Here is a 104,579-nt window from a genome sequence, read left to right on the forward strand (position 1 = left end):
GTGTGCCCACAGTAGCAATCCTCTTTTGGGTTCACATATTATACCATATCCACACCGCAACACTCCTTACAGATATTACAACTCCCTGAAGTAGTTGCCATCATGTCGAAGGTATATAAAATCTTATTAGCGCCTCTTCAGATACAGTATTTGATTTGTTCCATTGCCTCCCTTGAACGGTCCTGTCATGCATGAGGATTCATGCATTGTGAGGGGCAAGTGCTATGGTCTTCTTCACTCTGTAGTGCACATTCACTATCCATATGCTTGGCAAGGTGGAGCGTCACCAGCCTACCCCTGAGCTATAATCAGACCACCTGGAGCTTGTAGGCTTGTGGGGTAGTACAGTGAGTACCACCGCCTTTGGGAGATGGCAGTCAAGGAGGTATGGATATTGTACATTATCTGACCTAACGTACCCAGGAGTATTAACATCACTTCTCACACCAGACATCTATACCTCTGCTTACCCTGTTTCTGCCCTCTGCTTGTCTTCTTCTATCTATTACTCTATCTCCTCTCGCATCTCTTACTTAAATTTTAGTTACTTTAAGTAATACATCAAGTCACAACAATGAACATATAGAGATAATAGTGTGCAAATGACAATAAGCTATTTTATTGCCTGTGGACATGATGTTCTTAGTCATTCTAGATTAATTAAAATTTTGTTTGCTTGCAATTACCTTTGTAACTCCATCTGTATTTTTTTTACCTAAAATATAGTTTGAGAAGAAGTTCCTATGCAATTTCTTATTTTAATTAAAAGTTCACATAGCAGGATCACATTTGGAGGGGGAAAGAAGGGGAGCAAGTAAGTTGTTTTTTTACAGAAATCTCAGTATATAATTTTGAAGGTATCTTCCACAATTATGGACCAACAATATATCACACTCTACCAAAGGCTGCATAAAATTAAGAACAGCATTGCACAAGGCAATATTATACATTAAGGATGGCAGCATTTTTGAGCATGCGTACCGTTGAAGTAGAAGTATGTCACACACAACATTGAGGCTATAGTCACCCTGCCATCTAGACCAGTGGCTCTCAACCTTTCCAGACTACTGAACCCCTTTCAGGGTCTGATTTGTCTTGCATAGTCCCAGGTTTCACCTCACTTAAAAACTACTTGCTTACAAAATCAGACATAAAAATACAGAAGTGTGACAGCACGCGATTACTGATAAATTGCTTGCTTTCTCATTTTTACCACATAATTATTAAATAAATCCATTAGAATATAAATATTGTACTTACATTTCAGTGTACAGTATATAGAGCAGAATAAACAAGTCATTGTCTGTATGAAATTTTAGTTTGTACTGACTTCACTGGTGCTTTTTATGTAGCCTGTTGTAAAACTAGGCAAATAGCTAGATAAGTTGATGTACCCCCTGGAAGACCTCTTCCCCGCCCCCAGGGGTACATGTGCCCCTGGTTGAGAACCACTGATCTAGACTATACCATGACACATGCTAACTTGTGGCAATGCACATCTTAAGTGCAGACAAAACCAAATGTGACATATCTCTCACTTCACTGACATGCATGCCACATGCTACAAAATGTTTACACTCCTGTTGCATAACCTTAACATGCATGCTTGTCAAGAATAGCGTATTGCTAGGCTATAAAAGTCAGTGTGTGGAAGCGACCTATCCATCTGATGTTGAAAATGATGAAGAGTCACTAGACTGCTGTATAAGCAACATCTGGAAAAGTCTCTTATAACCCCTTTGCAATCTGTTCCCTTTCCATTGTGTTTGCTTGCACATGGTGTTGTAAGGCAATTAAAACAAAAGTTTACTCATTTTGCTCATCCCATAAGTATGAAGTTTCAAAAATGTGTGCCAAACTTATTGTCTCATATACGCTGTAGCTCTGTTTACCCATGTTTTGGATTTTCAGGGAAAATGGATATCATTTTCCATTACATTCTGTGACATGCAGAGTTTTGGAGCAATATTACAACTATCATAGAATATTATATTGTGTTTTGCTGTAATCTGTTAGTTTAAAGATTCTAAGTCCTTCAGGGAGTGTCACAAATCCACACAATGTCCCTGAGTGCTAGATTTTTGCAGTAAATTGTATCTCTGATTGAGCTGACAGATGTGAAAAAGCACAAGGAGCCAGAGAACTCCCTAGTAACTACACAGCTGCAGACACTGAAGAGAGCAAGTTACCCTGGCTAAGGTCAGCATTAATTTATGCTCAGACCTTTCCTTCCAGACCTGCATTTTCTGATGATAGAATACATCTTAGTGTTATTTTGGGCTGATTCCATGCACTTTGATCAAACTTCATCCCCATTTGTGGCCTCTTCCACCACAAAGACCTAAGGCATTCAGATTTCAAGCGCAGCCTTTCCTGGAGGAGCGGCACATGCTAGCAGATCTCCATGTAGGTGCAGAAGCAACAGCGAATCACTAAATGTATTAATAAAGCCAAACTTTAGGGATCCACAAAGCACATGGCTGGAAGGCAACTTTTATCTTCTGTCCCATCCTCTTAATGCCTTTCTAGGAAGAAATAACACAGTGCTCTGCTGTTCATTTGAAAAATATTCCATTTAGCTCCTGTTGTTGGCCAGATTCTGTTTTCACAAAAGCCCCAAGACCTTTCCTCTTCTTCTCCACACCATCTGTCCCTGTTCTGCTTGAAACTCTGACCAGACTTTTCTTGTCCTATGACCACAGGTTTTGCAGAGCCCAAAGACCAGCTCTGTGTAACATAAACAGATAGTGTAAAATGCACACACAGCAGTGTTGCTTGGTAGTTCCCTGGGTATGGTGTGTGCTCATTCACTATGGGGTTCCATGTCCTTGCATAATGCTTTCAACTTTTTGCAGATGCTTGAGGATCCCAGGTACAGCTGGAAGTTTAAAAAGCCATTTTTTTCCCACTATACATTGACTTGATTTCATCTGAACCACTGCCTTCCTCACATCCTCCCCACTTTATAATGAAAGTCTGTATGTAACTTTAACTACTGAACAGTGTTTGTTATCCAAAAAATGCCACAAGCCCTGATCCAAAGCTCATAGTAGTCAATAAAAAGACTCATTGACTTCCATGAGCTTTGGATCAGGCCCATAAGGAAAAGCCTAATTTAGCAACAATGTAAATATCCCCCCCTCCCCTCAACACTTTTTGATGTATTGAACAGATTATAGATTCAGGTTATTTAAGCAAAGTGGTGACCTTTAGATTCAGTAGACTTCCAAGTTAATTGAGTTGTATTTAATGTTCTTGTGCCATTATTTGAGACTTCATTGTTCAAATTTTTGGAAGTTTGCTTTTAAAAATGCTTTTAAGATATTCCCTAGCTCCTGTTGAGTTTTTATAATGTGGCTCTGTTCTTTACACTAGGGTTGGAATTCCATTCTTAGAGATGTCACTGGGTACATTTTCATGGTCCCCTAAAAATCACTCTTGTTTTTTACCTACAGTATAGATATAATACCAGTCTGAAGTAATGTTCAGATCATCTCTCAGAAATGGTGAGAAAATTCCAGTAAAGTTTCAGAATGATCCATTAAATGTTTTATTCTGTGTTTAATAGTGAGTCCACTGAATAAATACTTGCCATATTTTTCCAGTTGTGGAGTCATATACCTGCTTCAAAAAAAAGAAAGCTAAAGTGAAGTCTACTGTTTCCTTGTCTAGATACAGGGTCATAACTTCAGGAATGGTACAACAAAATACTAGTACAGGGTCAGGAATAGACAATCCCGCAGCAGTGCTTTCTAGGTGCTAGAACACCATGCTTTGGTTATCTTGTATGCGGTATATAAATGTCCTGTACCTTGGATCTAATGGGCAAGGGCAATATCCCTGAACAAACAATTTTCAAATCTACCCAACCACCTCATTTTTTGGGTCAGATTTTGCTTATTAGGACCCAGTGAAGTCAATGGGCCTGGACATATGACTAAAGTGAATAAAATTTGACCTTGGTTATCCTTACGAGATTAAGGGCTAGATTAGCACACAGGTAGCGGGAAGCAGTGTGGGCCGAGGGATGTGCTGGCCGCTGCTGTTACCTGAATTTCCCTAGAAACCAACCCAGGGTTACACTTAGATTGTTTTATTACAATGCCACTGTTGGAGGGGGGGTCACACTCACACTCGCATACTCACGCTCCCAGGACAGGCACGGCACTGGAGATGTCAGGATTCTTCAAGGTAAGTGTTCCACAGCGCAGCGATGTATGGTGTGATGAAGGGAAGTCCTCCCGATGCACGATGGAATGCAACGCGGCGAACCACTGGCCAGGCAGTCTGGGCGAAGTGCCTTCACGGGAGGTACAAGCTTGTGAGTGCACTCCTGAGCACATGGCCCCTTCCCCTTTTAAGGACCTGCTCCTCATGGCCTAGAGATGACCTGCTCCTCATGGCCTAGAGATGACTTGGCTGCATCTGGTTGGTCACACTCCACCTCAGACAGTGTCCATGCAGTGCCCATGCACTGGGGGGCGTGAGCACTGCCTAATCAGAGAGTCATGATCTGCGACTACAGATGACTTGGCCGCATCTGGTTGGTCACACTCCACCTCGGCCAGTGTCCATGCAGGGTCCATGCATTGGGTGTCTGACTCCTGCCTAATTAGAGTCCTAGATACCTTGTCTACCTGGGAGCTCTTCCGATCTTCCAGCTGTTCAACCAGCCCATTCATCCCACAAGCATTCCAGGAGGGAGGGGGAGAGGGAAAGCCACTTCACAGGTATTCAAAGAGGGAGAGGAGACAAAAAAGAGGGGAGGAGTGTAACTGAAAATGTTACAAAACTTAAAAGGCTATGCTAACAATAACTGAAATTACAAAGTCTCCAAAAAGGTTGCAGAACTTAATGATACAAATTACAGATCTTACAATTGCATTTGAGCGCAGGCTTTACATAACAGCTGCTTCCCGCAGCCCCCATTGGCCTGGAACGGCGAACCACAGCCAGTGGGAGCTGCAATCGGCTGAACCTGCGGACGCTGCAGGTAAACAAACCATCCCGACCTGCCAGCGGATTTCCCTGATGGGCTACGTGCGAAAGGTTGCCGATCCCTGGTCTAGATGTAAAGAGTATAGTCTAATAATCAATGGAGACAAGAAAAAAACAGGAGGAGGGGGGAATTCCTAAATTATTCATAAAGTTATTGAAGAGAGATTTTAATTCTTCTATTTCCACTTTGTTGAAAGTGTTCCAGGTTGCTCACGAGACCAACCAGGAACTGTGTTTTACCTGAGAGGACGAGAAGGCTCCCCTCTCTCTGGGTACAGCAAAGAGGAAGCAGTTCCTACTGTCAAGCTATTGACTATGGAGACCACGTGTGATGTGGTGTCCGCCCCACACAGGGTTGAAAGGAGCTAAGCTGGCCTGGCAGGCCAATCAACTCCACTGGGTGCACCTGGAGGAGGAACCAGGGAGCATGGCACTAATTAGAAGTAGGCTCAGCTGGGCAGGAACAGGTGGGGCCTGTATAAAGCTCAGGAGCAGTGAGTAGCAAGAGGGCTGCAGGAAGGCAGGGAAGTAGGCTGCCCTGAGTAGAGGGAGTTGGGAAGGTAGATGAGTAGAAAGAAGCTCAGGGAAACTATGGCAAGGGGCCAGACTGTAAAGAGACCTTGGCTGCTTGTTATAGGGTGCCTGGATTGGAACCCAGTTTAGAGGGTGGGCCTGGGTTCCCTGCTGGGAAGTGGGTCTGGAAGGACTTTGAATTCCCCAGAAGGGGAGGATCTTAGTGACCTGGCTGGAGGGCCAAGCCACAAAAAGGAGACTGCAGATCTGAGAGTGAGCCTGGCCACAGAGCAAGACAGGATGGTGGGAGACACCACTGGAGGGAGTGTGCAAGCCTGGTGGAGCTAATTCCCAGGATGGCCAGCATGAGGCACGGCTAGCAGTGAGTGGACTCTGTGACACCACATTCCAAAAAATTAAGCTGTATTTCTTTTGTTTTAGCCCCTCCTAGAACTGCAATTATAGTACTTATTGTGAAAGCAATACAGAATGGTCGTGTGAACTCAGAAAGATCCTGCAGCATACCTATTTATGACCAACCTAGTCACAAATATAATGGAAAACCCCCAAATTATTGTGTAAAAATTGGTTTTGCTTCTTTATTTAGAAGAGCCTGGTTCCACTAAAAGCTTTGAAGTCCCTTCTAAATATTATTGTGGGGCTGTGCCCTACCTTTGGATAAACAACACCTGTGTACCTGGCAGGTATGATTGTTTTGAGCACTTGCATAAATTAATAATTGCTGGTGAGGATATTGCTTATAATGTGTGTTTGCAGAGTGGAAGAGATGAGGGGGGAGGATGCCAGAGCCCAGGCTCCAGCTAGAGCTACAATTTTACAACCTCCCAGCCCAAGCCCTGAGAGCCGGAGTCAGCTGACAAGGGCCAGGCACGGGTGTCTAATTACAGTGCAGGCATACCCTTAGACAAATTAGATGACTTCAAGTTGGTAGGGGCTGAAAAAATTTACTTAAGGAACTGGCTGATGAGATCACTGAGCCAATAGCAATTATCTTTGAGAACTCGTGGAGAGAACTCAGAGGACTAGAAAAGGGGCAAACATAGTACCTATGTATAAAAAGGGAATAAGAACAACCCAGGGAATTATAAACCAGTCACGTTAGCTTTAGTATCCTAAAGATAACAGAGCAAATAATCAAACAATCAGTTTGTAAGTACCTAAAAGATAAAGTGATAAGTAACAGTCATCATGGATCTGTCAAGAACAAATCGTGTTAAACCAATATAATATCCTTCTTTGACAAGCCTTGTGGATAAGGGTAGATGTGATATATCTTGACTTTAGTAAGGCTTTTGAAACTGTCTCACATAACCTTTTTATAAGCAAACTAGGGAAATCTAGCCTACGTGAACCTACTATAAGGTAAGTGCACAACTGGTTGGAAAAGTGTACTTCTAGAGTAGTTATCCATGGTTCAGTCAAGCTGCAAGGGCATATTGAGTGGGGTCCTGAAGGGATCTGTCCTAGCTATCTTCATAAATGATTGGGATAATAGCAGAGAGAGTACACTTATAAAGTTTGCAGACAATACCAAGCTGGGAGGGGCTGCAAGCGCTTTGGAGGACAGAGTTAGAATTCAAAATTATCTTGAAAACTGGAAAAATGGTCTGAAATAAATAAGATGGAAATTAACCAGAAGTGAGGCATCATGAGTTATCCAATATGTGAACATCCAAGAAGTCTTTCAGTTGTTCCAAAATTATTTTTAAGTAGATCTCTAGTGGCATAAAACTTAGAGCCCAATTATTTAATAATAATATATTTGAGGTTCTTTTTCTTTGCCTTCTGTTTTTTGAGTCTTTAGGGTATGCCTAGGTCATGTTTTCAAGCTTTGTCTTGCAACCATGAGGGCTAGAACCTTACTTTTGTAATGAAAGTTGAAGTTCTCATGTAATCCCAGGACTCCAGGAGATGGGGCTTTGAGAAAAACACTAGATATCACAAAACTCATGATAAAAATCACAAGAGCTGGCAACATCATCTAGACTGGAAGTTAAACTATTTTCAGCTTTGGTTCAGCACACCAATTACTGACATTGATAGTCATGAACAGATAAATGTCCTAGTATAGACCAGACTTATAGCACTGGAAGGATAACAAGAAACAAACAGCTGTGGAACTCCACAAGCTTCTAAAAGGCAAGTGAAAGCTGTCAAACATTTTTGTGTCCTGTTTCTCTTGAGCATTTAAATTATTTAGATAATAAAACTGAATTTTTAACTACAATTGATTGATTTGTCAGGAAAAAATCCTTCTAAAGGAGTTTAGGGTGAATATGAACTTTTTAAAATAAAATCTAATGTTTTATCAAAATATTGTCATTTGGATTGTGGTTGTTTTTGGTATTTCTATAAATGAAAAACAGCCACAATTTTTTGTAGGTTTCTTCCAGAACATATGGGGTGAAACCCTGGCCCTTTTGAATTCAATGGGAGTTTTGCTATTGACTTGAAAGAGGCCAGTATTTCACCCATGAATTATTCCTGTTGCTTGTGCATCAAAAGTGAACAAACATGGTGACCAGAACAATGTCAAACCATTTGCTGATGCCAATATGCGAACAAGGAAACAATGTCATTAGCTTTATTGGTAATATAAGGGAATAAACAATGTGTCAGAGGAAAATAAGCAAAATTAGAAATTATTTTCAAGCTTCTTGAAGGATATTTATAGTAAAGCCCATTCATAAGAATTAGTGATAAAACACTCAATTTATAACGAATGTTGTTAAAAATATATTTAAGCGCCAATGATGTTACTGGTGCTGTACAATTCACTAACAAAAGGTCCAAACCTGCATTGAGTCTATTCATGTTAGCCAGTGCTATGCGTGGTAAGGATTGGACCAGAAACGGTCAATTGAAGGGTCCAGTCTTGTAATGAGATCCCTGCTGCACTGACATCAGTGGGCCCATACACTGCCTGCTCAAATCTCAGGGCCTTAGTCCTCTATGCTAGGAAAATGACCTGTCGCTGACAGCGTATTTTTATAGATGGGACAAAATTGTTTTAATAGGGCCATTTCTGATGTTAAGAGCAGGAGCGTAGACAGCCTGCCAGCATTGTCTTCAGCACTGAGTCAATTACTTACCCCCAGCAGTTAGATGAAGTAGTGCTGAAAACGGTCTGAACATCTGGTGGACTGTCTATACTAGGGTTCTAAACATTGCTAATATCAGTTCAACTAACTGTTTTTATTTTATTCAGGAAGTTTAACTAAATCAATTATAAGAGCAGCTTTTGCTCCTGGAGCCTTGTATTCTCTGCAGCTCCAACTCATTTTAAAACCAATTTGAATGTTTTGGCTATCTTGCCCTGTGTAGACCAGGCCACAGTGTGAAAAACACATTTGCTATGTCTACTCTAGCCTCTAGCCATTGCTGCCTCAAGTGGAGCTGCATCTGCGGTAGTGCAATAGTGGAAGATTTCCTGAAGTATGCTAGTGTTGACACAGGCATGTTGCTCTGCTTGTTCTCTGTACAATACTGTCTAGTCCCTGCCCACAGAAGAGTGGAACAGTAAGCCATGTACTTACTCTGAAACTGGCCCAGATAGATCACATCCAAAAGCTAGCACTGAGCATGACTACACTGAAAACTGATATCCAGACTCTAGGGAAAACTCTGAGGATGACGGACAGCACCAGAGGATCAAATCAGCTTTAAAGAGAAACATGTAGCGTTTAGCTAGCTTTCCTTTGATAACAGACACAATCACTAGATCAGGAGAGCTGCTCCAAGCAGGGATAATTGTCTGTTATAAATGGCACTGCAGTACCTAGGAGACCGATGAGCTATCTTTAATGTGATTATACCCCACAAATCAAAGTTATTCCTCTGACAGAACAAACAGGTACTGCCTCTCTGATTTGCTTTTGCCAAAGATAAAAGGACACACAGCTGAAATAACATGTATTTGAGTGCTTTTCATCCTGAAGAATCCAGAAATGTATGCATGTACGTATGTATAGACTAGATAGACCAATGTATATTCAAATCCTATGGAGATATGCATAGTGTTATCAGTTTGTGAATTATTTTATTCTTTAATGAGCTGAAGATGCTATGTTTTTTGAAAGAGATCTGAAACCAATGTTTTCACCACTTTCAGTTGCCAAAGATTCCACAAGCACTTTTCATGTGAGCTTAGTGGTGTTAACCTAACGTCTTGACCAAATTCTAGTTAGGGTAATTACATTCTACCTACTTAAATTTTCCCAGAAGTGTAGATGTCACTTTCTTTAATATTTTTATGTAATGCTCATTTTTTTTAAACATGACAATTGCATATGATGCAATGGGTGTGTATAATGCCTTGAAGTCAAATATAAAGATATGGTATTTGCACCAAGAAACTTATCAAAATTAAATGTAAAACGTATTTTATGTGACAAAAGATATTGATGAACATGACTTACGGGATGTGGTTGGGATGAAAAGAAAGGGAATACTTCTCTCTAAGGGCATTGTTTTTCCCCCTACAAAGAATAGATAGCTATTAAATACATTTTATGATTATTAAATACATTTTATGATTTTAAGCAATTTCAGTTTCTTCTTTGTGATGCATTACAGTAGAAAGGTTACACGGAAAACTGTGTTGTGGAGGAATTTGAACAAAAGAAGGGAAGGATCAAACAACCTTCCTTACGTCATTGAAATTCCCTCTGAAACCATACTTGTTTTACAAAGCCTGTCAGGTGAATATCTTGAAGTAAGTGTACAACATCCATTTAAAAATAAAATGTGGCATCTATGCTGTGGGGACAGGGGGAGAGGAATGCAGAGAGGCTAAATGTATTGCCTACATTGGAATTTTCCTATGACTCCTGTACTCCAGCATAAAAACCATTGAGACCGTTAGTTAATCACAAGCCAGGATTTTTATTTCATTTTCCATCTAACAGATCGCTCCTCCCTCTGACACATTGGGTCAGATTCTCTGCTCATGTAATTTGGACACCAAAGGATCTGATCGGTGGCAGGGCAAAGTTTCAAAAGTGACTCAGCAGGAAGAATCAGCAGCTGAATCATCACCATTTCCTGCAATAGCTGTGTTTTTCTTTAAGCATATCCCAGCCAAGCACTGACCAGGCCTGACCTGCTTAACTTGAGATTTGATGAGATCACAGTGTAAGATGGTATAAGCGCAGGTCATAAATCTGAGTTATGCCCCTTCAGCTGGTTGCTCTCTGACAACGGTATATTGTATTTCATGAGTGCTGAGGTACTCTATTGCTATACTTTATCACATGTTGTCCTTTGTTTCCATACAGAATGATTAATATATGTTCATTGAGGCAATATTATAGCTATATCACAAGTGTCCTTCATGCATTACATAGTAAACTACTTCAGTCCAAACTGCTTAAAGAGGCAAATGTTTTATGTTTTTGTATTTGACATTTTGCCATATTCAGGGATTCTTGATAGAGGTATGAAGGAAAGATGATTTCGTAGGTGTTGATCAGCTGCGTAGCACATTCTTTCCCTCACTTCCACCAAAAGCATGATCTGCACATGTGTTTATCGTGCTCTGACCCTTCAAACTATTACAGGCAGGGCTGGTAGTGCCACCTATTATTAAGGTTGCATAACACTTCCCATTATAAGACCATTTTTCAGTTGGTTGTAACTTTGCCAGACATAAACCATTCAAGCTGAAATTTTCTAGGCAAGTTGTTTGCCTAAATCTGAACTGACTGACTTTAAATTTCAACCAGAATAGTTCAGTCATTTCTAAGGAACAAGGTTAGAAAAAAATGTTTTGCTCATGTTGAATTCTGGCAACCTTTTCTTTGATAAGCTCTTGCACCTTGCATACTTTGGCGGAGGGGCTTGAAATTTGGCATGAATTGAAGAGTTGGACTGGCTGGGTGAAGAGAACAGGACTGGGCGGAGAAGATGGGGTGGGAAAAGACAGGTATGGGGCAAGAACAGAATGCAGTGAACAGGGTCAAGCTTGGGGAGAATGGGAAGAAGGGTCTATGACCACTAGAGAACAAAGCCTGGGATGGAATTCCAAGTTCCTGTGTTTCACCATTCCTTAGCTGTCAGAAAATAGCTGAGAAACCCACTGGCACAATATCTCATCGCCCTCTACTGCTGGCCCACAGAGGGATGACAAACAACTGCTGTCAGTTACTCCATTAGCTCAAGTGCAGAGGTATGTTGTGATGGATCTAAAGATTCCAACCCAGCTGATGTCCCAGGTGGGTATCATTGTGATGCCACATAATGGAATTTCTGTTTTTTCAGTTTGCTTTTTAAAAAAAAAAAAACCTAGGAAACTATGCAGAGAAGAATTACGTTAAAAGAACATTATTAAGATTGCAAAGTCTAGCACCCAAAGTCAGGAGACAGCAGAAGTAAGATTGTCTCTGCAACCTTAATTTGGCCCTCTTATGTATGCAATATGATACAGCCCTTAATTATATGACCACATGCGATTTTTCCCATCTCACCCAGTGCATGGCATGGATCTGCTTTGTGGAAGAATCAGGGATAAGTAGTGAATGAGACTGTCTATAGGATCCTGCTTCATTTGTTGTGGAAGTTGGAAGGTGTGTATCTATTGTGGTTGCTGGGAGATGGTGAGCCTAAGCCTGCCCAAAGCTATAAGCCCTCCCCCTCATAATTACTGGGGACAACAAGTGAAGAAAGAGGTTAAAAATCAGGAAACTAGAAGGGAAAATCAAGCGGAGAACCCCTGATAGTGCCCACTGCTCCTCAAAGGCAAATAGAAGGAACAAAGCTACAAAAAGAAAAGGAGTACTTGTGGCACCTTAGAGACTAACCAATTTATTTGAGCATAAGCTTTCGTGAGCTACAGCTCACTTCATCAGATGTTTTATGCATCCGATGAAGTGAGCTGTAACTCACAAAAGCTTATGCTCAAATAAATTGGTTAGTCTCTAAGGTGCCACAAGTACTCCTTTTTCTTTTTGTGAATAGATTAAAACGGCTGCTACTCTGAAAGCTACAAAAGTTGCATCAACATGCCACTCTTCAATTCCCCAGAGAGCTTCAGCATGGACAGACTGGAAACAATATTTTGCAAGATTGTGCATTGCTACCAAGTTGCACAAAGAAATTGGAGATACTGCTATCATCTTTAATTTATGCTATGGGGAAGCAGGCAGAGCATATCTTTAAATCCTTTGACTTTCCTTAAGACGCTCACAAAGCTGACTATGAAAGGGTTCTGGCTATGTTTGATACATACTTTATACCTCAGTGAAATATGATTTATGAGAATGTTTCCACCAGACAATTCAAGAACTAGGGGGAAATGTTGAATGTTTTATAAGAGCTCTACAAACATTGCCTGAAAACTGATTTTGGGAATGTAAAACATAAAAATATCAGACAGGCTAGTTATTGGATTAACAGATAAAAACCTTTCACAGCAGCTACAATTGAAGAGAGAATGAACCCCTGCCACAGGTATATAGATAGCAAAATAGTCAGAATTAATCAAAAAGAATAAAAGGCAGGAGCAACTTGAAAAACCTGAAATTAGCTTTGAAGCTATGAACAGACACTTGAGAGTAAGACTTCATTATCATAAAACCCCTGAGGCAAGGAGAGTGAACTACCAGGCTGAGAGGGACAAATTCCAGCCTGCATGCACAATATGTGGGAAAAGTGATATTCCAGGAGATTGTGTCCAGCTAGAAGTACCCAGTGTAATAAATGCATGAAATATGGACATTTTCCAACTGTTTTCTGCTCCAAAGCAGTCAGGGTGTTGACTCATATGACAGATAATCAAGATAGATTGCTTCTGGGATCTATTACATGTGATGACATAGAGCCTGCCTAGCGAATGAAATTGAATATTCATGGAGTGACTATTGACTTTACAATTGACTCAGGAGCTGATGTCACAGTCCATCTCAGAAAGAACTGACAATCACCTTCAACACTTCCCAGAGCTGAAGTCACCCAGCAAAGCTCTAATTAGCCCCAGAAGTGCTCTGAACTGCATGGGCCAGTTCACCACAAAAACAACTTGCAGAGAAAGAGACAAAAGCTATGTATCCAGAGTGTTTGTGGTCAAAGGACCACAGACCAACAGCCTTCTCAAATGCAGCATAGCAGCCATGATGGGCCTAGTGAGAAAGGTGGAAGAATTTGATGGACCATTTGGTGATAGTGGAATTGTGAAGGGAGATGCAGTACAAATAACCGTAAGAGATCATGCTGACCCATATAGTGTACCTGTGCCTTGCAGGATTCCTATCCCATTACTTCATAAAGTGGAAACTGAGTTAAAGAGAATGGAATAGATTGGCATAATGCAGAAAAATCTCTGAGCCATCAGCACAGTGTGCCCCCTTGGTACCAGTTATAAAGAAAACATGGAAAAATACAAATCTGTGTGGATCTTAAGACTTAATGCAGCAGTTGTGAGATAAAAATATATCCTCATCACTGGATAACTTCCTCCCCAAAGTGAAAGAAGCTTCAACATTCACAAAGCAAGATGCCTCAAGCAAATTCTGGCAAATTCCTTTACCCACAGAAAGTGCTAAACTGACTACATTTATCACATCCTTTGGGAGACTCTGCTTTTGAAGATTAATTTTTGGAATTACCAGTGCACCTGAAATTTTCCAAAGAAAGATGTCAGAACCCTTAAAAGAAAAGGAGTACTTGTGGCACCTTAGAGACTAGGTTAGTCTCTAAGGTGCCACAAGTACTCCTTTACTTTTTGCGAATACAGACTAACACGGCTGTTACTCTGAGAACTGTTCAACCAACACAAATGGAGTTGTCATTTTCCTGGGCAGTATTCTGATACATGGCTCTTTGATGGACAAACACAACAAAACGCTAAACCTAATCAGTCGGTTCAGAAAAAAGCTAAACAAGGAAAAATGTGTGGTTTTTTTCACCACCTCAAATCAAGTTTTTGGGACAGACAATAAACAAAGATGGAATCAGTCCTAGTCCTGAGAAGGTAAAAGCAATTTGAGAATTGAATGCACCAACTAATGTACCAGAACTGAGACACATACTGGGGATGGTAAATTACTTTGGTTGATACCCACAATACCTTTCTATAATAACTGAACCTCTGAAGGAACTATCAATGTCCAACACATCTTGGCTACGGAGGCCAAATCAAAAAAGTGCCTTCAAAAAATGGTAAAAGACATTATCTCAACAGTTCGTTTTCAAGTACTAGGATGTGAACAAACCCATAATGGTCAGTGTGGATACAAGCAGATATGGCATAGGTAGTATACTGTTGCAACAACATGGCTCTGAGTGGAAGCCAGTTGAGTTTTGCTCTCACACCCTCACAGAAACAGAACCTATATGGATAAATTGAAAAGGAGTATCTGGCAAGTATATGGGAATGTGAGGACTTTTACAAATATCTGTATGGAGTGGATTCACTTACACGGATAACAGACCATAAATCGCTTGTAACTCTCATCAACAGAAAAGACCTGGATCAAGTACTGCTGAGATGCCAATATCTATTGCTAAGGTTAATTTGATTTAATCCAATTGCTAAATATGTTCTGGGAAAAATCTGGTAGCAGCAAACACTGTCACAGAGCCCAGCATTGCACTCAACTACCCATGAGCATGAAGATGTAAAGGCAGTGGTGAGCTGGAGCCGGTTCGCATCGGTTCACTGGAACCGGTTGTTAAATTTAGAAGACCTTTTTAGAACCGGTTGTCCCTCGTGGGACAACCGGTTCTAAAAGGGCTTCTAAACTTAACTGGCCAAAAGTAGCACCTTAAGCGCAAACTCCATGGGTGCTCCAGGGCTGGAGCACCCACAGGGAAAATTTGGTGGGTGCAGAGCACTTACAGGCAGCTCCTCACCCAGCCCCAGCTCACCTCACCTCCACCCCGCCTCCGCCCCTGAACACACCGCCCTGCTCTGCTTTTCCACCCCCCGGCTTCCCGCGAATCAGCTGTTCACGCAGGAAGCCTGGGAGGGTTGAAGCAGGTGGCGGCTTCACGCTCAAGTCCTTGGAGGCAGAGCAGAGGTGAGCTGGGGTGGTGGGTGCGCTAGGAGGGCTGCCCCCGCCACAGCAGGTAACCCGGGTGGGGGGAGGGGCACGCAGGGGAACCACTCCCCACCCCAGCTCATCTCCGCCTCCCAGGGCCTGAGCGTGAAGCTGCCGCCTGCTTCTCAGCCCTTCCAGGCTTCCCGCATGAACAGCTGATTCGCGGGAAGCCAGGGTGGGGGGCGGAGAAGCAGAGTGGGGCAGCACATTCAGGGGAGGAGGCAGAGGCTGAGCGGAGGTGAGCTGGGGCTGGATGTGGGGCGGGGAGCTGCCAGTGGGGGCTTTGCACCCACCAAATTTTCCCTGTGGGTGCTCCATTCCCGGAGCACCCAGGGAGTTGGTGCCTAAGGCACCACTTTTGATGGGATCGGTGTGGGGAGCAGGTGCTCCCCCTGCTCCCCCCCAGCTATGCTACCCCACCTCTAGGAGCCAGAGGGACTGGCCGGATGCTTCCTGGGAGCTGTCCCAGGTAAGCACTGCCAGGACTCCTCACCTCGCCCCCCCAGCAGGGCCCTCTGGCTCTTAGGGGCGGGGCATGGTGGGCACCCACTACGGTGGCCCACGAGACCCTCTTGCCCGGTTCTGGGGGCAGTCAGGGGACAGGGGTGGATGGGGCAGGGGTCCCAGGGGGTGTCAAGGCACACGGGAGGTTGGATGGGGCAGGGGTCCCGGGTGGCGGGAGCAGTCCATGACACCCTCGTGGGGTGAGGAGGGAACCGGTTGTTACAATTTTGGCAGCTCATCACTGTGTAAAGGCATATGTGGATGCTGTGGACACATACAGATCAGTGTCCGAAAAGAGACTACACAAGCTAGAAAAAGCAACCTCAACAGACTCCAACTTCAGGAAGTTCTAAATTACATTAGGGCTGGCTGGCCCAAATGCCTAAAGGATCCTAAGGAAGTGACAAGAGACTACTTTGTGGTGTGTGGATGATAACTAAGCAAGTCCAGTGGACTCATGAATAAAGGTGACTGAATTGCCATTCCAAACTAAATGAAAGGAGAAATCCTAAACCTCATCCATGAAGGACATCAAGGATTAACTAAATGCCATGAATGGGCCAACAAGCTGGTGGGGTGGCCAGCCGTCAGCAAAAACATAAAGAATAAAGTATCAGCGTGTGAACATTGCAGAACTAACAGACCAACATAACACAAAGAACCTTCAATAACACCTCTACCAGACAGACCTTGGAAGAGACAAGCTGCAGATTTATGTGAATTCATAGAACATCATTATCTGATCATTGTGGACTATTTTTCCAGGTATTTAGAAATGTAGTTGAAAGCCATAACATGTCAGTGGTGTTGAGAAAATGAAGTGCACTTTTGCTCACTTCAGTATTCCAGAACAACTAGTGAAGGACAACGGACCATAATTCACTGCAGCAGAATTAAAAACCTTTCAAACAAAATATGATTTTGATCCTATTGCTAGCAGCCCACATTCAATGGCCGTCGCAGAAGCAAATTGAGCGGCTAAGAGCTGTACAGACAGCCAAGAAAATCCTACAGCAGGAAAATCCATTCCTTGCTTTCCTGAGTTACAGATCAACACCAATAGCAACTACTGGATGTAATCCAGGACAACTCCTGATGGGAAGACAAATCAAACTACTGTTCCAGCTTTGGAAAAGAATCTATCTCCAAAGTGGCCAGACATGAAGAGTAGCCAACTCAGATAAAAAGGCTAAAAGAGCCTATGAACCCTTTTACAACAGACATCACTCAGAGAACTGCCAGGTACAGAAAGTGGTGTCCGTGTTCACGCCAAATTGGATGGAGAAAAAAGATGGACAACTCCAGCAATCATAAGGAAAAATAATTCAGCTCTCAATCACATGTGATTGAGACCAACAGTGGAGAGTTCAAGAGAAACAGTCTTCAGCTACAGCTTGTTCTTTCTGAGGAACAAGCTATCAACAGAACAAACGCGACAGATGGCAGATGCAGAATAAGAAGACTCAAGGATTCCAAACAAACCACAGCCAAGCATTGCAACTAATGGACAGCCAGATGACCAAGTTATAACAAATTGGGGTTGTGTAATTAGAAAACCAGTACAATTCAGAGATGCATAACGGACTGATCCATACTGAACTTCAAAGATAGCATGATAGTTAGGGTGACCAGATAGCAACTGTGGGGAAAAAACAGGACAGGGGGTGGGGAGTAATAGGCGCCTATATAAGAAAAAGTCCCCAAAAATGGAACTGTCCCTTTAAAAATGGGACATCTGGTCACCTTAGTGATGGTCTTAAGAATGTAGAAGGTAAAGGGGGAGATGTAGTGGAATGCTAAACTGTATTGTTCAGCCACTAGGTGGCACCATGTATAAAGTACCTTTTTTAAATGAACTTTTACCAGACCTGGCAGAGCATTAAAGGATCTTATGATGGACACATCTGGTTTCTAAGCAAGCTCTGTAGGCCCCTGGGCAGGACAGGGAAATATACAGTAAGGGGATAGGGAAGGGGCCTAGAGAGGAACAAAGAGTGAAGGTGGGACTGGGTTGGGAAGTCAAGTACCAGTGAGGGGGGGGAGGGGCTCTGGGGTGGAGCAGGTACCAAACAGCAATAGGAGCAGGGAGCTCTGGGCAGGACAGATAACAAGGGATGAGGTGGGCTGGGCAGGGCAGGGCAGGGAAGGCAGGTAACAAAGGGAAGGAGGTGGGGAGGGAGCAATGAACTACAAGGAGAGAGAGAGCATACACAGGCGGGGAGCAAACTGCAAGCAGAAGGGGACCACACAAGATGTGGGGAGCAGTGAACTACAAGGGAGGAGGACCACGGGAGACAGTGGGGAGGGTGGGATACTGTGAGGGGGAGGAGCTGATGGGCAGGCATGGGGAAGAGAAGGCCCACCAGCCCAATGCAAACTGTGGGGAAGGGAAATTTCAAGGGGGGCATGTGATCATAGTCTCTGCTGCACAAGTCCCAGGGTGGGTAAGTGGAGGCAGGCAGGTCAGCAGATGGTCGTCAGCAGCAGGAGCGACAAGGGAAGGCTCCATGCTATTCCCCCCTCCCCAGCAGGCAGCAAAGCAGGGGTAGTGCAGCAGCAGCCACTTCTTCCAGCAGCAGCGACAGCAATAGCAAGTCCTGCCCACAGAGCCACAGATGCACTGGGAATGAGGCCACGGATTATAGGATGAGGAAGGATGGTCTCACAGTTAAGCAGGTGAATGCTGCCTTGGGGAATTGAATTCTATCCCTGCCTCTGCCACAGAGTTCCTGTGTGATGCTAGATAAGTCGCTTCCCCCATACTTTCTGTAGGTGGTCACTAATTGTGTGTTCCCTCATTTTCTGGGTACCTGACTTGAGACCCTGGAGTCTGATTTGCAGAAGTGCTACATTCTCAGCTGCAACTGAAATGAATGGGAGCTGACCTCTGAACACTTAAGACCAGCATTATGTATCTCTTTTAAGTGTCTCAGATTGGGCTCCCAAAATTTGTGGAAACTTTGGACCATAATCTATCTGTGCCCCAGCTCCCCAACTGTAAAATGGGGATAATAGCATCTCGCCCCCTCACTGGGGTTTTGCAAAGATAAATTAATCAATGTTTATGAAACCACTCAGATACTACAGTGATGAGTGCCATAGAAAACCTATGAAGAAATTAATAATTCTGTTTTCAGAGCAGGGTTTGAATAGTATGTAATAAATAAGGATGAGGGCCACACATTGAACAAGAAGAAAGCAAAATATTGAATAGCTGCTCATTATTTGAGTTCTATCCATCCTGTGCACTGCCTGAGGCAAGGGTCCTGTGGAAAATATAGTATGTAATCATGTCATTAAAGATTGTAGTATAGTGCATATATGCAAGGGCTCCCCAATTAAGGCTGCTCTAGCATTTTTTTAACTGTTGAGTGGTTGACCTTGTAACCTTAATAAAGTTATTTAATCATAGTTGCGTTTTTGTGTGTGTGTGTATAATAGTACATAATGTATAGATGAGATTTTGTATTTAGTATTACTCTACTTGCCTGGCAACAGTTTGGCTATTTTATCTCGGAGGGGAAAAAAAACTTGAGTGGAAGAGGCATGGAGTTTGAAATTAGTTTTATTCTTTTAGGGCTTTCCTTCTGCAACAGGTTAGACAAATACGTGTGAGGGACAGTTTAGATAATACTTAGGCTATGTCTACACTACCACTTATATCAGCAAAACTTATGTCTCTCAGTGATGTGAATATTCCACCCCCCTGAAAGACATAAATTATGCCAGCATAAGCACTAGTGTGCATAGCACTATGTTGGCGGAGAGCACGGGTGTTTTTTTTTTATATGCCATTAGGAGCTCTCTCTCGCAGCGCTGTAAGTGTGGACATACCCTTAGTCCTGCCTCAGTGCAGAGGACTGGACTAGATGACCTACTGAGGTTCCTTTCAGTCCTACATTTCTATGATTCCTGTTATATGTACATGTTTTCAACAACTTGTATAATCATGTGTTACAGCCAGGATGTTTGAGATCTGCAACATAATTTGTGCCAGGAAGTGCAAATGGAAAATGATATATATACATTTGTTTCAAGACCATCTCTTGTCAAGTACTAGATAAGAACACATTGCCCCAGGCCATCAAGGTAGGCAGCCCAACTTTTTACACCCCTGTGTGGATACAAAACTTGTATCTGCATCCAATCCGCAAAAATTGTTTTGCATGGCTCTGCAGATTTTACCTGCTGTTTAAGGTTTGGCTGCCTACATGTTTTAAGTACAGAGCCAAGAAGCCTTCTATAATTGGTGAACACAGTATAAAGTTTCAGAGTAGCAGCCGTGTTAGTCTGTATCCGCAAAAAGAAAAGGAGGACTTGTGGCACCTTAGAGACTAACAAATTTACAGATCACTTCATCACAATAATGAGTGGACATGCTATTTGCATTGGCAAAAAGCTGTTCTATGTCCATTAGGCACAATTTATCTTTGAAAAACTTAGGATTCCTGGCAAAGCACTCATAATTATGTACATCCAGTTGGGCCATGAACAACAGAAGCACAATGTCTTTCCTGGTCTCTTGCCCTACAAGAGAGAAATGTCCCATTTGTTGCTTTTTTCCTATGTAGTACCCTATGCCTGGAGCAGCCTCCTTTATCCAATGCTCAGAATAATTTTACTAATCTCCACATTCCACTTTAGAACTCTTTCAGTTAGCCTTCCACTACTAAACATGTAATTCTGCTCTTATGACTGATGTATAAATATAATTCATACATACATTCCAAAATGAAAAAATCTTTTGCTTAGAAAACCAATAACCACTGCATGGTGAGTAATATTAATAGTAATAAATAATAACACCTAGCTCTTACACAGTGCTCTTCATCAGTTGACAAATAGGTTAATTATATTAGTGAAGATATAAATAAACTGTATAAGGAAAGAGATATATTGATATGGGATATATTGGGAGCCATTTCTATACCTGTCAGCTGGTGGACTTAACTGTGTTGCCAAACACTAAAGAGCTAGGTTTGAAAATGTCAAATCACTGTTGATTTTTTTTCTGATAAATAAAATAAGCTCTAATTTTGTATTTGACACCTGTGTACATACATTTTAATATACTGCTCTGTAGTTTTTTAATGAGATTTAAATTGGCCAGGGACTGTAAAAACTTGAAAATGGTAATTAAGATGGAGTGAAGTTTAATCCTAGTGGTGTCTTCTAAGAAACCAATAATAGGCTGAGGTTATTCCAGTTATGTAAATCTTTTAAGTTAAGTGGCTAAAATGAGATCATTTAATTTAAAAAGGTCCAAAGAATTTTTGGCTACATGGACTCCAATATCCCTAATTAAAGTGGTGCACAAGACAAAGTTAAATTATCTTCAAAGGCCTCTGAATGGCTCTGGGCAAAGTCTAGAGGGAGAGGCTCTGATTTATTGTAATTCATTTTGAATCTAGAAAGTTCTCCAAAAATGTTACATTGCTTCAATATATTGTCTAGGGGCACTATAGGGTTACTGGCAAAAATTATTGTATCCTCAACATATGTAATGCAATCTGCTGTTCAATATTGCTTATTCCTACTCCAAAAATATCATTGCTGGAATGAATTCTTTGTATTAGAGATTCCATAATAAATGTAAACAGTAAGAGAGATAAGGCTGAGCTCTGTGTAGTACTATGTTTCAGCTGCAGGCTTTTGGAATCATAACCATTAATAAGGATCTTGGCTGCTGTAGTTGGGTACATTAATCTTATCCAAGTAATGAATTTTGGTCCAAATCCCATCAGTAGAAAAGAAGAATGATTATGCAACCTGATCAAAGACCTCTTCATCATCTTCAGATAGATTTGCTACAGAAGTATTATTTAATATAACAGAGAAATGTGTTTAATAATCTTATAAAGTTATCAGTTCAATGTTTATTCTGTATAAATCTTAATCATGGTGGGCTAATTCAGGAAGAAATTGTATGTTAAGAAATTAAATGGGCTTCTTTAGGGTCCTTGTCTTTTTTTGTGTATGGTAGCAAATATGGCAACAAAGATAGGTCCCTATTATGCAATCGGATCCGTGCAGATGGACTTCCATACTATGATCAAAAGTTTTCTGGTGGAAGTTGGTCAGTCTTAGGACCATATATGGTCCTTACTTTCAAGGCTCTTCATAGTTTAGCTCCACCTTTCTTAACCAGTCTCTTCTGGCCTTTAGCTCTCCCAGTTATGGTAGCATCTTACAAGCTGTCAAGGTTCCTTCCCCACTCTGAACTCTAGGGTACAGATGTGGGAACCTGCATGAAAACTCCCCTAAGCTTATTTTTACCAGCTTAGGTTAAAATTTCCCCAAGGTACAAACTATTTTACCTTTTTGTCCCTGGACTTTATTGCTGCCACCACCAAGCATCTAACAAATATAATAGTGAAAGAGCCCACTTGGAAACGTCTTTTCCCCCTAGAATCCCCCCAAGCCCTACACCCTCTTTCCTGGGGAAGTCTTGATAAAAATCCTCACCAATTTGCATAGGTGAACACAGACCCAAACCCTTGGATCTTAAGAACAATGAAAAAGCAATCAGGTTCTTAAAAGAAGAATTTTAATTGAAGAAAAAGTAAAAGAATCACCTCTGTAAAATCAGCATAGTAAATACCTTACAAGGTAATTAGATTCAAAACACAGAGAATCCCTCTAGGCAAAACCTTAAGTTATAAAAAGACACAAAAACAGGAATATACATCTCATTCAGCACAGCTTATTTTATCAGCCATTTAAACAAAACAGAAGCGAACGCATCTCTAACTAGATTGCTAACTGACTTTTTACAGGAGTTCTGACCTGCATTCCTGCTCTGGTCCTGGCAAAAGCAACACACACACAGATAGAGAGAACCCTTTGTTGCCACCCCCCCCCCCCCCAGCTTTGAAAGGTAAAAAGTTGCACTTTGATCAATATTGAACAACACTTCATGAAAATACTGGCTTTATTGGATTATTGGCTATCCGCCTGGCAAAAATTTGGTGAACATAACATGAAGCAAAACTAGGGAGTTCAGCACAGCATTGTCACCAACAGAAGCCATTATCTGTAACAGAAGCCCAGGGAACAAGCCAAATGAAACTTCTGCTGCCAGGCTGATTTTAACTAGAAATCATCTGTCATAATCTGAATGTAAATTCTGATCTCACATCTCAGAGTAAGAATCCCACAGACTGAGAGCAATTACCCTGTTCAGAGAGTGGCATTTCTTTGGGTATTTGTTACATTCGTTATTTTGTGTATTAAATAAGACAAGATAACACTGAATCATAATACTGGCGTGGATGTTTTTAATTTGAATGGGAAAGAAGAAACAATTAAGTAAATTCTGCCTACATAAATTCTCATTTTGCATCTGTCTTCCACCCTCATTCTCTGCCTTCTTGCATGCAGCCTCTTTGGGCTAGATTTTCAAAGTTATTTAGGTGCCTAAAGATGCAGATGGGCACCTAGTGGGATTTTCAAAAGCACCAAAGAAATTAAAATCACTTTTGAAAATCCCACTGGATACCTATCTGTCTTTACCTTTAAAAATCTGGCCCTATGCCATATGACTGACTTTTCCCATGCCTCTACACACTCCTCCTCCAATTAATTACCTCTTTACAACACACTTTTTAGGGATAGGTAGCCTATAAAACCTAGACCACGGGTGGCCAACCCGTGGCTCCAGAGCCACATGCGGCTCTTCAGAAGTTAATATGCGGCTCCTTGTATAGGCACCGACTTCGGGGCTGGACCTACAGGTGCCAACTTTCCAATCATAGAATATCAGGGTTGGAAGGGACCTCAGGAGGTCATCTAGTCCAACCCCCTGCTCAAAAGCAGGACCAATCCCCAATTAAATCATCCCAGACAGGGCTTTGTCAAGCCTGACCTTAAAAACTTCTAAGGAAGGAGATTCCACCACCTCCCTAGGCAACGCATTCCAGTGTTTCACCACCCTCCTAGTGAAAAAGTTTTTCCTAATATCCAATCTAAACCTCCTCCACTGCAACTTGAGACCATTACTCCTTGTCCTGTCCTCTTCTACCACTGAGAATAGTCTAGAACCATCCTCTCTGGAACCACCTCTCAGGTAGTTGAAAGCAGCTATCAAATCCCCCCTCATTCTTCTCTTCCGCAGACTAAACAATCCCAGTTCCCTCAGCCTCTCCTCATAAGTCATGTGTTCCAGACCCCTAATCATTTTTGTTGCCCTTCGCTGGACTCTTTCCAATTTATCCACATCCTTCTTGAAGTGTGGGGCCCAAAACTGGACACAGTACTCCAGATGAGGCCTCACCAATGTCGAATAGAGGGGGACGATCACGTCCCTCGATCTGCTCGCTATGCCCCTACTTATCCATCCCAAAATGCCATTGGCCTTCTTGGCAACAAAGGTACACTGCTGACTCATATCCAGCTTCTCGTCCACTGTCACCCCTAGGTCCTTTTCCGCAGAACTGCTGCCTAGCCATTCGGTCCCTAGTCTGTAGCTGTGCATTGGGTTCTTCCGTCCTAAGTGCAGGACTCTGCACTTATCCTTATTGAACCTCATCAGATTTCTTTTGGCCCAATCCTCCAATTTGTCTAGGTCCCTCTGTATCCTATCCCTGCCCTCCAGCGTATCTACCGTATCAATGTGCCGGGGGTGCTCACTTCTCAACCCCTTGCTCTGCCCCAGGCCCTGCCCCCACTCCACCAGTTCCCGCCCCCTCCCCTGAGCCTGCTATGCCCTCGCTCCTCCCCCTCCCCCCCCAAGCCTCCTGCATGCCACAAAACAGCTGATCGAGGTGCAGGGAGGGATGGAGAGGCGCTGATTGGCGGGGCTGCTGGTGAGCAGAAGGCACTGGGAGCTGGGGCGATGGGAGGGGGGCCGAGCTAGGGGGAGGAGGGGCTGCTGACGTATTACTGTGGCTCTTTGGCAATGTACATTGGTAAATTCTGGCTCCTTCTGAGGATCAGGTTGGCTACCCCGACCTAGACCTTCCCTATCCCTCAAAGAAGTGTTAACTAAATAATAGAAAGCACTATAACGCCTTTGCATCACACCACACGCCTCCCCCTCACAAAAAACAAACAAACCCCAAGCTTCCCCCTCACAAAATAGCAAAAATTGTGGTTTTAACAAGACATCTGACAAACTGCGCTGCTTAGTCCCTAATTAGCTTCTTGTCACATCTCCTTTGGGTCCAGTCTTACAGTGAGGACTGTATGGGCAGATTCTTCTGCCCATTGGGGCCCACTGAAGTCAGTGGGACAACACCTAGGTTCAAGGATCTGGTCATGGTGTTCTTAGATTGTTAAACCTTTGAGGTAGGGACTATCTTATCTCTGTGCGTATATGCCTAGCACAATAGGGTCCTGACCCCTGTCTGGTTCTATAGGTTTTACCACAATGCAAATAATATAGAGTAATTAGCTTATCCTTCTTCTGCACTTCTCTATTCATAAATGTTTTCATTACACTGAAAAATAATTTGAAACATTTTATTTTGTTTGGATGTAAGCATTTCACAGTAGTATTTTCAACTCATACATTGCAGCATTCTGCTGATGCATGAAGACCAGAAAGGGAAACCTGAGGGGTTTAATTTAATTGTCCAAATTGAATAAAGTATAAAAAGTAAACACAGCATAAATGGGTCAGAGTAAACTGGATTATTAGAATCCATTCATCTTCAATAATAGAAGGTGCAAGTGGTAACAGGTGTAGGGACTTGTTTATTTAAAATACAAAATTTAATCCAAGATGATCCCTTTTTTTAAAAGGAAGGTCCTGGCCGCTTTGTGTGGACCTTAAAGAACCCATGATACTTTTCTTGCATTGCGGGGAGGGGCACCCCAATGTCCTTTACCAAAGTTCCCACGTCTGCCAATGTTGTGTTTATTACACTGGTTGTATGTCTGTTTACCAGACAGGTAACTGAATTTCCATTATTAATCTGTATGGGAGTAAAGGTGATCTTGTGGCAGAGGCCTGAGAGCCAGACAATTTAGGTTCTACTCCCACAGGTTTCTTTTGTCATCTTGGGCAAGTCATTTAGGTGAGGTTCCTGCAGATACTGAGGCTTGGTCTCAAAATTTAGGTTGACATAGCTACAGCACTCAGAGGTGTGAAAAATCTACATACACCTGACCATTGGTAGCAATGCTGACATAATTCCTGGTGTAGAAGGACGTAAGAATGTTTCTGTCAACCTAACTACTCTTGCTCAGGGAGGTGGTGTTCCTACAGTGAAGGAAAAATCCCTTCCCTTGCTGTAGGCTGTGTCTATACAGTGGGCTTACAGTAGTGTAGCTATGGCACTTTAGCGCCCAAAATGTAGACATGGCCTGACGCCCATGAGTAACTTTATATGTGTGAGTAATCCAGGACTACTACTCACATGTGTAAAATTACTCCTGTGCAAAAGTGTTAGCAGCATCAGGGCCTTGTAACCTCTCTGTGTTTCAATTTCTTTGTCTTTTAAAATTAGGTTAATATAATACTTAGAGCATAGAATATCAGGGTTGGAAGGGACCTCAGGAGGTCATCTAGTCCAACCCCCTGCTCAAAGAGGACCAATCCCCAACTAAATCATCCCAGTCAGGGCTTTGTCAAGCCTGACCTTAAAAACTTCTAAGGAAGGAGATTCCACCACCTCCCTAGGTAATGCATTCCAGTGTTTCACCACCCTCCTAGTGAAAAAGTTTTTCTTAATATCCAACCTAAACCTCCCCCACTGCAACTTGAGACCATTACTCCTTGTTCTGTCATCTACTACCACTGAAAACAGTCTAGATCCATCCTCTTTGGAACCTCCTTTCAGGTAGTTGAAAGCAGCTATCAAATCCCCCCTCATTCTTCTCTTCTGCAGACTAAATAATCCCAGTTCCCTCAGCCTCTCCTCATAAGTCATGTGTTCCAGTCCCCTAATCATTTTTGTTGCCCTCCGCTGGACGTTTTCCAATTTTTCCACGTCCTTCTTGTAGTATGGTTCCCAAAACTGGACACAGTACGCCAGATGAGGCCTCACCAATGTCGAATAGAGGGGAACAATCACGTCCCTCGATCTCCTGGCAATGCCCCTACTTATACATCCCAAAATGCCATTGGCCTTCTTGGCAACAACAGCACACTGTTGACTCATATCTAGCTTCTCGTCCACTGTAACCCCTAGGTCCTTTTCTGCAGAACTGCTGCTGAGCCATTCGGTCCTTAGTCTGTAGCGGTGCATGGGATTCTTCCATCCTAAGTGCAGGACTCTGCACTTGTCCTTGTTGAACCTCATCAGATTTCTTTTGGCCCAATCTTCTAATTTGTCTAGGGCCCTCTGTATCCTATGTCTACCCTCCAGCGTATCTACCTCTCCTCCCAGTTTAGTGTCATCTGCAAACTTGCTGAGGGTGCAATCCCACACTATCCTCCAGATCATTAATGAAGATATTGAACAAAACCGGCTCAGGACCGACCCTTTGGGCACTCCACTTGATACCGGCTGCCAACTAGACATGGAGCCATTGATCACTATCCATTGAGCCCGACAATCTAGCCAACTTTCTATCCACCTTATCTTCCATTCATCCAGCCCATACTTCTTTAACTTGCTGGCAAGAATACTGTGGGAGACCGTGTCAAAAGCTTTGCTAACGTCAAGGAACACCACGTCCACTGCTTTCCCCTCATCCACAGAGCCAGTTATCTCCTCATAGAAGGCAATTAGATTAGTCAGGCATGACTTGCCCTTGGTGAATCCATGCTGACTGTTCCTGATCACTTTCCTCTCCTCTAAGTGCTTCAGAATTGATTCCTTGAGGACCCGCTCCATAATTTTTCCAGGGACTGAGGTGAGGCTGACTGGCCTGTAGTTCCCAGGATCCTCCTCCTTCCCTTTTTTAAAGATGGGCACTACATTAGCCTTTTTCCAGTTGTCCGGGACTTCCCCCGATCGCCATGAGTTTTCAAAGATAATGGCCAATGGCTCTGCAATCACATCCACCAACTCCTTTAGCACTCTCGGATGCAGCGCATCCAGCCCCATGGACTTGTGCTCGTCCAGCTTTTCTAAATAGTCCCGAACCACTTCTTTCTTCACAGAGGGCTGGTCACCTCCTCCCCATGCTGTGCTGCCCATGGAGAAATTTACTGGCTTTACCATAGCTATATAATTATACAGGTTAAGTTATGCCAGGCAATTTCACTGTATAGACAAGCTCTCAGTCTCCTTCCTCACCAACTTTGTTCTGCGCCCAGCACGAGCTCCGTGGTGGTGAATCTCTGCCTGGGCATGGACTACACTGCAGAATCAGGGCCACAACTCCTGGAAACACGAGATTGTTGTGAGAATATCAGCTGCAATAATAATTAATTTTATTAAAGCTATACATTTTTTACTAGCCCTCATGTTTGCAGGGACACATTTGAAAACGTGAGGCAAGTGTACCCTATAGACTGCGAAACCAGATGGAAAATAAAAAGTAGCCCAAATATATTCCTGGGGTTTTTTTTAAACCGTGCTTTTTAAGTCACTTTCGTGATTTTTGAACGCTGGAGGCTGGCGCTAACAAACCAAACCAAGCCGGCAATGCAAGGGGAGCACGACCCAGTACTTTGTAGAGGGGCCCCAAGGCAGCTGCAGCTGCTGGCGGGGGTGGGAATTTGGAGAGGATCCCTCGCCGGCCTGGTGTGTGTGTTATATTGGCAGTGGGGTAAGTGGAGGCTGGGCGGCTCCGACTGCCTGACGCCAGTGAGACCAGATCAATCCAGGCGCAGAGGCAGAGCGAGTGCGGGGCTGCCTGGCGGCTGCAGCCGCAACAGCAGCAGCCAGGGGAGGACGGAGGGAGCCAGCGAGCGGCCGCGGCGTTCGGTGCCTCCTCTGCCCGCTTCGCCGCCCAGCAGCCGGTAACAACTTTGCGCTTCTTTGCCCTCTCCCCAGCCGCCTCCTGTGCCTGGCCCGGGGCCCTCCAAGCCCCCACCCCCCGCGTGCTGGGGCTTGCTGGCTGGCCGGGGCCGGGCAGGGCTTGCTGCCGCCGGGGAAGTGGTTTGAATGGTGGCTGCGCTTTGCCTTGTTGCTCCCCCTTCCCCCGGTTATTTCCAACCTCGGGCTCGGGTCCGGGCTTCTTCTTTTCACCACCGTTTGGGGTAGGGAGGGACGGATTTTTTATTATTTTTATTTTTTTGGAGGGGGACAGGGTTTTTCTCCAGCATGATGGCGTCTCTGCGGGTGCCCGGAGAGAAACCTGTGACTTCTGTGCTTTCAGCGTTGCTGCCTTCTTTGGTTTAAAGTTTCTGGGCAGATTTCTTTGTTGGGCTGGAGGAATTAAAAATAGAGCCGCCAAGAGCGCTCTCCTTCCCTCTTCCTTTCTCCCTTTCCCCCTTTCTCATGAGAAAACCCTATTCCTGGGGCTTCTGCTGCCTCAGACTCTTGTCCTGGCCCCATTGTGTTCACAGCCAAGTGGGAGAAACTTGCAACGGTTCCTGTAAAGCTCTGGCGAGCACAAGGCAAATGCCCTTTTGTTTTTATTTGGGAAAAGCATTTCTCTAATGACTTGGCTACTCCAAATCTTTGTCCCTCCGAATGCATTTGCTTTTTGCAACAAGATTTGTTTAGAGGTCAAGGAAAGTTCACTTAAAATCTTCTGATTATTAGGAGGTTTGGATGCACGTGATTTTCCTTCTCTCAATGTGATTTTCAATTTACTTCTGCTGTACAGAATGAGATTATCCAGCTTGAGATGTACCTTTAAATTTTATTAAGATATGTCCATGCGCAAGTGTTCAATCATGCTTTCTAAAGTAGCTGGGCCAGACCCTATCATTTTTAATGAAGCCAGTGGGAGCTTTGATGGAGTAAGAAGCAAAATATTTATCCCTTTGTTAGCAGTTTATAAAATTACAGAAGATGTACAGGCCGGTTTTGCAGTTTGCTTGTAGAGCATATGCTTATTTGTAGTTTAGTTTTTGGAAGATATATTTAGGGAAAAAGAACTGATGTTCATTGCATCTAAGAATGGGCGCAACCCTTCTCTTGGGTGGAATATTGGATTGTCAGAAACATCAAATTCTTTTTTTTTTCATTGGTGTACATTTCATATAGAAGCAAATATATGCCCATCCTTAGTTTATGGCAGACATAGTAGGATATTGTGTTTCTAGAAATTAGCATTTTAGGTAAAAGGTTATGTTTCAGACCGCTCTATACATAAAAACCGGTTTCAGAGCAGCAACCGTGTTACTCTGGATCTGCAAAAAGAAAATGAGTACTTGTGGCACCTTAGCGACTAAGTGAAGTGAGCTGTAGCTCATGAAAGCTTGTGCTCAAATAAATTCGTTAGTCTCCAAGGTGCCACAAGTACTCGTTTTCTTTTTACATAAAAACTGTCAACTCTTGCCTCTTCTGACTTCTCCTTCCTTGTAAGACTTAGCTTGTTTGTGATTTTGTACATTACACAACATGAAGCTCAAAACTGAGGCTAAGAACGCACAGAGATTATTTTTCTTTATAAGCAGACACCTAAAATTCTGCTAGTCTTCATGTGGCCACGTGCCCACACCTCCGTGTGTCAAACAGTGAATGAATCCTGTAAAGGAACTTGCTGTGTTAAAACTGATTTTAATCTTGTCTCTAAGTACTACATTAAATTTATTGGCGACTTGCTTCCAGTTGCAACTCACAAGGTAAAATATATCAGTCTGGACAGGAGTTCTGTGCAGGGCAGTTGGTAGAAGATTCTCATTGCTCCTTGTTTAAATATTAAATACTTCATTTTTGTGACTCCTTTACAGTGGCTGTCTTTAGGGTTTTTTAATGTTAAGATGAATAACACTTAACCCATATATTTGATAATTCTGTGCTGTTGTTCAGACTCTCCTCTTGTAATTCATTTCACACTGTAACTTGGAGCTTGACAAAGATTTTGCTGGAGTTGGGTGATCCAGGACCCTTACACGGTCTCCAGAAAGGATCAGTTCAAGGCAAGATCAGGTTACCCTAAAGGTAGGGATTTGTCCTTGCTTTAGTTTTGACCCTTCCATTCCCTTGGTATGTAATCCAATACACTTTTTTCCTTATGCTATCCTGTCTACTTTTCATTTTCTGTACTCTTTGATCCAGTACAGTGTAGGAAAAAGACTAGATAAACAGCTTGAGATCCTTCAGTTTCTGTATAAGCAGTGTCTACCAATTCAAGTGTTTGGAAGTTGATAAATATAGTTTTGAGTTCAAACTAGTACCTAAAGGGATGAAATGTAAAGAAAAGTGATACAGTGGTTAATAACATTGCTATGCCTTTTTTGTGTGTACTGGAGTGATTTTTACAGACCCTCCTTAAATTCTGAACCACTTTATGGGTGCAAGTTAGACTGAAGCCATGTTTGTTTGTTTGTTTTTTAAAAATAGGAAATAATAAGTTTGAATGTTACCATATTTAAAATACAATAGTGTGCACTACCCAGTCCAAGTTGTGTGTATACAAAAGCCTTCATTTCTGTAGTCTTATAAGGCTAATGGAGGCATCTCCTCAGCTTTATAAATAATGTAAGTTGTGTATAATGTGGAGTCCCCAGAGACTGCAGAGAAAGCATCATTACCAGCCTTTTCAGCCTGCTGGAGATCTTAAATTGATTTACAGCACTGAACTGGTGCAAAATGATACATCAGAATGACATGGGGTCAACCTGTAAAAGTCTGTGATATGAGCCTATTAGTTCAGTCATCATAATTAAACCACATTATGGGGGCACCAAAGCAAGCATGTGTGGCATGGCCTGTTCTGCTTCAAAAATGGGGATGCAGAGAGCACCATGTGTATAACTTAAAACATTTTATATAAAGAGAATTTGAAATTATGAAGAGCAATATGTGAGCAGAGGTACCCTGACTATTAACCTCCTTCTCCCAGTCATTAACAATTGAAACAGAGAATGACCATATCTCTCTTATTGGGTGGGGGAAAAGCTGAATTTTATACAGTTCTCGAGGTTCAAAAATGATCAGGCTTTACTAGCTGACTACACAATCCAACAGCGAAGTGGTGAAAGCGGGCAAATGGTTTAACACTCTGTCCAGTCTACTATTGATCTTTATCCTACTAGAAGTAGGTTTCAGAGTAGCAGCCGTATTAGTCTGTATTCGCAGAAAGAAAAGGAGTACTAGTGGCATCTTAGAGACTAACCAATTTATTTAAGCCTAAGCTTTCGTGAGCTACAGCTCACTTCATCGGATGTATGAAGTGAGCTGTAGCTCACGAAAGCTTAGGCTCAAATAAATTGGTTAGTCTCTCAGATGCCACTAGTACTCCTTTTCTTTCTACAGTGACTCTGAATGTGTCTCTGTTGAAATGCTTCTGTAGAACTGAGTGGTATATGTTGAATTATATGACCAAACCTATTTTAAAACTAATTGATTTTAAATCCTGCTTGTCAATAGCTCACTACTTTCCTTAGTTAAGGCAACTGTGATTTTTAAACTATTTACAGGAAAAAAATCTGTTTTATCTGTGGCATACTAGTTTCTAATGGCATAAACTAACTGTTTGTATGTTAAGCATCTTAAATCTTCTTGCTATTTGTACTGATAGTAAAAGCTTCACAATGCACACATGGCAAATCCTGCTTGTGGCTCTTATCTGTGTCCTTTGGTTTGGTATTTTCGTGGTGGTAGACTTAAATGCTGTCTGGTTTGACTTGTGTGAACATCATTGAATCATATATGATCTCTAATTGGGAGAAACTAGGTATTTTTGCATCTATCTATATTTATCTGTGATAACTACAGATTAAAATGGATTTGTGAGAGGCTATAGAAAGCACTAGAAAATCAATAGAATATTACGGGAAGATTGAAGAGACTAGACTACAGGTTCAGTCCGATCAAAACAAGATGCCCTTTTAGGTAAGCTACTTTCTGAGCTGGAAGTAAAGCATTGAAGCCCATTTTTCAGAGAAATATTTGTAAAATGTGGATAAGGAGCTCTCTTGTGCTGTGGTGAAACAGACTAATGAAATAACCTTATTGAAAGGAGAACTGTAAAACCTGTGAAAATGGACATGAGGTCACAAAGACTGCCTTGTGGTTAATGAAGTGACTCTTCTAATGTTCTTTTTATTTGTGGTTTATTTTTTTATGACTAACTTGCCCAGTTATACTGTCTTTTTCCATTCCAGTTCCTGAAGAACTATTCTTAATATTAATATTCAGATAGCCCTTTTACTTTCTGTGTGTGTGTGTGTGTAAGGATATCTGAAATAATTGGAACCACCCAGTTCTTTATAAAGATTTTCTGATTCCTGTTCTTGAGTTTCTAAATGTGTTGGGCTTTTTTTTTAAAGCCAAACAAAAGTACATTTTAAAACAGAAACTTTGTTGATTTGTTAAGATGTCAGTGTCTTAGAGCTCATCTACACACAAGTTGCAACCACTCTAGTTAAAGCAGTGTAACCTCCCTGGTGTGGACACAGTTATGACAGTATATGGGAAGGGGCATAAGCTACATGGGTATAAGGCCCCTTTGTATTGATATAACTTACCTACATAAAGGGTTGTATTGTTATAAATACCTTGGTAAAAAAAAATTACATCCCAAACTGAAATAGTTATACCAGCACAAGAACTGTGTGTAGAACAGGCCTCTGGTTTTAAAGCTAATACTCCCATGGAGGGGGAAGAGGGACAGAATTTTACTGGTTTAGTCTCTAAGGTGCCACAAGTATTCCTTTTCTTTTTGAGAATTTTACTGGTAATGGCTGACTACAGAGATATACAATCTCAGTGACAGGTTTCAGAGTAAGAGCCGTGTTAGTCTGTATTCGCAAAAAGAAAAGGAGGACTTGTGGCACCTGAGAGACTAACCAATTTGTTTGAGCCTAAGCTTTCGTGAGCTACAGCTCCGATGAAGTGAGTCTCAAGGAGTACTTGTGGCACCTTATTCTTTTTACAATCTCAATGGAGAACAAATGTTCATTTGCATAAAGGAAGCTGTCTTTTAGGGAAGAAAAGCCAAACGCTTCATAAAATAAACAGTCCAATTCCAAGGAATGCAAAAGAGCCCAGATTAACAGACTTTAAGGGTACGTCTACACAGCATCTGGGAATGAGCCTCACAGACTGGATCCACAGACATGTGGTACTAGGGCTTGTGCTAGCATGCTAACAATAGCTGTGTAGACAGATGTTGCTTTGATGTAGTCGCTCAGGCAGTGGTCCCAACTCCAGGCTTGAGAACCTGAGCTCCAGCCCCAGCTGCAATTTTTAATTTGCTAGTGTGAGCCTTACTAGCACAAGTCTGTGGAGCTGGGCTGGGAGATGCACTCCCAGATGCAGTGTAGACTTACACAGTGTGACTTCAGGTTTTTGCACATTTCTGTTTGCTCTAAAATGTGCCGCGTAGTTGAATTGGATCAAAGGCAGATGATGAAGTGTGGTTCTCATAACTAGTCTTTGGGGGGAACAAAGGATTAGAAGGGACTCCAATGGTCGTCTAGTCCCAGGGTTCTTGACCTTTTTCTTTCTGAGGTCCCCCAGACATGCTCTAAAAACTTCACAGCCCAGCTGTGCCACCATAACTGGTTTTCTGCATATAAAAGCCATGGCTTGCATTAAGGGGTAGCAAGCAGGACAATTGCCAGGGGCTCCACACCACGGGGCACCGCAAACCGAAGTTGCTCAGGCTTCTGTTTCCACCTCAGGTGTTGCAGCTCAAGGCCCTGGGCTTCAGCCCCCTGCAGTGGGGCTGTGGCTTTCTGCCCTGGGTTCCAGCGAGTCTAAAGCTGGTCCTGCTTGGCGGACCCCGTAAAACCTGCTTGGAGTGCCCCAGTTGAGAACCACTGGTCTAGTCTAACCCCCTGCCAAGATGTAGGATTTGTTTTGTCTAAACCATCCAAGACAGATCCAGTCTCCTTTTGAAAACCTCCAGTGAAGAAGCTTCTACAATCTCCCTAGGCAGTCTGCTCCATTGTCCTACTGTTCTTACAGTTAGGAAGTTTCTTCTGAGATTTAATCTAAATCTGCTATGCTGTAGTTTGAACCCATTGCCTCTTGTCCTGTCCTTTGTGGCAAAAGAGAACGACTTTTCTCCATTTTTTTTTTAATGGCAGCCTTTCAAGATGGATATCATCCCCCCCCCATCTCCTCTTTTCCAAACTAAACATTACCACTTCCTTTAGCCTTTGCTCATAGTACAGAGCATTGAACTACATACTTAGTTGCACAGCCATGCCTTTTGTGCCTGGGATCTTTTAATATTAACAATGTGGCCACTGGTGCACCACCTCTGTACTTGTCTTCCATTGAAATGACAGTTTAACATTGTGGTGATATGACTCCCGGGCTGCCTAGTGTAGCAATATTGTGCATGAAATACCTAACATGGTAAACAGTTGCAAGATAATTAAGATTCTAGATCAGTGGTAAGAAAGTGTTTATTTGTTCAGTTAAATTTCTTTTGTAGATTTATGGGAAAATTGACTGGCATTTATTCTAGAATAGCTATTCTTATTTAAAGGAGTACTTGTGGCACAAATTTGTTAGTCTCTAAGGTGCCACGAGTACTCCTTTTCTTTTTGCGAATACAGACTAACACGGCTGCTACTCTGAAACCTCTTCTTATTTAGCTATTCCAGAATGACCCCTGTCCGCCATGTGGATGCTCTATTCTGAAATAAAAGTGACTTTATTGTGGAATAACTACTCCATTTTGGAAGTGAAGTTACTATTACAGAATAAAATTGCTTTTATTCAGGAATCGAGTGTCCACATGGGGAGTTATTCCAGAACCCCTAAATTATACTGGAGCTGTTCTGGTCCATTTCCTCATGTAGACATGGCCTTGTCGGGCATACAAGGAGAAAAGAAAATTATTTTTAAACATGCCTTTATAAAATTATATTTAGGTACTGTTCAGAGCAGTATTATCCAAAGGCAAGTGTTACTGCTGACTTGGCATATGAGTAAATCATTAATGTGGTTCACCAGTAATTTCTAAAGCATTATTTCATATTTTTATGCTTAGAAGAGGGACTTTTTTCGTACATGGCAACAGATGTGATTATCTAAATATGTTAATGCAGACAGTCTTAATTAGAACTGTCTAACACAGTCTAAAGTATAAATTAAAATATTTATTTAACTTGCAAGTTTTGTCATTGAAATTATTAAAAATGTTACACCAAAGTGATCAGAATAGTATTGCATAATTTAGAAATGGGTATGCGTTTAAAAACATTTATCTTGATAATTTGATAGTGCCTCATTTGTTTTCCCACTCCTCACTCAATAATGTGGTTGAATAGAGGAGTGATTGTGAACAGCTTCAAGCTGACAGACCTTACCTCTGGGTACAAAACGTTTGTGATAAGGAAAGTCCAAATGCAGTATTTGATGTTTTTTATTTTTTTAACAGATAAAAGTATAAATTGAGTTTCAGAATTTATAGCCAACTTTTGTAATGCATTGTCTAATCCTATAAATTGAACCAATTTAACTAAAATCTATTTAGAAACTTATTTAGTTAAACCAGTGCAAGCCCTGCATAGGCATACTTTTCAACTGGGTTATATCAGGTTAGCTTACACTAATATATGGGCTTTGCACTGATTTAGCTGAATTGGGTTTTTTTAACTCATTAAAGCAATGCAATTTCTGTGTGTGGATGAGGCCACAGTGTATTGTTAGGACTACTGTGGCCATTTTAATTATAGGAAAAAATATAGATAAATTGGGGAGGGACAAATAGAGCTGGTACTAGCTACCATTATGTGATTATAGTCTTATTTATGGACACAAAATTAGGCACATTGAAGAATCAAATACTAATGTAATTTCAAACTTGTATAATATGAATATTTTAAACATTTTATATAAGACATTAAATAAGCAGTATTTGCAGTACATTGCATATGTAGCATATTCTACAGTAGAGGCTTATTTTAAATTCACTACGTTAGGTTATAGTAAATCTTTGAGTTTCTTGTACTTAAATATGCCATCTTAGTGTGCATGTACATGAATTGTCTGCTTAAAATCTGCAGTGTTCAATGTTAAACCTGCTGCAATTAATTGGGTCAAATAGAAAGGTGACTCAATGAAATTGTTTAGGTAGAGAGTCATTATAGATAAATGAATCAAAGTAAACTAACTGTAGTACCTAGCCATTTTTTTTTTTAAGCAGAAAAGTTCGCTTAGATGTGAAATGTCTGAAGAATCCTGTTGTGGTTTCCACATGTAAACGTGTTTGGGGGAGGAGGAGAAACATTTGCTGTTTGTTCACATTCATGTGTTAATGAACTGCATATTTATCTTTATTCTACCAATACATTGCACTCTTTATGTAATTAGGTTTCAGTGTGGCTTGAGGTGGAAAGTAGTTAAAATTGAAAGCTTCCTACCTTGCATGCACCCATGGCTAAAGACTCTCATGTAAAGCAGCTTTGATTAATGGATAAAAAAATATACAGGTTACAACTTGCTTATTTCCTAGATACAGTGGAAAGGAGGCTCTCATATTTGTTTCCAAAGCATAGGTGAGCAAGAAGTGAATCTAGGACTGGCTGAAACTGTTAAATCTCTTGCTGTTCTTTTTTTTTTTTTAGTAATTTTCTGTAAACTTGGGGGCAAGACTGAGTTCCTATCAGTCTCTCTAGGTATGACATACAAAGATAGTGAAGAGTTAAAGGCTTTTTCTCACTCCCCTTTCCACTGGCCATCCCCAGTCAGCGGCGTATTAATGCCTAGGCCGACAAATTTATAATAGCAGCCAGAGGCTGCTTCCCCTGGTGCTGGTTCATGGCCCCCGGCCCCGCCCCAACTCCACCCCTTCCCCAAATCCCTGTCCTGGCCCCGCCTCCTCTCCTGAGCATGCCGCGTTACCCCTTCTTCCCCCATCTGTCACGAAGCTGTTTCGCACACAAGCACTGGCAGGGAGTGGGGAGAAGCAGGACCTGGCGGCGTGCTCAGGGGAGGAGGCGGAGCGGAGGTGAGTTGGGGTGGGAGGATGCAATTATTTCAGGGCCTAGGGGCGGCAAAACCTTTAATCCGCCACTGTCCCCCGCATACCAGAGAATCACAAAACACATTTGCATTCATGTTTCTTTACAAAGAAAAATGGCTTGCAAAACAATTTTTTTGCTTATTCTTTGCTCAATTGTGCTTTTAAAGATGCTGAGCAGTTTTGTGAGAGACAAGAAAGGTGTTAGCTAGTCTTCTGCTAGACCATTATCTTAAATTAAGGAAGATTCTGGTCCCATTCCTACTATTATGGGGTGTATGGAGTTGTACACCAAAGCAGATAAGACAAATGCATAAACAGTGTTTTTTTTTTCTCTTTTGAGACTAAAGACTTCATTTTTTGTTGCAAAGTTTGTATACGTTGTTTGTCACTTCTGTAGCTTTTTTTTTTTTTTTTTTTTTTTTTGAACAGGAATGTAGTCTAGTGTGGAGAGCTGGTAGATTTTTTTTAATACTTTCTCTTTCTAAGATAGTACAATTACAGGTACAGTGTAATAGTCTCTCTCTTCTTATCTGTCCTTCAGTCACTCTCCAAAGCGGTAGGACAGTTAGAAAATGAGGGTTTCCTCACAGGGATGTATATGATGCAAGGAGGGAAAATGATGGCAAATGACAGCTTTGTTCCCTTAAGCACGGACATCTCAGAGAAACGTCAAGAACATAAGGAGTGAAGAGATGGGATGAGCAAGCCCATTCAACTTTTACAGCCTTAAGAAGTTTTGGTTATTTTTTGTGCTCCTCCTCATTTTTGGCAAGAAGCCGAGTAAGGTGAAGGGCCATTTTAATGATATTTTTTGACTTGATCAAAACTAGGAAACCGAGAGAGAACCTGTTCTTGTAAAGCAGTTTGAATTCTTAAATAATTAACAGTACAAAATCTCTGTGAACTATGGGGTTTGTCTCACTTGTGAAAACACCATATTCTTCTAAGGTCTTTGGGTCTTACTGTTTTTGATATACAATGAGCCTGAAGTCCTTGTATTTCTTTGGTTTTCTGTATTGTGCTTCTGTTGTCCTAGATGGAAAGACAGGCCCTAGGCATTATCTATGCTTTCTCACTGGATTCAAGACCAACAGTTTAGCTAAATCAACTTTAAAATCAGAGTGTTATAACCAGCTCTTCAGCTTGCATAGATGAAGGCCGTTGAAGTTGATGTCGATTTACATTGGATGAGGGTTTCCTGATTTGCGGTCTCCTTCTCTGATCTCTAGACATCTAACTCCATTAGCTTTGTGCTAGTGAGGATGGGACCTACGTTGGTTCATAGAGGATGTTACTATATCAGTGACCTGTTTAGTAGAACTACGTAGAATGAAGACTTGGTGAATACAATGAAGAACTGTACTTTTTTCTAAAAGATGTAAATTTTGACTTTATTGAGTACCTCAGGAAATCCTAGTTATGTGTAGATTACTGTCTCAGTGATTACAGCTTCTTGTTTTGAATTTTGCCCATTGCTGGTTTTGCAGCATAGCATCCTTAATAGGCCCTTTATTATTCCTGTTGGTGTGTTCAGTGCTTCCATATGGGATGTAGGAGGCAGAGGAAAAGTCTTTTGTCTGTATTACCTGAAACATGTAAGTTTGTGTAACTTCTAGCATTAGACTTAATCTAGAGAAGTCTCTTTTGAAACATTTAAAACCGATATTAGTTTCAAGCCTTGAAGCATGCTTTCTGGACAGATAGGTGAGAGATCACTTACAAAAACAAAAGTTTAACCTTTAGTAACCCAGAGCAAAAAACAATAGAAGCTTAGGAGGGCTGAAGTGTTTGCTAAACTGTTTGCTAAACATGCATCCGATGAAGTGAGCTGTAGCTCACGAAAGCTTATATTCAAATAAATTTGTTCGTCTCTAAGGTGCCACAAGTACTCCTTTTCGTTTTGCGAATACAGACTAACACGGCTGCTACTCTGAAACCAAACATAACACAAGCATCTTGGAGGAAGAGCTTTTTTCTATGCAGCCTCCCTCTTCAGTACAGCTCATTTTCTGAGGCCTGGCCTACACGGGGAGGGGAATCAATCAATCGTACTTAGATCTATTTACTGTGGTGTCCTCACTGCGGTAAGTTGACAGCTGACGCTCCCCCGTGTACTCCACCTGTGCCTCTCGCTCCGGTGGAGTTCCGGAGTCGACGGGAGAGTGCGCAGCAGTCGATTTATCACGATAAATTGACCCCCGCTGGATTGATCGCTGCCCGTGATCCGGCTGGTAATGTAGACAAGCCCTAAGCTTCCTGTCTGAGCTGCTACTTTTGTTTTATGGAGTAGCAGACTTCGTTCTCGATCCCCGAATGCACTGTACTTTTATATCTTTTTCGTGACTTAGTTCTCATGCCTTTCCTGGTGTTCTTAAAGAATTGCAGAAAAGCTTTTACTATTGAGCCCCATTTTCCTTGTATTTTTCGTAAATGTTGCAAGGAAAATGTTGTTACTTTAAGGCTTCTTTTTTTTATAAACACCTCCTATCATTGGTGTGGTCTTTACAGTCCAAAAGGATCTATTGTTTCCTGGACCTTTACATGTCATACATAATTTATTTTTGTGCATGTTAATTAGAAATAAATTACTACAATGCCCTGATATAATTCTAAATAGAACCACTTTGTTCGTCCTCTCAGGGCCTTTGATTATGTCAACATTGTCAAATGTAGGACATACTTCTCGGAATTTATCCCTTTTTGTTTAATTTGCCCACAGTTTTTGCCATTCCTTCCTTAGCTCATTTCTGATTAGATGTTTAAATTCTAGTTTGCTAAGGGGATTACTAGGTCAACTTGTTCATGATTAATGTTACTTTTTGCCTTTGTCCGCCAATTTGTTGCCTGCTATCTATATGCAGCAGCATCCCTACTATTACAGTAGCTATAGCCAATTGCACAAGTTCTGTGGCTAGCCGTAATATTTTTGTTAAGAATATCATTTCTGCGGACAGATTTAACGCTGTAGAAAGCTCCCCCTTGCTGCCTCTTCCTTCTACCTATATCCTCCTGATTTCATCATGAGCCCAGTAATTACCACCCAGGTGCTCTCATTCCTGCAGTAGAAAGTATTTAATTGTTCATAGCTGAGCCTGCAGCCTACTTCATGCTGCAGCACCATCAGGGTGCTGCTGCTATCACTCTGTCATATTTGGATATCACTTAAGTTACTGACCCAAGACAGCTACGGGAATTATCTAGTCAGAGATGAATATTTCAGTCAGGAGTACTGCAGCTCCTTAAAATATCTACTGAGGCCAGGTCAATACTGCAGACTTCTGCTGGCATAGCTACGTCGATCCGAGATATGACAAGGTATAGGGCTATGTCTATACTACGCACCTTACAATGGTGCAACTGTGCTCTCCCGGCGACAAAATAAGACCACCCTGAATGAGAGGCGGTAGCTTCGTCACCGGGAGAGTGTCTCCCGCCCACAAAGCGCTGTCCACACCGGTGCTTTTTGTGTCAACTTTTGTTGTTCGGGGGGGGGGGGGGGGGGTTTCACACCCTTGAGCAACAAAACTGATAGTGATGAAAGCGCAGTGTAGACATAGCCTAAATGGAACTGATATAACTGTACTGGTAAAAGTGCGGTTTTGCTACAAGAAGCTTCCATGTGTGGTCCTAGACTAAAGTAGAACATATTTATTCTTTTCAAAATAATACTGTTACATTTATTTGATGACTTGTGATTGGTAGAAAAGCTTTTCTCTTGCTACTTAAAAGAAAGGGCAAATTAATTTTAAAGTTGCTGGCAGAACTTTTAAGAATCCATTTCAGAGTCCTCTTAGAAACAAAGGCTGGCTTTACTACAAACATCTGCTAATGAAGGAAAGAGGGAGGAGTAAGACGTTTGATGATGATATACCACTGTAAGCTAATGACTATCAAGTACTGCAGAGTCCAGGGAATTGATAAATCACCTCCTGCCTTTTTCAAGGCCTTTTAGATTTTTCTCATAAGGAAATTTAGGAAGCAATCGCTCTTGCTTTTTAGGCCACCTTTAAAGTAACACTTTTATGCCACTTGTTAAATGTGAAAATGGCCTCAAATTTATTTAAATATATTTTCTGCTTCCTTGAAATTTTTGTCTAATAATTTGCAATTGTAAACTCTTTAGGCCAGGTGTGATGTCATCCCGTGTATTTGCACCTCTTCTAACACAGGATCCTGATCGGGGCATTTGAATGAACCGCCGGTTTAAAAAGAATACTTTTTATACCTCTATTTGCTGGAAGGGAGATCTTTGTTACAGTCCCGAATATGCCAGAGTTTCTAGCTAAGAGAGAGAGAAGGGAGAACCTGAGATTAGATATTAAAATAAATAAAAACACAAAACAAACAAAAAACCCCCCAGAAAGGTGTGAAAACCCCCCCATTTTTCTGTATACACAGTGAAGCCATCTTTATATGTCAGAGGGACTAGTAGTGGCAAACCCTGTATCATTTCAGAGAAATCATGTTCGCCTATAATTATTATTAAAATATGGATGTGGACCATGTATTTTGATGACTGAAACATTTTTGTATATAAATACACAATTGTATTGCAGTGCTGTCTTATTGTAATAGTCATTCTACAAGTCTACGAGTGCTTGCCATTTAAGTGTTGCAAAAGGTAATTGTGTCAGTGATTAGGAAAAACGTCTACTTGTATTTTAAACTGGCTATGTGTGTTTTGTTTGGATGTAGTTTTAGGGTAACCAGTACAGTTACTATCCTGATAAATTGAATTGTTGGACTAGACAGTCTTAGAAGCATCACAGAACTTCTCTAGTCCCCTATCAGTTCGGTTTCAGACCTATTGACTTGTTTGTTTGAGGGGAATAACTTGTTCAAGATAGTTTTGAGAAAAACAGTTGAATTAACTGCTTTTGTTCACAAGTAGCTGTAAAATGGCTGAACCACTTTTTTTCTTATTGAATTCTTTGTAAGAAGGTAATAATATGGCTGAATCCACACACAGCTATTTTCCATGTAACAGTCAGTTGAGCTGACTGGAAAATATGTCCTTTATTTCCAATGGAAAAAGTATTGACTTTTGAAAATTTTCAGTTTTTTTTCCTTCCAATCCGTTCTTATTGTAAACAGATGGTTCGTAAGTATGTCCCTGGCTTATATATCCTGCTGTGTATATAGAACTGCATAAAGCCCTGTCAGATGTAATTGGGTACGTGACATAGTTGGACACACCATCATTAACATTTGTAGCGCACCTAGAACCTAGCCTTGATGTAACTGTCCTAAAGCCTCAGACAAATCTGCCAGTGTATTTCCCATAGCTTACTGGCTGAGAGTCCCTTCCTGACCATTCACCTACTTCCACTTCTTCCCATTCTCCCAACCAGAAATGCTACCGATTTGTGTCCTCATCTGGCAGATGACCTGTGGCATGTGGACTGAGAGCAGAGTAGTGGGGGAAGGTGAGGGGAGGAGCACCTAAGCCCCTCATAATGTTCTCCACCAGCGTTCCCCCTTCTCAATCTCCTGGCTAACTGTCAGGTGGGAATACTGGGGTCTCTGCCTTTTTTTGGGTGGCAGGATGTAGTTCAATTAGTGCTTGCCCTCTTTAATAGAACAGAGCTGTAGCAGGGAGAGTGGGCACCTTCCTGAGGCTGGGAGTCAGTAATGGGGCAAGAGACAGTGGAGCCATCTTGGACTGAGATCTCCTAGAATTGACCTTTATCATCATGCTAGTGCTCTCACCAGCTGGCAAACCACAGTTGACTTAGTACAGGGGTAGTCAATAGGCAGACTGGGGGCCAAATCCAGACTGCCAGTTGTTTTAGAATGGACCCCAAAATCTTTTTATTTACTTATTATTTATTATTTTTGTTGTTGTTTTATTATTTTTCTCTGGAGTCTGGACCTTGACTATACCTTGATCAAGAGATCTTGGACATTGACAAAAAAAATAGACTACCCCGGCTTAGTAACTACAGGTCACAATTTGATCAACCCCAAGTGAACCGTCAGAATGGGGCTTGCAGTCACCAAACCACAGGTGGCTGAACAGCTGTGAACACGAGTTTGGGGGTTGGAGGAAAAGGTGAAGAGACCTATGTTTATCCCTAAAAATCAAGGCCTGTTTGGAACATCCCTTAGAGCCAGTGGTGAGCTGGAGCCAGTTCACTGGAACTGATTGTTAAATTTAGACGCCCTTTTAGAACCGGCCAAAAGTGGTGCCTTAGGCACTGACTCTGTGGGTGCTCTGGGGTTGGAGCACCAACAGGGAAAATTTGGAGGGTGCAGAGCACCCACCGGCAGCTCCCTGTCCTGGCCCCAGCTCACCTTTGCCCCTGAGTTACGCTCTGCCCCGCTCTGCTTCTCCACGCCCGCCGCCCCCCGCAGCTTCCTGCGAATCAGGTGTTCGCGTGGGAAGCCGGGGAGGGCTGAGAAGCAGGCAGCGGCTTTGCGCTCAGGCCCAGGAGGCGGAGGCGAGCTGGGGGAGGGGGAGCGCGAGGAGGGCCACCTACACCACAGCAGGTGGGTGGGGGGGAGGGCGGGAGGCGCGCAGGGGAACCGCTCCCTGCCCCAGCTCACCTCTGCCTCCCTGGGCCTGAGTGTGAAGCCGCCACCACCAGCTTCTCAGCCCTCCCAGGCTTCCCTCACAAACAAATGATTCGTGGGAAGCTGGGGGTGGGGGGCAGAGAAGCAGAGTGGGGAGGAGGCGGAGGCAGAGTGGAGGTGAGCTGGGGCCAGGCATGGGGCAGGGAGCTGCCGGTGGGTGCTCTGCAACCACCAAATTTTTCCCGTGGGTGTTCCAGTCCCCGAGCCCCCACGGAGTCTGCGCCTAAGGCTCCGCTTTTGATGTGATCAGTGGGGGGAGCGGCTGCTACGCTATCCCACCCCTAGAAGCCAAAGGGACCTGCCAGATGCTTCCCAGGAGCCCCAGGTAAGCACCACCGGGACTCCCCACCTCTCTTGGGGCGGGGTAACATAGGGGCCCATGAGACCCTCCTGCCCGGTTCCAGGAGCAGTCAGGGAACAGGGGAGGGGGTTGGATGAGCCGGGCTGGGGGCGGGCCACGACCCCCTTGTGGGGTGAGGAGGGAACCGGTTGTTAAGATTTTGGCAGCTCATCACTGCTTAGAGCCCCGATTATTGCAGGAAGAAGCACTTTGTATGAATGTGAAGTGCATTTATTTCAAGTGATTGAGGGGGAACAAACTAGTTATCTAATGTAGACCAAACCTTTGATTTATTATCTAAAGCCATCTTTGTGCATATGAGGACTGAACTGTTGGGTGAGGGAGTTATTTGTTTTGTGTAAATGAAAGCTTAGGTGGCTCTTTGAGTATTTAGGTGCCCAAAGATTGTTTTTGTTTTTTTTACTAGATGTTACTGTCAGCACCAGGAATGTGACCTGTGCCACCTCATGCTCCTGTACAAGGGGATAAAGGGTAGAGCAGCCTCGACCCTACTGCAGTTCCCCCTTACTGCCCATGGCAGCAAGATGGAACCTGGTGACTGTTTGACCTGCTACCCTTCTTTTACTTCAGACTCCTCTTTTATGCATAGTTTGAAGAAATACTTATTCACCCTTATCTCTGATTAACTGTATTGTTTGGAAATGTCTGACAAAACAAACAAAAACCACCCAAAAAACAGGAGGATTTTTCCCATTCCCTCCAGTACAACTGGGTGACGTGTTTCGAGCCAACTGCCATGTTGGACTCTCAGCTTTCAAAGATTGAAGCCCTTTCTTACCGGCTATGGACTCATATCCCATGTCAATGGGCATAGCCTATGCCAGTGGTTCTCTACCAACTGCTGCTATCTCAACCCCAAAACTGTTACCATTCTGACATCAGTGCCAATAACTCAGCACTGGCCTTGGCCTCTGCACTGGCTCCTCTGTCAACAGCACGGTTACTGTTGGACCTTGCACTGGTGCCTCAACACAAAGGTAAGGCTGAAAAGAAGGGCCAAGCGGAGCCAGACACAGCTCCCAGCATAGAGAGGCACTGCCCAGAGAAAGGAGAAAATAAATCACTCTTCCAAGGACAGGATGCCTAAATCTGTGCTTGGAGGGTGGCACCGATGAAATATTTACTGTGGTGATAATTATGGGACCAAGGTCCACCCCCCCAAGAGTCATCAAGATCCCGTATGGGGGCATCATTGGCACCTTAACAGCACTGGGCTCTGAAGCAGAGAAATCGCCCCTCAGCCCCAGTGTTTAAAGAATACTCCTCCTCCCCACCACCACCACACTATACCTTCCTCCCAGCATCAAGCAGGGATACTTCCTCGCTATCCTTTGAGTTACCCTAGAGCTTGCCAGAGATCCCTCTCTTCTTGGAGCAAGTGCCGCAGGATGCTGGGGAGGAGTTTAAAGGAGATCATTAGAGAAAGCCAGATGCTTGCCAGAACAGCCTTACAGGCAGCCATCGATGCTGCTGATGTGGTGGTCAGACTGATGGCACTGGCTATACCCATGAGGCGGGTCTCCTGGCTTTTAGCATCAGGAATATTAGAAAAGATCCAGGACACCATACAAGACCTCCCATTTGAGGGAGGTGGAGATCTTTAATAAAAGAACTGATGATCGCTCCACTCCTTAAAGGATGCTAGGACCACCCTGAGATTGTGGGGGAACCAAACTCATTACCTGTACAAGATACTGTCATTCAAGCTCTCCACAGCACCAAGAATCTTCACAAAATGCCTACTGGTGATAGTGGCCCACCTGAGAAGGCCCACTTTTACCCCTATCCGAATGACCAGCTGCTCAGAGGGAGATCACAGCAGGAGACTACAGCGAGTTTGGAATGCACTATATGTCTGTTCGCTCAGTTGGGCCTACTAGTGAATAACGAAAATCATCTCTTACTCCCTCATAGGAGCCATGATGAACTCCAGATCTGAAAATGCATATCTGCCTTAGGAGGACAGGTTCCAGACATTACAGACATTCAATCTTCAGCTGACATTAAAACAGACTACAACAGCATGGACTTGTCTCGCAATGTTAGCCACATGTCAGCATGCACGTACATGACACCACGGCTTACTGGACTTCATCTGTGGCCCCTCCAGGTCAGTCTGTTCCCCAGCAAGATATTAGACAGGATGGTTTCAGTGCTCCCAGCATGTCATTGCAGAGCTGGCTTGGCGGGTGGACCCAACAAACATACTAAGAGAAGTATCCTTTTCAGTCGCCTCCCTGACAAAGATCCTGATCACAGAGGTGTTGGGGCAGGCTAGGGAGCTCATTGGACCATCTACAAATTCAAAGGACCTGATCCGTAGACTTTTCTGGAGACAGATGACTGTCCTGGAGCACAGAGCTATCAGGCTGGCCTGTGTGGAGCTCCAGCATGTCTTCTGGAATTTGGTAGTGCAGATCTTCATGGACAACACAGATATGCACTGCATACAAAAAAAGGGCACCTTCTTCTCACCCCTGTGGTCTGGGAGGCCATCTAGTTTCGGACTTGATGTCACCAGAACAAGGTGATACCAATGGCCCTTCACCTCCCGAGAGTCAACAACAACCTAGTGGATGTCCTGAGCAGTCAATCTGTGACCAAACATGAATGGTCCTTGCACAGATTGATAGTGGAGCTGATATTCTGTCTTTGAGGATTTTCCTGATAGACTTGTTTGCCAGCAAGTACAATGTCATATGTTAGAAATTTTGTTCCATAGGTGGAATAAGCCCATTCCTACAGTGGGATGGAGGTTTGCTCCACGCCTTTCTACCTGTTCACCTAATTCCCAGGGTGATCTCCAACATCAGCAGAGATAAGATCATAGTCATTCTGATTGCCTCTCTACTGGCCAAGACAATTTTGGCTGACAGATCTCTTAAAATATCCATTCAGTCACCAAGCCAGCTTCTGGGCCATCTGGACCTGATCTCACAGCACCACTGCCTGATACTGTATCCAGACCCGGGGTCACTGCATTTGACAGTACAGCTGTTGGTTGTCTGAGTACCACAGGTACTGTCTGCTCCCTCCAGGTCCAGAAAATTGTTGTTCAGAATAGGGAAATATTTATCAGATGGACGTAGTCATGGAAGAGATTCTCCATACAGGTGGCCAAGCATGGTCTGGACCCTGCTCAGAACTTAGTACCTAAGACCCATGACTACCTCTTATGCTTGAAACAGGCTGCGCTTCCACTCAGCTCTATTTGGGCTACCTCACGGCAATTTCACCTTGCCACTGGTCTGTATAGTTGTTTGGTTGTGTCTCACTCCAAGGTATTAAAGTTTATCAAGGAACTTTTACATCACCAGTCAGAGAACCTGGGACTGCAGTGTGGTCCTTCTCAGAATGTTCCACACACGACCTCGCTCTGAAGCTTGGTTTTATTGGTGGGCTCTGACTTCAGCCGAGTGAGTGAGTGAGCGAGCTTCAAATGCTTATGGCTAAATCTCAATTACAACTCTCCACAGGAACAAGGTAGTGCCGAGACCTCACCTGAAGTTCTTTCTTAAAGTGTTCTCAGTTTTTATCTAAACTGTCGATCAAGCTTCCTGTCCTCTTGCTGAAACCACCACCAGAAGAAGAAACTACTACACGTGCTTCGGGAGGTTGCTTTCTTGTGTAGATAGGACCAGACTATCGCCACACTTGTTTATTTTGCAGTTCTTAACTACCCTGAGAGATTGTTGCAACTGCCCCGTCCTTTATGCCCTTGTATGAGAGAGGAGAATGAGGGGGCATTGCATGGCCTCAACAGAGACTGCTGGTCACAAGTCTGTGATCTTGCGCACGCGGGGTGTATGTACACCTACAGTGGGATGCACACAGAGTACATCCTATTGAACACCACCTGTTACTATAAAAGTGTTTTTGTTTTGTTCATTTATTTATTTTTTAAGCACAAGTTGTCAGCATGTGTGGTGGTGGTGGCGCAGAAAAGATATTGGCATGACCAATTACCAAAAACTCATGCAGTTCAGTTCTTGTCCTTAGCTTTATATGGTCTATCTGCAAAGGAGAGAGGACCTGATTTGGCATGTGACTATTCCTAGCTAAGTTAGAAAATGTCAGTAACTAATTACATGTTAGTGGAGCTCACTGAAGTTCTGCAGTTATCCTGGAGAACTGATTATCTGCTCTGTCAATTAATGTGAAAAAGGTGCAAATGCACCCAGCACCCCAAGTAATATTTCTTGGTTTAGAATAATGTAGGGCACATTAATAATGGAGAAGCTCAGATAAGAAAATGATACCTAGTGACTTTTACTTGTCTTGATTTCTGTTCCTAGGGCATAAACAAAATAACCCACAGAAGCAACCAGAAGACGAGGAGAATATACTGTAACAGTTTCCTTTTATTGTAAAACCTCTGTATTTCCTGTAAACATAGTAGGGTCATGTTTTTTCACTTCCTTTAAAATTATCCTGTTGTAGTGTGCTGTGTGATCTGTTCGCTACTGTCTGTATGTCAGTGCCTCCAACCCTTGGAGCAAAATCCTCCAAGGCCTTAATGTTCGGGACAGAAGAAAACAGTGGGCATGCAATTGTGTATAAATACCTTGATTTCAAGGTGTGCTAGCTATTTTTGCTTCATTCATCAATTTTCTAGCTTTATTTTATTCCTCAAATTTAGGCCCATGTCTGTCTTTTTGTGATTTTTAAAAAGGAGGCGCACATCCAAGGTTCCTGGATCCTTGCTGTATCATTCCTTGGAGGCAGTGATTACGAAGTCTCCATTTGTCATAGGACTCGTTGAGATCAGTGAGAGTAGTATGGGCTTGTGCTGCAGGTTTCAGCCTGAGAGTGCTTGCCCTTGGGCCCTGCAGCAAGAGCAGCATGAGTCTTGTCCATGCCAAATTGCCTATAGCTGTGTTGCCACTCCCCTGCATGGTGTGGGACAGTTGGTTGGGGCAATAGTAAGGGTTTTGCTGGTGTAATTTTACTTGTATAGCTCTACTGATAGAAGCCTCTAGTGTGGATGCAATTATAGCAGTATGCAAGTGTTTATGCAGGGATAGCTTATGCCATTTCAGGGCACCAGCATAAGGTATAATAATATCTAGCTTTTGTATATAAAGTGCTATGAGATCTACTGATGAAAAACGCTAAAGTATCACTATCGCTATTTTAAAGGTGGGTAAACTGAGGCACGGATGAAATAATTTGCCGAAGGTCACCCAGCAGGTCTGTGGCAGAGCTGGGAATAGAACCCAGGTCTTCCAAGTTCTTAGCCATTGGGTAACACTGCCTCTATCACTGCATCTAGTCTAGGGCTTTTACTGGCATAACTATGTAAATGTAAAAAAATTGTTTTCCTAACCTGCATAACTATGCTAGTAAAACAGTTAAGTATAGACCAGACCTGAGAGTTAAGGCATTAAACTTATGTGGAGGGACCACCTCAAGGAATGAGACTGTCTTGATTTTTCCCACCTATTCAGTCTTTGTCCTTGCTATCAACAAGGGTACCAGTCTCAAATGGTGTCTTTGTGTCCAGGGGTCATTTGCCAGTTTGGGGATAAACTGATAACAGTGGTCTATACTTCAGTTTAACCAGTATAACTGTTTTGGTTCAGGTTGTGTGTGTGTGTGTGTGTGTGTGTGAAACCAGTATTTATACTGGTAAAAGCCCTAGTGTTTCTGCATTTATACTGGTATAAAGGTGGCTTATATTGAGTATAATTATTTCCCCTTCCACATGGTGTAAGGCACTTTATACTGACAAACAACATCTATATTAGGGGGATTATGCTGGTATAGTTAAAACGATATAACTTTCTAGTATAGACAAGCCCAACGTGTTTGTTCTCACATCACACAACATGAGGTTTGGTCACTACCACCTGGGATCGAGTAGGCTGGTTTGTTTGGTTTTGTGATTATTAGTTTTTTGTTTTTGTTTTTTTGAGATTTTGTTTGTTTATAAACAATCTGAATATGAATAGCTAAGCTTTCTGATCTGGTCTTCCCTGAGTCTACCAACCACTGTAGGATGCATGGATATGCTCTTTCTCCTGTAAATCTCCAATTAAAAAAAAATCTTCAGTTTATGAGCTATAAAGAAATTCCAGACTTTCCCATCTTTGCCTCTTTTGCTTGTTAAGAGTATGGCATACTCAGGTGGGTTGACAAATATTGAATAAAAGAGAGCGCCAAAGAGCACTTCCTGCAATTTGAAAGTGTAGCTGCTGGTCACTGATTATTCTGTAAGCCCAGACTGAGCTGGTCTAATGTAATGTGGAGGTCCAGTCCTGGTTTTCAAGAGACCACTAATGGCATGCAGTGGTTAAACAGACTTTTCATTGGAGGGTGGAAATCTGGCAGATCTTGATGTTTATTTCAGTGATTGTATAAACTTGGCTTTTGAAGCTATATTGTCTTTAAACACTTTCTTTGTTCAGAATGCTACATTTGTGGGTCAGATGGGTTCTTATTACAACACTTAAAGGGACTGCTGGACAATTTTAACCGAAGAATTTAATAAAACTCAGATCTTTCTTTAAAATGAAGTAGCTGAGGAGATAGAGTAATGATTGGTCTATATTGTATTTAATATAAAGGTGATTTAAAGTTTTTTAAAATTGATTCTATAAATTGAAAAAAAAATTAGAGAATTTTCTTGCCAAGAAAAGCTTTGGAGGTAAATGTTATGCATGTAGCTGTGGAAAGTTTTTTTTTTTTTTTAGTAGTAAAATGAAAGGGAAGGAGCTATTTCAAGAGTTTGTAAAGATAATTATTAAAAGCAGATATTTTAAATGATTATTTAATTATATTATAATCATTATATTTAATGATTATTTGAGGAGCCAGTTTCTGTGTTGCTGAGCTTTGATTAAAACATATCTTACTGTATAAATTTTATTTTTTTCCTTCAGATTTTGTCTTGTGTACTTTGGTAAAGCATTGTCTATCCACATTTTAAAGATGAGGAGGCTGAGATGCAGAGATAAATGACTTAATCTCAGATACATGAGATCAGGATCAGACTTTAGTTCTAGGGCTTTTCTACACTCTTTGTTTTTGCTACCTGTATAGAGGCATGAGTGCAAACCCTTCGTGAAGATACTTGTGTCATTGTAGCTTCACTGGGTTTGCATTTGATATAGCTATTCTGATGCAAAATACCTCATTGTAGGCAAATCCTAAAATAGACCAGCAGATTATGGTTCTATTCTATCTCCTAGTCCCATGTCATATGCACTGGACTGTGCTGCCTTCCGGAATAAAAGACAAAATAAATTGTGTGTCTTACAAACTTGATTTTAACATATGATGATCTAGCTTCTCAAATTTTCCTTTGCATTTTAAATGTGCATTTTAACCATTAAAAAATAAAAATTCCTGAAAGAGACAAATCAACAGCTCACCTGTGAAGGAAACCCCTCCTGCCCTACTGTGCAGAATTAGAGGGAAGTGATTTTTTTCAACTGATCAAAAGAAATAAAATTCCATGCTCTTCCCAAAGGAGGAATTCAACAATTGGGAGAATGGCGTGGGACCATGCGTTGGTTTGTAAAAGGATATAGTTGTAAAGATGTTTCCTTTGATGCCTGTGATGAATATGGATGTATTTCCGCTGTAGAGGGTCCTGATTAAATTATGCAATTACAGCTGACCAGACAGATCTAAATATAGGAAGAGGTTTCAGCTATCCTGCCTTTGTGTCTATTAACACACCCCACACAGGTGTGTGTGTGTGGTGGTGGTGGTTGTTGTAAACAACACCTGTTTTTTAAAGACAGTTCATACTGTCAGGAAAGGGAATGCTCTGTGTTTACTTAAAAAAATCACATCGGGGCTTTATGATAAAAAGGAAAGACACATTTCCCCCTTTTTACCTCTTGATTTTTTTTTATTTTTTTAGTACTGAATTTGGCATCTAAAATGCTTATCTTGTGATTTACAAGCTCGTTACAAGCTGACTTTTTTTTTTTAATTATAAAATGGTCATAAATGGAGTTTATCTGAACTATGTAAAAATGGTAGGCTGTAGTCCAAATTATTTGGTTTAGAGGCTTTTCTGTTCTTTCAGGACTTAGCTTGTGTTTGCTATTAATTTGAGCCCATTGGATGGTACTTCACTCCCTGAGTAATCTCAGTGACTTCACCAGGAGCACTTGTGAAGTTGCTCTTTAGTGTAAGTAAAGTTATCAGAATCTGTAGCTCAGAAGGGTAAGCTGGTATTACCAACAATAAAATCTCTTGTTGCCCACTTTGAGGACTTCTCTCAGCTCCCACTGAAAGAAGATTGGATATGCATAGTTGGTCACACTTAAAGGTGTGAAAATTGGTCTGTTTTCTATAAGGTTCCAAACAAAAATTAATATACAAATTGGTAAAACTTATTGAGAGAAATTCTGTGGTCCATTGCAGTGCAATACTCTGATCCGCGGTACTTGTAATAATAGTTCATACCCCATCTATACTACAGTTATAATTGAATCAGTGACATTCAATTCTCCAATGACCTAGTTCCAGCATGAAAAAACAAATCTTTTCACTGGTTGCTGCAAGAATGGGGGGCAAAAGAAAAATTCTTTTGTTGATCTAGCCAGGTCTACATTACCTGGGGTTCGGTCTACTTAACTACAGCACTTAGCGTGGTGTATGAATTTTTCACCCCCTTGAGTGCTGTAACTAGGTCGCTCTAAATTTTAAAAGTAGACCAGGGCATAGTCTTGTGTGGGAAAATATTTTTGCAGGGAGCAAAGTGGGAACCAAAAGCAGGGAGGAGCCACTCTGATTTCTGTGCAAGCGCTAAATATTGTATTGAAAGAAATGAATTGCTGTGAAGATGTGAGCTTCTTTCAGAGAAGTGAATCAAATGACTATTTTCTAAGAAGCAAATTAAAATCCCTTGTCCTATTATTTCTTTATGCCATTAATAACTAATGAAGATTGAGAAAAGAACCATGGAACTAAGTGTGGAAAAATGAATGGAAAAAAACCTCTCTTAGGAGTTGTGTGGATTCTCTTGATTTCCATTCCTCCTTGGCACACTCACAATTTTTATGCCTGAATTTTTTTTTATTTATTGAGTTGTACACATTTTAAAACCTTTTTACTGGAATTCTTTATTTTGTCTGCCCCACTGAGCATTAAAGTAAACACTAAAGTCAGTACAAGAGTCAAAGCTACCTCCTTGTTTGTTTGAACCTGGGGCTAGGAGTTGGTTCCCTTCCTCCATCAGTGGTGGTAATTTGATTGTCCTGACCCCTCTCCCCACCTGCCAAAAAACAACTTCTTATCCAAATGAGGATAGATTCCTACAGACTGTCTTGTGGGCATTTGAAGGCAGTAAAATATTCACCATCAGACTAGCCACTCAGTGTTGCTGACAGATTCTTAGTTATAACTGTCTCTTCATTGGAGGCTAGAAAGAAAAATAATCTCACTGTTCGGGAAGCTGCCTAGCTGAGTTTTGTTTAAATACAAAGCAAGTAACACAGCTTTTTGTGGCAGTTTTGTTTTAAACTGTTTGTTTAAGTATTTCTGTAAGGTCCAAAGACTGAACACTAAAGCTAGCTAAAGTGAAGAAAAAAAATACAAAGAGGTAGTTGCATTTGAAATAAGTTTGATTTCAGCTTCAGAATACACAATAAAGGTATGTGTGGTTTGACATAAGGAGTGGTTGCTAACTGGCCAGCAACTAGATTTCCTTTAAACCAGGGTCAAGATCACATGGAGATCATCTTATTTTTCTGATTGTACAATACCTTGTGGATAAACATATTTATCTTCAAGGACTAGTAGTGACTTAGCTATTAGGAGCGCATACCTTTTTTTTTTTCCCCCCCCAGAAGGGCATGTGTATTTTCTGCGGAAGAGAGGAGAAAATCTGTCATCTGCTGACTCATGTGTTAATCTTTATTTTGCACTTTAAACTGATAAGACCACTTTGTGTAAAAGCAATACAGGAAATGATGCATTGCAAAAACCAAAAGTGGCAGAAAGGAAAACGGAATGTACTGGCAAAAGCTCAGAACTATGGATACACTTTATAATTCTTGGAAATGAAAAAACTCCACCTACGCTATCTTTTTTTTTAGTTTAATACTGTCTTGACATTGGAATTCTGCGTTAGAGCAGTTCATAGCAGACTTTGGTGTATAGCAGTTTCAACACAATTAATTTAGAAATGTGTGTTGTCTTTGTCCCATTTATTTTGAATAGATTATCCAGCATAGCAAAATGTAAGTAACTTAAAAAAAGCAATACTAAAGCCAACTATGGTGCATGTCCATAGAGAGCTGGCTAGTCATATGATGCTGGCATTTCCAGCTGCTAAATTTCATGCACTTCAATGATGGCTAAAAATACAGGCTTTTCTAATATTTTTCTGTGCAGTTGCCACAGGGACGTAAAGGAATTTTGAAGGGATAGAAATGTGGTTCATAAAACCCTGCCCTAGACTGTGCTGTTATGCAATGTAGCATAGATGGGTGAAATATAAATGTGGGATTTTCAAGAGTTCTTAGCACTAACCTATTTCTGCGCATGGTGCTGGGCTAGGCCAGATCTGGATGTTTTTGAAAGTCCTGTTGAGTCTTGTAGAACTAGTGTATAAGTCCTTGCTTCTATAGAGTATTTGTCTTTAGCCACAACTAAATGTACAGAATACCTTGATATGACACTTACCTTTTAAAACCATGATGGAGTTATTTTTGAAAACAGGAAAAAATTGCAAATCTTGTTCACCGTCCCATTACAATCAATGAGACTACTAGTTTGTGAAAGGCAAGCAGGATTTGACCTATTGTGTTAAAGCAGTTCAATAACAATAAATGAAGCCCAAATGAAAAGATACCTACAGCTAGTTAATGTTCAGCAACTGACATTAAAAGGACACCATTATGTATGTAAGGGTACTGTTGCCCCCTTACTAACATTCAGTGGGGGTGTTTTAGTTGCTAGCTCCCAGTACTAAAAAGGGGGAAGGGTCGATGGGGAATCAGGACGCTGAGACTGACAGTCCCCAGGAACAATGGGGAGAGGCCAATGCTCCAGGTCAGCCTGAATGACGGGGCGGGCAGGTTAATCAGGGAGTCAGGAGGCCAGGGAGGTCCCGTCCTCCGTGTGGGCTGGATTTGCCTGGGTCAGACAGAGTGGGGCTGAACTAAGGAGAAAGCAGGGGCCCAGGCTAAGCTGGGGAGCAGAGCTGTGCCAGATCCAGAGAGAGCAGACTCTGTCCTGGGAGCAGAGCTGCAGCCCCAAAGCCAGAGGCACAGCCCAGAGAGAGCAGACTTGCCCTGGGAGCAGATCTGCAGCAACCAGAGCCAGAGGGGCCAAAGAAGCAGCCCAGGGAGCTGAAGGCAGAGCAGCAGCAGCAGTGCTGAGACAGAGTGGTGGAGCTGGGGCTGGAGCAGTCCAGAGCTGGGTGCGGTGAGCAGCTGGGGAGACCAAGGGGGACCCTGGGCAGCAGGCCCAGCACAGGGAGACACCTCAGCCAAGAGGCTCTGCAGGTCAGGCTTGGATCATAACCCTGACAGGGTGGGGGTGACACTGGGAAGAAGGGTCCTACCACTTAGATCCTGAGAGTGTGTGGCCACCATCAGAGCACAACAGCATCCCTACAGCACAGCCAGGGCCTGAGAAGGCGGCCTGGGACTTACAAGGAACAGACTGTGAACTGCCCTGACATTCCAGAGACACTATTTGTGATGTTCCCTGCCACAGAGCGGGTTGATGTGTTTCCTTTAACCTTTCCCATTTTTCCTTATTCTTTTTAAAATTAATTGTTGATTAAATAACTTGCATTTGCTTTAACTTGTATGTAATGGTCAGTGGGTCAGAGAATTGCCCAGTGCAGAGAGAGTACCCCGGAGCGGGGACACCCTAGCCCCTGTCCTAGGTGACCCCAGCAGAGTTGGGGGTTGAGCCCTCCAGGAATCCTGGACCCAGCCTTGTTGGGGTTATGAGGACTCTGCCAGACAGGAGAGTGGACGGGGAGTCCTCAAGGGCAGGGAGGCCACTGGGTAAACAAAGGATCTGAGTCCTCGCTCCCAATTCCACTAGCCCACTTCACCGGGGTAGTGCAGAAGACAGGATAGTGCAGAAGCCTACAATAGCAGACTATTCCCCCGCTTACATGTAGGCCCAAGATTTAGGGCTTGTAAAAATAAAATTGTATAGCTTAAAATCTTTCCATTCTAATGGAAACAGTTACCTAAATAAAAACAATTTCTTTTATTTTTATTTATTTAGCCATTTGAAACTTGTAGTATTGTGCTAGTGGATGTGACTCTGAAAGCAGACTATAAATAAAAGTGAAACTATGTGTGTTTTCATTGTCCAATCTGGAAGGATTGACACACAGAGTGGAATATTAACTTTTAAAATTATTTCATGAGGAATAAACTAAGCTTGTAGTAACATGGAGAAGGCTTTTTTTAAATTGAAACTTTTAACCTGTTACGTTTCTTTTTTTAAGGAAAGCTTTAGTCTGTGGAGTTTTGGAAATCTGATCAGAGCAATATAACACTTATTTTTACATATTCGAGAGTATTCTGAGAGTCAAGACTGACTTCCATGACTTGCCCGTTATACTCTAACCACACGTGGCGCTCTACTGATGAGGTTCTTAACTCACCACAGCACTTGATGGAGCACTTCACAGTACACATAAGGATAAATCATATCCAGAGCGCATTCAGTGGTGGTAATTGAGTTTGAGTTCATGAAATAATACAGCAAATGTCCAGGTAACTGAATATATTCTTAAATTTGCTCCAGGCTCATGAAAATCTTCTATTTCATTGACAATATTGTACAAAATTTGATTACTTGAATTCTTAAAGTTTTCTTAAGAGTGGGATAAACTAGCACCAAGTATAAACAGACATGGATTAGCTATAAACGGTGTTGACATTTATTTTTCCATTTTTTGTATTTCAGATAACTTCAAGAGCAACATTGTTATCTGATAACATTTTCATGACAAAATACTTTACGGTGTTTCATTTTAATTGAAAGTACTCCAGGTATGTTGGTTGATATGGCAAAGCCACTGAATAAACTGGTGACAAATCCTCATTCTGGCAGAGTCCAGAAAATAAATGTAAAAATATATCTGGTAACACATCGCTTCTGTCACTTTAAAGATATCTCTTGTTAGATACTACAAATTAATGTTGAAGACTCAGTGTATGATTCTGTTCCAAACTGCATGTGATTACATCTTGTTGCTTTTAATTTTTTTTTTTTTCTGGATCACAACAGTTTACCCCAGTTATCTAAAATTGTCTTTTCATCATAACTTTTCTGCTGAACTTCATGATTTAAAATAAGAACCTGAAACTGTCATGTGGCCCCTGGGAGGGGGTCCATATGAAGTCATGATGGCTACTTCCTATAGCCTGCGTGTGTGGCTTGCATTTTTTTTTTTTAATGTGACATGGGTATTGACAAAGAGATCCTTGGTTTTAAATCTTTTGTTAAGTTTTTAGTCAGTTTTTTAAACAAAAAATAACTTATTGAGATGAACAAGCTGACCTAATTTATTTCAGGTCACAGTATTCACAAACTCTAGTTGCAATGGTTTTCAAACTGGTCCCTGTATTGCTGGTGGTCTGCAGAATGCTGGATGGTCATGTGCTACTGACTTTCCTTGTTATCAGCTGCTAAACTGAAGACCGCTAAAAATACTTTTTCCACCTAACCATTTGCTATAAATTCCATAGGGCTGTTAAATTTGTGAATGGAAGGCAGGCTGGGTTGATTTAAATCATTTTAATCATGCTGTAAATCAGCAAGAAGGAAACCTTGATTTAAATAATGTATTGTAGTTGTGTTTTGCATTTTCACTTTTTTTGTTTTATAAAGAAAGGTTGATTCTCATTGGCTGGTAACATTAAAACATTGATTTGCAACTAAACATAGCCTTTACACTAAATTTGGTACTTTTTTGCTAACCAGGAAGAGATACTGTATCTATACACATTTATTTAAGCAGTTATATAGTTTAACAGATTTATTCAGGTTCTTATCGTTTATATTTTTACTATGTTAGAAAATGGTGAATGATTAATTTACTAGATTAATTTTTTACTTGTGATTTGATTTGCAACAAGCTGTTTGGGTGGAAATAGGAATTCTTTTAAAATGCACTAAAATGCAACGTTTTTTATTTTTTGTATTCAGTAAAATCACTTTAAATATGCTGGATACACAAAAGGGGGCAAAAGCTAATCAAAACGTTTTTTTATTTAAAACTGATTTTAATAAACGGAGGAGATATTATCTGGAGGTAGTGAATTGAACTGGTTGTTTCTGGTTACTATGTCCTTCAAGATTTTTTAGAACTAGTAAATCTCATCAGTGCACACCAGGTTGTTTTTTTTTTTTTTCCTTCGACATAAGAAGAAAAACTTTCCTGCTTTCTCCAACTCCCATTTGATTTTCTTAATTTTTGAATGAAGTAATCATTGAACTGAACTAGTTGAATAAACTAAAATGAAGAAAATATTCTTTTGGACCTGCAAAACAGGTGGCTGCTGCTATTATTAATAATAATTTTTAAGCTGGTTTAGAACTTCAACAAACTCTGGGTCCTAGTGCTTATCCACTCTGGGTCCTAGTGCTTATCCAGTGACTCCTACTGGTTCAGTGATTTGACTTTCTAAAAAACGTCAGCAGCACACATGTACAGTGCAGTATCAAATTTAATGTAACTGATAATCATAGTGAGTTTAGGCCTTAACACAGGTTGTCATAATTTCAGATTTAATTTTATTTAGATTTATTTTAAAAAGGGAAACGTGTGCAATTGTAAATGGTAAGAGAAGTGGTCTGTGAAACTCACTCCCTGTCAAGATGTGGTTCACGCTGAAGTATTTGAGAACCCCTCTTCCAGCATCATGTGTACAAATCGATGGATCTATGTTCTGTAATAATTTGGATGCTGCCAGTTTAGTCAGATTCTGAAGGCTGTCAGCACTTAGATATGTGGGGTTTTTTGTTTGTGTTTTATCATTCCACTTTCACATCTAGACATGTTTATTTGTTGTCACTTACTAAAAACAAATTGTTTCTCTTCTCTTCCCCTCCTTCCTCCTCTCCCCCTCCCTCTAGGTGCTGGACTTCAGTTTGGAACACAAAGATCACTTCTGTCAAGCTGGAATGTTAGTTTCAGTTTCTCAAGACTTCAGAATCAGAAAGCCAAAGGGAACAGTATAAATTAGGCAAACCTTTGGTGTCCATTTACATACAGGATCTGCTGTGTCCATTTTTCAGGGGGCAATCTTTTCTGTTTCTTCAGTATCCAGTGTGACTGAGTTGATCACCATGAATGTGACAAGCTTATTCTCCTTCACAAGCCCAGCAGTTAAGAGGCTGCTGGGATGGAAGCAGGGAGATGAAGAAGAAAAATGGGCAGAGAAAGCTGTTGATGCATTAGTCAAAAAATTAAAGAAGAAAAAAGGTGCTATGGAGGAACTGGAAAAAGCATTAAGCTGTCCAGGTCAGCCCAGCAACTGTGTTACAATTCCTCGTTCCCTGGATGGCAGGCTTCAGGTTTCGCACCGGAAAGGGCTACCACATGTAATTTACTGTAGAGTGTGGCGCTGGCCAGACCTCCAAAGCCATCATGAACTGAAACCACTGGAATGCTGTGAGTTTCCCTTTGGTTCAAAACAGAAGGAGGTTTGCATCAATCCCTACCACTACAAACGGGTGGAGAGTCCTGGTAAGTTCCCTCTCTCAAACCTTATCTAGACAGTAACATACAAGTCTAGTAATTAAAGTGATCAGATGGCTGGTATCCTCTTAAACTTAAGCAAATATGAATGTCACATCTCAGACTCCTCATAATTTCAAAGAGAAGTGATGATACAGTAGCTTGCTCTTTCACATGCTGGGGACTAAAATGTGTGTAAATGTGTTCTATGGCTATAGGGAAGGGTGGTCGGAATACAGGACTGGGAGTCAGGAGGTCTGACTTCTCCTAGCTTGGCCACTGAGTGTAATATTAGGTAAGTCATTCACCCTCTCCATACAAGTTTTATACAGACTTGCAGATTAATGAATCATAAAGTGCTCTGAAAGTCAAAATTACAGTCAGGTAACTCTTTTTTGTAAATATGGCTGGATGTGCAGACTTGTAATTCTCACAAAAAAATTAAAATATAGGCAACCATTTGGCCAAGTCAGAATTTTCATTCTCAAAGAGATCCGTTCATCTTTATATCCTTGAGGTTTAGAAGTGGGATAACCAATTAGGAGGATGGTATGTGGCTATTACTATGTGATTCCACAAAATAATCATATTTATCAGTGGAATAGCACTTTAGAGCAGCAAAGTGTCTTTTTGTACAGTGTAGTGCTGTGGGAAGATGTGGCATATACGTGTACAAACTTCACAGCAGTGATTTGGACCTTCCGGATCAGAGTTGAATTCTAGCTACTGGCACAGACTTTACTATAGTTCTGTAGTTGCATTTCTGTATTCTTTCTAGAAAGGTTCACAATTTGGTTTATAATGCTTTAGTGACCAATAGTCTGTTACTTTCTAAATACACATACAGAATTTTAAAATCCATTTCATGCACTTTACAGATGTTGGTTTTTTCCCTCGTTTTTCCACTCTTAAAATGTAAAATCCTTGTTTGGCACCACCTCCTTCTCTTCTTGCCTTCTTGAGGCACTAATTCTGCAAACACTTCTTATGCACAGGCTTTATTTGCTTGTGTGAGTAGTTCAATTCAGTTCACTGGAAATATTCACATGAATTCAGTTATGCATATGCTTAATTATTTGGGGCTTGTCTACACAGGAGGCTTTAGTCACCACCGGTGTAGCTGTACAGATGTAGTTGCACCAGTGACAATCCCTAGTGTGGCTGCCATGCAGTAGTTCATCATGGCTTATATTTGTGCAGTGCATCTATACTAGGGATTTGTAACGGAGCAATTATACTTGCATAGCTACATAGATAGCTAAAAACTACACTGTAGACAAGGCCTTATAGTTCACGGTTTTTTGCAGCTCTGTTTTGTAATGTGCAATGCATATTTATGGTGCTATATAATATTTCCTTTCATCATTTAAGTATTAATTTGGAAACAATCCAAACAGCTAAACTAATACCACAACATGCACATTTTATGCAGCAGAAGCTTAAAGGAATGTCCTCTTAACAGTTTTCTGTTCTTTAGATGTGAGACATTAAAATGAGCACTTGTCTCTATGTCCTTTATGCATAGACAGCTGGATCAGGTGTATCCCAATGTGCTGAAGGCTTGGATTCCTTTAAAAACAAAAAAAAAAATCTTAAGTCATTGAGCAACAATAAGACATTTGCTATTAGAACATGCTACTTAATGTTATGCTAACTCTCTTCTTGATTTAATCTTGGCAGCAGCTTACTGGTTTGGTGTTTGAGAATGTTCTCATCTTGTTGCACGGTATTTAAAAAAAAACTACAAAAACTTCATGATGCTGCAGCAAGATAGGCAAATACATTGGATGGCTTACTGTATATTTTAACATCTAAAATATGTCATCATGCTTGTATCTGGTAGCTTGCAAACCATCCATTTACTTATCTTCCTGGATTTAGTGTCATTGTCACTTTTATTCAGTTTTGTTGTTTTAAATAGTGTCTTAAGGAAATAAAGCTAATATTACACATTCTGACTCCTGGATACTCATTTAAAGAAAAGCTATCCAGGTACAATTAAATATTTGAATGCAAAGATTTTAGTTGAGCAGTTAAAAGGAGAAAGAAAGGAAAAAGCCCCATTTTACTTTTCTAGAGTTCTCATCCTGAGGAAAAACTACACTCTTAGTGAATCCCCTGGTAGGCTCCAGTTTTTTAGGGCATTTTCACAGCTAAAGGGAGGACAGAATATATCCAAATACTGAGGAGGCCTTGGAAATGTTCAAAAGTTCACAGAAGTCTAGTGCAATCCTCTCAATCAAAATATTCTGGAAATAACTGCTGAACAGAGTCTAGTTTTGACTTGAACTTGTGCTTAAATGTTTTGCTGAGTCGGGGCTTTAGGGCCTGATCTAAAGGCCACCAAAGTCAACTAGGACAGTGGTTCTCAAACAAGGGTATACGTACCCCTGGGGGTACGCAGAGGTCTCCCAGGAGGTACATCAATGCATCTAGATATTTTTGCCTAGTTTTACAACACGCTACATAAAAAGCACTAGCCAAGTCAGTACAAACTAAAATTTCATACAGACAATGACTTGTTTATACTGCTCTGTATACTATACACTGAAATGTAAGTACAATATTTATATTCCAGTCTATTTATTTTATAATTGATATGGTAAAAATAAGAAAGTTAAGCAATTTTTCAGTAATAGTTTGCTGACACACTTGTATTTTAAATGTCTGGTTTTTGTAAGCAGTTAGTTTTTAAGTGAGGTGATACTTGCATGTACACAAGACAAATCAGACTCCTGAAAGGTGTATAGTACTCTGGAAAGGTTGAGAGCCACTGAATTAGCATATGTCTACGTAGCAATTACACACCCGTGGCAGGCCTGGGTCAGCTGACTTTGGTTTGCGGGGCTTGGGCTGAAGTCTGAGCCCAAACATCTACCCTTCAATTTTACAGACCTACAGCCCGAGCCCCGCAAGCCCGAGTCAGCTGACCTGGGCCAGCTGCGGCTGTTTAATCATTGTGTAGATATATCCTTAGTCTTTGGTGGAATTTGGATCAGGCCCTTCTTTTCCCTGAGCTTCAGTTTCCCATCTGTAAAATGGGCAGATGTCCCTTCCACTCTTCCCCAGTTATAAAAGGAAATAAAATTATGATGGACACAAGGAAACTAAGCGTTTTATTATCATTGTCGTCAGTAGTAGTCATATTACAGTAGCACCGAGGACTCCTACTCATGGACCAAGACCCCTTTGAGCTCAGCTCTGTACCAACACAGTAGAACAAAAATACAGTCCTTGCCCCAAAGAGCTTACAATCCAAGTAAAAGACAAGAGACAACAGATGGATACAGAGAGATGGGAGAGTACAATGAAACAACGAGACAATGTTGTCTAAACATTCAAGACGGCCATGGGGTGGGGGAAGGTGTAAAACACACTAGCTGAGTGAGCAATGTAATGGTGATAAATGGTATGTTAGTTCCACTGTTTTTCGGGGTGGAGTACTTAGGAGGGGATCAGTTAAATGGAAAGCCAAGGGAAGTGGGAGTGAGGGGAGCAATGCAGGGGAGGAGAGGGTAAGGACAGACAGGAATGGAGTTAAGCAGAGGTGAAGAGAATGGGAGTGGGAGAACTGGCAGTTTGTAATTAAAATAGAGCACTGTTCTGAGACCTGTGCAATGTCTAGACATGCTAGTATAAAAACTCTAGCACTGGGGTGTCAGGAGGCAGAGGGACAGATTTCATGTTTTATTACAGTTGGTGGGCTGGGATATAAACTCAGGACTTTGCACTCTCCTCAATCCACAGTCGATGTCCCACTAATGTTTGTGGGATGTTTGCACAGAGATCTAAGGGAGAATGCAGCTTTTCTGTATCAATTGAAGTTGTATTTTATTCAGTATCTTATTGGCACATTCAGTACCCTCAGTGGTTTGGTTGTTTTTTGTCTGATCCTTTGTTTCCTTTCCTCTTTCTATTTCTGTCCTTTTCTGTCTGTAAGGTTTCCTCAGTTGTTCCCTCTTCATTTTCTTCCCTGTAGCTATCTTCAGTTCCTACTCCTTTAAAGTTTTCACTCTCATTTTCCCTGTTTCATCTGCTAAAATTCTCAGGAATTAATAGTTGATGATGAAATGTAAGCTGGACCAAAATTTCACTACCTCTTTTGAGCTGATCTGGCCCAGGGGTCATATGTTTTGCTACCCTTCCTCTAAAATGACTGTGGAGGCTTTTACTCATATGGACAAGATGCAAAGTGGGTATATATGTTTTGTTACATTTTCCATTTCGCTGTTCTGTTTGGGGTTTTTTGAAAAGCTGGTTCATAATAAAAAAAAAATCTACCCTTGATATTCTAAAATCACACAGCACTCTACACTGGGGAATGAAGGCCACGCTTTTTTTTTTCTTTTTGGACACGTCTGCTTTTTAAAACTTGTGGTGCTAAAGTGATACTCATCTCTTGTACACAAGATGAACGCAGAGATTTTAGAAAATCTCAATAGTAATTCCAGATCTAATTTTTTTTACTTTTTAAAATTAAAAAATCACATTCAAATTTTATTTATTTATTTATTAGCAAAACACAGGAGGCTGAAAACATACATTAGCTGTAATGAGATGCTGGGGGAAGGGCAGGAGAGGAGGCTCCTGGGAATTTCAAGCCTGGAGAATCTAGACTTTGTTGAAAGCATGCTGCTTCATAAACTGCTGAATACATATGGTGGTATATAGAAGAAAATGCTGAGGGAAGCTTTGTCATCTGGCAAACAGATATAGTCGGAAAGAAGTACCTTCTACAAGCATGTTGGAATGGCTCAACTGTTTTATGCAGAGTCATTTGTATGCTGCACATTTGCTAGTGAAGACAATGGTCTAGTTAATGGCTGTATCAAATCTGACTGGCTGCTTTTGGCAGGGCAAGGCAAAGCTTTTAAAACTTGCACAGAACTTTTATTTAAGAACTTTTTGAAAAAATCTGATTGGCATATTTAGTATGACTCAGTCTGTTTGCCTCTTTTAACTTAATCAAGGAGTGAAATTTAAAGGTGATCCAAAGGCTGTTCTAAATACTGGGATTATGCATGGTTTTTTGTGTGGCAGGAAGGGGAGAGAGAAGGTCATGGGTTTATTTTTTCCTTCCCTTGGAAATATCAGGAATGACATCTAAAGTTTTGCTTGGGGAACTTGTTTGTGGGATCTTGGAGCCTGTTGTCAACTCTCTTGCCTTAACTGAAGGAAGAGGGGTGTAATGAATTTTTAACCAAAGCTTCATTTTTCCCAATTGTTACTTAGTCTTCTGAGTTATATGGGGTTTTAAAACTTTTTGGTTTTTTAAACTGGAAACAGTTGGACCGAAAATCACTTTTACTATCTTGTCTCTTGCATTTTCATTTCACTAGTTTTCTGGTCATTATAGTCATCCAAGCTAGACAGGACCTGAATTTCTAATGTATTTTAAAAACAAGCAGAAAGAATGGTTTAAAAAAACAAACTTTAGGTTGTCTTTATACATCATTCTGAAATTTTTAAAAACTGTAGTCATGTCTCATGGTTATTCTATACCATGAGTATAACTAGAATGTCTAATTACGTGAATGGGAACAGGAATGGAAAGTAAAACAGATAAATGAGTTTGAGAATCCAAGCTAATTAATTTGCTAGCAGAAATTTCTAATCCATAATTTTACATTTTAACTTTTTCCCGATATTTACTCATGTGAAGTAGGGTGGTAATTTACAATACATGGTTTTCCTTTTTGGCAATCCCTTGCACATCAGGCTTTCTCCAAACCTGAGGTGACCATCAAATTCTAAGGACTGTTGAGAATTTAGCATGCAGTCAGGCTAGGAAAAAACGTATTGTCCAGTAATCCAAGTAAACTCAGTTCCTGCTCTGAATGATGTGGTAGTTGGTGGCGGTGATATTTTATTGCAGTAGTTTGCAAAAGCCGTAGATGCCCTGTTGAATTAGGCACTGTTGATGCACACATAGTGAAAGGGTGGTATAAAATATAATTACTCGCAATTAGTTGCACAAATTGCTGATCTGAACTTCAAAAATCCTATAGGCATTGACTGGCTCACTGTTGCATCCAATCTGAGGCTGAAAATAACTGGTCTGCTCCTGCTCCAGTTTCCTTGTAATTACCAATAACAAGTGGACGGAGTCATGCAGCCAGTTGTGGCCTATGCCTTACGCTGAGGAGAGCTGATATGACTAGTCGTGCACGTACTGTGCCCAAATTGCCATATGAAGCACAGCTGCCATTCAGTGGCATTTACTGGGAGACTGAAGTAAGAGGCCAGTTTTTATTTTCAGTCTGAAGACTGATGTTCCAGTCAGTTAGCACGCCTGGGATTCAAAGTGCAGGTCAGTTGAGAGTAGGAAGTAACACACTAAATGTATAGGAGGCTTCTTGCTGCCTAAGCAGCAGAGGTCTGACTCTGAGAAACAGTAGCCATGTCATGCTGTCTTCATCCCCAGCATGGACTCCTCTCATGCCCTCAGCATGGTTTTTCAGATTTGGCTTGATCACTTCCTTGAGTAACTTGCTGTTTAATCGAGCCTGTATAATCAGACACAGATGCGTGGTGTGTTGTTTTAGAGTAAAAAAGTATATTTTTCTGATCACAAAGGCAACCCTGCGATTCACCAGAGGAGAAAACCCTTAAGTGATAACAGTCTTGGCCAAGCTACTTTGAGATCCATGCTGTCCTAAGATAAATCCCCTTTAAAATGTGTCCCTAGCTTGCATTTCGTATGTGTTAAAAAGAATGAAAGAAACTTGTGTTGTGCCTCTGAAATTTGTACCCAAACTGGATTACGTTTTTTTCCCCATCCACCTTATGGGGATTTGAAATGTTTTCTTTCTGGTCCTTTGGACCAGTATTTAGAAAACTTTACTGGTCCTGAAACTGTTTCTGGCCCTTTAAATATCATTCCATTCTTACCTATCATCTTGCTTTTTTCACAGCACTTCAATTCTGATACAGTTTTTTAGCCAAACTTAAATTAGATCACTAAAATTAGTGCTTTATCATTTGAACCTTGGGTTCCATACTTGGTATGCAGTTTTTGTTAGTGTGGTTTTTCTAGTGGTTCTCAAGGTAACAGCTGCTAAATCGTTTCAGAATTGAATTTGGGACTAAGACAGGAGTTATAATAATTGGCAAACTTATTCTTAAACACTACTATCTTGTGACCTATCTGGCTAGTGTAAGGATTCCAGGACTGATCAGTAACTCCCTCCTCCATCCAACACCTGGGAGAACTCTGATCAGCACTCAGTTCTCTGGTCTGTTTCCGGCCAGATGGGAAAGCTTTGATCAGGAAGACTAGAGGGAGCAGAGTGGAACAGCTGTGTGCAATACTCCCATACTGCCAGCACTTTTTGAGGGGAACATTAGACAGTAATAGAATTAGAGGAGGGGGAGGAAAGCAATGGGGAGAGACTATAAAAGAACAAGGGCAAAGGAGAAGCTGTTGCTGCTCCAGTCTGGAGAATGGAGAGGAAAAAAAATGAAGTGTCCTTTTCAAAGACAGCGAAGATAAATTGAGTGGAAATCATCCAAGAGGAGACAAGAAAATGGAGACTGGATGAATTAGAGGTGGAAGAAGAAAGGGATGGGAAGGGGGGTTGGAGACAGGGAGTTAGTCACTCGCTGACTTAAACAAGGAAAGGAAAAAACTGTCTGAATTGTGTAAGTGAAATTCTTGTTTCTAGACTGTTTTTCTATTAGGCATCCTATAGCTCTGCAAGTTCAGGGATGGGAGACTGCAGAGTGTCACTGGTGAGAGGATTTGTCATATTGCTTCATAATGTTACTGTTGGGCGTAGCTTTAAAAATAGCATGCTACAACAGGTGTGTACAATTCTAGGATGTTTCCCCAAAATAGCAGACAACTGTCAGTTTGTTTGGCAAGTGATATTGAGCTTTCTTCATCTAATTTTTGCCAATTTCAGTGCACCACTAAAATGCACCACTGAAAACAATTGGAAGGGAACACAATTTGGGGGAATATTTTTGCCCTTTTCCAATGTGAACCGGAGAAGGGGATCCCATTATTGATGGATTTGTCAATGAGACTAAATCCTTTTAAAAATTAACCAAATTCCTGTCAAATGTCACTCCAGACTTGAAGTTGCAAATCTTTTCTCCTATATGGCAACATGGTAGTGCTGCTTACAAGTGTAATGAGAAGTTTGATCACTTCAAATGTCCTCAAGTTAAAATGCACTGTCAAACTATTAGCTATCCTCTGCAGAACTGTCAAAATTACTTTTGCCATAAACTAGTAAGTGTTGCTTTAATCGTAGGCATGTAATTAGTGCTGAATTCTGGAGGCACTTGGAACAAATGTCAATTTCATGAATCAGTGGGCATCCAAGTAAAGCTTCTAATGTTAGCTGAGCATTATAATGCAGGAAACTAACTAATATTACTTGCCAAATGTGTTATGCCAGATGTCTGATTTTAAAATTACAGTAAATGAAGCAACGAATGTTTTTAAATAAAGTCTTCAGTAGCAAATATGCAAAATACAAATCAAGCTGTGAGGTCTACTGAAATTGAGAAATAAAGTTAAGAAAACCAGACTCTCAGCTGTCTCTTGAATGAATAGCCTGGAATGTTTGCCTGTCTGATCATAGTCACCCAAAACAGACTGCTGGATGGCTATTATTGAGCCTTTCCATTTACAGTTACTGTAACTTAAGACCTATTGAAGCAAACAGCTAAAATCTTGGCACTTCTGCTTCTGAGAAACAGTAAAGCAAAGTTTCACCACCACATGGCATAGAAAAACCTTGTTTGAACCAAGTGGTGGTAGAACAGCATAATGTAGCTAGGTCCTCTGAGATCAGCTTTGGACATAACAATATTAGTTATTGTTAAGAGCAACTTAATCCACGGTGTAGAAATGTAAGTGTCTTTGTATTTGGGAACATGTCCTGTGGTTAAAGACTACTTATGCTTGCCAAGGAGAGTCTTGTTCTCTTGCACTATCTGAAACATAAGTGCATCAGAACTTTCTTTCCACTCAGTGTTTAACCTTTGCAAGGAGAAGAGGGTTCCTGGCAAAGGTTCCAACCAGTACACTCACATCAACTGTTTAACACTACAGTTGCCAAAGAGAGTCAAGCAAATTCAACTTGAGTCCTCAACTTAAAATGCACTAAACCCGTCTCTATTTAAACTGGGGGGCTGTTAGCCAGTATATCACAGCTGATTTCAACTGCTGAGGAATCAAATAGGAGGGAGATGTGGGGGGGTTTTAATCTAAGACCTAAACCCTTTTAGAGTTTTATAGGCTAAAACTGTTACCATATGGATTTCCTTCTCATTCCAAATCATTCTTTTGCCACTTCATCCATACAAGATTTTCCATCTTGAATTCTGAACGCAAGCCCCACATTTCTGTTTTCCCTTAGCTATTGGTATTTCTCTTTGTTTGGAACAAAACCTACAGTTTAATTTTTAATTGAACCTTTCAAATATAACAGCAAGTGACTGTGGGTAAACGCTCTTGAAAGCGTGTGTGTGTGTATGTATGTTTTTATATATATATAAAAAATATGGTACTACCCAGAGACCCTGATTTGGGATGGGGGCCCCAATGTGGCAGGAATTGCACAAATGCTCCTTTGTAGTATGCGTCTGTCAAATCCTGGTACAGTCAATCTTAATAGTTACTCCTGGGGAAATTCTGTGCCACTGTGAGTGTGCATAATTAATGAGCTGTGCATATTTTTAATTTTTTGAGCAGAAAAAGCTTCTGTTGAAGAAAAGGCGCTGCAGTTCTACCTCTTGCCCACCAGAGGACACTGTGGCAATAGAACAAAGCAGCCACTCCCAGCCAGCTAGGGAAGAGAGAGCCTGCAGAGCTGCCTTCACAGCACCTTTAGGGCCAGGTCAGGAGACAAGGGCTATGGGGAGACGGACAGTGTGGGGCTGCTGGCTGGTCAGACAGGCTTATAAGGGCTAGTGGGCAAGGACAGAATGGGAGTGGAGACACAGAGCCACGTAGAGATGGGGGAGTGGCCGAGTGGGGGCACAGAGACACATGGGGACAGGGAGAGGTGCAGGGCCACATGGGGATGGGGGGGAGTGTGTGTCTGAGTAGGGATGGAGAAACATATGTGCCTGACTGAATGGGAGAGGCTGGGGTCAGCCAGGGTCTGCATGGGGGAAGCTCCCTAACAGTCCCTCCCCACCCCCCAAAAAACCTGTTCCATACTTTTCCCATCCATACCCAACAACCTTCCAAGTTCACACCCAGGCTCCTTCCCAGCAATTATTTCCCTCTCCCTCAGCTCCTCCATTACCTGACTTCCCCCCAGCCTTTGCACTGTTTCTGGGGGATGAGTGAAATATGGTTCTCTGTTGTAGTTTAAATGAATTATTACTCAGAGCTCTGTATTAACATGCCTAGTAAGGAATCTTTGTCTAAAAATATTTACTGAATCTTTTTTATTTGTCTGTATTGTTACAGACATACTTGCTGACAGGTATTTTGAAATAAATTACCCAAAACAATTGAAACTGGTGTGATTATATTGTGTTGTTTTGACAAAGTATACAGATTTTGCAGAATTTGAAAGTGTAGTGCGCAGAATTTAATTTTTTGGCACAGAATTCCACCCGGAGTCAATAGTGAAAATGCAACAGCAGTTCATCTTATTCATAATTTTTATGGAAAAATTAGAATTTGCATATGTACCCGGATTTCAAGAAGTAGTTTAACATCCTGCAGGATGGATGATCGAAGTATCTCTCCTTCCTCTTCCACTTCTCCCTTTCTCCCGTCTCCTCCACTCAGTTCTTCCTGGCTTCTGAGATTCTGTCTCAAACAGAAGAGAGAAGTTTACTAAACTTTAGTTTCTAGCAGGTGGAGATAAATACAAAACTACGGGTGGCAAGGGAACTAAACCCTTTAATCTATGCTCATGTAGGATGATGGCGAAACCAAATGAGGGAGAAAACATGCCCTAACTTGAAAATGTTACAAGTCCTTCAATTGGATTAATTTTTACACTTCTAAACATGAAGATTTTAAAAGGAGAATTCAGATTTTTTGCTTACTCCACCCATTTTGTTCTGTTTTGTGTTTCAGAACTAAAGTTGAAATTGATTAGAATTGCATACGTATATCACTCTCCTCTGGGTGTTAGTAGCATGCGCTGCTTCCAGATTATTCCACTGCTATTGGTTGGACAACAGAATCAAGTAATGGGGAGACTTAACATACAGAAAAACAGAGCACAAAGAATAGGGACTGATAGGTTTCCCCTAAACTACTTCCACAAAGATTACCATTACTAATGAAGTAAAAAATACTACTGTAATTAGAAATTTCATCTGGCCATTTATGGCATCTTGTTTGTTAGATTTTGTGTGTTGGTGCTGTAGGCTCTTTGATGAAATGGCCCTGTCGCTGTACTTTGTACAGCACCAAGCTCACGCTTGCAACTGAATGTGGTCATAACACTTATTTACTATGAATACCGTCTCTGTAAATCTATATGTAAATATCAGTGTCTGACTCCAGATGCAAATTTACCATTTACGAATAAGGTGTTTTTCTAGCTGCAGCTCTGCAAACTTTAACTGAAATCTGAAAGTCAAGTCAGTCCCCCTTCTAACTCCTTTTTTTATGCATTGAGTGGTAATAATTTGGCCTGTAGAACCTTTATTTTATGTCCTTAATTAGACATGTACAATCCCCAGACTCCAGAAACTGTCCGCAGTCTTCAGTGGGGTTGCGTAGATTAACTAAGGACCAAATTTTAGACCTGGAGTTTAAAAAAAAAAAAAATCTGGTGTTTGAGAAGGTATAGAATCTAGCTTTTGTTTTGTTGCTTTGTTGAGCTATTGCTCTAATTGATAGTTAAAACCCTTACTTTAATGAAGCAGATAGATGTGACTCTCAGATCTGTTGAATTTAGATGGTACCTTTTTTTAGTCATTTTTCTGAAAAGCACTTAATGAATACATATTTCCCTCATTAAATAGTGATATTTGTATTAAAAAGAGACAAGTTAAAATTGTCTCAGGTAAAATTAATATTATTGCTTCTCACCGTATCTGTTCTTCACTGAGAAAGGAAAAGGGAGACATTTCTTCCACAAGCTATCACCTAGAGCAGTGTCCTTCAGGATTCTCCACAGCAAAGATGTGCCCTACTTGATTATTTTATAGCAACATTTGTGCAGGCTTAACACTGAATAACACTCTCTCACATGCTTTCTCCCCTTCAATTACTTCTTTCGGGGGGCTAGCCGCTGTTACAGAGATCAACCTCCTCTTCTGCTGCACTGAGCCTCGGTAATTTGTTGTTCCATATGGTTCAGGTCTTCAGCGTGACCAGAAGCTCACAGACTTAAACTGGGGAGTAAGAATAGTTTGTGTTCACAGTAACATTTTGAACTGTTACCCATTCCTCCATACTTCTGAACAATCTCTGGCCATGTCTTCCCTGCACAGTTAACTTGAGTGCAGATAACTGGAGTTAACTCCTCTCTTGAGTTGGCAGCTCTCACTGTGAAATAACACTCCCAACTGTATAGTGTGTGTTAGGAGCTGCTAGGTTGTGCTAACTCAAGCTGTAGCCTGATGGGCCAGCCGACTCCCATTAAAAGCACCACTTGACTTAAGGGATTTTGGGGTGAAGGGTATGGGGCGGGGGGACTGGAATTAGGGATAACACTGAGTTATAACTCTAACTTTGCAGTTAGATGGGCCTGCTTTGCTTTTGTCTACCCTTTAGACTGAATTTTTAAAACATTCTGAAGAAATAATTGGCCTTTATGTTGTTGTAATGGAGCCTTTGGTAGACAGGCAGCCTAGTGACTAGATTATTGGTTGGAGGGGGAGCTGGATGCTCCCCAGAGCCCTGTATAGTTTGATCCCTAAACTGGGGTTGATGGGTCTGCCTCTCTGCCAGGGTGGCTTTCAAGACCTGTTTCTCTGGGTAACTTCCTATTTAAGTCTCTTTAATCTGGGGAAGGGCCCTTCTAGTTCAATTACCCCACAGTTTGGGGCTTAGCTGCAGGCTCCCCTTGGCAGGGGAAGGCTTACTTTAAGGTAGCCAAACAGAGAGCTCCAGCCTCTTCGCCAGTCAGCCCCTAACTGAACCAGGCTCCCTTCTTTTCTTCCCCCTTCAGGCCTGGCATTGGCTGCAGGTATAGAGGGGTAGGGCTAGCTGAGCCCACAGGTTTTCTTTAACCCTTGCTGCGCCGGGCGGCACATACTCTGCTCCTTCACACATCCCTTCCCCCTTAGGACACCATTTGGGCTCTGCCTCAACTACTCCTCACTATCCTATGAGAAGAAGTTGGTATTCAGATGGGCTCTTCCAGCTCGGTGCTGAATGCAGAAGGAGAAGGGCTGGAGGGAGAGGTACCAGCTCATAATTTGGGGGTTTGTATCCTTCATGGCATGTGACCAGCGGAGAGGGATATGGTCAGTGACTAGTCTGAAGGGTGCACCCCGAAGGTAATAAGAGTGAATCCACAGCCCACTTTACTGCTAAGACTTCTTTCTCAATTAGAGAGTGGGGCTCCTCCTTCGGGACCAACTTCCGGCTAATGTATAAGATGCGGATAAAACAGCCCCATGGCTCCTGTAACAAAACTCCTTGGTGAAGTTGGGGCTATAGAAGACTGGATCTCAACAAAGCTGGGCTTTCAGGGTTTGAAAAGTCTCTTCACAGAACTCTGGTCCACTGGATCCTTTTTGGGGCTCTCATTCTTGAGTAGATCAGAAAAAGGGGCTGTGGTGGATGAGAACCCTGGAATAAAGCGGTGGTAGTATCGGGTCAGACCTAGAAACTGGCGTACTTGCTTCTTTTAGGAAAGTGGGGAGTATATCTGGAGGGCCTGGACCTTGCTAATCAAGGGTCAGTTTGTGCCCTTTCCCAAGGTGTACCCGAGATAGGTGGTCTCATCCTTACTGAGGTGACATTTAGTGGGGCTTGCTGTCAGGCTGGCCTCGAGAGACTGTCTACCAGTAGTGACTATAGATCACCACATCATCTAGGTATGCAGCTGCTTACCAGCTATGGGGGCAAAGGACTGGGTCCATGAGTTGCTGAAATGTGCCTGGGACCCCGTGCAATCTCAAGGGCATGGTCTGGAATTGAAAGAGCCGGAAGGGGATGGAGAAAGCTGTCTTTTCCCTGGACTCAGGTGTGAGGGGGATCTGCCAATATTCCTGTAAGTCCAGAGTGGCTCGTCTGTGTGGCATCAGGTATGTGTAGAATTTTGATACTGCGTTGACCTTGCAGAAGTCGATGCAAAATTGAGTGGTCCCATTGGATTTAGGTACCAGTACCACAGGGCTTCTCCAGTCACTGAAAGACTCTTCGATCACCCCCAACGCTAGCATCGAGTGGAATTCCTGTTTCACGATCGCCCTTAACTTCTTGGGCCGGGACTGAGGGTTTTCCCTGACCTTAGCTCCCGGTTCCATCTGAATCTGATGAGTAATCAGGTGAGTCCGCCCTGGGCAGGTAGAGAACACGGAAGAGAAGGCAGTGATCAGTTGTTATGCCTGGTCTCTCTGCTCAGGGGTAAGGTTGTCCCCAATCTTGACCACACTTGACATTGAGACCTCTGCAGCCCAAGGGCCTAGTTCAGGCTCTGGTGGGTAGGGAGTTTATTAATAAGCTTTCTTGGGCTTTCCACGTTTTAAAAGTTCACATGGTAGATTTGTTGTACCTTATGCTTGTCAGGTTGCCTGATTTCTTAGTTCACCTGTCCCACTTATCGGATCACCTCATAGAGCTCCCTGCCAGCAGGCTAGGAGCTTCGACTCCAAGCTGGGCAATAACAACAGTACCCAATCAACAGGCTGAAACTCCCGGAGGCATGCTAGTTTATTGTACGCAGCTTCCTGGGTGTCTTGGGCATGTAAGGGCAGGTCTACACTACAGCCAGGATTGACACTCTGAGATCGCTCCAGCGAGTCTAATAAAGACCTGCCAGATCGACTGCAGATCAGTCTGCAGTCGACCCCTGTGATCTACCCTGCAAAAACAGTGGCTACAGAGCTTATGAGTATCTTTGCTGGAGTCAGGGTGTCCTGGCAGATCTTGACAGACCAAGAAACAAATTTTATGTCTCAGACGACGGAACAACGCTGCCATTTACTAAAAATCAAGAAGAGTAAGTAAGTCAACAGGAGATTTTTCTCTCGTCGACCCCTGCAGTAACTCGACCTAAGGTACGTCAACTCCAGCTACATTATTCATGTAATGTAGACATAACCTAAGAGGTTCTCTCTGGCAAATGAACCTAAAGCCTCAAGTTTCTCTCACAGGCTTAAGACATACCAAACTATGTTGTCGGCTCAAGATGGCTGCTTTTCCCACATTTCCCGAACTAGGTCTAAAATTCCTTGGGGATGCTTTCCATAGAAAAGCTTGAATAGCAAGAAGCCAGTGGAAGACTGGGGAACTTCTCGGACCGTGAATAGAAGAGGAGGGTGTAGTTGGTCCCAATGTCAGACATCCACCAGGACAAACCTTTGGGACATTGTTTTTAGGGTTCTGTGACAGCACTCCACCAGGCCGTCTGTTTCTGGATGGTATATGGATGTTTGTAGAGTCTTGATTTTTAGTAAATGGCAGCATTCTTCCGTCGTTTGAGACATAAAATTTGTTTCTTGCATTCATGGAGCGTAATGGCACAGCTTCCAGGTACCGGGTTGCATAGTTTACTACAACAAGAATAAACCGGTGTCCAGAGGGCTGACTATGTTGACTCCAGTTCAGTCAAAAGGCACACTTATGAGTGGGAGGGAGATGAGTGATGCTTTCTCAGCTGGCTGAGGTGTAGTGAGCTGGCACTCTGGGCAGGAGACACAGAAATCCACCATGTTTCTGTAGACCCCGGCCAAAAGAACCGGGCCAGAACCTGGGTTAGCATCTTTTCCCTTCCCAGGTGCCCAGCAGCAGATATGGCATGGGTGAGTCGCATAACCTCCTTCAGCTAAGGGCAGGGCACCGAGAGCTGATGTCAAACCTCTTTGGTCTGCTGGTCTTTCTCTAAGCAGCGTAGACAGTTACCCTGAATCTCAAAGTGGGGAAACTGTCCTGCTTGATAGGGCTTAACGGTTTCCCCATTTATTGCTACCACCTGGGCATATGCTTGGCTCAGTGTGTCGTCAGCCCGTTGCCTTTCCACAAAGTCAGAGAGGTGCGTCAGAATCTCAGACTTGGGTAGTGGGGACAGTTCCTTAGCTGGCTGGGAGTGGGGCTAGTCTGGTTTAGGGGTATAAAATGTTGACTGTTAACTGGTAAGCATTAGTCTGACTGGTTAACCCGCCTTAACTATTAGCCTCCAGGCCGGCCTGCCCTGCCCTGCACCAGCCGACCCTTTAATTGGTTAACAGCTTAAACAAAAATTTTTTATTGTTTAAATGGTTAACTTTTTAAATGGTATTTACATCCCTAGTCTGGTTAGGTTGGTACTGAAGACTGAGATATCCCCTCACCAGGGTCTGCAGCCTCCTCCGTGACCACAAGGGTCGCGGCTTCAGGCCAGCCTGTGGTCAGAGGAAGGGCGTTCTGTCCATCAGAAGTGGGTCTTATCAGCTCTGTTAACAACTCCCCAGAATAGCTCCGATCTCTGCCTAGAATCAGTGGGTAGGTGAGTGTCGGGGCCAGACCGACCATCATGGACTTCTCCTGTCTCCCCACCGTCAATGTTACTTCCGGGTGGGGGGCCCTCCTGTCCCCATGAACACACTGTAGCATGATGGTGCCCTGAGTTAGTAACCACCGTGCTTTGATACAAGGGTCTGGGCACACCCCGAATCCACCAGCCCCACTACTTCTCTCCCATTTACCCACACCGGGATGGTCAGTTTAGTTGGGTTGCCTTGACGTGCTTGGGTCTGTGGGGTCCAGATCTTCTGAAAGCTGTATTCCATATAAGGACAATCTCTGGACCAATGCCCAGAACAGCCATATGTGAAATACTGATCTGGATCTTGGGTGGTGCGAGTGGCTCCCTGTCTGGGTATCTGGGTAGTCTCTTCCCAATGGGCCTCCCTGAGTTCTGGACCACCTTCTGAACCTCCAGGGGGCCAGTGGTTCCTTGACTTTGCTGTGAGCAAATGGTTCTGGGGCTCTCGTTTGGGGAACCTCTGGGCATTTTGGTCCTTGGGCCCCCTGGAGCTCTGGAAAGAGGGGGAGCATGTCTATGCCGCTCAAGGGACCGGACTCCATGGAAGGTTCCATCCTTTGGTAGTATGGGGCTCTTGGTCCCGGCCAGTCCCTGGGGGGATGTCGTCATGGGGGACTTGGCAGCTAGGTAATTCTCAGTGAGCTGGATGGCATCTGTCATACAGATGATACCGCAACATCCACTCTCTTCCCCCGAGGGGCAGGATCTGGACAAACTGCTCTAACAGGACCAGTTCAACGACCTGCGTTCCCGACTTTGCCTCGGGCTTGAGCCATCTCAAGCATGTGTTCCGCGGCTTCTGGGTGACCAGATGGGGTCAGGTTCCCTGTGGATACCGCTCCCCCGGAAGCACTGACAGAATGTCCCCTCCGACATGTCTAGGGCATCGAGTATCGCTACCTTAACCCGGGCATGTTCCTTGGCGGCTGCAGGGTCTAAAGCATGCTATGTGGTCTGTGCTACCCTGATTAAGCACTGCAGCCAGTTGGTCTCAGGGCTACTGTGGCTACCCTCTCAAAAGTTTCTAAGAAAGCTTAGGATCATCATCAGGCCCCAACTTGGTAAGCCTGATGGAGGCATGTTAATCAATTCTGCTGGAGCACTGGGTGGCAGTATGGAGGCCACCTGCTGGACCAGCTGCTGCTGCTGGGCTGCCAATTCGTGGATTTGCTGCTGCATGGCTGTCTGCTGCAGGAGTTGCTGCTGTTGATGGTGGGTGTTTTGCTCAGCCATCAATTTCAGCATCTGTTCTATCTCCATTCAAGAGCTTTCTTTTTGTTTTGGGTTTTGTTTTGTTTTTAAATTCCCTTCAGCAGGGACTAGGTCATTGCCTCCATTCTCTACCACTTGTGATAGAGCCTTCGGTGGCCAGGTGGCCTAGTGGCTAGATTGTTGGTCAGAGGGGTTGGAGGGGGACCCAGACCCTCCCCAGGGCCTGGTGTAGTTTGACCCCTAAACAGGGATTGATGGGTCTGCCTGTCTGCTGGGGTGGCTTTCAAGACCTGTTTCCCTGGGCTACTTCCTATTAAAGTCTCTCTAATATGTGGCAGGGCCCTTCTAGTTCAGTTATCCCACAGTTGGGGCTGAGTTGCAGGCTCCCCTTGGCAGGGCAAGGCTGATTTGTCTCCCGTAGCTGCGAAAACTCCTGCCAGTCAGCCCCCAACTGAGCCTGGCTCCCTTCTTTCCGTGCCCTTCTTGGCCTGGCATTGGCTGCAGATATAGCAGGGTGGGGCTAGCTGAGCCCACATGTTTTCTTTAACCCGTGTGTGCCAGGCGTCAGTTTCTTTGCTGCTTCACAGTAATGTTTTACATCTTCCAAACTCTTTTACAATTTAGAAAAATGCTTAAATTATGGTGTAATATAATTTTTTTTTGCGAGATCTTTTCTCTTCTCCACCCGCCAAAGCCATATTATGTACCTGGGAATGGTTTGGGTGCAAGAGAAGGGGAAGACATGTAGGGAGAAATGTAGAATTTACATCCATACATATTCCCGTTTTTTTTTATGAAGGGCTCAGTTCCAACTGGCGATAGTGTGTGCACTCCTTGGGAAAATCTGATACTGCTTTTTTTTTATTGCTAAAACCATATTGAAAATATCCTGTTCCTCCAGCTATTTTAAAAAATGCTATAAATCACATGGCTTCCTGTGATGTCATGTATGTCATTGTAGGGGTAGGAAAGGTAGATGATGTACTTTGTTTTTCAGAAATTAGCTTAGAAAAGTTTGACCTTCATCTGCAGGAAATAGAGATACAGGGAAGCAGTGTTTTAATGCCCAGAAAAGTAAGGAAGAATTATAAAGACAGGAAAGGGAAAAATATCTTTAAACATAAGCTCTCATTGTTACCCTTTTCACTTCTTATTTATTAGGCCAACGCATGTTTGCTATGGCAAGTAATACACTATTTGAACTTTATTGAATAAGAAGTGCTCAAAAACCCAAAAGTTTTTCAGAGCAAATTTTAATGAAAAGAGGAATCCTAATATTCAGAGGAATTGGAATTTGACGTGTGCTGTATTGCAACTGGTAAGATTTGAAATATTGAGTGAATGTTGGGGTAAATCTAAATGACTTTCTCCAGTTAATTATTGAAATAGTTCTTTAGAAGCAAGGAATATGCATGATAGAATGAACATGTTTCTCCTACTCATTTGCCTGGTGATGTATTAGGCCAAAGAGCAAGAACTTCCAGCATGTGGAAGATGAAGATACCTCATTTCATAGCATACATTCATCCTCTAGTGTGACATTCCACTCATAAAATGAACACAGTTAACTATGAAGCAGTCCATTTAAATAATGACACCCTGGCTTAAGGATTGTAAATATAATGAAAACTCTGCTCAAGCTGCTGTCGGTGAAATTGGATGTATATGTAAAATTGGTACTGATTTGACTTGCAGCTTGACCTTAAAGTCCAAGGGTCTGATCCTGCAACCCTTTCTCGAAGTATAAATTCCCCAGGTTGTCAGGACTGCTTGAGTGAGTGAAGATTTGCAGGTTTAGGCTAGCCTCTCTAAATAAAACCTCTCCTGGATATATCAAAGTCAAGAAACACTGCTAACACTCTCGTGGCATCTCCTGCAGTTGAGGTAAACAGCTGAGCTGCTTTCATCACAGAGAGAGAGTTCTAAACACAGGAATGAGAAGGCCTTTGTTCAAAGTGCCACATACATAATTTGCATCTGACGGTTCCTCCCGTGGTCAAACTGAGTTGAGAGGCAGCGAATAAGCCTCTGGGGTAAGACACTGTAGTTTCTTCCCTTCCCTCCCACCATTCTTCTCCTTTCTCAGCAGGCTCCAAAAGGGATTTTTTTTCCAGTTTTCCTTATCCAGGGAGTGAAGTGGGGTGGAACAAAAGGAATCATGTTCCATGTGTCTCCCACTGTTGTGTGTGCCTTCCCCCCACGATTCTCTTCCTTTCACCCCTTCCCAAAATAAAAACCTACAGCTGTGCTTTTAAAAGAGCTGGGTGATAATCTGAGCGGTTCAGCCTCTGCTATAAGGAGTTTGGAGGCAAAGATGCTGGGCTGAAAGAGCTGACTAAGATTATTATACTTTACCACATCTGGTGTCCTGTTCATTTCCTCCGTAAAAATGAATTAAAAAGAAATTTGTTTCCCTGGAGTGTATGGATCTTGGGAGTGTGATCTAGCAAGTTCTGACCTGTATCTCGCTTGTCCCATAACAACACAGGGTAGGATTTTAGTTTGCCAGATTGCTCTGTTTTAATTGTATTATATAACCCTATCTAAACTAGGCATTTGATGGTAAATTGGCATAGAGGGAGTAACCTTTTTTTAATTAACCCTTAAGCACGTTGCATAGGCTAAAAATAAAATTACAGCTGTTGGAACCAGGATTAGTTCAAGGCCCGTGTAGTATTAACATTGTGTTAAAAAAAAAAATCTGTCCTTATTAGCAGGGTTTTGGGTTACAGACCATTAAACGATTAGCATGGGAACCAAGTGCACTGACATGAACTACATGTCAGCATTAAGTTGTGAAATGCTGTTACATTGCATCTCTGTGATAATTTATTTAATTAAAAAAGAAAAGGTTGTTATAGCTTGTCCCTTTATTCTTCTACGCTGGCCCTCCATGAAAACAAGCTTATGGCGAGGGATCCAGACAACTAGTGTGGTCATTGTGAATTTAAATTATGCAGTAACAGGATACAAGGAAAGGGTTCTTGCCTAGACATATGTTCCTAGAATGTGACTACCTCATTTCTGACACACCTCTATATGGCATAAGGGACTCTGAAGAACTCTCTTCACTTCATCTAAGTATAAATGTCTCTGCATAATGTAACCCTTAGGGATCAGATCTTCAATGTTGTTTTTCTTTTTTTTCCCCTTCTAGTTCTTCCACCAGTGCTGGTTCCAAGACACAGTGAATACAACCCTCAGCACAGTCTCTTGGCTCAATTCCGCAACTTAGGACAAAATGAGCCTCACATGCCACATAATGCCACTTTCCCGGACTCTTTCCAGCAACCCAACAGTCATCCATTCCCCCATTCCCCCAACAGTAGTTATCCCAACTCTCCTGGAAGCAGCAGTAGCACCTATCCACACTCTCCTGCTAGCTCAGACCCAGGAAGTCCTTTCCAGATGCCAGGTAAGTTCACCTTCTGTAAGAGTTAAGGATAGTATAGCTAGATATTGCAAGTATCGTTAAGCAAAAGCATCATCAGCCAGCACTTAAGTGTATGCACTAGCCAGTTGAAGAGATGTTCGGTAACGTGGTGACTAAATCAGGCTGCCTAGCAATAATGTTCAATTTTTAGTCCAGTATTCTTTCTAATGCAGGTAAAATGCTTTGTTTTTGTTTTACAAATCAGCTGCATTTCAAGGGGTGGGGGGAATAGTGTAGTATTGGAGCATTGAGTCCTGGTATAGTGTGGGGGCAGAGGGGCGTTATGCACAGCTAATGTTGTGACAAACAAATATTGCTACAGAATGTCCTTGTTCAGGAAAGAGACCTACTCTTAAATTCAGCATTAGGTTATGGTTCTATAAAAGATGTTTCCCAAGGGGATCACACTACCACCACTTGATTAAATTCATTCAAATGGTGATGTAATCCCAAGAAACAAATGCTTCAGCTGCAAAACAGTCTCTCAGCAGAGGCCCTGGAAAGAAACCTTCAGCATGTCTGTCTTAAAGACAGTGGAACAATTGCCTTTTATTTCCGTTTTGATGGTTGGCTATAAGGTTTTTACAGAAATGTCATCTTTGTCCATGACTAAGTATCGTGAAGAAAGCAGCCTCTGAAAGATGTTTTTGATTTAACTTTCTGCTGCTGGGAGAAGAAGCCTGGGCAAATGGCGTGCTGCCTTCCTTCCTTTGGGGCTGGAGGAGGGAAGGGGGAGAGAGATTTGCAAAAATATACATGTAATTTCTTGTGTCAAGAGGGTGTTCACTGAAGTTAGCTACTGATAGCTGTCTGTCTTCAAAAATTTCCCTTGGTGGGTAAAGACTACTGAACTGTATGCGCTGCGTGCATGTGTTTTGTAATTTCTTCTGAGAAATCCGTAAATGTTATGGTCGTGTCCCCGTTCTCGCGCCCCCCCCCCCCCTCCACATTTTATTTAAGAAACTATAGAATAAAAGCTTGAGAGACTGCTGATCATGATTTTAGGCTCTGGGACTCCCTGTCCCAGTGGATACAGATCAGGTCATAGAGGTCCTATGCTTGGTCTGTAATGGGAAAGGTCTCCTACAGTATCCCCATGCCAGATGTTTTATGGTAGGTCATTGGATTTGGTTTCTGAGGAGTCCTATTTTTGCCTGCATTCCTGGCTAGAGGTAAAGCAGAGTCAGCAGCTGCAGTGGAGAAACTGAATTAGAGGGCGTTGTGGTGGAAAAGATGAAAAGGCATCCATCTTGAGGCCCTCTTAGCCCTGACTCAGTGTTTTGAGTCATTGCCTTAAGATAGGTCTCTTGGCAGACACCCATTTTGAGTTAGTAGGGCAGAAGGAGACCCAGTTGTGAAAATATAAAGGGGAGCAGTACTATATCTAGAAATGTGAAAATTTTACGTTTGCTGGCCTTCCCACAGTACTTTCTCATATGCATGACAGTAGCATAACAATTTCAATTACACAAATCTGTCATAGCTCATTAGAGGCCTAATAAGGAATCAAAATTTTGATCCTCACCCCACAAACTTATTCCATGGTGCATGCCTGCCCACCCTCCATAAAGGGGACTGTTTGTAAGGTCAAGTGGAAAAGGATAGTGACAACTGGAAAAACATAGCTGTAGTATTACTGTAATGCTTTAGTTGAGAGCTTTGTGTTGCTAACTTTAACTAGCTTGAGATTTTGAAGACCAGAAAGTTGCATGAAAGAAATGGTGTAGTTATTGGCCTGTTTGCCTTTTGGTTACTTGTCATAATAGTTGATGACTCACTTATTGATGGAGATAACAGTGATACATAGGCTGCCTACTTGTTCTCTTTTTTGGTGTAGAATGGTAGTAATCAAATCTCATGGACCAAGGCAAAAAGTCTGTGGGGGTCAGGAAGACTTTTTTTAAGCACTCCTAAGAGCCTAAATCCCTTTAGACCATGAGACTTATGCTGTTAAATCATTTTAAGCACTGCAACACTGAGCACAGCAATGCCTAAATACCTTTTAAAAATCTGGGCCTAAATCTCTGTCCTTCAGTTCCCCATTTATAAACTGGTGGTGATATTTCACCGGGATATTGAGGAGAAATTCATTAACACTTGCGGTACGTTCAGATACTACACTGATGGAGGGCCACATTGGAAACAACATCAATGCGATTAGAACCTCTAGACTCCAAATCCTGTGCTCATAGTCTGTTCATGTTCTATATGAATGTAGGGCTGATGGTGCTGAGCATGGAGACATTAATGTATATCCAGTGCCTTGAACTTGTGAAGCACTGTTGACAGAAATGCAGTCAAGCTTTCACTTGTGGATTGATAGTTATAACTACAATAAAAATTACTACTATTTCATACACAGAAATCCTCTGCTTCCCTGAATCAAGGTCCATGATTGCTTTCTCAGATATTCTGATGAGTGGGTGGAAGTTATGGCTGAGTCAGGCTGAAAGTATTTCCAAGTTAATGCTGAACTGTTTATGTGGATATATATGTACATTTTAAAGAGAGGGAGGAATTGTATCTCTGCCTTCTCTATATTTAGCTGATACTCCCCCTCCTGCTTACCTGCCTCCGGAAGATCAGATGACACAGGATGGCTCACAGCCAATGGACACCAACATGATGGCACCCTCAATTCCCCCAGAAATAAACAGAGGAGGTAAAAGGCTTCTATATGCGTTTTTTTTTTCTGCTTGGTTTCTAAAGTGCGAAGAGTTTCATAATTTTTTTTAAGCTGAATATTGATCTGGATTCATATTATTTAACGGAAATATGTAACTGTAGACAATAAGAAAAACTACAGGGAACGTGGTTTCCTTTTCCCCCACCCCCGCTGGGGGTGAAATTATACACTCTTATGAGCCTCTAGGTCTAAAAAAGTCTAAGTGACCGTACATGATTAAATTAAGGCATCGCCATGTTTTAAATGTTGACTTCCAGCCGGAAGAATCCAAAAGCATATTACAAACTCTCATCTGTAACAATCACTGAAGTTAAACCATTCTTATGGTAAAGCATAGTAATTATGTGTAATGGCACAAGCACACCTGTTAACAGGCAGTGAAAGGTATCTATTATGATTATAGTGACTATTGAGACAGTGCTTGATGTTGTATGGTTGATATCCAGTTGGTGGGTGGGTGAATTGAGAGCAGGGAATATAGCTGCCCAAACTGAGATTTTGTCAGGACACTGGCACTAACATCTTTACACTTGTGAAAAGTACTATGGATACTTTAATAAAAATGGTCAGGGTCTCAGTATGCTTTGTCTTCTGAAACACAACACACCCAACCGAAGTGCCTCCTAACCACCATGATATTGCACTGGCTTAGCTCTGATTTCTAGAGAAGAGCATGACACTGAATTGCCAACACTCCTTCCTGCAGCACCTTGGGTTTTTCCTGGGAGCTTGGGGTAGGAATGTTTCCTTTCCCATGTAAGTAGTGACCTGGCATGACCCTCCTTACCTCGTGAGATTGCAGCGTGAGGTGGTATTGTTGCAGGGAAGATGTGTTAAATTCTTTTCATTTTGTTTTACATCGTATGGCACAGACAACTTTTTACACGTGGCTTTTTAAACACATTGCAAATATAAACTGCTGAGTAAAGGATTTAGTGCATTCAACACATGGTGAGAAATAGCCCCCTCTGAGAACACTTAGGCTCACAGTGCCGTGCATCCAGCCAGGAGAGAGAGTAGCAAGTTGAACGCTGTGCCAGAATGATTATAAAGATTACAAGCATATGAACACTTCAGCTATTGTTTAATTTCACTTGAGTTTTGTTGTTAAGCTTAAAATATCTGGGCTCACAAATATATCTGCTCTTCTAATATAATTTATATCAGTGCCGTGTTCGCTTATTTTCCTCCTTCAGAGTGAGCTTGCATTTGATCAGCACCATCTTTGGCATTGTCCATTGTTTTGCTGATCTATACACGACTGCGTACTGGCCTCTGCAGCTGATGAAGGCCCAAAGTGCATTTATCAGTGTTTATACCTAACTCTGCAGACTTCTGCACATTTTTTCCCCTTGTAAATATGCTCTATCTGTGCTGGGGGATTTTTGCATCACATCTGAGACCCGTAACAACCAGAGGGAATGGCTTGCGTTTTTCTTTTCATCTTAAAAGAGCTTTCTACTTTGTTTGTTTTTTAAATCTTTTTTTCTTGCTAGTAAGTTGAATAGTCTCTTTTAATTCACTGTTTCTTGAGTGAGGGAAAAAGACATTTATTTCTTTGCTTATGCTTATATCGTCTGCTCATTCTTTGAGCCCCTGTCTGTGTGCTGTGCCTATCCAGTGTCTAATTGCCCTCCTAAAAGGTCTGCTGTGGTTGTATAAAAACAGTTGTTTCAATAAACTTTTATGTTAAACATTTTAGTTGCAAATGTTTAGAAGCATGTTCTTTATGGAGATTTGTTAGTCTTAAGAGATTTGACTTAACAAGCTGCATCCTGTCACTGAAGCTGGGTAATTTCCATTGTTGGCCCATGCTGGGAATGGAGAGACAAAACGCACCTGCTCTGCATGACTTAAAGCAAACGTAAGGAAGTTAGTATGAAATCTGTGTGAGAGAGATATGATTCATTCTGTAAGAATGGCCAGCTGGCAAGATTTCTTCCTGAGTTTGAGAACTGGGGCAAAGCGGTAGCTTTGGTAGTTACTGGCAACTTAATTTGAAAGCAAAGTGTAGTAACCCCTTACTAATAATTAAAGGCTTCTTTTATTTACAATGATTTGAAAAGGCTTAACAATACTGTGGCTTTACAAAAGTTAAACCCCTTTTCATGAGCATTTCCCAGCATATTCTTGGTCAGCAATGGACATCACACTAGAAAAACCCTGCACCAAGATTTTTGTCTCACAAAGTTTTCGTCGCTGACGTTGCGTAGGCTACATACTTTCCTACTATTTATGTCAGCTAGATAATCACGTTTTAAATTTTTTAAATTCTGCTCATGTCCCTTTTAATCAGAAAAAAAATCAGTGTATGAGAAACATCTTTCTAAGCAAAGGAAAGTATAGAATGTTGATCTTAAAGTTAATGTTGGCATTGAGAATGCGCTGAAAGGAGAAACAAATTCCTGCAACGTCATTGTCATTTTTGCACTTCGACTTGCATTTAGAGCTGTGATCTGCAGAGCTGCTATCTCAGATTCCTAAACTGTGTACTAAGCACAGAAATAGTCATCCTCTTCACTTTAAAACCCTCACACACAGAACAGCCACATCCTATCTCCTCTTCAACCTCTTTTATTCCTATAAACCTCCTATATTCCGCTTCCTGTGTATAATGTAATCTCATAGCCTTGTAAATTCCCGATTCCATATTATTTTTAAATTGTTGCATAATTATGGTCCAAAATCTAAGCTTTCATTTATTTTTTTCTTTTTAGAAAAGCCTCCTAGCCTTCTGATTGTGGGGGGAAAAAAATCTTCAGAATCTAAACTGAAGCAGTACTGTCTGCTTGAGTTTGCAAAGAGTATGAAACAAATGCTCTGAGATGTGAAATTTGTTTATGCATCTCATTAGGGTGTTAACCCTGAAATCTAGCTACTACATGCACGTTGACTATTTCATTGCTGATCACTTTAATAGAACCGTCAACTGTAATGTACATATTTTTTGTTGTTGGATGTAGTGGCTGATACTGGGGAAGGTCGCTGTGAACCAACCCTATGGTCTGTAGGGCAGGGAAATGAAGAATTCAAACATCCCCTTCCCAAATTTTAAAGTAATTTCTGCACTTGCCCAGGAGGTGAGTGGGGGGGGGGGGGGGGAGAGATGCATTGCCTTCCCAGATACAAAAGATTAATCTGCCATCTGGATACCAAAAACCCAAGCCATGTGTCACTCCTGCCTGCATGGCCAAAATCCCAGCTGCCTCCTAGGCAGTTGTGAAAACCTCCAGTTGTTCTGACAATTTCTGCTATGTGATTTCTCATCGTTAATAAAGAATTTTGTAACATATAATATTTTAAAAGTTGGTAGTTCTGTACAATAAACTGAGGGAGTACTTCACTGATTTGTCAACACCCAAGGTAGTGCTGATCTAGGTCATATGTTGCACAGAATGCAGGGGTGCTTGATAGGTGTGGTAGTTGAGCCCATAACATGTTCTCTTACTTAAGTACCTGTTGCCAGCTCTGATATTTTTTCCTATGTCTGAAGTTTTGCGAGTAATTTTATCTTAACTTGTATTTGTACAGATTCTTTCTTTGGCTCTGAAAAGTGTTTTTTTTGTTTTTTTTTAATAATTAAATGATAAATGAACTCCATAGAAGATGGCACTTAATTAGCAGTTATTTATCCAAAATTTCTCTCTGTGATCTTAAGCCAAAGCCTACAGGTTGCAGATCTTTAAAGTTCAGAAACATATTAGTTGCAGTGCCATTGATTGTAACCTTTTCTTTGTTTCTTTCCAGATGTTCAGGCAGTTGCTTATGAAGAGCCAAAACACTGGTGTTCTATTGTCTACTATGAGCTGAACAATCGTGTTGGGGAAGCATTTCATGCCTCCTCCACCAGCGTATTGGTAGATGGTTTTACTGATCCTTCAAACAACAAGAACAGATTTTGCCTTGGGCTGCTCTCTAATGTTAACCGGAATTCCACCATTGAGAACACCAGGCGGCATATTGGCAAAGGTGCATTTAGTTTTTCTCTTGTTTAGCTTTCTAGCTAAATGCGGCAATCTGGGCTTCTTGCCTCAAGGACAGACTATCATATACGTTATAAAGTCATGTTCTAATGAACACTGGCAAATACATAATTTCTTTGTCAAGTCCTGTACTCTTGTAAGTTCTCACCTGTTGAATAATTGCAGGAAGCTTTCTATCTTCTAATCAGTTTTTTTGATTGTCTGCAGACTCTCATCAATTTTAATTTTAATTAGCACAACAGTTTAAGGCAGTTGCTTTCTCACACACAGCCCGGCTGTTGATGATTCTGGAAAGCTGAACTATATAACTGCAGACAGCTCTCTGAACAAAATCTTTTTTTTTTCTTGATTAAAGATATCTAAATTGTCTGGCCCTTAAACTCCCTTAAAGGAGTATAGGCCTGCTAAAGTAATATTCCAAATACAGTTTAAAGGAGGGATTTTCAGAAGTCCAAAGGACAGTTCATGGTATTCCTGTTTTCGTGCCTTTGACAGTCTTCTCCCAAAAGAATTGATCTTTGTTTTTAATTTAGCTTCATAATAGTCCATTTTGAGGGGAATGTTGTCATGTAAATTAAATCCAGACTAACTTTATTTTAATTTTTGTGGTAGCAAATGTTGTGTTTGTACAACACCTAGCAGTGGTATTGTAAAAGTACTTTGTTCATCTTTAGGCAGGGAAAAAATTCTGAAGATTTTTTTTTTTTTTTTTTTTTTTCCGGAGAGAGGTCCTTGGAGCTTTGTAACCAAAAAATTGTATTTCAGGGGAAGGGTTATATTGCCTTTTTTATATTGAGGCCCTATGAAATGGGTTTAGAGGGACAGCTGTCTTTGAATGTCTTCCTATTCTTTTTTTTTTATGCTTGGAGATCAGTTTCTTACAGTGATGTTGTTCTGGATCTCACAGGAAACAGTTTTGAAACTGAGCTTGTGCCTCAGGGAGATTAGTTTTCATACAGTTTATTATTCTGAAAAGCAACCTTTAGCTAAGAAAAACTTTTTCCATGCTAGTACCTGTGCTGCTCCCAGGTTCATACTCAGAGGTTGTGCCACTAAGTCTTGTTCCTTCTCTTTTTTTTCTCCACCCCAGAAAGTATCTATGTACTTTATATAACACTTTGTTCATTTTCCATTTAAACCTATAAAAGTAAACTTTTAAAAGCAGCCTCGTTGCAAGCAAAGTTCTACTGAAACGTTAACTGTACAGATACCAGAGGTACTATAACATTAACTGTACCAGATACCAGTCCTTCAAAAGTTGGAAGTCAGATCCTAGTGAGGATAATAAGAAGGTGCACAAACTCTCTTACAACTTAAGTGTAAAAGTATAATAAGGCAGGCCAGGAAAGTTTTTGTCTCTTTAACAAGTTCTAACAGTAAGATATTTACATCAGAAACAGGAAGTCTGCCAAACAGGTGCCACTAAACAACTAAGGTGTTAAAGGAGCATGCAAGGAAGACGAGGCCATTGCACAGAAGCTAAGTGAATTATTTGCATTGGTCTTCACTGCACAGGATGTGGGTGAGATCTCACATCAGAATTATCCTTTTTGGGTGACACATCTGAAGTACTGTCCCACATCGATGTGTCCATAGAGAATGTTTTAGAACAAACTGATAAATTGAACTGTAATAAGTTACCAGGACCAGATGGTATTCACCCATAGTTCTGAAGGAACTCAAATGAAATTGCAGAACTACTAACTGCAGTATGTAACCTATTGCTGGAAATAAGCCTCTCAACCAGATGACTGGAAGGTAGCGAGTGTAACACCTGTTTTTAAAAAAGGGCTCCGGAGGTGATTCTGGCAATTGCAGGCTAGTAAACCTAACTTTAGTACTGCGCAAATTGGTAGTTCAGTTATTTACTATAGTGTGTTGTGTTATATTTATATATATACATATACACACACAGACACAGAGATTCATAGATATTTAGGTCAGAAGGGACCATTATGATCATCTAGTCTGACCTCCTGCACAACGCAGGCCACAGAATTTCACCCACCACTCCTGCAAAAAACCTCTCACCTATTTCTGTGCTATTGAAGTCCTCAAATCGTGGTTTAAAGACTTCAAGGCGCAGAGAATCCTCCAGCAAGTGACCCGTGCCCCATGCTACAGAGGAAGGCAAAAAACCTCCAGGGCAGATTGGAAGAGGCCCTGGAGGAAAGTTCCTTCCCGACCCCAAATATGGCGATCAGCTAAACCCTGAGCATATGGGCAAGATTCATCAGCCAGATACTACAGAAAATTCTTTCCTGGGTAACTCGGATCCCACCGCATCTAATATCCCATCACAGGCCATTGGGCCTATTTACCGTGAATATTTAATTACCAAAACCATGTTGTCCCATCATACCATCTCCTCCATAAACTTATCAAGAGATAAACATGATTTGTTGGGAAAAGTCAACATGGCTTTTGTAAAGAGAAGTTATGCCTCACCAGTCTACTAGAATTCTTTGAGTGTGTCAGCAAGCATGTGGGTAAGGGTGATCAAGTTGATATAGTGTACTTGGATTTTCAGAAAGCCTTTGACAAGATTCCTCACCAAAGGCTCCTAAGAAAACTAAGTAGTTATGGCCTAACAGGAAAGGGCCTCTCATGCTGGTTGAAAGATGGGAAACAAAGAGTAGGAATAAAAAGTCAGTTTTACGAATGAAGAGGTAAACAGCAGGGTCCCCCAAGGATCTGTACTAGAACCTGTGCTGTTCAGCATATTCATTAATGACCTGGAAAAGGGAGAGAACAGTGATGTGGCAAAGTTTGCAAATGATGAAAAATTATTCAAGATAGTTAAATCCAAAGCTGACTGTGAAGAGTTGCAAAGGGATATCACAATACTGGGTAACTGAACAACATAATGGCACGTGAAATTCTAGGTTGAGAAGTACAAAGTAATGAATGCTGGGGAGAAAAATCCCACCTACACATATACAAGGATGGGTTCTAAATTAGCTGTTACCACTCAATAAAGAGATCTTGGAGTCACCGTGGATAATTATCTGAAAATTTCAGCTCACTGCACAGCAGCAGTCAAAAAGGCTAATGGAATGTTAGGAACTATTTAGGAAGGGATAGAAAATAAGACCGAAAATATAAGTCCACTATATAAATCCCTGGGGTGCCCATACCTTGAATATTGTGTCCAATTATAGTCACCCATCTCAAAAAGAATATAGTGGAACTGGAAAGATTCAGAAAAGGGCAACTAAGATAAGAGTATGGAATGGCTTCCCTGCGAGGAGGGACTAAAAAGATTAGGGCTGTTGAGTTTTAGAAGCGATATGACGAAGGGAGGCTATGATAGAGCTCTATAAAAACATGAATGCTGTGGAAAAAGTGAATAGAGAAGCATTTAACCTTTCCCACAATGCAAAAATCAGGGTCACCCAATGAAGTTAATAGGGAGCAGGTTTAATACAAACAAGATGAAGTACTTTTTCACACAAAGCACAATTAACCTGTGGAACTCATTGCCATGGAATGTTGTAATGGCAAAAGTATAGCTGGGTTAAAAAAAAGAGTTAAATAAGTTCACTGAGGATAGGTCTGTTGATGGCTATTAACCAAGATGGTCAAGGATGCAACCCCAGGCTCAGGGTGACCCTAAACCTCTGATTGCCAGAAGCCAGGAGGGGGAACACAGGGAAGGATCACTCCAACTGCCCTGTTTAAGACCGTTCCCCTGAAGCTCTGTATTAGCCACTGTTGGAGACAGGATGCTGGGTGAGATTGACCATTGATCTGACCCAGTATGGCCATTCTTCTGTTTTCATGTTCTTATATAGAAACGCCATTTAAATCTCCCCCTTTGTAAGAAGAACAGATTCACAGCTTGAAGACGTGGCCACAGATTGTTTTGTTGTTAAGATGATATGGGAGTTATGTCCTCAGCAAAATTTTATATCGACCATACTATTAAATGCCATCAAGATTTTCTTTCTCGGAATTTGATTTACTTTAATACCTTCTGTGTGTTTTTTCTGGTTTTGCTATTTCACATTGATTATTCCAACAGTGGAGAACTTGAACCCCAAAGTTCGTAAAGTTTAAAAGCCTGTGTATAGGGTTCTGGGGGGAGAGATCTCTGGAGATTCCCCACCCCCCACCAATATCCCAAAGGGGTTTACTGTCCCCTATAGAAAATGTCGAAGGCATGGGCTCAGATCTTGAGCGGTCCATGAGAAACCATTGGATTCATGCGGCGTTAAGCTGTTCCTCTGGACGTTGCACTGTGCTCCGGCTCCCTGGAAGTGCACCTCTGTTGAAGCTATCCTAACCGAGACTCATCCTAGCTAGTACGTGCTGGAGGAGAATCCATCTTGAAGCTGTATTACTATTTTCCAAGGATTCTTTGTGCCGCTGGAAGGGGAACAATGTCTGTTCTCCCTACCCTGGGCCCAGTCAATCTTCTGTCTCCCAAATATGAACCCATGGGATCTGAGCAGATGTTCTGGCCCTGTAAATCTGTCATCTTGCACTGTTACAGTAGTTTCCTTCTGTGCAGTTTACAAGAAGTAAAACTTTAATGAACAGTTGATTTGAAAAACAAACTTCCGTGGAACCTGGAGGGACAGGTACAACAAAGCTTTACGAGAGTCCTACTAGTGAGTGAAATATAACGTTTCTCTTTAAACTGGAGAAGCACAAAAGCATCTCCGCAAAGATGTGTGCTAGACTGTGCATGTGATACGAATTCATTTGACCTCTCCATAACAAATACTTTTTCCTCTTAGGAGTTCACCTCTATTATGTTGGAGGAGAAGTGTATGCCGAATGCCTTAGTGACAGCAGTATTTTTGTTCAAAGTCGAAACTGCAACTACCACCATGGGTTCCATCCAACCACAGTTTGTAAAATTCCCAGCGGCTGCAGTTTGAAAATTTTCAACAACCAAGAGTTTGCGCAGCTTCTGGCTCAATCGGTGAACCATGGCTTTGAAACAGTGTACGAGCTTACTAAGATGTGCACTATCCGTATGAGTTTTGTAAAGGTAGGTAAGAGTTCAGTTGGGCTTGTGTTTTGTAAGCAAAAGAATATTCCCTTTTGAATCTCGTTAAATAATTCTAGTGCGAACAGTTCCATTTCATGCCTTTATATTGGAAAAGTTCCCCTATCAACAATGACATTGATTGTAAATGTGTGTTATATTTTATAAACACTTTCTCTATAAAACAAAAGCTGTATGCATGTCCTCAAACATACAAAGCTATCCGTTTGGACAAACATCGTTTTGTTGGTGTGCAGAATTTTAAAATCAAAGGTACATTCCGTAGGTTCTTGGTTTCAGATTTCTTCCCATTACATGTTTTTGTAGGTTTGATAATGGCACAATTAAGTAGTTTCCATCATGCCTAGCAACTATTCTTACTGCCTCAATAGAATGTTACATTAGAAGAGGGCTGGGCAAACTTTTTGGCCTGAGGGCACATCTGGATGGGGAAATTGCACGCAGGGCCATGAATGTAGCGTTAGGGCAGGGGGTTGGGGTGTGGGAGGGGGTGCAGTATGCAGAAATGGGCTCAGGACAAGGGGTTGGGGCACAGGAGGGGTGCGGGGTGTAAAAGGGGGCTCAGGGCAGGGGGTTGGGGCGCAGAAGAGAGTGTGGAAGGGGGCTCAGGGCAGGGGGTTGGGGCACAGGAGGGATTCTGGGTTTGGGATTTGGGGTGCGGGCTCCGGCCTGGTTCCACTTACCTTGGGTGGCTCCAGGGTGGCAGCAGCATGCAGCAGGGCTAAGGCAGTCTCCCTGCCTGCCCTGGTCCCGCGCCGCTCCCAGAAGTGGCCAGCTTGTCCGGCAGTGGTTCCTGGGGGTGAGGCGGGACAGGCGGTTCCTCCCTGCCCTTGCCTGTGGGTACCACACCCAAAGCTCCCATTGGCCATGGTTCCCTGTTCCCGGCCAATGGGAGCTGTGCGGGGCGGCGCCTGCAGGCAAGGGCAGTGCACAGAACCCTCTGCCTCCCACGCTGCCTCCTCCAGGGCCCGCAGGGACATGGTGCCAGCCGCTTCCGGGAGCGGCGCGGGGCCAGGGCAGGCAGGGAGCCTGCCTTAGCCCCGCAGCGCCACGGGGTTGGCAATCCCGTGGGCCGGATCCAAAGCCCTGATGGGCCGGATCCAGCCCATGGGCCGCAGTTTGCCCACCCCTGCATTAGAATCATAGAAATGTAGGGGTGAGAAGGGACCCTGGGAGGTCATCACTTCAGCCCCCTGCACTGAGGCAGGACCAACTAAACCTAAATGTCTGTGACAGGTTCTTAAGAAACAGATTCCTCTGACTTCTTAAAAACCTCCCAAGGATGCGGATTCCACAGCTTCCCTTGGAGGACTATTCCAGTGCTTAACTACCCTTATGGTTAGAAAGTTTTTCCTAATGTCTAACCTAAATCTCCTTTGCAGCAGATTAAGCCCCTTGCTATTTGTCCTACTGTCAGGGGATGTGGAGAACAACTGATCTGTCATCTAACAGCCTTTAACATATTTGAAAATAGTTATCAGGTCCCCCTCAGTTGTCTTTACACAACACTAAACATGCACAGTTTTTTAATCTTTTCTCATTGGTCAGGTTTTCTGAATTTTTAGCATTTTTGTGGCGCTCCTCTCCATTTACCCAGTGTTTAATCCACTTCTCCAAGAGTGTTTATGAACAGAGTTGATGCACAGTGGGTCAAGTTAAAGTTTGGTAATTAACAAGCAACTTTTCCAGGCTTTGTCTTTTCCATGCCCTTCAAATAACCACATTGTATTCAGTAACAATCTCCTACTGTCTGAAGGATCAGAATTGTGAAGTGGTGGGCATTTCTTGGTCAGAATAGCTGGGACTGTCATGTAAGTGATTGGAAGATGGGTAGCTTTGTTCCCTGGGGTCTGTCTGGTGATTAGAAATTCTATAAACAAAGTGCATACCATTCTGTTCTCAGAGTACATGTAAGGATTGTAGCAATGATGTGAGGGACAGAAGTGTGGATCGGGATAAAAGGATCAGTGGCGTGAGGGACAGAAATGTGGATCAGTCAAATATTTCAAGACTGCCAGATTAATTGCGCAGTATCCTAAAATGGTGGCTTAAAGGAATAAGGTGACTTCTTTGTGCACATGCCTTACGGGTTAATCTGAGGTTAATACAAAATATTTTTTTTTTACTCTTGATTCCTGTGGTCCATCCACAGCCCTTCCCAAAAAAGATAATTTACTTTATCAAACTACACAATGAACTTTGTTAGATTTCTTTCCAGATAATTAGTAAATCTTATAACTGACTCAGTTTTAGCTAAAAGAGAACCCATCGGTGCTCGACCTGTTAATTTAGGAAATATCAGCCCATCTAGGATATGACCAGTGCCACCTTTCTCCCCCAAAATTGTCCAGTTTAACAACACCTTCTTCTTGTGTACACTACTTTCTTCCATTGGCTGTTTTTATAGCTACAAGAGTGCCCGAGATGTTTTGGGAATCTTTATCTGTTTCAGTACTCCCATCCTTCCTGTGAAGAAACCTTGGCCCTAGCTGCATGGAGTAGAGTTCCCACCTTAATGTTGATCCATGATGCCTTGTTTTTATGCCTGTTAATTTGTTTGGCAGTGTATCTTCCCATCTCACTCTTTTTAGTCTTAGTACATGAGGTTTCTTCAGTCTTTTTCTAGAGGCCTTATGGGATTCCAGTAGCTCTTATCTTCAATCCTTTTACCTGTACCTCTCGAGAAGTGCAAAAATACACAAACATGGTAGCCTCAATCCTGTTTGTATTTCATTGTTTTTAATCAGTTATACTTCCCTCTCCTCCAAGAGAATACTGCATCCTGCCTCCCTCCATGTCCTCTGGAAGAGGAGAGACTTGCGGGGAATCTTCAGTAGGACTAGGACTACCATGGGCAACACGAGCCATGGGTTTGGGAGTCAAAGAGCTTCCTTGCATTTTAATGTTAGATCTGCAAAATGCATTGCTATATGAATCTGCTATAGGACTCCCCTTTGAGTCAGTATAAACAGGTGTGAAAATGAATGTCACCTTGTGAAAAAATCAAAATCAATATTTGCTTTGGGATTCATAATGGGACACATGGAGCCTTTCCTCTTCTAGGTTACTATTTCCTATTCAGCCCAGGTCAGTACTGAGTGAAAGCTGAAGATGATGTTCACTGGCTGATGGACCTGAGTTTGTGGGCTTAATCCAGTTTCTAGTGCACAGATGTCCATTATTTAAAAAAAAAAAATATCCAGCCTCAGACTTTGCACTAATTACACCCTTGTGGCAGTCACATTAGAGAAGGCAAGGACCAAAAAGGCATGGGGGCTGAGCTGTCCACGCACCCTGTTTGTTTGCCCTAGGAAAATAACCTCAGGTTGGTAACTTGGTCAACAAACCCCCCAAAGGGCCCCTAGCTCTTCCACAGGTGTTGAAAACAGTTTGACTACTAGTATATGTTGAGCCAAACTGTTTTTAATGCTATAGTATTCTAACATTCTATTATGAAAGTAATGCACACTTTCTGCTATGGTATTAAAAATGGTTTGGCCCCACATACTCTAATAGTCAGATTGTCTGCCTGTAAGGCCAAACCATTTTTAACACCCATGTCAGAAGGTGTGCACCACTTTCATTACAGAACGCTTTCTGCCATGGTGTTCTAAAATGTTCTGGTCCCCACATGCAGTGGTACCTGAACTGTTCAGTACCAAGGTCATTGGCGAGGGGGTGGAGAGAGATTGTTCATAGGTCGCTTCCCTAGTGTAGATGGAATCCAGAAGAGTGGTGTCTCAAGGGCAACATAGGGGCATACTGGCTGGGGGATATGGGGAAGCATGCATTACCATTGCCAAATTTGAAGTGAGACTTCAGTTTTCAAGTATCTGTCTGTCACCTTACCCAGATTCTCTTAAATCTGCTTCAGATTCACATGGGGAAATGTGGTAACATAACTCATGCAAAAATGGTTCCTCAACCGTGGTAACCTCCACCTGTGAGGCTAGGTTATATCTGTTGCCTTTGTACTATATAAAATGAGAGAGAAGCATTTTCCACTTCCTTGACATGGTAAAATAAGGTAAAAGTAATAACTTTTCTATGTGATTTTTGTTTGTAGGGTTGGGGAGCCGAATATCATCGCCAAGATGTAACGAGCACTCCATGCTGGATTGAGATACACCTGCATGGTCCCCTTCAGTGGCTGGATAAAGTTCTTACCCAGATGGGCTCACCTCATAATCCTATTTCCTCTGTGTCTTAAAGGGTCCCAAGCTTCTGCAGTTTGGAAACTATTGAGCCTTGCATGTACTTGAAGGATGTATGAGTCAGACACATTTATGAACTGGCAGCAGCTGAATAAGAGCCTTGATAATACTTGACCTCTGTGACCAACTTTTGGATTCAGGGAAAAAGCGCAAAAAAAAAGCCTTTAACACACTGTTGGTGTCAAAAATTTCAGTTTACATTGTACCCGTCTCTTGTAAAATTGATACATGCAAATTGTTTAGCAGGACTTTGTGTAATAGGGATGACCAAGCTAATAATCTTTTAGACGGTGTTCCCAAGGAATCTTCCTTGGCACTCTGAGGTTACCTTTCTTTTATATGTTCAGCATTCATTATGTTCTCTGGGGTTGATAGTCCATATTGATGAAGTCTGCTTTCCACAGGCTTTCTACAAAATATTTTAAAACCATTTGTCTAGTAATAGTTTGCTGTTCTCTTGAAAGAAAGAAATAATGGGGTGGGAGGTTTAATCATGGTCATGTGTAATAATCTTTATGAAATTGTGTACTGACCATACTGCTGTAAGAATAATGTTAGGTATGCTCTTTGCTAAATGTATGTACAGTGTATTTGAAAGTTTAGAATTAATTCGCTTGGACTAGAGGATTTAGGAATATTTGACTGGGGAAAAGGGGAGGGGGAAATGGCAATTGACATGCAGAATATACTGTAAACATAGCTTGTTAGTTTAAAGAAATGAAACAGAGGTCTGAACTTTGCTGTGCATTTCATTAATTTTTTTTATAGTGGCTTTATCTTGTTAACTCTGATTATTTTTGCCTCTTCCCTCCCCCCAAAAACAGTTTATGTAGCTGGTTAATTCATATAGTTGAGAAGAAGGCAAAATTAATCATTCCTGCGGTCCTGAGACTGCAGCTCTGTATATTTCAAGACAAATTGTACAGTCTGTTCTTGAATTATTGAGCGATTTTAGGCAGTTTACATAAAAGAAGTAAACTTTTAATTGTGTAAAAGAATTTTGTTTTGCCAAACCTAGTAACTGTTAAATGTTTGGAGGATTTAAAAACCCTGTTTGGATCTATTTCAAACTTTTTTTAAAAAAATATTTTTAATTTTTTTACTGGTTTTTGTTTTTGTTTTCTGCTAATCTTTTATATTCACTTACTCTGTAGTACTTTAAGTACTTTTATTCCAAAACTAGTGGGTCTTCTTTACTGGAAGTTTTAAATAAAACCATTGTTATTGCTTACTTTGATTAATGCCTTGTCTTGTCTATTTCTTGGCAGCTTTATAACAACCCAGAAAAAAAGATTCTCTTGGATAATACTGCTTCAAATGGAAAAAAAATTTACTCTGCGTTTTAACTTCTGATGCCGCTTGGTAGCAATGTTAAGTCAGTACTGGTGATGAGAGATTTTTGTGGGGGAGATGGATTTCTTCATTAGGTGAGAATAGAATAGATTCAGTGGAACTAATGTGCCCATATAACTTAATAGACTTTCACTGATTTCCCTTTGCCCGCCCCCCTTCCCCAAGTATGGAATATCTGCAGAAACTTTATTTACCTCCAGTGAGGATGGATCAGAGATTTGGGTCTAAACTGCCACTTTTCCACCCTTTACTGGAGATGCATCGGATGAAGTGAGCTGTAGCTCACGAAAGCTTAGGCTCAAATAAATTGGTTAGTCTCTAAGGTGCCACAAGTACTCCTTTTCTTATTGGAATTAAAGTGTACCCACAGCAGCTTCTTATGCCATTCTCTGGCACAGTGGACAGCATTTGTCTTTTCTTTTTCCATTGGTTGTGAAATGCTTTAATTTTTCTTGTTTGTCCCCCAGTTGTCATTTCCCCCATACATGCTGTCACCCAAAGTCTACAAGATGCTCCAGGTGGGGGAATCACTGATAGCATCAGGCTGCCCCTGAGCTGAGTGGGAATAGAGAAGGGAAACTTGGATCAGTGGGTTGCTGCCAGAGCCTGATGTACGTTTTACTGTTCTGCTCCCTACAGTGAGCCAGAAGAAGCAGTGGGAGGAGAAATAGCTTTCCAAGATCCATATGCTGCTTTATCCACAGTAGTGGGAGCACTGGAAAGTGAAGAGCTGGATGGATCTGAGGTTATGCAGTCACCTCCTCTTGATTTCTTGTCTTTGATTCTGTTCCTGCCTTAGACTAGTCTGGTAGCCTCCTTCCCCAGGTAGACAATTGCTTTGAACTGCAAAGCCTTGGTGGCAGGATTCTGGATTTACTAGTGGTAAATCTCCCCGGGGCGGGGAAGAAAGACGCAAACCCTAGCAATCCTTGTGATCAGTTGAAGAAAAATGCACCATTGATCAGGGAGAGGAGAGCAAATAAGATGTTAAACTGTAATTAATCCTGGGGTTAGAGAATAATATTGTCAGCACTTGTATTCAGTCTCTCATCTCAATTCAAATGTGACAGCAAAGATCCAAAAAAGGGCACTGTAAAAATCTTTGGTGGCATTTGTGGGAGGGAAGTTTTCATACTAGCAGAGACAAGGGAAATACACTGATCTAGTTTTTGAAGGAGGTAGGATCTGGTGTGTGGTGAGGGGTTAATATAGTTGGGGTAGGTAGCACTGCCTATTAAGGTTGCCAAACACTTTCCATTACAAGACCCTTCTGTCAGTTGCTTATAACTTTGCCAAACTTAAACTCTTTGGACTTAAACTTTCCATTTCAGGTGTCTGCCTCATGCTAAACCTTTTTGGAAGGTCTGGCATTTTTGAGAATGAGGCTATGGAAAAATAGTTTGTTTTGCCCATGATAAAGTCTTGAGAGCTTTTCTTTGAAATGCTCTAGTGTCCCCATGCTTTGGAGCAAGGACTCAGAATTTGGCAAGGGCCTGGCTTTTGTGTCCAAGATGTTCCTTTTTGCCATCCCGGTGAAAATGTCCAAATGTTGGCCTAGTTATAAGCCTTTGAAAAATCCACAATTTGTGCATTTTCCATAGGAACTTTTTCCCCCCTTTTTTTTTTAATAAAGCAGCTAAAATTTCCAAAGTTTGTCCTCACTGACCTTGCACCATCCCCCTCACAGTTCCTGGTGCCAACTTTGTATGTGCCGTTCCTACAGAGCAGTGAGGCATGCTCCAGCCCAGGGCTATGGAACTCAGAAGGACTTTTCCTGAAATTGCTGCTCTGGGCCACGGAGGGACTGGGCACCAGAACTGAGCAGGGAGGAGCCTCTCTCTCCTGTGCTTTCAGTTGCTCCACTCCCAGCTGGCAGTATGGAGGAGAAAGTGCCTGATATAAATTCAGAGGCAACAACAACAACAAAAAACTTGGATGGGAGAGGGAAAGGAGTAGGTGGTGAGGCTGGGACTATGGGAGAAAGAAATAATGATTCGTAGTTGGAGCAAGGGAGGCTGACTTAAAGTAGGAACCAGTGTGGGAAGGCCGGGGGGCAGGGGAGGGGGTGAGAGCTCTGACAAGGAGTTGAGGTATTGGGGCAGAACTGGGACTAGCTGGACAAAGACACTGGATAAAGAAGTTTGGGGTGGGAGAGACATTGAGATTGGGTGAGGAGCCTGGAGAAAAAGAAATTGGGACAGGGAGCACAGCAATCTTAATTCTGGCATTTCCTAACTTGAATGCTTGACTTTGTAACCTTAATCCTCTTTTACTACAGTTTTTTGTGTGTAATATATAAGAACAAAAAACAAATTGTGTAGCCTAGAGGAGGCCAGTTGGATATTTTCTTTCAGCCCCCTAAAAAAAGCAGGCCCTAGGTGTAAACCATGTCTAAATTTTTGTTTTTACTAAACTTCCTCATATTGGAGTGCTGCTATAATGAAGCTTTAACGTGTTATAAACCCAGAGCCTGATTCTCCACTCAGGTATGCCACTGTAATTCCGTTGACTAAATAGAGTTACGCTGGCATAAAACTGGTATAATAGGGTGGGGAAGAGTGAGGCCTGGATCTTACTTGTGTAAATAAGACCGAGCTGTGTTGCAAAGGCTGGGGCACAATCCTTACATGGAGCTTCATAAGAGTAAGACATTGTGTAGATGGGGCCTAAAAGGTAATTCAGTTAGAATGAATACAAAATATTATTTTGCCTCTTTTTCGTTTCCTTTTTGTAGCATGTAAAAAAAGCCTGTAAGGTGGTGTGCTGAATTGTTAAAGGTGTGTGTTCTACTTGTTTTTTACATTAGAAATTAATTTCCTGTCTAGCCTGGAATCCACTGATGACTAGAGAACTAGTGAAATGATGTGGTGAGATCACAAGAATGAGAGTGAAAGCTGAGCATCGGAGACTTGAATGCGTGTTTAGTCAGATGGTTTGAAATTTTCTTTTTCACTGTGAATGCTTAACTTAAGTGAATTACCGTTTTAGAGGTTATTGAATCAATCCTTACTGGTTTAATAAAGGTTTGCAAACTAATGGTCTATATAGTCTAAGATGTCCAGAAGGTCTTCCAGGTATTTTATTTTAGGGAGATCAGAATTTGATTTTCCTGATGTTTCAGAAAATTTAAAATAAAAACAAAAAAACCAGACTTTTGTTTTTTCCAAAAACAATTCAGGCACTTTTTATATATATATAATATAAAAAATAAATAAACAATAATGGACATAAACCTAATTCTTAAATCTGGACGCACAATTTCTGGACACATTTAAAAGGGAGTGAATGATACTGCTGAATAAATGTGATCTTTTCACTCTTTCCAGCCCTCCAATCTCTGTGCTGAGATGTTCCCAACAGCTGCATTTGTTGAGAGGTATATTCAGTATTGCACTTGATGGTGGCCTTTGTAAGGAGAGTAATATTACAATAAGTGATGCACAGCTTGAGGACAAGATTTTTTCCATTTGGATCAATCCAAACAAGTTTTGGAGAACTCTACAATGATCTTGGACCAAAGGGTGGTTTCACTGGGAGTTCTTGACTACATTGCACCATGTAACCTTTCTAATAATCAAAAAGATAACTTTGCTAGTATTTTAATAATAATTTTACAAAATGTATAACATTTTTTTCCAAATAGTTTGGGATGTCTGAGGCAGTGGGAGTGAGATTTGTCTGATGTACAATTTGATGAAGATATAAGTAACTTGGAAGGATTTTGAAACCTCCTTTGGAAAGCCTTCCTTTTGAAAATTTAAAACAAATAGTGTTAGTGTTCCCTTATATATTTGAAACCTGTCTTCCTTCCTTCCATATTGAAGTACTGTATCAGGGTTCTTAGTCTCCTGATGTCACTGCTGTTCTATAAACTGCATTTTGAGGCCCCATCTCTTTGACTATATTGAAGTAATTCTCCAGCATGGCTATTCCTAAACTTGAATTCAGAAATGCATAAAATGTTTTCTGTTTGGAGTACAGTCTCATTCAAAGATTTTGACTGGAGCTGTTTTTGTAGGTCACAATCTTTGTGACATCGCCTTCAACTACACCTTCTCTTAGCGATTTCTGCTGCTATTTATTTGTAATTGTAGTGTATTTCAAAAACACATTGTCAAGGTTCCTCCCCCACTCTGAACTCTAGGGTACAGATGTGGGGACCTGCATGAAAAACCTCCTAAGCTTATCTTTACCAGCTTAGGTCAAAACTTCCCCAAGGTTCAAAATATTCCACCCTTTGTCCTTGGATTGGCCGCTACCACCACCAAACAAATACTGGTTACTGGGGAAGAGCTGTTTGGAAAAGTCTTTCCCCCCAAAATACTTCCCAAAACCTTGCACCCCACTTCCTGGACAAGGTTTGGTAAAAAGCCTCACCAATTTGCCTAGGTGACTACAGACCCAGACCCTTGGATCTTAAGAACAATGAACAATCCTCCCAACATTTGCACCCCCCGCTTTCCTGGGAAATGTTGGATAAAAAGCCTCACCAATTTGCATAGGTGACCACAGACCCAAACCCTTGGATCTGAGAACAATGAAAAAAACATTCAGTTTTCTTACAAGAAGACTTCTAATAGAAATAGAAGTAAAGAAATCACCTCTGTAAAATCAGGATAGTAGATACCTTACAGGGTAATTAGATTCAAAACATAGAGAACCCCTCTAGGCAAAACCTTAAGTTACAAAAAAGATACATAGACAGAAATAGTTATTCTATTCAGCACAATTCTTTTCTCAGCCATTTAAAGAAATCATAATCTAACACACACCTAGCTAGATTACTTACTAAAAGTTCTAAGACTCCATTCCTGGTCTATCCCCGGCAAAGACAGCATAAAGACAGACACACAGACCCTTTGTTTCTCTCCCTCCTCCCAACTTTTGAAAGTATCTTGTCTCCTCATTGGTCATTTTGGTCAGGTGCCAGCGAGGTTACCTTTAGCTTCTTAACCCTTTACAGGTGAGAGGAGTTTTCCCCTGGCCAGGAGGGATTTCAAAGGGGTTTACCCTTCCCTTTATATTTATGACACACATACAATACAGAAGGCCACTAATCTGTTTTTAGTCTGGCCTTGGTATCCTGTTTGCCAGGGCACTAAAATCAATCCTCCTTCTCCTCCTACCATGGTCATGCTTTCACAACTTCCGTTGTCTTTCTAACTGGAATGAATGTAAATGGTTTTATTCTCTATGGCTATTTCTTTTCCCATTACAGAACTGTTTATACATTTCTTCAGCTTTCCAAAGGCTTTGGACATCTCAATGTTGTGACCTTTTGTGTTATGAACCTTTCATGGTATGCATTATTCGTTTTGGTGGGGGTTTTTTTGTATTGTCATATTCCAAATCCCTGTTCACTCCTTTGCGAGTTACTAGTGTTTTCACAGTCTGATTTATTAATTACTTTCTGGTTCCTTCTGTTCAGCACACT

At 41.8% G+C, this 104,579-nt stretch overlaps 1 protein-coding gene across 2 annotated transcripts; it reads left to right on the forward strand.

Moving 5' to 3' along the window:
* The first annotated feature begins 28,738 nt into the window (after positions 1-28,738).
* Positions 28,739-99,029, forward strand: SMAD1 (SMAD family member 1). 2 transcript variants are annotated; one of them, XM_048847481.2, is made up of 8 exons: positions 28,739-28,923; positions 57,841-57,926; positions 60,016-60,628; positions 81,617-81,874; positions 84,438-84,554; positions 88,326-88,547; positions 93,304-93,560; positions 97,645-99,029. In XM_048847481.2, exons 3-8 carry the CDS (start codon positions 60,229-60,231, stop codon positions 97,786-97,788), a joined length of 1,398 nt encoding a protein of 465 aa, XP_048703438.1. In that variant the 5' UTR covers positions 28,739-28,923; positions 57,841-57,926; positions 60,016-60,228; the 3' UTR covers positions 97,789-99,029. The 2 variants fall into 2 exon arrangements, with proteins under 2 accessions (XP_048703438.1, XP_074983821.1); XM_075127720.1 differs by lacking the exon at positions 28,739-28,923 and adding an exon at positions 57,512-57,647.
* The last annotated feature ends 5,550 nt before the right edge of the window (positions 99,030-104,579 follow it).

The sequence above is a fragment of the Caretta caretta genome, chromosome 4 (genome assembly GCF_965140235.1).
Source record: "Caretta caretta isolate rCarCar2 chromosome 4, rCarCar1.hap1, whole genome shotgun sequence".
Classification (NCBI taxonomy): domain Eukaryota; kingdom Metazoa; phylum Chordata; order Testudines; family Cheloniidae; genus Caretta; species Caretta caretta.

Excerpts from the sequence above, each read along its gene's own strand:
- SMAD1 (XM_048847481.2), top strand. The coding sequence starts at position 60,229 with ATGAATGTGACAAGCTTATTCTCCTTCACAAGCCCAGCAGTTAAGAGG. Across the intron at positions 60,629-81,616 it reads CAAACGGGTGGAGAGTCCTG|TTCTTCCACCAGTGCTGGTT; the intron begins GTAAGTTCCCTC and ends TTCCCCTTCTAG. Across the intron at positions 93,561-97,644 it reads TCCGTATGAGTTTTGTAAAG|GGTTGGGGAGCCGAATATCA; the intron begins GTAGGTAAGAGT and ends TTTTGTTTGTAG.